Source organism: Pecten maximus, chromosome 3 (genome assembly GCF_902652985.1).
Source record: "Pecten maximus chromosome 3, xPecMax1.1, whole genome shotgun sequence".
Taxonomy (NCBI): Eukaryota; Metazoa; Mollusca; class Bivalvia; order Pectinida; family Pectinidae; genus Pecten; species Pecten maximus.
The window spans coordinates 33,333,779-33,464,152 of NC_047017.1; the positions used below are offsets into that span (position 1 = coordinate 33,333,779).

General features: G+C 37.5%; 3 protein-coding genes across 17 annotated transcripts; 1 reads left to right on the forward strand and 2 right to left on the reverse strand.

The window, feature by feature from the left end:
• Positions 1 to 8,358: 8,358 nt before the first annotated feature.
• Positions 8,359 to 53,883, reverse strand: LOC117323954 (protein stoned-B-like). 15 transcript variants are annotated; one of them, XM_033879511.1, is made up of 5 exons: positions 53,800 to 53,883; positions 18,972 to 22,769; positions 12,624 to 16,858; positions 11,706 to 12,096; positions 8,359 to 11,540 (listed from the first exon to the last, which is right to left on the reverse strand). In XM_033879511.1, exons 2-3 carry the CDS (start codon positions 22,753 to 22,755, stop codon positions 16,599 to 16,601), a joined length of 4,044 nt encoding a protein of 1,347 aa, XP_033735402.1. In that variant the 5' UTR covers positions 22,756 to 22,769; positions 53,800 to 53,883; the 3' UTR covers positions 8,359 to 11,540; positions 11,706 to 12,096; positions 12,624 to 16,598. The 15 variants fall into 15 exon arrangements, with proteins under 15 accessions (XP_033735402.1, XP_033735401.1, XP_033735398.1 ...); XM_033879510.1 differs by having other exon boundaries at positions 11,706 to 12,180; XM_033879507.1 differs by having other exon boundaries at positions 11,706 to 12,447.
• A 2,078-nt stretch (positions 53,884 to 55,961) lies between these two features.
• On the forward strand, positions 55,962 to 69,547 carry LOC117323955. The gene is made up of 5 exons (XM_033879515.1): positions 55,962 to 56,388; positions 62,653 to 63,284; positions 64,708 to 64,871; positions 66,645 to 66,741; positions 67,228 to 69,547. Exons 2-5 carry the CDS (start codon positions 62,735 to 62,737, stop codon positions 67,446 to 67,448), a joined length of 1,032 nt encoding a protein of 343 aa, XP_033735406.1. The 5' UTR covers positions 55,962 to 56,388; positions 62,653 to 62,734; the 3' UTR covers positions 67,449 to 69,547.
• A 141-nt stretch (positions 69,548 to 69,688) lies between these two features.
• Positions 69,689 to 110,725, reverse strand: LOC117323956. The gene is made up of 19 exons (XM_033879516.1): positions 110,583 to 110,725; positions 108,412 to 110,232; positions 101,995 to 102,039; positions 99,646 to 99,709; positions 98,896 to 99,058; positions 93,671 to 93,724; positions 93,143 to 93,202; positions 92,824 to 92,905; positions 89,001 to 89,158; positions 88,088 to 88,144; positions 87,727 to 87,795; positions 80,660 to 80,737; positions 80,179 to 80,241; positions 79,340 to 79,427; positions 76,232 to 76,380; positions 75,795 to 75,960; positions 75,433 to 75,680; positions 74,501 to 74,626; positions 69,689 to 74,238 (listed from the first exon to the last, which is right to left on the reverse strand). Exons 2-19 carry the CDS (start codon positions 110,219 to 110,221, stop codon positions 74,107 to 74,109), a joined length of 3,612 nt encoding a protein of 1,203 aa, XP_033735407.1. The 5' UTR covers positions 110,222 to 110,232; positions 110,583 to 110,725; the 3' UTR covers positions 69,689 to 74,106.
• Positions 110,726 to 130,374: the final 19,649 nt, after the last annotated feature.

Consider the following 130,374-nt stretch of genomic DNA (forward strand, 5'->3'; position numbering starts at 1 on the left):
TTCTATTTCTACTATATTTATATAGAATAAATCTTATATAACATGTACTTTTCTTTATACGACTTTTATATACATATCTAGATATATATCATTATATGATATATTAAAAAAGATATGACATTAGACAGAGACAGAGACCGACAGAGAGACAGCGACAGAGAGAGACAGAGACAGAGAGAGACAGAGACAGAGAGAGACAGAGACAGAGAGTTAAGTTAGACCAAATTTTATTTTGATAGGATTGTTAACACGCGAGGATAACTTATGTTAAGTTCGAAGAAAATATGCGTATCATACGGTGGACAATGGACAACATAGCAACGTAATCTTCTGAACATTATTAAGCTTGAACTTCCATAAAATTATGAAAGACTCAAACAAAAAGAGGTAATGTTATGTATGTTTTGAGTAACACATGAATTGCGCTCCGATTCCTAAACAATATTTCCTACTTATTCTACTCAGCACAAAGTTGATAAAAAAAAATCACACCAATCGGTTTGTAATGATTTCTTTATCATTTTTGTTCAAATGGTCACACATGATTACACTAGTTTTAGTTTGGCGACAAAATGGTCACACACGATAGACCAATTGGTCACACATGATAGCACTAGTTTGGGGACCAATTGGTCACACATGATTACACTAGTTTGGGGACTAAATGGTCACACGTGATAACACTAGTTTGGGGACCAATTGGTCACACATGATTACACTAGTTTGGCGACCAATTGGTCACACATGATTACACTAGTTTGGGGACTAAATGGTCACACGTGATAACACTAGTTTGGGGACCAATTGGTCACACATGATTACACTAGTTTGGCGACCAATTGGTCACACGTGATAACACTAGTTTGGCGACCAATTGGTCACACATGATTACACTAGTTTGGGGACTAAATGGTCACACGTGATTACACTAGTTTGGCGACCAATTGGTCACACATGATTACACTAGTTTGGGGACTAAATGGTCACACGTGATAACACTAGTTTGGGGACTAAATGGTCACACGTGATAACACTAGTTTAGCGACCAATTGGTCACGCGTGATAACACTAGTTTGGCCACCAATTGGTCACACATGATAACACTAGTTTGGCGACCAATTGGTCACACATGATTACACTAGTTTAGCGACCAATTGGTCACGCGTGATAACACTAGTTTGGCGACCAATTGGTCACACATGATTACACTAGTTTGGGGACTAAATGGTCACACGTGATAACACTAGTTTGGCGACCAATTGGTCACACATGATTACACTAGTTTGGGCGACCAATTGGTCACACATGATAACACTAGTTTGGGGACTAAATGGTCACACGTGATAACACTAGTTTGGGGACTAAATGGTCACACGTGATAACACTAGTTTGGGGACCAATTGGTCACACGTGACAACACTAGTTTGGCCACCAATTGGTCACACGTGATAACACTAGTTTAGCGACCAATTGGTCACGCGTGATAACACTAGTTTGGCCACCAATTGGTCACACATGATTACACTAGTTTGGCGACCAATTGGTCACACATGATTACACTAGTTTGGGGACTAAATGGTCACACGTGATAACACTAGTTTGGGGACTAAATGGTCACACGTGATAACACTAGTTTGGGGACCAATTGGTCACAGGTGACAACACTAGTTTGGCCACCAATTGGTCACACGTGATAACACTAGTTTAGCGACCAATTGGTCACGCGTGATAACACTAGTTTGGCCACCAATTGGTCACGCGTGATAACACTAGTTTGGCGACCAATTGGTCACACGTGATAACACTAGTTTGGCGACCAATTGGTCACACATGATTACACTAGTTTGGGGACTAAATGGTCACACGTGATAACACTGGTTTGGCGACCAATTGGTCACACGTGATAACACTAGTTTGGGGACTAAATGGTCACACGTGATAACACTAGTTTGGCCACCAAATGGTCACACGTGATAACACTAGTTTGGCCACCAATTGGTCACGCGTGATAACACCAGTTTGGCGACCAATTGGTCACACGTGATAACACCAGTTTGACCACCAAATGGTCACACGTGATAACACTAGTTTGACCACCAATTGGTCACACGTGATTACACTAGTTTGGGGACCAATTGGTCACACGTGATAACACTAGTTTGGGGACCAATTGGTCACACATGATTACACTAGTTTGGCCACCAATTGGTCACACGTGATAACACTAGTTTGGGGACCAATTGGTCACACATGATAACACTAGTTTGGCGAGTTTTGCTAATGAAATCCACATATATTGATGATCCAAAATGTGTCAATGAAAATCCAACATTATGAAATAGGTGACGTAATGGCTTTGGGTAGGTATTTAGCCAATAAAACAGTTGGACAGTTCGAGTGCTCTTCCTAATTAGCAATTAATACAGAGACTTAATCATTTACTTGGGAACAAAAGGGAAATTTATTTAGGACTCTCCAATATAATATATTTAAGATGGGTATATAGTGTAGACACGGCTAAGCATTTATTAACAAATACACGAGAAAATATACCTATCAAAAAGTCCTTGGTTATAGTACTATGCTAGATTAAATACAGTGTTCAAGGTCGCCTCTCAAATAAAACAACAAATAAACGGGATAAGGTCATCCTCTAATTAACACATACACACACCAAAACAAGCTCTAATGTAAAGTTCATGTTTTTTTTTATTACATTGAGCTAATTAGCTCATCAGTTTATACATATATACATGTTAAAATGGCTTATACAGAACAATGATTGGAGAGTGTATTTATATATTCGTCACATCACAATTGCATGTATTGTTAATTAGCAAAATCATATTAAAATGTATGTGTACGCACGAGCTTTTTCATCGAGGTAATAATATCTAACCTTTATGCTTACCCAAACTTGTCAATTTTTTGGGGTTCCCTGTAGAAAGTAATTCCACTAATTTTACACACTTGAATTTGTTACATAATACCGTTTCAGGAATGAATTTCTTATACATTTTTGTATTTGCAAAACAAGGACACACTAATACAAACTGGAACTCGTCTTCAATATCATTCATGTCACATAAATGACAAACTCTTTGGCGTCGCTCAATGTTGTGATATCTACATTTTTTCAATATGTGTGATGATAGTCGACTTTTAACTGTTGTACATGTGTTGAGATTGGATTTCTTTAGAAGACAATCGATTTTTTTTCCTGATCTCTCTTACATATGTGCGTATCAAAAACCCTTTGCTTTATTATCGGAATATCATTAAAGTCAACATTTTGTGATTTCCATACATCATGTAAACACACTATCAAATTCAAGGTCACAATTCGTAAATAACAAGGCTGAAAGTCATCATTTAATCAACATATACACACACCCAAAGATGTGCTAAGGCCACTCTAATCTACATTGTGTAAACACAAGATCTAATTCAAGGTCACAACATTTAAATAACAAGGCTAAAGTTATCCTTTAATTAACACATACACACAAACACATCCCAAGGTCATAATGTAAACTTATAATACGACTCAAGGTCACAACATCTAAATGACAAAGATCCAAGGCATCATTGCCAGGTATACATATCAAAACAGGCATGATACGGCTCAGAACCATCTCTCAACATGGATACCAAAATAAGCATGATACGGCTGAAGACCATATTCAAGTTTGTATACCAAAATAGGTATGATACGGCTGAAGACTATATACCAAAATAGGTATGATACGGCTGAAGACTATATTCAAGTTTGTATACCGAAATAGGTATGATACGGCTGAAGACCATATTCAAGTTTGTATACCAAAATAGGTATGATACGGCTGAAGACTATATTCAAGTTTGTATACCAAAATAGGTATGATACGGCTCAGAACCATCTTTCAACTTGGATACCAAAATAAGCATGATACGGCTGAAGACCATATTCAAGTTTGTATACCAAAATAGGTATGATACGGCTCAGGACCATGAGATCTCTCAAGTTTACACATCAAAATGGTCATGATACGGCCCAAGGCCATCTCTCAAGCTTATATACCAACTATGTGTGTGAGAATGGGTGTGAATGTACATCAGTGAGCTGTGTGTAGAAAGTAAAAGAAGCACGTGTATGATGATGATGATGATGATGATGAAAGCACAGCATGTAAGTTTGAGAGTATGTGTGTGTATGTTTTTGCCTTTGTTACATATGTCTATTATATTGTTTAGTATGTGAAAAATCGTCAAAAAATAAAAGAGTTATATAAAAAAGGAGTTTATATACGAAAATAGGCATGATACGGCTCAGGGCCATCTCTCAAGTTTACACACCAGGATCAATAGGAGTAACCATGACGTATACACTCCAATGGCAGAGCTCAGCTATATCTACCACCAAGCATACACACCACTCATAAAGTCTGGAATCAGTGTAATGGATCAAGGTCATCCTGTTTTAGGTGGCATGAGGGACTTATCCATTGTCCGTCAGCCCAGAGTCCAACCCTCTAAACATGTGATGTGATAATGTGTGCTGGTACATCGCAGCCATTGCAGTACCTGTCGGTACGCTAAATAATGCATATGGGCCTGCGTAAAATCAATAGCTGATTTAAAATCTTGTTCTAATGACAAACACAGTTTGGTAAGACATAGCAATACACTGAGAGTCATACCAAATATAGAAATAATTTTCGCATAATAGTGCAAAACATATGTCCTATTGAAGGGTGTGGATACATCCACAATGACTAAATCATATGGGAAAGAAATTATTTTGAGAAGACAAGAAACTGAATTCGCTAAAATTGCTTAAATACTCCACCAGATCTGCTAGCTTGTGGCTGAAACCCTACAACTGTCAGTCCACATGACATTTACATATAGATAAGGAGATACATCGTTAAGGTCATCTCTCATTATGTTTACATAACAATGACATCAACTGCCAAGGTCACCGCTCATAAAGGAGGTCGCTCGTCCATAACATAAATCGCCAAGATAATCTTTCGTAAATAAGGTTGCATGGCAATGACATCAAACTCCAAGGTCATCTCTCATAAAGGTGGCCGCTTGTCAATAACATCAATCGTCAAGGTCACCTCTCATAAAAGAGGTCGCTTGTCATTGATATCAATTTCCAAGGTCACCTCTCACAAAGGAGGTCGCTTGCCAATAACATAAATCGTCAAGGTCACCTCTCATACAGGAGGTCGCTTGCCAATAACATAAATCGTCAAGGTCACCTCTCATAAAGGTGATCGCTTGTCAGTAACATAAATCGTCAAGGTCACCTCTCATAAAGGAGATCGCTTGCCAATAACATAAATCGTCAAGGTCACCTCTCGTAAAGGAGGTTGCATGTCAATGACATAAATCGCTAAGGTCATCTTTAATCAATGAGATCGTATGGCAACGTTCTCACTAAGGTCATCTCTCATAAAGGAGGTCGCTTAATCACCAAGGTCTTCTCTCATTAAGGTCGCACGCAAATGACATATACCATGGCCATGGCCTTTTCTCATCAAGTCGCATGTCCATGATATCAATAGCCAAGATAATATTTTATAATGTAGGTTGCACGTCAATGACATAAATCGACAAGGTCATCTCTCGTAAAGGATGTCGCTTATCAATGATATCAACCACCAAGGTCATCTCTCATAAAGTACACGTACGTCGCATGTCAAATAAATTAATCGCCAAGGTCATCTCTCATAAAGGATATCGCATGTCCATGACATCAATTGTCAAGGTCATCTCTAATAAAATTGGTCGCACTTCAATGACATAAATCGCCAAGGTCATCTCTCATGAAGGTGGTTGCTTATTAATGATATCAATCGCCAAGGTCATGTCTCATAAAGTTGGTGCCATGTCCATGACACCAATCACCATGATCACCTCTCACTAAAATATCATATTATGATACCAATCACCAAGGAACTCTCTCATTAAGGTCGCATCACCATGACATTAAACACCAAGGTCATTGATAAGGACACTGTTTATTCCTGATGGAAACTCTGGCCACGATTTATGATGAGGAAGACGATCTACCTCTTGCTATATATGACTATCATATGCTATATAATTATCAAACTTGTAATCAGATTATCAGCCCGTCATCATCAGACGGTAGGCTGTTCAAATCGCCCTTTGTCCGTAGTCAATAGCTCGTCTTCCGTCCGTAAACAACCTTTGTTACTGTTTTTGAGAGATACCATTCTGAGACACATCTCTCCCAGATTCCGTATGTAGGTTACCTTTCGTCCCTAGTTATGCATGCTCAATTTTAGGACTGTTTAGGACACATGATACACGTAAAAACCATTTTTAATTTTAACCATTAAAGATTGTTTTCGCTATTTCTCAGAAAGCTCTCCATGGATCATTCTCAAATATATGTAAGTTTCCCCTGGTCCCTATCATGGTACATGTTAACTTTTGAGACGCATACCGAAAAAAAATGGCCTACAGGCGACCATTTTGAAAGTTGAAGATAGTTATCGCTATTTCTCAGAAAGTTTTTCATAGATCGTTCTGTTTTCCCTTAGTTCTTAGTTGTCTATGTTAAATGTTTAGGCTGATTAGAAAACATGCCATTTTGATTTTTAACAGTTCACGATTGTTATTGCTAAATCTCTGGAAGTTCCTCATATTCTGTTCTAAAATTTCATGTGAGGGTTTTCCTTGGTTACAAGTTATGCTTGTTCGGATTTGAGTTATTTGACAGTACACATACCACTGTCAAATAATTTTTTTTTAACATCACATTTTTCTATGCAAGCGCCTGTGGATCTACCTAGAATATACCCAGGATGTTTCCCCACGTAATATACATATCATATGTCCAATTGCTTCCTTTTCCATTATATTATAATACAGATGGTCTTCATTGATACTAATCCACTGCGGAAACAGAGATAGAGTTGCCTTGTATCTAAGTACAAACTTTAGGAAGAGTCAAATAATTCTGGTCTAAGTGCTGCGCTTTCTTCTTTGTCATCTGTTTAGAGGCATTAAATTATTCAAATGATCGGATAACCCAATATTCCAACACTTTATACATTCAGTTTCCCTCGTGATATCTGATTTACTGTAGCACGATCTTAACGATTAATAATGATAACAAAATAATATTCGTCTTCTATTTGTTGGTTGGTACAAAAAAACGTTACTACATGTATCAACTGCGATGCCCGAGTTTCTATTGTACATATTACTGGATCCTGCTTCTTTCGATTTACCGAGACTTTGAGGGTTCTTGCCACCGCTATCGAAAGATAGTCTTTCACCTAACATTGCAGGTTTTATTGCACTTGTTATTTATTGTCCTTTGTTTTGTGTTTTATTTTCTTCTTTTATTTTCCCTGCTATTTGTTATTTTTCCTCCAATCTTATTAAAATCTAGATGGTCATTCTCACTAAGATACATGAACTGTAATGATCATCTAGATTTTAATTAGATTGTTTTTCCTCGTACAAGTCTTCACGTAGTCACTCTAGTTCCTGACGCAGGCGTAGTAGTTCTCCATCCGGGACTGAGTGATAAAGGCTTTCAGAATTAGGGCTTCATCAGGGAATGAACGCATCTCGCTTAATCTGCCTAGTTACGCATTTTCAGGCGCAATTATCTATCTTATTGAATTGTCACCATGTCATTTTCTGTTCTGTTATCTTATATGTATTATCGATTTAACAATTTGAATTACTCTCATTCTGATTTAATGTTACAGTATATAGTTCGGAAGGCGTTCATCCGGGTCTTACATACAGGTAATGCCCGTGTATGTTGCATGTCTATTTAGTTGTCTCTACAAGACGAGGTTGGTTTGATTTTACTAAGAAATTGTAGTCAGCTCGTTTAAGGTAATGTAATGTTTTTAAGTAATGTAAGATTTTCGTGACATTTCACTCGTCCCTTTTGACATATTACTTGCACAATTCAATACATGTGCCTGCGCATGCGTGCTTTTTTTTTTATATTAGGATGGTTATGATCTCGTGCCATAGACCGGAGTCAACAACCAAGGGTCAAGGGTCAAGATGATGGGCCAATAGCATGATGGGATAACGTGCTACCAAGCTTGTTCAAATGAATTACCTTGACCCACTTACAGTAATCACCTCAAGATCAATTTTAAAGTTGCATTAAAATTGAGTGAGCGATACAACCCATTTGGCCTCTTGTTGTTTCCCTGTATTATCAATAGGTTGGCCTGATGAGGAGGCATACATTTGGAGTCTTATATCTATTTATCTGGCTATAACTTACTTGCTGTGTAGCGAAACATCTCTTTATGTTAAGTACCACATTCCATAACCAGGCTGAAGACAAAGGACACAAAACAGTTTGAGTTTACTATATTTATTTAACTTACATCATACCACGCTTACAAATTGTGATCATACTCTATTGTTGTGACTGATTATACAGGGTAAACAAACCTTAAACTGACCTCAATAATGACATAGGTAAATACCGCCTATAAAAGTCGTTAGGCAAGGTAGCATCCACATACAAAATTTTACTGCAGTGTATAGTTATTGGGGTGGTGACTCCGCCTCCACACAAACCTATCTGCAATATATGAAATTTTACTTATGAATGTTGTTGTCTACAAACAATCCTGGAGCAACAATTGTCAGAGAAGTGATACCAAAGGCAATCAACAAATGGTAGCCATGGTGACCAGTCACTGACTGCAATATGACTGTAACTGAGTATTTTAAATACTGAATGAAGGAAGCAGGTACAACAACATGAACAAAATCTAATAAATCTGCAACAACAATAACACTAAATATGTTAGTGAAATAATGTAAAAATACCAATTGTAAATAATATTGTAAATAATACCTAATTTCACTTTATAATAGAAGTGTACCAGTGATTAAGTTAATTATATATTAAGTAAACAAAATATACAATTTTATAACAGTAAGTAAAAAATGATAAGTATACATGGCAATGGAAATCTAACAAAATCAGAACACATAGAGCTAACCTTAGTAATGGTACGGTGTCATCAACCTCTGTGTTGGAGCACTGGTATATTACAATAACAAGTTTATCTAGTCCAAAACAGTAATTTATAAATCATATTACAAATGTTTCCAAATGTCACTCAGATAATTTGACCAACAGATAGACAGAAAATGAGGCTAAAGACACAAAATTATGCTTCGTTGCTGTCACAAGCCAATAAATGATTCGGACATTAATACTCCATGACCGTGTTGGTAGGCACAGACTTAAGTATAACAAAACAAGAGGGAAAGGTAGGGTTATCATACACAGAAACAGTCCCACATCTAATCAGGTACAATAGGAGGAAAATGTGGGTGTGTCACCCACAGAAACCCTCCTACACCTAATCATGTACAACAGGAGGAAAATATGGGTGTGTCACCCACAGAAACCCTCCCACATCTAATCATGTACAATAGGAGGAAAATATGGGTGTGTCACCCACAGAAACCCTCCTACACCTAACCAGGTACAATAGCAGGAAAATGTGGGTGTGTCACCCACAGAAACCCTCCCACATCTAATCATGTACAATAGGAGGAAAATATGGGTGTGTCACCCACAGAAACCCTCCTACACCTAACCAGGTACAATAGGAGGAAAATGTGGGTGTGTCACCCACAGAAACCCTCCCACATCTAATCATGTACAATAGGAGGAAAATGAGGGTGTGTCACCCACAGAAACACTCCCACATCTAATCAGGTACAATAGGAGGAAAATATGGGTGTGTCACCCACAGAAACACTCCTACACCTAACCAGGTACAACAGGAGGAAAATATGGGTGTGTCACCCACAGAAACACTCCTACACCTAACCAGGTACAATAGGAGGAAAATATGGGTGTGTCACCCACAGAAACACTCCCACATCTAATCTGATACAATAAGAAGAAAATGTCAGTATGTCACCGATAGATTAAATACTCCCCTTCCTAAACACAAGAAACACTATGTACAAAAGCAAACAACAATGAAACAATGATGTTGGGTGGTTACTTGTGTATGTTTATCATGATGTTAAATAGGTAATAAGACTACTGTTAATCTCGCAATAGTTCACATGCATTCCAGTGTCATACAAATTTCTAGCTCAGTAGAGCAGTTTTACATGTCCTCAAATTAACTTTCATACCGTGATACATATTTATGTACATGTACATGTAACATTCAATATCTATATTATTACCTATGATTTTATATTACATACAATATTGGTATGATACCATAATACAAAGTCAAGCTATCACAAGTCAGCCGGAAGGTTTAACATTGTAACCTGATTGAATTATTATAACATACAACACCTAGGGATACTGAAATGTATTACAATGTTGTTATCATTAATACACATCACCTAGGGATACTGAAATGTATTACAATGTTGTTATCATTAACACACATCACCTAGGGATACTGAAATGTATTACAATGTTGTTATCATTAATACACATCACCTAGGGATACTGAAATGTATTACAATGTTGTTATCACTAATGCACATCACCTAGGGATACTGAAATGTATTACAATGTTGTTATCACTAATACACATCACCTAGGGATACTGAAATGTATTACAATGTTGTTATCATTAACATACAACACCTAGGGATACTGAAATGTATTACAATGTTGTTATCATTAACACACATCACCTAGGGATACTGAAATGTATTACAATGTTGTTATCATTAACACACATCACCTAGGGATACTGAAATGTATTACAATGTTGTTATCACTAATGCACATCACCTAGGGATACTGAAATGTATTACAATGTTGTTATCACTAATACACATCACCTAGGGATACTGAAATGTATTACAAGGTTGTTATCACTAATACACATCACCTAGGGATACTGAAATTAATTAAATTACTCTGACATGATAGAACTGGAACACACTTAACTTGTACATTGTACAAAAAAAACTTGATATAATTCTAATATAACATTGCACATTTATAGAAAAAAATTCCAGATTAGTGCAGCTAAGTAATTATTAATGGCTGATCATGGTTCAAGATTTTTGTTAAACATGATAAGTGATATGAGTTCATATGAAGCATGAGTAAGATTTATCACATTTCACCTGCGATGTCTATTACAAGGAGGCAATATAACAAGGAACATTAAACATAGTAACAATCAACGTTGATTAATACAGCACACAAACATCTTCAACCACATTCCAAGGTAATGTTGAAGTCTATATTGCACGTAGTCCACTAATACTAACAGAACTCCTTGATGTTCCCATCAAACTAATGCTAACTAGAATCATGTCCCCATTATGCATGAAGTCTCCAGTTTTGACCTATCATCTCTAAGCCACTGGTTTTGACCTATCATATATCTAGGTGACTGGTTTGACCTGATTCATCTCTAGGTGACTGGTTTTGACCTATCATCTCTAGGTGACTGGTTTTGACCTACCACCCATCTCTAGGTGTCTGGTTTTGACCTACCACCCATCTCTAGGTGACTGGTTTTGACCTATCATCTCTAGGTGACTGGTTTCGACCTACCATCCATCTCTAGGTGACTACCCATCTCTAGGTGTCTGGTTTTGACCTATCATCTCTAGGTGACTGGTTTTAACCTATCATCTCTAGGTGTCTGGTTTTGACATACCACCCATCTCTAGGTGACTGGTTTGACCTATCATCTCTAGGTGACTGGTTTTGACCTATCATCTCTAGGTGTCTGGTTTGACCTATCATCTCTAGGTGTCTGGTTTTGACCTATCATCTCTAGATCACTGGTTTTGACCTATCATCTCTAGGTGTCTGGTTTTGACCTATCATCTCTAGATCACTGGTTTTGACCTATCATCTCTAGGTGACTGGTTTTGACCTATCATCTCTAGGTGTCTGGTTTTGACCTATCATCCCTAGATCACTGGTTTTGACCTATCATCTCTAGGTGACTGGTTTTAACCTATCATCTCTAGGTGTCTGGTTTTGACCTATCATCTCTAGATCACTGGTTTTGACCTATCATCTCTAGGTGACTGGTTTTGACCTATCATCTCTAGATCACTGGTTTTGACCTATCATCTCTAGATCACTTCTTTTGACCTATCATCTCTAGGTGTCTGGTTTTGACCTATCATCTCTAGGTGACTGGTTTTGACCTACCATCTCTAGATCACTGGCTTTGACCTACCACCCATCTCTAGGTGACTAGTTTTGACCTACCACCCATCTCTAGGTGTCTGGTTTTGACCTATCATCTCTAGGTAACTGGTTTTGACCTACCACCCATCTCTAGGTGTCTGGTTTGACCTATCATCTCTAGGTGACTGGTTTTGACCTATCATCTCTAGGTGACTGGTTTTAACCTATCATCTCTAGGTGACTGGTTTTGACCTACCACCCATCTCTAGGTGACTGGTTTTGACCTATCATCTCTAGGTGTCTGGTTTTGACCTACCACCCATCTCTAGGTGACTGGTTTTGACCTACCACCCATCTCTAGATGTCTGGTTGACCTATCATCTCTAGGTGACTGGTTTTGACCTACCACCCATCTCTAGATGTCTGGTTGACCTATCATCTCTAGTTGACTGGTTTTGACCTACCACCCATCTCTAGGTGTCTGGTTTTGACCTATCATCTCTAGGTGACTGGTTTTGACCTACCACTCATCTCTAGGTGACTGGTTTTGACCTATCATCTCTAGGTGTCTGGTTTTGACCTATCATCTCTAGATGTCTGGTTTTGACCTATCATCTTTAGGTGACTGGTTTTGACCTAATTCTGGTACCTCTAGGTCCCTTATTTTTTTTTTTTTTTTTTTAACTTTTTCACTACATACAGTAATATACACACAACTTTAGGATAGACTTGGTGATGTGAGAATAAGAATAATGAATTTGAATAAGTTCTGCAAAATGACTTTGAACATTAACATTTGAACATGTCAAGATCTGGTTAAATAAACTTTGTAACACTGATTCTGCTTTGTTTTTTCTGGCCAGTAATTCATCACCAGATTTGCAAAAAAGAAGTATCCTGTGGTTTATGATAGACATTCATAACTGTATATACTATATGATTACCTCTCCTGTTTATGGTAAAACTTTAGAACTGGATATATGTAATAAGATTTCCTGTCTTGTTTATTTATATCATTACCACCCTTGTGTATGGTAAACCTTCAGAACAGTATATATACCACATAATCATCTCCCTTGTTAAGGTAAACCCTCAGAACTGGATATGTACATGTATAACATAATTACCTCCCCTGTTTATAATAAACTTTCAGAACTGGATGTATACTATATGATTACCTCCCTTGTTTAAGGTAAACCTTCAGAACAGGATATATACTATATGATTACCTCCCTTGTTTAAGGTAAACCTTCAGAACAGGATATATACTATATGATTACCTCCCTTGTTTTAGGTAAACCTTCAGAACAGGATATATACTATATGATTACCTCCCTTGTTTAAGGTAAACCTTCAGAACAGGATATATACTATATGATTACCTCCCTTGTTTTAGGTAAACCTTCAGAACAGGATATATACTATATGATTACCTCCCTTGTTTAAGGTAAACCTTCAGAACAGGATATATACTATATGATTACCTCCCTTGTTTAAGGTAAACCTTCAGAACAGGATATAAACTATATGATTACCTCCCTTGTTTAAGGTATAACTTCAGAACTGGATATACATCTGTTTTGAATCAAATCATGATAAAGTTGCACCAAATTGAAGAATGCCAAAAAATGCATTGTAGACAACAGAAATACTGTTATTACTGTCAAACATCTCACATGACCTTTGTAAGTGTTAGGGGTTAGATATTTGTAGCTAATATAGAAAAACATGCTAATAATTTATGATGTTAGTTAATGTTTAATGTTTTATAGACAACCATGTCTGGTACAATGCCTGTAGCTTGCTAAAACAATGCTAAATAAAATACAAAATAAAAAAAACAAAGAACCAAAATGAACGTAATAGGAACTTAATAGTTGGAAGGGTCGGTTACCGGTACATTATGTGGAAATCATCCTACATCCTCACAGATACTCAGCTGTACATTATCTCATATGTAAATAATTATATCACATGTATGTGTAATACGTAATGAATATTAAAAGTCAGATCTATGTATGTATAATGTAATATAACAGTAAACTCAGATCTCATTGATATATATAGATAGGTCTATACAATGGACATAATTTATCTCTTTTGTAAGTAGAAAAAAGGATGATAAAATGACCAAATAGGAAGTCGTGTGTTTAAAATTGAGGCACACTGTTCAACTAGCCTATTCCAACCAAGTACCTATTCTCTCCATGTCACATACATCTTCAACCCACAGGAACGAAGAACAAAATGTAGACATTGGAAAAATCAGAAACTTTTATAAATAATTGTATGAGACAAAAATGCACTGTGGTGAGAATGGGCACCAAGTGACAATTTTGCTGTCCAACTTCCATGTAAGATAAAATCCTTCTCTATATCTAGCGACAAAGGCTTACTTATCCTGGAACTCTATGATCCTATAGATCTGTAGGGTAACATATTATCTCATGTACTATCCCGGTACTCTATAGATCTGTAGGGTAACATATTATATCATATACTATCCCGGTACCCGTATAGATCTGTAGGGTAACATATTATCTCATGTACTATCCCGGTACTCTATAGATCTCTAGGGTAACATATTATATCATATACTATCCCGGTACCGTATAGATCTGTAGGGTAACATATTATCTCATGTACTATCCCGGTACTCTATAGATCTGTAGGGTAACATATTATCTCATGTACTATCCCGGTACCGTATAGATCTGTAGGGTAACATATTATACCATGTACTATCCCGGTACCCTATAGATCTGTAGGGTAACATATTATATCATGTACTATCCCGGTACCCTATAGATCTGTAGGGTAACATATTATATCATGTACTATCCCGGTACCCTATAGTTCTATAGATCTGTAGGGTAACATTTTATATCATGTACTATCTCGGTACCCTATAGATCTGTAGGGTAACATATTATATCATGTACTATCCCGGTACCCTATAGTTCTATAGATCTGTAGGGTAACATATTATATCATGTACTATCCCGGTACCCTATAGATCTGTAGGGTAACATTATATCATGTACTATCCCGGTACCCTATAGTTCTATAGATCTGTAGGGTAACATATTATATCATGTACTATCCCGGTACCCTATAGTTCTATAGATCTGTAGGGTAACATATTATATCATGTACTATCCAGGTACCCTATAGTTCTATAGATCTGTAAGGTAACATATTATATCATGTACTATCCAGGTACCCTATAGTTCTATAGATCTGTAGGGTAACATATTATATCATGTACTATCCCAGTACCCTATATTTCTATAGATCTGTAGGGTAACATTTTATATCATGTACTATCCCGGTACCCTATAGATCTGTAGGGTAACATATTATATCATGTACTATCCCGGTACGCTATAATCCTATAGATCTGTAGGGTAACATATTATATCATGTACTATCCAGGTACCCTATAGTTCTATAGATCTGTAGGGTAACATATTATATCATGTACTATCCCGGTACCCTATAGTTCTATAGATCTGTAGGGTAACATATTATACCATGTACTATCCAGGTACCCTATAGTTCTATAGATATGTAGGGTAACATATTATACCATGTACTATCCAGGTACCCTATAGTTCTATAGATCTGTAGGGTAACATATTATATCATGTACTATCCCAGTACCCTATATTTCTATAGATCTGTAGGGTAACATTTTATATCATGTACTATCCCGGTACCCTATAGATCTGTAGGGTAACATATTATATCATGTACTATCCCGGTACCCTATAGTTCTATAGATCTGTAGGGTAACATATTATCTCATGTACTATCCAGGTACCCTATAGATCTGTAGGGTAACATATTATATCATGTACTATCCCAGTACCCTATATTTCTATAGATCTGTAGGGTAACATTTTATATCATGTACTATCCCGGTACCCTATAGATCTGTAGGGTAACATATTATATCATGTACTATCCCGGTACGCTATAATCCTATAGATCTGTAGGGTAACATATTATATCATGTACTATCCCGGTACCCTATAGTCCTATAGATCTGTAGGGTAACATATTATACCATGTACTATCCAGGTACCCTATAGATCTGTAGGGTAACATATTATATCATGTACTTTCCTATACCTCTACATAGTTCTTTTCGAGTTAATTACATCCCTACAATCTAATCTTCAGAGCACATGCTACGACACACAACATCTGAGGTACAAGTGTTGGGGAAGGGTCCATCAAACATTAGCTGAACAGTCCACTGTAGCACACAGAATCTGGGAAACCATCCCTCATACACATATCTAACACTTTAGTACACCAGGTCAGCCTCAGGTGGTAACTGGATGGTCCTAGTTCCACAGTAAAATCTGAGATACCATCCATCATTCACATATCTGACACTTCCGTGGTAATAACTGGTCAGTTTGTACGGTCAGCCATCACTGCTAGGACTGGCCTTGCAGACCTCATTGATGTGGTCAATCTCTATGCGGTACTGGTATTTGGCTATGTAGCGTACCCACTTGTCCGGAGGGTTCGGGTTCTCCACAGTGATGGAGCGCACCTGAGACTGTGACACTGTACACGAGGGCATTGTAAATTCTACCTCTGCATGTGACTCAAAACTCTCTGGAATTTCATCATGTGGCCCGAACTCCAGGGTCATTCTGAACAGATGGCTCTTGTATGCTCCTGAAATTATGAAAAACACATGCTAAACTTCACATTGACATGGAACTGATTTACTACTGTAAATTTATATCATATGACTGAAATAGTATGAAAATCTCTCCCTAACATTAACACATCTCTCTCTAACATTAACAAATCTCTCTCTAACATTAACAAATCTCTCCCTAACATTAACACTTCTCTCCCTAACATTAACAAATCTCTCCCTAACATAAACACATCTCTCCCTAACATAAACACATCTCTCCCTAACATAAACACTTCTCTCCCTAACATAAACACATCTCTCCCTAACATTAACACTTCTCTCCCTAACATAAACACATCTCTCCCTAACATAACCACATCTCTCTCTAACATAAACACATCTCTCCCTAACATAAACACATCTCTCCCTAACATAACTACATCTCTCTCTAACATAAACAAATCTCTCTCTAACATAAACAAATTTCTTTCTAACATAAACACATCTCTCCCTAACATAAACACTTCTCTCCCTAACATTAACAAATCTCTCCCTAACATTAACACATCTCTCCCTAACATAAACACATCTTTCCCTAACATTAACAAATCTCTTCCTAACATAAACACATCTCTCCCTAACATTAACAAATCTCTCCCTAACATTAACAAATCTCTCCCTAACATTAACACATCTCTCCCTAACATAAACACATCTCTCCCTAACATTAACAAATTTCTCCCTAACATTAACACTTCTCTCCCTAACATTAACACATCTCTCCCTAACATTAACACATCTCTCTCTAACATTAACACATCTCTCCCTAACATAAACACATCTCTCCCTAACATAAACACATCTCTCCCTAACATAAACACATCTCTCCCTAATATAAACACATCCCTCCCTAACATAAACACATCTCTCCCTAACATTTACACTTCTCTCCCTAACATAAACACATCTCTCCCTAACATTAACAAATCTCTCCCTAACATTAACAAATCTCTCCCTAACATTTACACTTCTCTCCCTAACATAAACACATCTCTCTCTAACATAAACACATCTCTCCCTAACATAAACACATCTCTCCCTAACATTAACAAATCTCTCCCTAACATTTACACTTCTCTCCCTAACATAAACACATCTCTCTCTAACATAAACACATCTCTCCCTAACATAAACAACCCTCTCCCTAACATAAACACATCTCTCCCTAACATTAACAAATCTCTTCCTAACATAAACACATCTCTCCCTAACATTAACAAATCTCTCCCTAACATTAACACATCTCTCCCTAACATAAACACATCTCTCCCTAACATAAACACATCTCTCCCTAACATTAACAAATTTCTCCCTAACATTAACACTTCTCTCCCTAACATAAACACATCTCTCCCTAACATTAACAAATCTCTCCCTAACATTTACACTTCTCTCCCTAATATAAACACATCTCTCCCTAACATTAACAAATTTCTCCCTAACATTAACACTTCTCTCCCTAACACAAACACATCTCTCCTAACATAAACACATCTCTCTCTAACATAAACACATCTCTCCCTAACATAAACACTTCTCTCCCTAACATAAACACATCTCTCCCTAACATAAACACATCTCTCTCTAACATTAACACTTCTCTCCCTAACATAAACACATCTCTCCCTAACATAAACACATCTGTCCCTAACATAAACACATCTCTCCCTAACATAAACAAATCTCTCCCTAACATAAACACATCTCTCCCTAACATTAACACATCTCTCCCTAACATTAACAGATCTCTCCCTAACATAAACACATCTTTCTCTAACATTAACAAATCTCTCCCTAACATTAACAAATCTCTCCCTAACATTAACACATCTCTCCCTAACATTAACACATCTCTCCCTAACATTAACAAATCTCTTCCTCTTCCCCCTATAGCTATTAACCTATTTTTCTCCAGGTCTCCTGTAGTATGACATATGATCTATGTTACCATTATCAAGTTATTACTTCTGCCCAACACCAGGCCTCAAGCCCCTATAAAATGTCATCTACTAGATCATATTTACCTTGACCCCACAACAGCCCGATGAACTAGTACATCATACCTTTCCTCAGATCTGAACTTACCTTCATTCCTTTCTGGGAGTCGGGAGATTCTCCACACTACAGCCTTGTACAGGTGTTCATACTTAGCGACACCCACATCAGCCTCCATCAGTGTCGGAGTCAGTAGTCCCTGAGCAATCATCGTAATACGTTCCAAGCCTTTGATTTTACCAGGTTTGCGAGTTTGCGACTTAAATGCACCATATCCAAACCGCTTTTCATAGCGGAATAGGTACACCCACTGCTCAGGTATGGGAAAGCGAATCTCAATGTCTTCACAGGGAAACTGTCCATGCTTTTTACTGAAGGAATGGTAGCCAGTTACGAGTATGTCACAGCGGATTTCTACTTTAGATTCCTTTAAAATTTGCTGAACTTTGAGCTGTAATGGCAATTCTTTGTTTTCTCGAAGACGAACGCGGTATCTTAACAGTTCAAACTGACAAGCATCTAAAGGATGAAATTTTATATTGTTTGTTTTTTCAAATTCATTTTTATCAACACAGCAGTGAAACTCTACATCTTCTAGACGAATCCACTCCTCTGTCTTAATAGGGATGATGTCATGGCGACCAACCACTTCCTTACCCCGCCTCCGTTTGTCATTTAGCCCAAGTTCACATGTTGGCATGCCAGTGACAAAGGCAAGGAAGAAAGCCCTGACACGTGCCTTCTGTTTAATAACCCGACCTTGCTTGTCTAATTCTGCTTTGTATTCATCCCACACCTCAGCACAGGCCTCATCCTTAATGTAGGTGAGTGTTTTCTCTCTCCTAGCCTCCATGTTCATTAATGCATTCTCAACTTCACGTACAAACAATGTTATTTCTTCTTTGTCTAAACTGCCAAATTTGAGCATCTCAGATACCTGCGGTGAATGGGCAAGAATCATGGTAGCCTTTGGCTTCTTAACAAATGCTGGTGTGATCCTCTCAGCACGCAGACCGACTCGCTCTCTGTAGAAGATGTACTGGACCTTGACTGTGTAGATTTTCCCATACTGGTCATACTGTTGGAGGGCCACCTCCGAAATCGAGTAGCAAGGTTGGAGAATCAGCTCAGTGAAGGGATCGTTATCATCCTTTTCTTGATACACCTTAAGAATAGGTCCATCTGCCTGCTTCACCAACTTTACATACACTTGTTTCCAGAACCTATTTGTGGTAAGCTTTTTCTTGGTGGGTTGTCTCAGCATTAGACTCCAGACATCCTGGTCTGTAGTTGGGTAGAACGGCTCTAGAGGAGGGAGAGCTGCTAGCTCCTCTTCAGGAGTGTTGTCCTCTGTGGAGAAACTTGGCAGACTGTTCAAGTTACTGTCCTTCTCGCGGGGAGTGTCATCTCCACCACGAATCTCAAATTCAGCAAAGTTCTCCTCTGGAGGTGAGTCCCTGTTGAAGGGGTTTTCCCTAGGTGGTTGGGGAGACCTAGGGGGTCTAGGAGGGGGTTTTAGTGCAGGTGGGGGTTCTGATGACCTCATTGATCCTAGACTGTTTGGTTTAACTGGTTTTATCTCTAACATGAATGCGTTATCTTCATCATCATCATCGTCAGGCTGAACTAGCTGATCCTCACCAGAGGTCGCCACTGCTGTGAAGGCATCATTAATGGCTCCCTCTACTGGTACAATCTGGTCTGACTGACTCTCTTCTACCTTTTGGGCAGACATTCCAAAAGGATCAAAATCATCTAGTGTTGGGGATTTGACAGATTGCGGAACACTTTCTTTAGCAGAATCACCAAGTAGGAAACTGTCTAAGTCTGAGAGCTCTGTCTGAGTAGATGGTACAGAGTCATCTAGGAATGGGTTGGCATTGGATGTTGTGGGGACTGTAGAGAAAACAGCAGTCGAATCATCCTGTAGAAATGGGTTATTGCTTGTATTGGTGGTAAAGTTGTCAGCAGCATCTCCAGGAAAATCAGATTTAGTGTCCGGAATTTTATCAATGGAAAAGAAATCCTCCTGAAATGGATTGACACTTTGACCTATGGTGTCAGCGGGAGCATTTCCCCAGATATTGGAAAATGCATCTTGTGAATATTGGGACTGTGAAGCACCTTTGGTTTCAAAGAAGTTGTCATCAAACAGGTCAGAGGTCACTGGAGGAGGCTGCTCACTGATGTCTGATGTGAGAAATGGATTGTTAGCAACAGCTACATCATTTGCTGTTTCTGGAGGCTCTTCATGTTGGTCAAGGGGGGCATCCTTTGAGGGGTCTGTGACACCAAAACCCAAGTTGTCATACACTTCTACTGGTATGATATGGGAAAATCCTTCCTTTACCTCTGTGCTTTCACCCTCTGTATCCCCAAACCCCTGCAGAAAATCTCCAGTGGTACCGACTCCCGAGGGGACAACTGCTGGAGGAAGTAAGTCCTCATCCAGCTGACCAAAGGCATCAAAGTGTGAGGAAGCTGCCTCATCAGACAGGTTCACACTCCCCCCAAATGCCTGACTGAAGTCTATAGGCAATGGTGCAGGAAAGTCAGTGTCTGATGGGGGCACAATGTCAGACTCACTTTGACTGAGAAAGTTTTGAGTTGTTGGTGGCAGAAATTCTGAAGAAGAAGGTTGTGACAAAATATCTGTGGTAGGTGGTGGCAAAACTTCCTTATTTGTAGGTGGAAGAGGTGCTTTTTCCTTCACCTTTTTAGCAGAGAATGGGTCAAGAGAATCAATAATGTTAGATTTTGGTGCTGGTTTTTCAGCAGAAGAATCAAATGGGTTCAGATCAGCTTGAGAAACTTCTTTCATTGTGTCCAGCTGCAGGAATTCATCCACCATACTGCTAACAAATGTTGAAGAAAGTGTTCCCATTGGGATCCGCTGGTCATCTTCCCAAGGGTCAAACCCCAATGGTGTTGACCTTTGGGATGACCTTTCACTGTGGGAAATCGTTCCAAACACCATGTCAGAGCCATCGAAGCTGCTGCACATGCTGCTGCCATGCTGTGATTCACCTGTTGATGACAGAATATTATCAAGTCCAAGTAAATCCTGATTCATCAAATATGTTGAGTCAGCTGGAGCCTGGTCAGTGCCTGTAGGACCACTGGACAGTCCCAGGAGGTCGGCCACCTCTTCCTTACTCCCTACAGGGTCGTCACCCATCAGGTTTTCCATGCTGGTCCGTAAGCTGTTGGCTGGTGGACAGGGAGTTCCTCGTGGTGAGGGGGTTGGAGTGACTTTAAGGTTGGGAAAGCTTGTTACACTGAGATCCGTGTCCTGGTCAGATGATTTAGCCTTTTCTTTGTTAACACCATGAGGACTTGGAGGAATCAAGGAGGAGGTGTCATCAAAACTCGACCAAAACGTATCATCAAGTTTTTGGCGTTTTTCGTTGTTTATGTTATTACCATTAGAAGTCTCTGAGTTGTCTGATGACAATTTATTTAAACTAGTCTGTGTCTTAAGGACGTTTTGTTTAATTCTATCTTGCATCTGCTGGAACGCTTGCCAGTCATCTGACTTTTTATCAACAACCTCTTTTTCTGAAGCATCTTTCACATCATCAGGGAAAGTGTCTTTAAATGTGTCTTTGAGTGAATCTTTTTGAGCATCCTTAGCAGCCTGTTTACTGGCTTTGGACTTGAAAGGTGACTTAAGAGGAGATTTCAGAGGGGACTTTAGTGGAGATCTAAATGGTGACTTTGCGCGCTTCTTTATAAATCCAAATCCTTTAGACTTGTCATGTTGTTCAGGCTTTTCTGCGGAGAGATGATCAACAGTAAGTTTATTAAAGTCTTCAGTGGTTGTGGGAGAGGTTATATCTACAAGGTTGGATGACTCATCAAAGCTGGCAGACATCGCTATGCTGGAATCTGTAACATAGAAAGATTAGGATTCATGAGTAAACAGTTCCACAATCGTACATGAGTGGCCATGTTAAATAAGTACAGTATATAACAGCAACAAGAGAGTAAGATTCAGATTAAAGAATATTGATATGAAAATAAGGAGAAGAAACCCCTAAAAATGATTTTTTTTATAAGATGATACGGATTCCTTCACCGGGACAATTGAGTGACATCACTTATTTATGATGTCACAGTTATGTAATTGACAAGTGTGTCATACAGTATTTATGATATGGCTATATAGCAGAACAGGCTACACATGATCTTAAACTGGGGGTATGGGGTAACATAGCTGGGATATGTATGAGGGCTGATTGATAAGTTATGAGCCTCGTATTGAAGGAGGTACTCAAGGATGTTCTTTTTAAGTCCTACTATTCCCTGACTATATAGGCAGTGTACCCAAGGACTGGTCTCATTTGGTTAGTTTATATCGACGAGGTAGTACTCTAAAGGAACCAAGACAAGCAGCTTTTGCAAAATGGACGAAATCGTTAGGGTTAAGGTGAAAGAGTCTGTCATTGCCATGACTGCCATTCACCATTGTGGCTTTAAATTGATTGAGCATCCGCCTTATTCACCTGATCTCGCTCCATCAGTCTTTCATCTATTTCCAAAACTGAAAACACCTATTTCAGGCACCCTAACCCTAACCTTAACCCTAACATACAGTGGATGATTATCTGAACAGCCAAGAAAAGGAGTTCTATAAAAGTGGCATTGAGGCCCTGAAACACCGCTGGCAAAAAGTGTATAGATACTGAAGGGGATTATGTTGAAAAATAATACAATATATCCGGCAAAATTCAAATCCTTCAATATGAGGCTCACAACATATCAATCAGCCCTTGTAACATATTCAATAAGTAACCAAATCCTTGTAACCTACAGGGTGTGTTGAGATGTCCAATCTATCACTGCAACTATATTTCATATTTAGTAGAATTTTGACATATGTTTTTGAAAAAACTGAGCTAAACACAAAAGTCTTAAAGTCTAGATTCCCTGAGCATCACTGTTTTCAGAGTCACCGGATCATAAATTCTGGGTGACATTTAATTGAAGGGTGTTTTGAGATGCCCACTATATATGTGATCAATATACCAAATTGGTTATGGTAAAGTTTGAGCAACAGACCTAAAACTGAAATGGTGACAACAACAATGCCATCACCATTGCTACAGAAATAACACAATTATAATTCTTGCTTTCAAGAATATCCATCGCAGGCAAGACAAAATGAATTGCAAACACAATAGGAAATCTTTATCGAGGGGGAAGGAAGCAGTGCATCAGATAACAGTCAATTCCTAAACCTGGAAACAGTTAGAAATGAACAGAATGAATTTATAGAGTTCCCTTACCAGTATATAAACTAGGTTGTTGGCCAGACATACAGACATCCTATATTCCAGTACAGCATGTCTGCTGAGCTGCTGTAAGGCCCAGTAATAGACAAATGAAGGTTAACTTGATTACCAACCTTAGAAAATGGCCTTATAGACACGGTACATGTCATCACTAAGGCCATATCTACTACACAGCCTTATAGACACTGTACATGTCATCACTAAGGCCATATCTACCACACGGCCTTATAGACACTGTACATGTCATCACTAAGGCCGTATCTATTACACGGCCTTATAGACACTGTACATGTCATCACTAAGGCCGTATCTACTACACGGCCTTATAGACACTGTACATGTCATCACTAAGGCCATATCTACTACACGGCCTTATAGACACTGTACATGTCATCACTAAGGCCGTATCTACTACACGGCCTTATAGACACTGTACATGTCATCACTAAGGCCGTATCTACTACACGGCCTTATAGACACTGTACATGTCATCACTAAGGCCGTATCTACTACACGGCCTTATAGACACTGTACATGTCATCACTAAGGCCGTATCTACTACACGGCCTTATAGACACTGTACATGTCATCACTAAGGCCGTATCTACTACACGGCCTTATAGACACTGTACATGTCATCACTAAGGCCATATCTACTACACGGCCTTATAGACACTGTACATGTCATCACTAAGGCCATATATCTACTACACGGCCTTATAGACACTGTACATGTCATCACTAAGGCCGTATCTACTACACGGCCTTATAGACACTGTACATGTCATCACTAAGGCCATATCTACTACACGGCCTTATAGACACTGTACATGTCATCACTAAGGCCATATCTACTACACGGCCTTATAGACACTGTACATGTCATCACTAAGGCCATATCTACTACACGGCCTTATAGACACTGTACATGTCATCACTAAGGCCATATCTACTACATACTAGTGTAGTCTTATTAATAGCCATGAAAAGGTAGGGACTGCATATGTAGTCATTCAGATACTCTGACAATAGCATCTATAGCCTCCTTGATTTTAATCAATATCACAAGTCAAGCAGGCACACACAAGCTCTTTTATATATGTATCAATCAAGACAAACCAGTCTTCATTTACTATCAGACAACTAGTCTTCATAATATTACAGGACAAACTTGTCTTCATTTACTACATGAAAAACTGGTCTTCATTTATTAATACAGGACAACGAAACCGGTCTTCATTTACTATCAGACAAACTGGTCTATATTTACTACAGGACAAACCGTTCTTCATTTACTACAGGACAAACCAGTCTTCATTTACTAATGAACAAACCTGTCTTCATTTACTACAGGACAAACCAGTCTTCATTTACTACAGGACAAACCAGTCTTCATTTACAACAGGACAAACCAGTCTTCATTTACAACAGGACAAACTAGTCTTCATTTACTACTGGACAAACCAGTCTTCATTTACTACTGGACAAACCAGTCTTCATTTACAACAGGACAAACTAGTCTTCATTTACTACAGGACAAACTAGTCTTCATTTACTACATGATGATCAAGTCTTTATTTACAGTATAATAAAATTGGCTTTATTTACTACAGTGTTATAAACAGTGCTTCATTTACACTACAATAACTACGGATAATCCCAGACTGTTTTTTGGAGACAAATAACAGTGATACATGTATAAATATTTGATAAGGTTTTGCCAGTGTGATTTTGTAACAGACTGTTCCTGGCTATAGAGGTGACCGACACACAGTCTCAATGAGAGATGAAATATTTATGCTGTCCTCAACAGAGGCTGTAGACAATTTTATACAGATAGCTTTTTGCCATTTTGACTATGTCAAATTATAGACAGAATACTGACATCTGCATAGCCGTAAGTAGTGACAGAACCATTAACATTGAGATAGCATGAGGATTAGCAAAATGTATCAGTCACTCACTGACCGGTAGGATCATCTCTAATTCATCACTAAGGCAAGAATTCACCACGTAGGATGATCAGAAAAATTAATACATTTAATTAAAACAAACAAAAAACATCAGAAAAGTTCAAATATATAATTGGAAAACCTGAATTTCAGCTCCAAGTACACTATAAATTACTGGTCGTATTAGTTTCTAATTTAGATGAACTGTTTTGTACTTTCATACATTATGACAAGCTATTCAGCTTTAGCAATAGGATCTGAAATGAGTTTTCGTTTCAAGAGATTTAATGAATTAAGTCAAGGTCTTTTTTTTCTTTTTCTTTTTTTTTTTGCGAGCCTTAGTGGGCAAAAATTAAAACTTTGAGTATAATCTTCATTAAATCTCATATGAAATTAAAAATCATTTAAGATACTTTTCAACTAAAAATTAAAAAAACAACATTATGACAGGTTTTTAGGTCAAAATGTGGATGACAAAATCAAAGATATGCATCCAGTTATTTGCACCAGTTTCAAATCATGAAACCATGATATCATTGTCTGTGTAATGACACACAATAATTTTTTGACTGATGAAAACCAATGAAAAACACTCCAGGTATAGGTTATATATATAGAGGTTACACAACGAGTGGTTGTTGGATATGGAATTTATTTCACACGAGTTAATTATTTTTTAAAAGTTACAAAAGACACGAGCTTTAGCGAGTGTTTTTTGCAACTTTTAAAAAATAACTTACGAGTGTGAAATAAATTCCATATCCAACAATTTCGAGTCGTGTGACCTGTTTCTACCACAATGATATCGGCTTGAATCAAAGGGAAACGTGGCCAAGTATAATTTCGCGTATGCAAATAAAGTGTACCGGTGACGTCCGGGACCCGGTGATGTGACGTCATTAGATTATTGATGACGTCAATAACAATTGCAGCTTGGGTCAAAGTTCACAGTGTTAGCCAATCAAAATGTTTACAGAGTTTAAACAGATTGTTAATCAACAGCTGTAATGATTAACTGATGGTCTGAGAGTTGAATAACACAGGGTATTGTGGTAGAAAACACTATACACATGTCTAGTGACATAATTATCAAAAATATTACATGGGCGAATTCAATGAATAATATGTGGACTGTGTGATAGCTATGTACAGTACTCTCCACCTAGTTTATATGTGGATCTTATGTATTGGTACAAACAATTTCTCTCAGCAGAAGCTACTTTAAATACTATTATTAAACTAGGGGCCAGTAACTAAAAGCTGGCTTAGGCCTTAAGATCATCTTATTACTGGATTAATTACCAAGGGTGTCACTAGAAAGTACATGTATCCACCTAAGTATAAGGGTAAATTTAAGATTAACTGGTCGTATCTTCCTAAAGCCTTCTTTGCACACCCTTATCTAGAACCACTTTACACATCTAAGGTATTGGTAAGACAACTCACTTAGTAGTGACCATGGCTTGATTAAATCATTGTTCTGATTTGGTCTTGATAAATTTGAATGAACTTTTGGTCAGTAATCAAGCCATTCCTCATGCTACAGTTGGTTGGTTGGTTTTTTTGTTTGTTTGTTTTTTTCTTTTTTAGCATAATATTTTATAATAATGTTGAAGTCTGACAGAATGAAACAAAATTATCCCGAAATCTTATTCCTATCGTAGATGTTAATGGAATGTTTGTTGACTTTACAAAGAAATTAGATTCAGAGTCGCATGGACTTTTCTTTATCATAATTGTTCCTAGCTACATATTATAAATCATTTCCATGATAACGAGACAAAATCATCAAAGAAACGATTCAGGATTTATTTCACTTGAAGGACAGAGTCACTCTTAAAAAATAATACTCTTACATACCTACAGGGTGGGGGACATTGATACAGAGGTCTACAGGTCACACTTATATATACCTACAGGGTGGGGGACATTGATACAGATGTCTACAGGTCACACTTATATACCTATAAGCTACAGGGTGGGGGACATTGATACAGAGGTCTACAGGTCACACTTACATACCTACAGAGTGGGGACATTGATACAGAGGTCTACAGGTCACACTTATATATACCTACAGGGTGGGGGACATTGATACATAGGTCTACAGGTCACACTTATATACCTACAGGGTGGGGACATTGATACAGAGGTCTACAGGTCACACTTATATATACCTACAGGGTGGGGGACATTGATACAGAGGTCTACAGGTCACACTTATACATACCTACAGGGTGGGGACATTGATACAGAGGTCTACAGGTCACACTTACATACCTACAGGGTGGGGACATTGATATAGAGGTCTACAGGTCACACTTATATATACCTACAGGGTGGGGGGACATTGATATAGAGGTCTACAGGTCACACTTACATACCTACAGGGTGGGGACATTGATACAGAGGTCTACAGGTCACACTTATATATACCTACAGGGTGGGGGACATTGATACAGAGGTATACAGGTCACACTTATATACCTACAGGGTGGGGGACATTGATACAGAGGTCTACAGGTCACACTTACATACCTACAGGGTGGGGACATTGATACAGAGGTCTACAGGTCACACTTACATACCTACATGGTGGGGGACATTGATACAGAGGTCTACAGGTCACACTTATATACCTACAGGGTGGGGGATATTGATACAGAGGTCTACAGGTCACACTTATATATACCTACAGGGTGGGGGACATTGATACAGAGGTCTACAGGTCACACTTATATACCTACAGAGTGGGGACATTGATACAGAGGTCTACAGGTCACACTTATATATACCTACAGGGTGGGGGACATTGATACAGAGGTCTACAGGTCACACTTATATATACCTACAGGGTGGGGGACATTGATACAGAGGTCTACAGGTCACACTTATATACCTACAGAGTGGGGACATTGATATAGAGGTCTACAGGTCACACTTATATACCTACAGGGTGGGGGACATTGATACAGAGGTCTACAGGTCACACTTACATACCTATAGGGTGGGGGACATTGATACAGAGGTCTACAGGTCACACTTATACATACCTACAGGGTGGGGGACATTGATACAGAGGTCTACAGGTCACAGTTATATATACCTACAGGGTGGAGACATTGATACAGAGGTCTACAGGTCACACTTATATACCTACATGGTGGGGGACATTGATACAGAGGTCTACAGGTCACACTTACATACCTACAGGGTGGGGACATTGATACAGAGGTCTACAGGTCACAGTTATATATACCTACAGGGTGGAGACATTGATACAGAGGTCTACAGGTCACACTTATATACCTACATGGTGGGGGACATTGATACAGAGGTCTACAGGTCACACTTACATACCTACAGGGTGGGGACATTGATACAGAGGTCTACAGGTCACACTTATATATACCTACAGGGTGGGGGACATTGATACAGAGGTCTACAGGTCACACTTATATACCTACAGGGTGGGGACATTGATACAGAGGTCTACAGGTCACACTTATATATACCTACAGGATGGGGGACATTGATACAGAGGTCTACAGGTCACACTTATACATACCTACAGGGTGGGGACATTGATACAGAGGTCTACAGGTCACACTTATATATACCTACAGGGTGGGGGACATTGATACAGAGGTCTACAGGTCACACTTATATATACCTACAGGGTGGGGGACATTGATACAGAGGTCTACAGGTCACACTTATATACCTACAGGGTGGGGACATTGAAACAGAGGTCTACAGGTCACACTTATATATACCTACAGGGTGGGGGACATTGATATAGAGGTCTATAGGTCACACTTATATATACCTACAGGGTGGGGACATTGATACAGGTCTACAGGTCACACTTATATACCTACAGGGTGGGGGACATTGATACAGAGGTCTACAGGTCACATTTATATACCTACAGGGTGGGGGACATTGATACAGAGGTCTACAGGTCACACTTATATATACCTACAGGGTGGGGACATTGATACAGGTCTACAGGTCACACTTATATACCTACAGGGTGGGGACATTGATACAGAGGTCTACAGGTCACACTTATACATACCTACAGGGTGGAGGACATTGATACAGAGGTCTACAGGTCACATTTACATACCTACAGAGTGGGAACATTGATATAGTGGTCTACAGGTCACACTTATATACCTACAGGGTGGGGGACATTGATACAGAGGTCTACAGGTCACATTTATATATACCTACAGGGTGGGGACATTGATATAGAGGTCTACAGGTCACACTTATATACCTACAGGGTGGGGGACATTGATATAGAGGTCTACAGGTCACACTTATATATACCTACAGGGTGGGGACATTGATATAGAGGTCTACAGGTCACAGTTATATATACCTACAGGGTGGGGGACATTGATACAGAGGTCTACAGGTCACACTTATATACCTACAGGGTGGGGACATTGATACAGAGGTCTACAGGTCACACTTATACATACCTACAGGGTGGGGACATTGATACAGAGGTCTACAGGTCACACTTATACATACCTACAGGGTGGGGGACATTGATACAGAGGTCTACAGGTTACACTTATACATACCTACAGGGTGGGGGACATTGATACAGAGGTCTACAGGTCACACTTACATACCTACAGGGTGGGGACATTGATACAGAGGTCTACAGGTCACACTTATACATACCTACAGGGTGGGGGACATTGATACAGAGGTCTACAGGTTACACTTATACATACCTACAGGGTGGGGGACATTGATACAGAGGTCTACAGGTCACACTTATACATACCTACAGGGTGGGGACATTGATATAGAGGTCTACAGGTCACACTTATATATACCTACAGGGTGGGGACATTGATACAGAGGTCTACAGGTCACACTTATATATACCTACAGGGTGGGGGACATTGATACAGAGGTCTACAGGTCACACTTACATACCTACAGGGTGGGGGACATTGATACAGAGGTCTACAGGTCACACTTATATACCTTCAGGGTGGGGGACATTGATACAGAGGTCTACAGGTCACACTTATATATACCTACAGGGTGGGGACATTGATACAGGTCTACAGGTCACACTTATATACCTACAGGGTGGGGGACATTGATACAGAGGTCTACAGGTCACATTTACATACCTACAGGGTGGGAACATTGATACAGAGGTCTACAGGTCACACTTATATACCTACAGGGTGGGGACATTGATACAGAGGTCTACAGGTCACACTTATATATACCTACAGGGTGGGGACATTGATATAGAGGTCTACAGGTCACACTTATATACCTACAGGGTGGGGGACATTGATACAGAGGTCTACAGGTCACACTTATATACCTACAGGGTGGGGACATTGATACAGAGGTCTACAGGTCACACTTATATATCTACAGGGTGGGGGACATTGATACAGAGGTCTACAGGTCACACTTATATACCTACAGGGTGGGGACATTGATACAGAGGTCTACAGGTCACACTTATATACCTACAGGGTGGGGGACATTGATATAGAGGTCTACAGGTCACACTTATATACCTACAGGGTGGGGACATTGATACAGAGGTCTACAGGTCACACTTATACATACCTACAGGGTGGGGACATTGATACAGAGGTCTACAGGTCACACTTATATACCTACAGGGTGGGGACATTGATACAGAGGTCTACAGGTCACACTTATATATACCTACAGGGTGGGGACATTGATACAGAGGTCTACAGGTCACACTTATATATACCTACAGGGTGGGGGACATTGATACAGAGGTCTACAGGTCACACTTATATATACCTACAGGGTGGGGACATTGATATAGAGGTCTACAGGTCACACTTATATATACCTACAGGGTGGGGACATTGATATAGAGGTCTACAGGTCACACTTATATATACCTACAGGGTGGGGACATTGATATAGAGGTCTACAGGTCACACTTATATATACCTACAGGGTGGGGGACATTGATACAGAGGTCTACAGGTCACACTTATACGGTATACCTACAGGGTGGGGGACATTGATACAGAGGTCTACAGGTCACACTTACATACCTACAGGGTGGGGACATTGATACAGAGGTCTACAGGTCACACTTATATATACCTACAGGGTGGGGGACATTGATACAGAGGTCTACAGGTCACACTTATATATACCTACAGGTGGGGGACATTGATACAGAGGTCTACAGGTCACACTTATACATACCTACATGGTGGGGGACATTGATACAGAGGTCTACAGGTCACACTAACATACCTACAGGGTGGGGGACATTGATACAGAGGTCTACAGGTCACAATTATATATACCTACAGGGTGGGGGACATTGATACAGAGGTCTACAGGTCACACTTATATATACCTACAGGGTGGGGGACATTGATACAGAGGTCTACAGGTCACACTTATATATACCTACAGGGTGGGGACATTGATACAGAGGTCTACAGGTCACACTTATATATACCTACAGGGTGGGGACATTGATACAAAGGTCTACAGGTCACACTTATACATACCTACAGGGTGGGGACATTGATACAGAGGTCTACAGGTCACACTTATACATACCTACAGGGAGGGGGACATTGATACTGAGGTTTACAGGTTACACTTATATATACCTACAGGGTGGGGACATTGATACAGAGGTCTACAGGTCACACTTACATACATACAGGGTGGGGGACATTGATATAGAGGTCTACAGGTCACACTTATATATACCTACAGGGTGGGGGACATTGATATATATGCCTACCACAGCACAAGAAAATAGTCACACTTTGCTTAGGTTCATGTGTATAGCTACACCATAAGATATTCTTACATGAAAACAAGACAACTGTACTAGATGACATAGTAAGACACTACATAACATTGCTAGGGGAACCTAAAAACGCAGGCTATCAACCAAACATGAAAACCTAATGGATTCTGTATGTTAATTACTGGTGTACAGTGTAACACTGGCTAATGCTGGTATGTTAATGATTCATCACCTGGTGATGAAGTATTTAATAATGAGACTTTTACCTCAGCATCCATGTTCATGTGTTCATGTGCATTCTCCAACAGGATCAATAACTTAGGAACAACAAATCCTCTACCACACAGAGCATTGACCTTCAGCTCTCCAAAGTCACATTAGCTTCTGTCCACCATCGTCCAGTCTCGTCATGGCCAATGGTTTAACACACGTCTTCCATAGAACCGCTTTAGTTATTTTGACTCTGGAACTGAGATAGAACCCAAAATGGCGTCTCAGTGTGGAGGGAGTGTCGGAAGGCTCTACTGTAGACAGAGGTGCTGTCATTGATTCTACTGCCAAGCACTCCAGGAACAGGCAAATCAATTCACTGATCAATAACCCTCTCTCTGCAGCCAAGGAATACCGGGCAGTGAAAACAGGAACATGATGCAACTTATCAATGGGGCAGGCATCAAACTGGGACATTACTACTTATTATTTACCATTACCAGTGAGGGACAGAGGGACATTATCTTACATTTCGTTAACATTACCATAAAGGGACAGAAGAACATATTATCATTTTACATTTATCTAACATCATATAAGCAGAGATAGACAATTTTTAACATTACTACATGTATATTGGGACAGAGATGTATCTAACATTACATGTATCAATATAAAGAAAGAGGGGAAAAGCATTTAACATTGACATAGAGGAACATTATTTGACATTGCCATAGATGGACATTATTAGACATTGCCATAAATGGACATTATTAGACATTGCCATAGATGGACATTATTAGACATTGCCATAGAGGGACAGTATTATACATTGCCATAGAGGGACAGTATTATACATTGCCATAGAGGGACAGTATTATACATTGCCATAGAGGGACAGTATTATACATTGCCATAGAGGGACATTATTATACATTGCCATAGAGGAACATTATTAGACATTGTCATAGATGGACATCATTAGACATTGCCATAGATGGACATTATTAGACATTGTCATAGAGGGACATCATTAGACATTGCCATAGAGGAACATTATTAGACATTGTCATAGATGGACATCATTAGACATTGCCTTAGAGGGACATCATTAGACATTGCCATAGAGGAACATTATTTAACATTGCCATAGAGGGACATTATTTAACATTGCCATAGAGGGACATTATTAGACATAGCCATAGAGGGACATTATTTAACATTGCCATAGAGGAACATTATTTGACATTGCCATAGAGGAACATTATTTAACATTGCCATAGAGGGACATTATTTAACATTGCCATAGAGGGACATTATTTAACATTGCCATAGAGGAACATTATTTGACATTGCCATAGAGGAACATTATTTGACATTATTTAAAATTTATTCAACATTACCTGTGAAAGAGAGTGGGACATTATTCAACATTACCTGTGAAAGAGAGTGGGACATTATTCAACATTACCTGTGAAAGAGAGTGGGACATTATTCAACATTACCTGTGAAAGAGAGTGGGACATTATTCAACATTACCTGTGAAGGAGAGTGGGACATTATTCAACATTACCTGTGAAGGGGAGTGGGACATTATTCAACATTACCTGTGAAAGAGAGTGGGACATTATTCAACATTACCTGTGAAGGAGAGTGGGACATTATTCAACATTACCTGTGAAGGAGAGTTTAAATCGAAACTACTTATTATCTGACATTGCAAATAAAGGGAAAGGAGAAGAATTAAACACACTGCTTTACAGTTAGGGTTTGGTTTGTTTTTGTTTTAACGTCCTATTAACAGCCAGGGTCATTTAAGGACATGCCAAGTTTTGGAGGTGGAGGAAAGCCGGAGTACCCGGAGAAAAACCACCGACCAACGGTCAGTACCTGGCAACTGCCCTACGTAGGTTTCGAACTTGCAACCCAGAACTGGAGGGCTAGTGTTAAAGTGTCGGGACACCTTAACCACTCGGCCACCGTGGCCCCTGTCGGGACACCTTAACCACTCGGCCACCGTGACCCCCAGCAGTTAGGGACACAGGGACATTCACTGCTTCACAGAGTATTTTATATCACCACAGTTAGGGACACAGACAGGGACATTGCCATTAAGAATAGACAGTAGTACATGTACATCAATGCCTGTATCTATACAAACACATATGACAAATAAAGATCAGGGTCCTCAGGTCACACGAGTATATATCTCCATACACTTGATTAAGCATAATTTTATTCATACGGACACATAAGACTTCTAACCAGCACAACATGGTGGCTGGCTGTGAGGGCCGTCGTTACAGACTTTTGTACTAGGTAATATGGCTGTGAGGGCTGGCGTTACAGACTATTGTACTAAGGTAATATGGCTGTGAGGACCGGCGTTACAGACTTTTGTACTAGGTAATATAGTTGTGAGGGCTGGCGTTACAGACTATTGTACTAGGTAATATAGCTGTGAGGGCTGGCGTTACAGACTAATGTACTAGGTAATATGGCTGTGAGGGCTGGCGTTACAGACTATTGTACTAGGTAATATGGCTGTGAGGGCTGGCGTTACAGAGTATTGTACTAGGTAATATGGCTGTGAGGGCTGGCATTACAGACTATTGTACTAGATAATATGGCTGTGAGGGCTGGCGTTACAGAGTATTGTTCTAGGTAATATGGCTGTGAGGGCTGGCATTACAGACTTTTGTACTAGGTGACATGGCTGTGAGGGCTGGTATTACAGACTGTTGTAATAGGTAATATAGTTGTGAGGGCTGGCGTTACAGACTATTGTACTAGGTAGGTAATATGGCTGTGAGGGCTGGCGTTACAGAGAATTATACGAGGTAATATGGCTGTGAGGGCTGGTATTACATACTACTGTACTAGGTAATATGGCTTTGAGGGCAGGTATTACAGACTACTGTACTAGGTAATATAGCTGTGAGGGCTGGTATTACAGACTACTGTACTAGGTAATATAGCTGTGAGGGCAGGTATTACAGACTACTGTACTAGGTAATATAGCTGTGAGGGCTGGTATTACAGACTACTGTACTAGGTAATATAGCTGTGAGGGCTGGTGTTATGCAGTATTGTACTTGGTGAACTCTAATACTATAACTCAACATGATAACAATATGTTATGGTGTAGCGAAATGAATTTTCATGCTAAACACTAATTAACAATACAGCATGACTGTGATGCCTATCAGAAACAAGGATGTCACATTAAATATTCAGCAGACAATTAAACATCAAATCTACCTCAATCCTCTGTACCTATTTAGCTATAGTTAACAATATAGCCCTTTATCCTCCATATGCATACATACGCCTGACAAAAACTCAATGTAGATTCACCCAGAAGCTCTCGTGGAGTGACGTGTCAGATTGTACCAACTAAAGTGCCTGGGACATAAAAGCAGATATACATTGATCTCCAAGCTCCCAACCCAGACATGGGACATGTTAAATTATCCCAACCAAGCTCCCAACCCAGACCTGGGACATGTTAAATTATCCCAACCAAGCTCCCAACCCAGACCTTGGACATGTTAAATTATCCCAACCAAGCTCCCAACCCAGACCTGGGACATGTTAAATTATCCCAACCAAGCTCCCAACCCATGGCCAGACCTGGGACATGTTAAACTATCCCGACCAAGCTCCCAACCCAGACCTGGGACATGTTAAACTATCCCGACCAAGCTCCCAACCCAGACCTTGGACATGTTAAATTATCCCAACCAAGCTCCCAACCCAGACCTGGGACATGCTAAATTATCCCAACCAAGCTCCCAACCAATTGCCAGACCTGGGACATGTTAAACTATCCCGACCAAGCTCCCAACCCAGACCTGGGACATGTTAAATTATCCCAACCAAGCTCTCAACCCAGACAAGGGACATGTTAAATTATCCCAACCAAGCTCCCAACCAAGACCTGGGACATGTTAAACTTTCCCTACCAAGCTCCCAACCAAGACCTTGGACATGTTAAACTATCCCGACCAAGCTCCCAACCCAGACCTTGGACATGTTAAATTATCCCAACCAAGCTCCCAACCCAGACCTGAGACGTGTTAAACTTTTCCAACCAAGCTCCCAACCCAGACCTTGGACATGTTAAATTATCCCAGCCAAGCTCCCAACCCAGACCTGGGACATGTTAAATTATCCCGACCAAGCTCCCAACCCAGACCTTGGACATGTTAAATTATCCCAACCAAGCTCCCAACCCAGACCTGGGACATGTTAAATTATCCCAACCAAGCTCCCAACCCAGACCTGGGACATGTTAAATTATCCCAACCAAGCTCCCAAGCCAGACCTGGGACATGTTAAACTATCCCAATCAAACTCCCAACCCAGACCTGGGACATGTTAAATTATCCCAACCAAGCTCCCAAGCCAGACCTGGGACATGTTAAACTATCCCAATCAAACTCCCAACCCATGGCCAGACCTGGGACATGTTAAACTATCCCGACCAAGCTCCCAACCCATGGCCAGACCTGGGACATGTTAAACTATCCCGACCAAGCTCCCAACCCAGACCTGGGACATGTTAAATTATCCCAACCAAGCTCCCAATCCAGACCTGGGACATATTAATCTATCCCAACCAAGCTCCCAACCCAGACCTGGGACATGTTGAATTATCCCAACCAAGCTCCCAACCCAGACCTGGGACATGTTAAATTATCCCAACCAAGCTCCCAACCCAGACCTGGGACATGTTAAATTATCCCAACCAAGCTCCCAACCCAGACCTGGGACATGTTAAACTATCCCGACCAAGCTCCCAACCCAGACCTGGGACATATTAATCTATCCCAACCAAGCTCCCAACCCAGACCTGGGACATATTAAATTATCCCAACCAAAGTGTCTGCAGGAACATAATAACTGATTTGATCTCCGTGCTTCAAACCTAAGGCCTGGGACAAAGTCGGACTGTTCCTCCTTAAGTGACTTGGAGACATGTCTATTTTGAGGTGTACCGATAATATATTGCTGGCAGTACTGCAGCTAGTGACAGCCAGCTTACTTCTATCTGTGTTGCGATCTCTAGCGGAAATGAAAGTCCATAACTAGTAAAACCCTGGTCTTAAGCATTTCCTGGTTGCACAATGAATGGCCAAGAACACATAGAGTTCTCATTAGGAATATTGATTTTGGAGCCAACTGATACAGAAACAATGGGAAATCACATGCTTTGAGCCACGTACACTGTTATAATGATAGGGTTTCTGACTTCTTCAATGATGTCATAAACCAACTTCTCACTTAACTGTCAAAAAAACAACATAACCTCCACACAAATATCATACAAACCAACAAACTCCTCCAAACAAATATCATTCAAACCAACAAACTCCTCCAAACAAATACCATACAAACCAACAAACTCCTCCAAACAAATACCATACAAACCAACAAACTCCTCCAAACAAATACCATACAAACCAACAAACTCCTCCAAACAAATATCATACAAACCACAATCCCTGAATGAAATCAATCACAAATATTGTACATGTATATATCTTCAAACAAATATCATAAACTCACCTTACCCTGTCAGATAAATCATATCATCTTCAAATACCATGTAAACCAACAACGAAGACTTCAACAATTTAAATTGTTCCTTATCCACTGATGAAGAAAAATCAGACTCCAATTCACTCTATTGATGCAAGTTATTAACATACTGATAATCTACCACAATCACAAGCTAATACATGATAAAGATATCCTCACAAATTAGAGGGTAAAATACAAACCTGTTTTTCTATATAGTCTATATATAGCTACCACCATTTAGTGACATCTGATTGGCACTAACTGATGCCATCATTAAAATAACATTAGTATGTAAGTTTAGCAGAAATTGTCCAGAAAGGATTTTGCAGATGCAGCCAACATTTTGACCAATCAGAGGTCTTTCTTCTAGTTACCATGGTGATGTCCGGCGTAGTTTTTATATTTCCCCTTTTACAACTTCTACACCCGCTTGAAGACATATGGGTGAAATATTACAGATTTTATAGCCAGAATAGAAATATTACTTCTGTAACCATCGTAATACTCCAGAATATATATTTATGTATGGTTTACTGATCTTGGATATAAATGTACTAAGCTTTTACTGACATTGAACCTAAAGTTAAGGAGGAGATGTTCTAGCTCATGAATGTTCTACATATAAGACAAGAGGGAGAGACAGTCTACACAAGGCGATTCCAGCGTAACACATCCACTCCAAACTTTGTGGGAGGATATTTGCAATGCAAAAAAGGTTGCACCATACCTTTTTAATTTTTTGCCAACTTACTAAAATCTAAAGTACAAATGATTCATCAAAAGTCCTAATTCCTCCTCATCTACCACCCCCACCCAACACTTTAACCACCATTAAGTGATATACTGTGTTTCATTCTGTGAGCTGGAATCTTTTTGTAGCAGTAATAACTTATAGATTTGTCTATAAACCTACAGTATGGATCTGTCAGGCTAACTGCTTCCATTGAGAAACATTGTATAGCTGATTATACAGAGCTCCAGGCCAATCATAGACTGGTTCCATCTCTTCAGATCAATACTCATTCGGTTAGATGTGTTTGCTTTGGTTAATTCTGTATACACTTGTATTTACTGGGCCAGGAATAAAGGCTACACAAATACTCCCCTTCTGTCCACAAATTAAAGTGTGCTCTACGCGTGTCCAACAGAAATCCATTTTTGAATTCAATGTTTATTTTTCAATTCTTCGGTTACCCAATAAGGACTGATACAGTGGAATCTGCCACAGTCATAATGCCATTGTCCCCCATTTCCCAACAGTGATGTATTGTTACACCAGTATTGACCCTGCCACCACACTTAATATAGATCGGAACCCTCCTTCCCGTTTAGTGTCTGCCTCAAGATCAGCACTAAGCATTGGTATGAACGACCAAACTGTTACAAGGAGTTGCTTCCCCTTTATCTAGGAATTGTTTCAGCATTCTCTTGAATATGTCTTTATTTCATAAAAGTATAATTCTTTCAACGTGACTTTTTAGTTAAAATATATTTTTATTTGCTTTATGATATTATGTCTGTAGATTTTACTTCATATATACATGTAATGATAAAAACTATTTGCTGAGCAAAAAATGTTGTGTAGCATGCATCTGATTTTAGAAAATATCAGTTATAAATAGCAATAAAATTCATTTTGTATCGATGGCAGTAAGGATGTCTCAGTAATCAAATTCAGCCAGTTTTTTTTCAGTAGTGTCTGGCATGGCTCTTTGCTGTGAAATTACATCGAGCTAAACAGGTGTAAGTAACATGCCAAAGATAAATAAGAAGAATATGTCCTCCATTTGCCGCCACTACAGCTTCACAACGCCACCTCATACTTCAAATCACGAGCAGTGTCTGACATCGACAATTCTAATCCTTATGCTATTCTTAATGAAGTACTATTGTGTTAGTTCGTAAACCAAATTGACATCACGGCGCTGTTGAACATGATGGCCAAGAGATCACATGTTCAATTGATAAATCTGGTGATCTTGCAGTCCAGTCATGTGTATCCACATAATAATAATTGTTCTGACATAACAGTTTGTATAAGAGCAGTGTGCGGCTGAGTGTTATCTTGCTGAAATACTATCTCCATGAATTGTTGAATAAACAGTACATCAAAACACCAGAATAAAAATTTCACCACAGCACCTCCATGTAGTTAGTGTTCCTGTCACTAAATCAGTCATTTCCTAGCAGCTTATATATAATTATCCCTTCCCATACCTTCACACTGCTGATGGTACTTAATGATGTCAGCTAGCATAACAACTTTCCTGAAGATGTCTCTACACACGACTCATTCTGTCAGCAAACTGGACATTGAAGAGTGGTTCATTGCTAAAAACGACCTTGTTCCATTGATACTGGACCCACCAATGGTGTTGTTACCCAACAGACACAATTTAGCCAATGGCTTTGGGTCAACAAACGCTGGTCACCAGACATCTTCCAAGCAATCTTGTGGGGTGTAGATGATTCTGCAGCTCTGTGAAGATCATCAGCAATTTTTGGTACAATAAAACAGTCCTGTTGTGCTGTCATATTTTCCTTGAATTGGATGTCCAGATGGATCTGATAAAGTGTCCTCGGTCATGAAATTGTTGAACAATGAACATGCAAGTGAAAAATGATACCTTTATTATAGACCTACCGACAACATGCACCCCAACAGTCATATGATATGGTGGTTTTCTATCAAGCCTCGATGTCAATCCATTTGACGTTTTTTAATTTGTTGCCTTGTATTATGGCCCATCAACCATTTCAGTCATTCAGGCCAATGATGTTTTGTAAACCACCTCTGATACATTCACACTGATCCCCTATATTCGTCAAAGATGTATCATACAAATGACATTTACATGTATGTTTGAATCAGGTGTGCTGTCAAAGTGTTTTTTTTACAATAAGTGTTATTATACTTCACTTAACGTACCGGTAAAACAAACACAAATATGTTTGAGGTAATAAAAATAAATCAGAATGTAGTTCTAAGTTGCTGAACCCTTTTGCTGAGTATATGAAGCAGGTTTAAATTATATATAATGTTCATATAAAATGTACTAGTCCATGTGGCACCTTCTATCTTCACACCTGAGGGAATTTCCTTTTAGCTTGATTGGTGTATAGCTTAGGAGCAGACTGGCAATCCAAGGGTTGTCGGTTTGATCCCCTAGAAGCACACTACTTTCTTTTCAGTTATATTTGTTGATGAGTATGATACAGCTCCTGGGTTGATGTTGTGGTTTGAGGCACACACATTTAAAAATACAGGAGTAGTATTGTACACATAGTAATGTAATAGGACAGGAAAAAAGGCATTGACCAGACCGGGACTCAAACACCAGAACCTCTAGACAGATTCTCGAAACCATTCGCGCTACCTGGCCACTGGTGCTCAGCCCAGGCCTGCATGCTGCAGTTACACATGTACACATTCCTCCCTCTTTCAACAAAGTATTTTACTGCCAAGATACACAAGACCTTTGTGGGTATTTAGTTGGCTGCCAAATGATTAGACCAGTATTGAACCAGTGATGACCTTTGATGTTTTTATCCATGACTCTTACCTCTGGAACCAAAGGAGCATGCTTGAACATCAGCAGATCGAGTGACAGAGCTTTAATTTAACACTATGTACATTATGTACATTAAGCCACAACAACCTGTTCCTTTTACGTGTATTAGTCACATTCTAGCCTCATGTTAGAGGAAATTTCCCTTTAATTTGCTTGATTGATCAGAGTGGTGGACTGACAAGCTATAAGGGTCATGGGTTTGATCCCTGGTGGTTATCACAGCACTCTACTCCTGTTAATACATGTATTCACTCGTCTGATCAGCAGATCAGTCAAAATGTTATCCACAGTAATAGTATCGCTTCACAGTCAATTTATAAATACATTGTCTGTACTGTAAAACATCAAAAACACAAGAAAAAAGTTTGAGAATTTTAAGTCTGGAAATATATGTAAAACATACAACCAACATACAAATATAAGCTTGAATGACATTGTGGCGTGATGGGGGATTGGTACACAAGTAAGAGTTACTGCCCTTGGTATGCTCATTCCAGTATCTACTGGAATCTAACTGGTATTATATATAAACAACTTTCGTGTAATTCTCTTTGATTAAATTATGGACATATTATTTATCAGGCTTGTTGTGTGTCAATAATGAAGTTATTCTGGTAATTAATTTTTTTTTAAATCCTACCCAGTGCAATCAGTTAGGTATCTGTTAAAAAACTAGTAATTCTGTTCTGACATCTTAATCATAGCACACAAACCTCAGAACTTCACATGATATAAAAATGTCATAAACATTGTACAGCTGGGTTTATCTAACCTCACATCATCTCTGAAACCTCTGACTCCCAATACAAAATTCTAACTTGAAATGATACGCTCGATCTATAGTAAACTAAATGTATAAAACAGACAACCACTACAAATATCTGACTCCAGAAAAAAGATATTTTGCCTTACTAAAATAAATCATGTCTCTCCTGAAGACTTCTATGATAAAATATGATTTCTAATACATATCTTTCCTTTCATATAAATATTAGATATCTATAGTAAAACAATATCTGACATCTAGTATCCACATATACAAACAACATCTAATATATATATACATCTTATTAATACACAACAAATGTATAACTATAATGACTCCTTGTATTTATTTGGTTAATTTGGTTAATTTTGTTTAAAGTCCTATTAACAGCCAGGGTCATTTAAGGACGTGTCTGGTTTTGGAGGTGGAGGAAACGAAAGCCGGAGTACCCCAGAGAAAAACCACCAGCCTACAGTCAGTACCTGGCAACTGCCCCACGTGGATTTCGAACTCACAACCCTGAGGTGGAGGGCTAGTGATAAAGTGTCGGGACACCTTAACCACACGTCCAACATGGGCCCATGACTCCTTGTATGAATATTTGACCTCTAGAGTATATCTGAAGTACATATACCTGATAACTGAGTACCTATGAGATAATCTTTTATCTAGTGCAATGAGCATCATCAGTACATCATGATCAGAGCCTCAGTACAAAAATCTGACCATTCTCATACAAAACAAATCCAGGAACAAATCTATGTTAACAAATAAAACCATGTTGAAACCATGATTTTGGAATGAGTTGACAATAGTCAAATTTCACATGCAAATGAGTTAACAAACCACTGACAAAGATCACTTACAAATCACTAATAGATCACTAATAAACCATTAACAGATCACTTATAAATCACTAACCATAAACAGATCACTTACAAGTCATTTATAGATCACTAATAAACCATTAACAGATCAATTACAAATCACTAACCATTAACAGATCAATTACAAATCACTAATAAACAATTAACAGATCACTTACAAATCACTAATAGATCACTTATAAACCATTAACAGATCACTAATAAATCACTAACAGATCACTTACAAGTCACTTATAGATCACTAATAAACCATTAACAGATCACTTACAAATCACTAATAAACCATTAACAGATCACTTACAAATCACTAATAAACCATTAACAGATCACTTACAAATCACTAATAAACCATTAACAGATCACTTACAAATTACTAATAGATCACTAATAAACCATTAACAGATCAATTACAAATCACTAATAGATCACTATTAAACCATTAACAGATCACTTACAAATTACTAATATATCACTAATAAACCATAACCAGATCACTTACAAATTACTAATAGATCACTAATAAACCATTAATAGATCACTTACAAATCACTAACCATTAACAAATCACTTACAAATAGATCACTAATAAACCATTAACAGATCACTTACAAATCACTAATAAACCATTAACAGATCACTTACAAATCACTAATAGATCACTAATAAACCATTAACAGATCACTTACAAATTACAAATAGATCACTAATAAACCATTAACAGATCACTTACAAATCACTAACCATTAACAGATCAATTACAAATCACTAATAAACCATTAACAGATCACTTACAAATCACTTATAGATCACTAATAAACCATTAACAGATCACTTATAAATTACTAATATATCACTAATAAACCATTACCAGATCACTTACAAATCACTAACCATTAACAAATCACTTACAAATCACTAATAGATCACTAATAAACCATTAACAGATCAATTACAAATCACTAATAGATCACTAATAAACCATTAACAGATCACTTACAAATTACTAATATATCACTAATAAACCATTACCAGATCACTTACAAATCACTAACTATTAACAAATCACTTACAAATCACTAATAGATCACTAATAGATCACTAATAAACCATTAACAGATCAATTACAAATCACTAATAGATCGCTAATAAACCATTAACAGATCACTTACAAATTACTAATATATCACTAATAAACCATTAACAGATCACTTACAAATTACTAATATATCACTAATAAACCATAACCAGATCACTTACAAATTACTAATAGATCACTAATAAACCATTAATAGATCACTTACAAATCACTAACCATTAACAAATCACTTACAAATAGATCACTAATAAACCATTAACAGATCACTTACAAATCACTAATAAACCATTAACAGATCACTTACAAATTACTAATAGATCACTAATAAACCATTAACAGATCACTTACAAATTACAAATAGATCACTAATAAACCATTAACAGATCACTTACAAATCACTAACCATTAACAGATCAATTACAAATCACTAATAAACCATTAACAGATCACTTACAAATCACTTATAGATCACTAATAAACCATTAACAGATCACTTATAAATTACTAATATATCACTAATAAACCATTACCAGATCACTTACAAATCACTAACCATTAACAAATCACTTACAAATCACTAATAGATCACTAATAAACCATTAACAGATCAATTACAAATCACTAATAGATCACTAATAAACCATTAACAGATCACTTACAAATTACTAATATATCACTAATAAACCATTACCAGATCACTTACAAATCACTAACTATTAACAAATCACTTACAAATCACTAATAGATCACTAATAGATCACTAATAAACCATTAACAGATCAATTACAAATCACTAATAGATCGCTAATAAACCATTAACAGATCACTTACAAATTACTAATATATCACTAATAAACCATTAACAGATCACTTACAAATTACTAATAGATCACTAATAAACCATTAACAGATCACTTACAAATCACTAATAGATCACTAATAAACCATTAACAGATCACTTACAAGTCACTTATAGATCACTTACAAGTCACTTATAGATCACTAATAAACCATTAACAGATCACTTACAAATCACTAATAGATCACTAATAAACCATTAACAGATCACTAATAAACCATTAACAGATCACTTATAAATCAATAATAAACCATTAACAGATCACTTACAAGTCACTACTAGATCACTAACAAACCATTAACAGATCACTTATAGATCAATAATAAACCATTAACAGATCACTAATGAACCATCAACAGATCATTAATAACCTTTAAATCTTTTTTTCTGATTTTTTTTAAACATGTCAGTTATAAAGCTGTTTTGTTGATAATTTTAATATAGAGAATGTAGGCCATACAGTCTAACTTGTTTACAATTGCCATTGATTTCAACCTCCCAAATCATATATAAATTTAATTGTCTCGCCCTTCTTAAATTGAAAAAGCATGATTTGAGATTTAAATTTCTTTGATGTTAATGTTAAATAAGGTCAGCATTTTATATAGATTATAACCTTAAAACAATTTGTAAATTGTATTAGTACACTATGTCAGTATGTAATCATAAAACTAAACATTGACCTGTTGGATCTGGTGAAATATAGTAAATATTCCACGATCGACAGTCACATCTCGATGCTTATTTCTACACTGAATGTTAAATTCAAACTGAGAGGGAAAATTCCAATAACCCATGACGCTTGGCAGGTAGCTATAAATATATATATAGCTAATGGACCACTAATAGATCTTTAGGAGAAACAAATTAAATCATTCTCAAAAGTTTCCAAAGTTAAATTACCCCTAAGAAATAATTCAGGAAAAAAAATCATAAGTTAACAGACCACTTGCAAATCATTATAAAGTGGCAGACATGTATATATGTTGTCAGTTTTATAAATCTTTTAAGGTAAAAGATGGCTACCAAAGCACTTGGACATATGCCCTGAAGTCAATGGATCACCATGGTTTATTTGAAGGTTCAAACAAGGACATAGTCATCAAGATCCCCTGCCCATGCAAATATTGTATTACATGAAATCACAGATAATGCCACTTTTTCATTTTGGCACCAAAACACAAAAAAACACAACTGTTTCTGTAGTGCCATTCTACACCTCTACAATATACAACAAATTTCATCAAAATTGGACAATTGCTTTAATTCTGATCATGACCAATCAGAGGACAGGAATTGACAGCCATTTTGTTGAAATGTGAAACCTAATTCATGGAAGTGATTGTTGTCCCATGATACACCTTCATACCAAGTTTGATTGAAATCGTACAATGTGTGTATTTAAACTTTGACCAACACAAAGTCAGGAAATCTTACATCCAATTCACTGTATATGCTCACTTGAAAGAATAGCAACTTTAAATCAAATTCATTTCTGTGATTCACAACCCATCTAACATGCAGTTCAGTAAAGATCAATTCAACATAGCACCAACAAAATGACGTCATGGTAATTGTTCTCAATCAGAATCCTTACTGCGTTTGATTCATCCTTTAATTAGCACATTATTATGATGATCAAAATGGTGTAACAATCACATCATGTGATATACTAGCTACATCCATTTGCTCACAGACACAGATGCAGCCAGATTACCATTCAGGTAATGGGAGACTGTGGACCTAAATGTAAATACATGTATATATACATAACACGCAGGTGATCCCCATTGACCACTGCAGGGGTTGGGATGATCAGCAACACCTGAATAGGGAATGACGTTGGATCAACCAGCTACCCACTCGGCATGAATGAAAAATAATCCTCCACATGTTACGTAGTTGAGGGACTCTCACAATAGAAACTCCCCACTATATGTCAAAACTGGAAATTTAGTCGCCTCTATCATTAATTTTGTTCAAATGATCGAATAAATATTTATTCCATATTATAGTTTGAAGTACTCGCCACACACAAATTAATATGTAATTTGCACAGGTTCATAGCATATAGGAGCACATGGGTTCTCATAGGACCTTACAGCGGACGGGGGGATCCCCCATCTGGGGAATTCCCGCCTTTTTCCACCTGTTGTCCTACGCCATCCTATTTTTAGTAGGGATGTATATGTTTGTTCTTCAAACCTTATAGCACTATTCTCTAGTCTTGCTTAGAAGAAGTACCCACTCCATATGTTTATTAATCAGACCAACCCCTACAGACCTCAGAAACACACTTTCCTTAGGGAACTTGGTTTGCATGAAACAGCAGCTGATTGGCTGAATAATTTGTGTGAGTACATGTTGTTGGTTTGTGACGAGTCGTCCTGATACAGCCATGACCCAGTTGTCGTTACCCAAATAGGATTTTTTCGACCACCATTCTGTTTGATTTTTAATGCTTAAATTATGCATTTCTACATAAATACATTTATATCATTTAGATATTTATTCAATTTCGTTAAAACAAACTAATTTTAGTCAGTAATATGGGATTTGCCATCCGAAATTGTCACTGCTACCTGCTGTTTGGGCGGAGATTTGCGGGACGAAATGAACCTACCGCGTAGAAAAACAAAAACAAAAACATTCACTACATAGCACGTGTTGCCATTACATCGATTCAACTTGCGTTATTTTGTTAAACCTTTTAGTTATAATTTATTTATTTATTTATTTTTACCATCTGTACACCACCTAAGATGTTTTCTGATTAATTATAATAGGCCCTCAGCGAATTAATTATCGACCGAGGGGATCGTTTTCACAACATAACGATATCTATTGTTGTTTATACCCATTATATTTGTGTCTCTGTTCTATGTCTATATATGATCATTTGTAATTTACTTATGTCTTGAATTGATAAAGGGGCAGATTGCCTCGAAAATTCGACAATTTACTTGTCTGTTCTGTCTGTATTACTACTTGACAAATAATCTATATATTATAACAGGTATCAACTTTTGTGCTGTGATGTTACAGATGGTGTGAATATAGACTAATTAAAATCTAACCAGGGGTTGGAAACCCAAACTATAATCACAGACAAATGGTCAGACACAAGCACACAGACAAAGTGATTATTTTACACTTTCCTGTTTCAGTAAAATTTCAATAAAATACTTTGTGCATTGGTTTGGTTTAGAAGGTAACATTATATCTACAGGCCTTACACAGAGTACTTAATATGATTGTCAAGTAAGCAGTTAAGTATGGTATCCATATGGACATTATAATCGACTGGTAAAGAACCAGGAGTAGTGAAGATTAGGAACGACTATCTAATAAACACATAAATCAGCTGAGAAGATTACCACTTGTCAAGTATTTAAATCCCATCAACATATATCTTTATGATCAGCACTTCCTTTTAAGGACAGAACTTTATGGTTGCCATAATTGTTTCTATCTTTTGGAATCAAGTTCTACTCTATCTAAATTAAGAATTCTACACAAAAATGAATTCCACTAAGTCTTTATTACACTTCATAAATGTCAGTTATTTATCTGTTTCACAGTTTTATAGATTCAGATTTCTGATAATAAACAGACCACAGACTTTGTCAGTAAAGCATTTATAAATGATATTAATATCCAGATCTTGACAACATAGACAGGAAATCCACAAATCAGATAACTCTCTGTTTCCTGTAACAGGGCAAATCGCTTTATCACATCCTCCAATTTCTTTCCTTATAACAAACCTTAACACTTGGAACGTGACATATTCATACATCATAGATCAATAACAAATGGTTTCTTGAATGTCAATTTTTTTTTTTTTTAATGAGTCTTGACAAAAATAAACAGATCTAGACATACAACCTCATTATAGTGATGGTATATAATTTTTATCATATGGATGTTCACTCAAATAGGATAGTGCTTCCTTTAAAAGTTTTCATGACCTTAATATAATTAGACACAGTGGTCTCTATTAATTGCCTGTTCTACAATGTAACTTGACATTGGTTTTATAACCTGGTCTAATTAGGGGGCATTAATTCCTGGACTGGTAAGTTCAGGTAACTGAACATGTAGAGTGGTCCATGTAATGTATTTACCTGAACTTACCCGGCAATCATCCCTTTACCTGGCAATACTTGGCATTGATCCCTTTACCTGGCCTTATAAGGACATGGTGTTCCCTTAATCTGACCTTATAAGGACATTGGTCCCTTACCAAGGCAAGGTCTCTTTACCTGGTCTAATAAGTACAGACATTGATATATCTTTACCAAGCCTTACAAGGACATGGCACTCCTTTTACCTGCCTTACAAGGATGTGATGATCCCTTTACCTGCCTTACAAGGACAGTGGTCCCTTTACCTGACTTACAAGGATGCGGCGATCCCTTTACCTGGCCTTACAAGGATGTGATGATCCCTTTACCTGCTTACAAGGACAGTGGTCCCTTTACCTGCCTTACAGGCCTAGGCAGAGGTCCCTTTTCCTTGCCTCACAGGGCAGAAGAAGTCCCTTTATTACCTGGCCTTATAGAGTATCAATCCCTTTACCTGCTTACAAGGACAGTGGTCCCTTTACCTGCCTTACAAGGACAGTGGTCCCTTTACCTGACTTACAAGGATGCGGCGATCCCTTTACCTGGCCTTACAAGGACATGGTGATCCCTTTACCTGCCTTACAGGCCTAGGCAGAGGTCCCTTTTCCTTGCCTCACAGGGCAGAAGTCCTTTTATTTATCTGGCCTTACTTGATAATGATCCCTTTATTACCTGGCCTTATAGAGTATCAATCCCTTTACCTGGCCTTACATGGACATGGTACCGGTGGTCCCTTTACCTGGCCTCACAAGGACATGGACTTACTGCTCATAATTTAGCTATCATGACAGGTAGATATGTTCACTTACCAGGAGAACAAAGACTTTGTACTAAATGTCAACTAGATATAGAAGACGAGTATCATTTTAATCTAGTATGCAAAAGCTTTCATGATTTAAGAAAAAAATACATAAAACCATTTTACTAACGCAAACCATCAATGTATAAACTTATCCAATTACATGTGTGTCAATAATATTGGCGCAATTCGCAAGTTAGCAAGATATGACTTGTATATGATGCCAACAAAGTCAGAGTGTAATTAGCATACTATAGACATGTCACCTGTATTTTATAATTTTTGTGTGGTTCAGTATTAGTCAGAATTAATTCGTCTGTGTTCTCCGCTATTTTGTATGCATCATTTGTTATATTAATATGATATATATGTATCTTGGAATCCTATATGCTATGTAGTATTTGGAAATGAATTGAATTGAATTGACAAGGAGTATCAATCCCTTTACATGAACTTACAGGGGAGAGGTCCCTTTACCTGGCCTTCCATGGCAGATGTCCCTTTTCTTGACCTTACCGGGGTAGATGTCCCTTTTCTTGACCTTACAGGGCAGAGCTTGAGGTCCCTTTACCTGGTCTTACAGGGCAGAGGTCCCTTTAATTACCTGGCTTTACAGGGTAGAGGTCCCTTTACCTGGCCTTACAGGGCATATGTCCCTTTAATTACCTGGCCTTACAGGGTAGAGGTCCCTTTATACCTGGATTTACAGGGTAGAGGTCCCTTTACCTGGCCTTACATGGCATATGTCCCTTTAATTACCTGGCCTTACAGGGTAGAGGTCCCTTTATACCTGGATTTACAGGGTAGAGGTCCCTTTACCTGGCCTTACAGGGCATATGTCCCTTTAATTACCTGGCCTTACAGGGTAGAGGTCCCTTTATACCTGGCTTTACAGGGTAGAGGTCCCTTTAATTACCTGGCTTTACAGGGCAGAGGTCCCTTTACCTGGCCTTACAGGGTAGAGGTCCCTTTAATTACCTGGCCTTACCGTGTCCCTTTAATAACCTGGCCTTACAGCGTAGATATCCCTTCCCAGGCCTTACAGGGCAGAGGTCCCTTTACCTGGCCTTACAGGGCAGAGGTTCATTTAATTACCTGGCCCTACAGGGTAGATGTCCCTTAAATTACCTGGCCTTACAGGGTAGATGCCCTTAAATTACATGGCCTTACAGGGTAGATGTCCCTTTAATTACCTGGCCCTACAGGGCAGAGGTCCCTTTAATTACCTGGCCTTACAGGGTAGATGTCCCTTTAATTACCTGGCCTTACAGGGTAGATGTCCCTTTAATTACCTGGCCTTACAGGGCAGAGGTCCCTTTAATTACCTGGCCCTACAGGGTAGATGTCCCTTTAATTACCTGGCCTTACAGGGTAGATGCCCTTTACCTGGCCTTACAGGGCAGAGGTCCCTTTAATTACCTGGCCTTACAGGGTAGATGTCCCTTTAATTACCTGGCCCTACAGGGTAGATGTCCCTTTAATTACCTGGCCTTACAGGGTAGATGTCCCTTTACCTGGCCTTACAGGGCAGAGGTCCCTTTACCTGGCCTTACAGGGTAGATGTCCCTTTAATTACCTGGCCTTACAGGGTAGATGTCCCTTTAATTACCTGGCCTTACAGGGTAGATGTCCCTTTACCTGGCCTTACAGAGCAGAGGTCCCTTTTCCTGGCCTTACAGGGCAGAGGTCCCTTTTCCTGGCCTTACAGGGTAGATGTCCCTTTACCTGGCCTTACAGGGCAGAGGTCCCTTTTCCTGGCCTTACAGGGCAGAGGTCCCTTTAATTACCTGGCTTCACAGGGCAGAGGTCCCTTTACCTGGCCTTACAGGGCAGAGGTCCCTTTTCCTAGCCTTACAGGGTAGATGTCCCTTTAATTACCTGGCTTTACAGGATAGACGTTCCTTTATTTTATATATTAATTTCCTGGCCTCACAGGGTAGATGTCCCTTTAATTACCTGGCCTTACAGGGAAAAGGTCCCTTTACCTGGTCTTACAGAGCAGCAGTCCCTTAAAGTGTCAAGGGTTGCTTTATCTGGCCTTGTAGGGTATTTGATATTTATCTGGCCATATACAGACAATGGTCCCTCTATTAGACCATACTAGTGGGTATTTTCTTGTACATGTTTACATGAGTCACACAACAACACAAATCTCCTCCCCTGGTAATACAGCAGTACTATGTGTTCACACCTTGTGTCCAATAACCTGACAAGACTAACAACTTCCATCCTAAATGTATTGACCAGTCTATATCCCCAACATGCATTAATTTCTCCTGTACAACATTTTTCACATGTATCCCAAATACAGAAATCTTCTGATGTTACTGCTAGATATCTGATATAGCAACCTTTATAGCCAACCAGAAATGATAAAATACTTTAAATATGAATCAGGCCACCGACAGAAGGCTGGCATATCTGTACAAAATCTAATTGTTGTCCCATGTAAGGTTCCATCAATGATTCATACAAAATTCAATTTAATATGCCAAGCAGTAGATTAAATGTGCAGTTGCAGAGATATTGTCACCAGGTAACAGCAGATGGTTATAGATGGAGGAGTCCCAAAAAACTGATATAATCTAAAGACTGAAACAACAGTCAGGTTAAACTAAATTATAACAGAACGTGAGATATATGACCCTTTTTTTCTATGTTTCCAAATCTGTTTGTTGGAGAAATATGACAGAGCCTGAAACTGAAGCTGTATAGAACCAGAAGCCCTGTGAGACAATGTCCTCATCATCATCCCCAGCCAGCTCTCCAGACAGTCCACCCACTTGGATTCTGTACAGGTCAGCAGTCATCCCACTAATCTGTCATCACCAGAAACCATATAATGCCAGGACCCTATCACGCCGTTAGCGCTGGCAATCTCTTGAGACAAAATACATATCTCTACCTATAATAAACAAGAAATTCTCAAAGCAGCGTTGATATTAAAAAGTCTTACCTGCTAACAAGGAATAATGCTGTTCTTATTTAATGTTGTCAACAACCTGGCTGTCCCCAGGTTCGGGCCGAGAGGTTGAATCAGCAGCAGGGTCAAAGGTCATATCAGTTAAGGTTTTACAGATTGTATCAGCACCAGAAGAAATCAGCTGGCCAGGTAAGCCTGCTTCCTGGGTACCATTCCTGTCTGTCTGACTAACCAAATCTGGGGATTGATTTTCTGGGAGAAAATTTGAACACTGTGTTTCTGTGCTGGTGTGTAATAAAATATTAGTTTTGCCCACTGTATCCTCGTTATAGTTGTGTGTGGGCTCTAAGCAGCCTCCTTGGGTACAGAGTTTCACTCCTTCATGCTGGCTCTGGACCACTCCCTGGTCCACACCACAAATATCTACATCTCCAGCCACAGTCTCCTTGGTTGGAATTTCTACTACAGACACATTCTCACTTGATTCGTTGCCAATATCTTTGCTAGAGGACTCTGATACATTTATATTACAGACTTTTTCTCCATTTTTGAATTCTTCTATATTGATTGTTAAGATTTCTTCTTGTTCACTTTCACACACTGCATGTTCAATGATATCTGGGATGTTCAATTTCACATCTGAATTCTCAGTAACAGTTTTGTTTAATTTCCCTGATTCAGAATCTGAGTAACTATTCCCTTGAACACATGACTGTTTATCAATTGAGTCTTTGGCACTTTCTGTTATGGACTGGATTTTGGCAGGAGTATTGTTCTGTGATCCCCAGTTGTCGTCAAAAGCAATCCAGTTGTCTCGACAACTGGACACAGCTGGGGTGGTTTGTTGACTTGGTGTCCCTGATTGGGATTTTAGCCCAGGACTGTAATAGAATTTTGGAGAAGCAGTTTGGGGTGGGATATTGGCGTGCACTACAGACTTGACTGGAGAGGCAGCAGGTGACAGTGCAGGTGAAAGACTAGGAGGAATGAGGATCCGCTTCGGGGACTGACCTACCGACCCATCATTCTGAAGCAGGAATGCTGACTTTGTGTGGGTAAATAAATGTTCCTCATTGAAATTAAATACATTTGAAGCTTCACTGATACTTCCTCTAGCCTTCCAGGGACTTTTCTGCCTTCCACAGCCAAAGTCTTCTGCGGGAAGCTTGATCTTCAGCTTCTCTAAATGTTCAGGTGTCTGATGTTTCTCTGGAGAGCTAATTTCTCTGTATTCATCTAGCGTGACCACGTTGATGGGTGTCGTACTTCGTGGGCGTTCCACAGGTCGTGTAGTCACCTGTAGCCTCTGGATACGTTTCTCCAATGCTTTTCGCTTGGACTCTAACTTGACATGTTCCAATTCTTGCAGAAGCACAGGCAGAGGACTGCGCTGTAAACTAGGGGAGGAGGTGGGAGTGTTGTCCTGAGAAGCATCATGGTCAACCACACGTGAGTATCGACTAGGGAATGGTGAAGTGGGGATTTTAGCTTGGAAGTCGTTCTTGGTTATTCGTCCATCTGTCATAGACAGGTATCCACCCTGTATATAACCACTGTCAGAATCTGAACTGTCAGAGAAGGAATCATCTGGACTTGGTCGTTGATTCATAAACTCGCTGTTTTCTGGCCTTGATTCTTTTACATTATTTGTTGTACTCTGTCCCTCACTTAATTTCTCATACACATGTCTGTCAGTTGGTTCATATTTAGAACTGTCATGCTTTCCAAAAAACTGTCGCTTTCTAATGACATCTAATTTGTTGGCCTCATCACTTGATTCACTGACACTTTCATTATTTCTGTTGGACTGAATGAATGCAATATCCTCCCCAAGATCAATGGTATCAAACGTAGCGAGAGGTGCCCTCACATCAAAACGACCTTCAGACTTGGAAACTAAAGACTTATGCATTTTGTGCAGAAGACCAACATGATCCTGCCCAACATAATGAAGAACATCCTTCACACATTACTTACTGTCAAGTTATACAATCGTAAAATCCCACCTACACAATGCTGTATCTCAGTCGCTTTTACTCTGTCCTCCACAAATGAATTGCGTGTTTTTACTTAAGATCCTGATGGCTTTAGATGTATATGGATCAATCATTGATTGGTTCTCTGGCTGGTATGTATCCCTGGGTCGTCACAATTCTATTAATATTCACTTTAATCACGTGTCAGAGTAATGTTAGTGGTTTACATGTGGCCGAGGTACGGAGCACCGGTGACAGCCCACGCCTCTTTAAGTCCGCTGAATCTCGATACGTTCATAACTATACGCATGCCAGCATCTTCCAAGCTCGGCTGAAAGCAACAGAGCCGAGGCTACCTTGGAGTCTGACGAACAAAAACCAATATCATCGATGTAAAATACATGAAGGGCATAACTTGGTAGCTTTACTTTCTGTGTATACTAGCGGGGAACACCAACACTGGCATCAGACTGCATTATCGATTAGTCTCGTTTGACAGTTCATCTTGGGCAGCCATATGCAATGTTTACGGAAGTGACGTACGAGTACCTGTTAAATTGGAATGCGCATGTCAAGCTTCCTTACCAACGTCTTGTGGCATGTGGATAAGCCAGATGATAACTATTGACCACTTAACCGAGGAAAGGTAGGATTATTTACATCATCGTTTTAGCTTAGTTCCACGACTGGTATACATGTTATTGTTCTCTTTCAAGCGAACCATCAGTACACTAAATCCCACCCACCATCTGTCGCATACATGTAAACTGTGCATATGTATGTGTACTATATACCTATTTAGTCATCTATCATTAATCACCGACTTGTGTCACATACAGGTCACTGTGTACACATCATGTAGCAGTGTTTTACTACTGAGTGAACTCAGCGTAGATTCACGGTTAGAACATATTTGGAAGTTACATTCTCTGATAAAAATCAAATAAAAAATATAATATGATAGGCCTACATGTACGTGTATTTACAAAAAAAAAAAGACAATCAATTTGGCAGGTTGAAACAACACATACATGTATATGAGAGAATCCACTGAAACTCCAGTCAGAAGATAAATATGTGTACAACTGAGAAATATTTGTATGCAGTGATAGATATGTATACATACATTGTGCATTGTACATAAAATGGCCTTTAAGTCATAAAAGTCCAGTTACAATAATAACAGTATAGAGACTTAACATTAAAACTTAATTGGTGATTGAGATTGAGTGTGTATACATCTAATTTATTTACTAAACAAATGGTATGCCATACAATGTAATCTGATGTCTGGACATGTACACTGTATAAAGTCATTATCAAGAGATTTAATCTGTTTGTAGTATGTACTGTTAACACTTGTATTTTTTCTCACCGAGTGACAATAATGTATTTAATGGCCAGATGAACTTAAACAACAAGGCCATTACCAGTGCATTGATTATGATAGATTTCATGAAGTCAGACAGGTTTCATTGATTTTATACAGGTTTAAAATAATGGTATGTGTTCCATTTTATAAAGGTTTAAATTATGTGTTGTATTTAGACAGATTACACTTATGTTTTTATTTAGATATTTATGTAGATGTCACTGTTGTGTTCAGTTTACACAGGTGTCACTGTAGTGTTCACTTTAGACAGGTATCACTGTTGTGTTCAGTTTACACAGGTGTCACTGTAGTGTTCAGTTTAGACAGGTGTCATTGTAGTGTCCAGTTTAGACAGGTGTCATTGTAGTGTTCAGTTTAGACAGGTGTCATTGTAGTGTCCAGTTTATACAGGTGTCAATGTAGTGTTCAGTTTAGACAGGTGTCATTGTAGTGTTCAGTTTAGACAGGTGTCATTGTAGTGTTCAGTTTAGACAGGTGTCATTGTAGTGTTCAGTTTAGACAGGTGTCATTGTAGTGTTCAGTTTAGACAGGTGTCATTGTAGTGTTCAGTTTAGACAGGTGTCATTGTAGTGTTCAGTTTAGACAGGTGTCATTGTAGTGTTCAGTTTAGACAGGTGTCATTGTAGTGTTCAGTTTAGACAGGTGTCATTGTAGTGTTCAGTTTAGACAGGTGTCATTGTAGTGTCCAGTTTATACAGGTGTCAATGTAGTGTTCAGTTTAGACAGGTGTCACTGTAGTTTCCAGTTTATACAGGTGTCATTGTTGTGTTCAGTTTACAAAGGTGTCACTGTTCTGTTCAGTTTACACAGGTGTCACTGTAGTGTTCAGTTTACACAGATATCACTGTAGTGTTCAGTTTACACAGGTGTCACTGTAGTGTTCAGTTTACACAGGTGTCACTGTAGTGTTCAGTTTACACAGATATCACTGTAGTGTTCAGTTTACACAGGTGTCACTGTAGTGTTCAGTTTACACAGATATCACTGTAGTGTTCAGTTTACACAGGTGTCACTGTAGTGTTCAGTTTACACAGATATCACTGTAGTGTTCAGTTTACACAGGTGTCACTGTAGTGTTCAGTTTACACAGGTGTCACTGTAGTGTTCAGTTTACACAGATATCACTGTTGTGTCCAGTTTACACAGGTGTCACTGTAGTGTCCAGTTTATACAGGTGCCACTGTAGTGTTCAGTTTGCACAGGTGTCACTGTTGTGTTCACTTTAGACAGGTGTCACTGTAGTGTTCAGTTTACACACGTGTCACTGTAGTGTTCAGTTTACACACGTGTCACTGTAGTGTTCAGTTAAGACAGGTGTCACTGTTGTGTTCAGTTTACACACGTGTCACTGTAGTGTTCAGTTTACACAGGTGTCACTGTAGTGTTCAGTTTAGACAGGTGTCACTGTAGTGTTCAGTTTACACACGTGTCACTGTAGTGTTCAGTTTACACAGGTGTCACTGTTGTGTTCAGTTAAGACAGGTGTCACTGTAGTGTCCAGTTTACACAGGTGTCACTGTAGTGTTCAGTTAAGACAGGTGTCACTGTAGTGTCCAGTTTACACACGTGTCACTGTTGTGTTCAGTTTACACAGGTGTCACTGTAGTGTTCAGTTTACACAGGTATCACTGTAGTGTTCAGTTTACACAGGTATCACTGTAGTGTTCAGTTTACACACGTGTCACTGTTGTGTTCACTTTAGACAGGTGTCACTGTAGTGTTCAGTTTACACGTGTCACTGTTGTGTCCAGTTTACACACATGTCACTGTAGTGTTCAGTTTACACAGGTTTTACTGTTGTGAGATACAATAGATATTGTGTAATATAAGATAGTCAATACCCTGGTAAATTGTCTTAAAATTTAAAAAAAAGAAAAGAAAGTAAGAATTATTGAGGATTATTGATATGCTTTAAAATAATTATATTTTAAAAGCATAAATTCATATGAAGTTGATAAGGCTTTGACAAGCTGGAGGCCTTTATCACCAAACTTAATTAAGATTAATCTGTTAATTGGATTTCTGTACAGTACGTTGCATGTCTGTGCCTGTTCTTGGGCGGCAGTCAGTTTTTAATTCATCTGAGCAGTTTAGTTTTGACAATAGAGAACTGTATTTATTATTCATGGGTAAATGTTGACTTTTATTATAGAGATGCCATGATCAGAGAGTAATTGTAAATAAATTATTTTGTTTTGGTTACAGTTGTAGCAAAGTTTACTGTGTAGAATAGTGTAATTCAATACCACCCAGTGGACCATAACTGGTGCATAGGCTCAGTTGATAACAATGTATGGTTCAGTTTTAATGTATCTGCTTTATGGTTTCAATTACCATGAAATGAATAATTGGTAAAACTTTTAATCCTTCAACTTATTCCAGTCTGTGTCCATTTACATAACAACACACAATGTATTTGTCTATATACCAACTTTGATACTAAGTGATCTTGATCGATTATAACTTTAACTATCTTGAAGGTTTGCTATTTTTTTATCAATTGGAAATGAATCAGGTTACTAAATTTGATATTTAGCTATAATGTGTATATAAATGTGTGTATAAAATACAGTTGAAATATAACAGCCACTATCATGGACAATTGTAGCTGTTACAAAGTTGTGTTTTTAAAGCCTAGGGAAAGGCCAGCGGGTGATTGCACACTGAATACTCTCTCATTATTGCTCCACAAGTCATCAACAGAACACTTAAACTCTCCTCCATATTGATCTGAGTGTTAAAGCTAGTTACCTCACACAGGTTCTGTACAGTATCAGTATTTATCTGAGTGTTATAACATGTCAAATTCTGGCTTTGAAATATGGATTAAAGTACAGTTATGCTATGTATAATGTGTTACTGTTTAGTACATGCTCTATACAACATATGTTATATAGGTCAGTATAGAATCTCAATACACTTTGATTCAGTATTGGTTTGGTAATACAACATGTTATATAGGTCAGTATAGAATCTCCATACACTATTAGTATTAGTTTGGTAATACAACATGTTATATATGTCAGTATAGAATCTTCATACACTATTAGTATTAGTCTGGTAATACAACATGTTATATAGGTCAGTATAGAATCTCAATACACTATTAGTATTAGTTTGGTAATACAACATGTTATATAGGTCAGTATAGAATCTCCATACACTATTCATTATTAGTTTGGTAATACAACATGTTATATAGGTCAGTATAGAATCTCAATACACTATCATAATCAATGAAGTTGACTGAGGAGGATTATAATTTCATACTTGTATAACCATCATTCTGTATAAAAGACCATGTAATGATTAAGTTCATTTTTGTAAACATTATTCTAAGTTTATTGACTGCCACATAAAATTCCTACAAACTTGCCTCATAATGAAATGAAGGAAGGTTAAATTGATTTTCTCTGCTGAATTATTGATTACAGCAACTCACCTAGGTTGTATTAAGGGTAAGACTGATAAAAAATATTGATGTAAAGTAAAACACTTCTGACATTACTGTACACGTTAATCTCTTGAACAGGACACAAGGATACAACGTAAACTACCTCCATCACCCTCCATCTTACCCTACACCTCCAATCTCCCCTCCAATGTAACCACCCCCCCCCCCCCCCTCCATCATCTCTCCTCTAATGTACCCCCACCATCATCTCTCCTCCAATGTAACAACCCCCCCCCCCCCCATCTCCCCTCCAATATACCCCACCACCACCACCACCATCATCTCTCCTCTAATGTACCCCCACCATCATCTCTCCTCCAATGTAACAACCCCCCCCCCCCCCCATCTCCCCTCCAATATACCCCCCACACACACCACCACCATCATCTCTCCTCTAATGTACCCCCACCATCATCTCTCCTCCAATGTAACAACCCCTCCCCCCATCTCCCCTCCAATATACCCCCCCCCCCCCCACCACCACCATCATCTCTCCTCTAATGTACCCCCACCATCATCTCTCCTCCAATGTAACAACCCCCTCCCCCCCCCATCTACCCTCCAATATACCCCCCACACACACCACCACCATCATCTCTCCTCTAATGTACCCCCACCATCATCTCCCCTCCAATGTAACAACCCCCTCCCCCATCTACCCTCCAATGTACCAACCCCCTCCCTCCATCTACCCTCCAATGTAACAACCCCCCCCCCCATCTACCCTCCAATGTACCCCCATCTACCCTCCAATGTAACCCCCCATCTACCCTCCAATGTACCCCACATCCCCCCTCCAATGTAACAACCCCCCCCCTCCATCTACCCTCCAATGTACCCCCCATCTACCCTCCGATGTAACCCCCCATCTACCCTCCAATGTACCCCCCATCTACCCTCCGATGTAACCCCCCATCTACCCTCCAATGTAACAACCCCCCCCATCTACCCTCCAATGTACCCCCCATCTACCCTCCAATGTAACAACAACCCCCCCCCCCCCATCTAACCGCCAATGTAAACAACCCATCTACCCTCCAATGTAACCCCCCATCTACCCTCCAATGTAAACAACCCATCTCCCCTCCAATGTAACAACCCCCCCCCATCTACCCTCCAATGTACCCCCCATCTACCCTCGGATGTAACCCCCCATCTACCCTCCAATGTATCCCCCATCTCCCCTCCAATGTAACAACCCCCCCCCCAATCTACCCTCAAATGTAACCCCCCTATCTACCCTCCGATGTACCCCCCATCTCCCCTCCAATGTAACAACCCCCCCCCCATCTACCCTCCAATGTACCTCCCCATCTCCCCTCCAATGTACCCCCTCTCCCCCACCACCACCATCATCTCTCCTTTAATGTACCCCACCATCATCTCCCCTCCAATATAACAACCCTCCCCCCCCCATCTCCCCTCCAATGTACCCCCTCCCCCCCCACCACCACCATCATCTCTCCTCTAATGTACCCCACCATCATCTCCCCTCCAATATAACAACCCCCTCCCCCGATCTCCCCTCCAATGTACCCCCTCCCCCCCCCCCCCCCCCCCCCACCACCATCATCTCTCCTCTAATGTACCCCCACCATCATTTCCCCTCCAATATAACAACCCCCTCCCCCATCTACCCTCCAATGTACCCCCCCCCCATCTCCCCTCCAATGCACCCCCCTAGACACTCCATCTCCCCTCCATTGTAACCACCCCCCATCTCCCCTATTATGTACCCCCCTCCCCCATCATCTCCCCCCCCCCCCCCCCCCCCCCCCCCTAATGTACCCCTCTGTTTTATTTCAATATGGTTGCTTCTATAATATCATTCATAAGACAATATTAGCTTTGGATGCAGAAAGTGTGGTATATCTTGTTCTTTGAGAGCGAATGGAATGTTGGAAAAGATTAATCTTCCTTACATTCATACAAATATAAGAGAATTTGTCATCATCATAGGTATCAATCAATGCAATAATGTTTCTACTGCTCACAGACGACAATTTATCTGTAATGCATTTTACTGAACTTAGTTATACTGTACAAGTCTCATATGGTTTCAGGTTTGACAGATGAAGATGTGATGCCATGAATTTGTCCTGAAGTGTGATATATAGACCTTTTCAATGAGGGTACATCCATCACATGGCAAGTAAACCAAAGAAACCAGGCATGAAGAAGGATGGAGGAGAAAAACGTCCTAACTCATCCCGAGGCCAGTCCTTCCCCCGATCTGGCAGCATTTCCGTTTCTAAGTCTAAACAGGCAGTGGAAATCCTGACCAGGGAGAATGAGGACCTACAGGAACAGGTGACACAGCTAACTGCCAAGAACACAAAACTACAGGATAGCTGGCTTTTACTCACCACAAAACTAGTGGAGGATGCCAAATCCAAGGGTTTCGCACTGGGAGAGGAGGATCAGAAGAAAGAGCTGGGTGAGGTGTCTGTGGAGGCGCTATTGGACCTCCTCAACAGTCTGGCTCACAAACAGGATGTAAAGAAACAGAAACCTGCCAAGGGAAGTGTGGAGGCTAGGGTAGAGGAACTGGAAACCAGGACAACTCAGATGAACATGAACCTTGTTAAGTTATTACAGGCTAAAATGAACTTAGAATCTGGTTTAGAGGAAATACAACAGTGTGGTTCTTTGGAGGACGCTAAACACAAAGCCAGGTTTCTTCTGTTTGAAACAAGTAAGTGCAGAAGAGAATGATACCTGTATGTTGTTATATCTGTTATCGGTATGTACGGCTGGTTTACCTGTATGTTGTTATATCTGTTATCGGTATGTACGGCTGGTTTACCTGTATGTTGTTATATCTGTTATCGGTATGTACGGCTGGTTTACCTGTAAGTTGTTATATCTGTTATCGGTATGTACGGCTGGTTTACCTGTATGTTGTTATATCTGTTATCGGTATGTACGGCTGGTTTACCTGTATGTTGTTATATCTGTTATCGGTATGTACGGCTGGTTTACCTGTATGTTGTTATATCTGTTATCGGTATGTACGGCTGGTTTACCTGTATGGTGTTATATCTGTTATCGGTATGTACGGCTGGTTTACCTGTATGTTGTTATATCTGTTATCGGTATGTACGGCTGGTTTACCTGTATGTTGTTATATCTGTTATCGGTATGTACGGCTGGTTTACCTGTATGTTGTTATATCTGTTATCGGTATGTACGGCTGGTTTACCTGTATGTTGTTATATCTGTTATCGGTATGTACGGCTGGTTTACCTGTATGTTGTTATATCTGTTATCGGTATGTACGGCTGGTTTACCTGTATGTTGTTATATCTGTTATCGGTATGTACGGCTGGTTTACCTGTAAGTTGTTATATCTGTTATCGGTATGTACGGCTGGTTTACCTGTATGTTGTTATATCTGTTATCGGTATGTACGGCTGGTTTACCTGTAAGTTGTTATATTTGTTATCAGTATGTACATGTACGGCTGGTTTACCTGTATGTTGTTATATTTGTTCTCGGTATGTACGGCTGGTTTACCTGTATGTTGTTATATTTGTTATCGGTATGTACGGCTGGTTTATCTTTTTACTTTAGTCATCTATTGGTGAAACATGAAGAATTCAGAAATTCACTTTGTATATCTGTCCATTTTCAGATCTCGATTCTAAAACTTCATTTAGAGTAGGGGCCTTAGGTACTCCTTCTGTACAAAATACCTTGTATCTTTCCGTCCAGAATGTTACTTCTGAAAGATTGTAGAGGGAAGTGAAGTATTCACATTTAATTGATAATCTTTGTATTGTAGAGGGAAGTGAAGTATTCACATTTAATTATAAGATACTTTTTGTATTGTAGAGGGAAGTGAAGTATTCACATTTAATTATAAGATACTTTTTGTATTGTAGAGGGAAGTAAAGTATTCACATTTAATAGATACTCTTTGTATTGTAGAAGGAAGTGAAGTATTCACATTTAATTATAAGATACTTTTTGTATTGTAGAGGGAAGTAAAGTATTCACATTCAATTGATAATCTTTGTATTGTAGAAGGAAGTGAAGTATTCACATTTAATTGATAATCTTTGTATTGTAGAGGGAAGTGAAGTATTCACATTTAATTGATAATCTTTGTATTGTAGAAGGAAGTGAAGTATTCACATTCAATGGCTCAGATAATGATGAGACAGATGAAGAGAATGAGAAAGAGAAAATAATCATTAAAGAGAGCAAAGCAACCACACATCCTGGAAAATACCAGGTGTCTTCCATTGTCAAGAATCTCCAAACCTTCCAACTCAGTCCAGTAAGTATCGGAACTCCTTAACTGTCCATATTGACTCACTTTACAAACTATCAGAGGAACACACTTACAAACATCTGCGACTTATTGCTGTATTAGAGTGGAAGTTTCTGTTCTCATTTCTGTGTATACAAGAGTGTCAAATAGGTCATCGCAATGGAGAAAAAATATCATTTCTTGTCCTCATAAAAAACACAATTTTCAAGATATTTGGACATGTGATTGATGACATTATCACAAAGGCAAGGTGTTCAGTATACAAATTTGTATTTAATTTTGTATGTATGTGTAGGGAATTGGAATATGTTGTATAGAGAAAATGGGTGCTAACTTTTACATAACAAACACTCAGGTCAGGTATCACATATTGTTACACTATTCATCAAGGAACAACAATATATAGAATAGGCAGGGTACCCCTATGTAGAGATGCCTTTCTAAGCTCAGGTGTATCTAGAGAGGCCTGTTATTGATCACCTGTTTTCACCTGTAAGTTGGCCAAGTTTACACACCTGTACAGGTCAAGAAACCCAATAACTTACCTTTTCTGACCACAAGCTCTTTCTTTCTCACAGGAACATAAACTTTGTAAACAAACATTGTGATTCTATAAAACGGTATGATCAATCTGACAGAATTGGATAGTTTGTTTGATTAGGCCACTGTCTGATGTAGTCCACTGTCTGTATGTCCATTAGTGGTACATAATGCCATTAGTAGAGCAGTGTTCATTGTTAGCCTACAATAACATTAATTTATATACAATCAATTCATATTGATATAATATTGATATCTGACCTCAGAACACAGATATAAACCAGGGGGCATTGGTAACCATGGACACACTGGTACCTAGGTATAAACCAGGGGACACTGGTAACCATGGACACGCTGGTACCTAGGTATAAACCTGTGGACACTGGTAACCATGGACACACCTGTACCTAGGTATAAACTAGGGAACACCGGTAACCATGGACACACTAGTACCTGGTATAAACCAGGGAACACTGGTAACCATAGACACACTTGTACCTGGTATAAACTAGGGGACACCGGTAACCATGGACACACTAGTACCTAGGTATAAACTAGGGGACACCGGTAACCATTGACACACTAGTATCTAGGTATAAACCAGGGGACACTGGTAACCATGGACACACTAGTACCTAGGTATAAACCAGGGGACACTGGTAACCATAGACACACTAGTACCTAGGTATAAACCAGGGACATTGGTAACCATTGACACACTAGTACCTAGATATAAACCAGGGAACACTGGTAACCATAGACACACCTGTACCTAGGTATAGATCTGGGGACATTGGTAACTATGGACACACTTGTACCTAGGTATAAACCAGGGGAAACTGGAAACCATGGACAAACTAGTACCTGGTATAAACCAGGGAACACTGGTAACCATAGACACACCTGTACCTAGGTATACACCAGGGAACACTGGAAACCATGGACACTCTTGTACCTAGATATAAACCTGGGGACAACGGTAACCATGTACACACTGGTACTTGTACCTTGGTATAAACCAGGGGACACTGGTAACCATGGACACACTAGTATCTGGGTATACACCAGGGGACACTGGTAACCATGGACACACTGGTATCTAGGTCTACACCAGGGGACACTGGTAGCCATGGACACATTTTTACCCAAGCATAACCAGGACAAGTTCTATTTAGTACTTCCTTCTATAGATGTACATTTTGTAACTTTATCATAAAATTGATTTATTTGTTGTTTCAGCCAGTGAAGAAGCTCCCTGGGGACACCTCAGTGAGTAAGATGGACCCCGGCCTCCAGCACTACCTGGTCAGCGAGCTCAGCCTCTACAAGGCCAATGGTTTGTACTCCACAAGGTTTTGCTGTTACTTCATAAACTGTTACTTCACCTATTGTTTTAGAGATCATACATCAAGGTAACAGCTCTCACATTGCCTATTGTTTTACAGGTCATTGATAACACATTAAAGTTGTCACATAACCTAATATTTTTTAAGTCATTAATAACACATTAAAGTCTGGCTCACATTGTCTATTGTTTTAATGGTCATTAATCCCACATCAAAGCTGTCATGTTGCCTATTGTTTTAAAAGTCATTAATCAATATGAACATTGTCATATTGACTACAATTACTTTACAGGTCATAAACACATTAAAGTTGTCACATTACTTGTAGGTCTGAAGGTCATTAATCAACATAAACATTGTCACTTCCCCACATTGCCTATTGTTTGAAAGGTCATTAATAACCAATTAAAGTTATCACATTACCTATTGTTTAAAACATCATTTGTCACACATTAAAATTGTCATATTACATACAGGTGCTGACTGGAGAATGATGGCTGAGAGAGTAGGAATATCTGTAGAGACAGTTGCAGACTGGCAGCGTTTCCGACTGGAGTACCCTATGAAACATGTGTTTGAGACATGGGCAAGGAGTCCAGCCGCCACCATGAGAATGCTGCACCGCCACCTGGTGTCACCACAAATGAGAGCCGTAATGCTTGCCCGACGAATCTCCGATTTTTATCAAGTGGACTGAGTGTTGATTATATAGGATACCAAGTGTTGTTCAGCAGGTAGTTATTGACAATGATTCCGATGTAATCAAGGCACTTGCATGATATTTCATTGGTAACTATGCATATTCCTTTTAATGAGGTCAACAACCACTGCGTTGAGTTGAATGGTGCATTTCATAAACAGTTACTATGCTGACACCTGATGTAGTATCATATTCTTTAGAATATGGTACTGGGTTACCTCCCCTTGTGAAGGACGGTCAAAAATATGCATTAAAATCAGTCATCTCCCTTCTCCACTGGAGGTTGGCTCTCCATAGACCTGGGCTAATTGTCTCTATATTTTCCAGTGCCTTTTCTTTAATGATAATGAGATACACTGTACATTGTTATCCAGATCAAATAAAGATAATTATGTTTGTTGTAAAAGTCATACATGTGCTGAAATCTTATATTTTGTAGAAGAAAACAAATGTGAAAAAGGTGGCATATCATTGATGGTGACATATTGGTCACATTATTTCTGTAGAACATACATCCAGGTTTAAGTTGGACAGGTGTGACTCTTTAGACTGTATGAGGTTTGTTGTGTACACCCAATCATTTAGTTTAAACCAGTAGAACTTTGTTGTAGGATACTGTTTGGAGTGAAACATATATTTTACCAGAAAAAAAAACTCTCAGAATTACATGATTAGACATTACAGAAATTTGTGCAATATTACAAGAAGTTCAGCAGTATTACATGACTGTATGCCGATTTGTGGATGCAATATTTGACTGCCTCAATGATATTATTCTTTCCCAAGTTCTTTTCTTGTAATCAAAATTGTTTCAAATCAGTGCCATGTATTTGTTATATCCGAGTCAATCTATGCTTCATCAACTTCCCCACAGGTGGATTGTCATGAATTACTGGATTGGTTTTCACTGATTTGTAGCTAGAGGAAATGATAGTGACATTTTTATCTTTTAATGTTACCTAACTGTAGACTAGCATTAGTGGATTTTATGCTATTAACTCTTCATGGTTTAATTCTCTGTATTCTGAGATCATTCCGCCAGCCTATACTTTTAACAGCCTATACATATATAATAAACAGCTACTCCACAGCAGTGTTGACTAGCCAAGTTGGTATACTATACAGACTCTCTGGGTGGCAAGCTATTTTTGTCCGATCAAAAATATCCTCAAAGAAAGATGATCAATAAAATAAAATGGTTTAATACAGACTTTCCGGATATATATCGTAATTAAAATCAATGTGTTAATTGTAATAATAGGCCCACAATCAGTATAAAGTTGGGCCTCATAACCCAAGAAAATCAAACATATCTGTTGCCATTTCAAGAAATTTGATTTTTTTGTAAATGTAGTTTTGTGAAAACATTTTATTTGTGTTAACCGAGATACATTGTACTGTGATAGATAAAAGTTTATTTATTTATGGGAATATTTGTTCACTTAACATGAAGCTGCCTGAATAATGTTCATCATAAATGTTCAGTGAATCCTGTACTTCCATATGAATATCTATGTTTCCCAGACATATATAATATCATGTGAATGGAGGACACCTCAATACTTATAACTTGATCAGAACAGAGAAATATATAGAGGATATCTAACAATGTCTTCAGTAATATCGAATATATTTCACATGTCGGGCTAATATTTTGATATTTTTCACGAGTGACTGAGGAAACTGTAAGTTATTCTGTTAATAACATTTTATAGCAAAATATACCAAGGCAGCTCAATCTCCTCAGAATTCATTGAAGTCCCTTGTCAACGGCTCACAAATGTACGCCAAACAGTGACGTTATGTATTCCATCTTGCATTTTGACATCATATAACATGACAGATAACTATAATGCAAATCTTAATTTTCCCCATTGTCGTTAGTAGGCAGTGTTCTGATTGGTCAAATCAGAAAGTGATATTTTTCACCTGTGAAAATAACACTTTGAAAGAATGAGTATTTTTTTTATATTTCACTGGTGAAAATGTTTAAACACTATACTACACAAATTGCAAACTCTGTATTTTCCTAGGATAATTTTTAAGGATCTGACTGTATTATATGACAAAATCAATAATAAAAATGTATCACACTTCTCCGAGCTTTGTTTTTAGATAGACAGAACTGATGTAAAATAGAATTCAGTTCCTCTTCATTGTTTACATCAATGCATTGTCATTAAATTACACTATGTACATCAATGCATTGTCATTAAATTACACTATGTACAAAAATGTATTATTATAATATACTGTTTTATTTAAATAATGATCTATACATTCTTGGTGTGTGGTGCGGTGAAATTTCCGACTATTTGACATAAAAAACGCTATTCTGTGAAATGTTCACTCCAGATGCTTTTTGAATGAATAATCATAAAAAAAATGCAACAGAATCACTGAAATAAGCTGGGGCTGAGGAAGAAAATGATAAACTTAAAAAAAACTGTTTACATATAATTTTATTTTTGTTTCACACATTTTATTGTTCCGTGTGTAACAAACATCTGGAGATCTATTTAACACACATACACAAATTGCTACATTCACACAAGTTTTTTTTTTATTTCTGTATCCAGCCAACATCTGGAGATACACACATATGTCCACAAATATCTGGAGACACACACATATGTCCACAATATCTGGAGACACACACATATGTCCACAATATCTGGAGACACACACACATATGTTCACAACATTCACACACATTATATTACTGTATGTATGAGCCAGAGACTCACACAGCACATACAATGTACTCAAAACATTCACACACATTATATTACTGTATGTATGAGCCAGAGACTCACACAGCACGTACAATGTACTCAAAACATTCACACACATTATATTACTGTATGTATGAGCCAGAGACTCACACAGCACGTACAATGTACTCAAAACATTCACACTAGAACTGATGTGGAGACATTAATCATGGATTTAAGCATGCTAATAAGATCAAATATTCTATATACTAACATATAGGAATGTTAACATCATGTATCCAAAATATATTATTATAGTTGGGAGTAAGATTGCACTGTGACTGATCATACATTACTGATCATTTTCAGATTCTAGTTAACATTTACTAGCTGTAAAGGAAGCTAATCAGCATGATCATGGTAAAATTATTTAATATTTCAATATCAAATTTCACGTTCTTAGCTTTGTCATGTAAGCCGATTCTCACAACACTGATAGAACATGCATCATTTGCAGGATTGAAATCGTGTATATTTCATGGTCACGAAAAATAAGAGAAGAAAAACCCTGAAATATCAACACTCTAAACACAGTGAAATGAACATCTACCGTGTTATATCTGTCTAATGATTAGCTTCATATAATCTTTTGTCTTCTACTTCACAAATACATTAAAACAGTCGAGTCTGGCTTGAAGGCCACCTCTTTTACAACACCTGTCTATAAAGACCATCTGTTTTGGTTCTCAATGTAACTTCTATATAACCTCTATATAAAGGCCATCTGCTAATAAAAGTGCTCTGCTCTGATCAGTGGCCTTTAAAGACAGCTTTGATTGTTAATGTTGACTTGACACACATTGTGGACTAATGAGATGGCACATACTGGTAACATTAGACCATATGTGATGGAATACCGGATACCCTTTCAAGATACACCACATCTTTTTTTATAATGGCATCCTTTCAGGGGATGCCATAAGGCAGCATGATTATTGAATAACAACTGATTCAGAACAATATATACATGTATATAGTAAGTAATTTGGTATACAATGTACAGTGAAGCTTTACTGACACACAGCAATGTATCCTGTGTTAACATGTACCAGGGTAGGTCCCTGTGTTAACAAGTACCAGGGTAGGTCCCTGTGTTAACACGTACCAGGGTAGGTCCCTGTGTTAACACATACCAGGGTAGGTCCCTAAGTTAACATGTACCAGGGTAGGTCCCTGTGTTAACACATACCAGGGTAGGTCCCTGTGTAACCATGTACCAGGGTAGGTCCCTGTGTTAACACGTACCAGGGTAGGTCCCTGTGTTAACACGTACCAGGGTAGGTCCCTGTGTTAACAAGTACCAGGGTAGGTCCCTGTGTTAACACATACCAGGGTAGGTCCCTGTGTTAACAAGTACCAGGGTAGGTCCCTGTGTTAACAAGTACCAGGGCAGGTCACCATGGTAACATGTACCAGGGTAGGTCCCTGTGTTAACAAGTACCAGGGTAGGTCCCTGTGTTAACATGTACCAGGGTAGGTCCCTGTGTTAACACGTACCAGGGCAGGTCCCTGTGTTAACATGTACCAGGGCAGGTCACCATGGTAACATGTAATGGTGTAAGTCAATTGGTTAGACATCTTAGATAACTTCTACCCTCAATTTGATTAAATAAAGATTTACTTATACACTCCAACATGACATACCGGGTACCTTTATCTATCATTCCTCAGTCAATAACATCATGTCAACCATTCAATCCACAAAGATCTCACACATGCCATTCACTAAATTATCATACTACCACACACATGTACTTTTTAATCAAACCATTATTCCCCACTTTCTCTCTCTCTATGCCTTCTCCATCAAACACAGCATACCACTGCATGAATGTACATCCATTTACACAATAAATAGCATCATATCTTCATAAAGATTTGCATATATACATCATAGATTTTCTATAAATGATATCAAAACATTCTTCTGTACAAAAACTCTTTTTAACTCATTACAATCTTTTTTTCTTCTTTTAAAATCCCATAATATAATTATCCATAAGAAAACCAGACTACACAGATAAACAATTAGGTACTGTAATTTCCTGTGCACATCCGTTGGGCTGCACAACTTTAACTTCTAAAGGTACCTTGCGTAGGCTATTGAGTGAAGTCATCCTTTCACATGTGCAAAAATGCCTGGTACATGTATGTGCTGTTGCATTTCCTATTGCTTACTAAAGCACTAACACAGGCAAATAAGGCCATATTATAAATTGCTTCACACCCTTTATCAGGAATTTGGAGTTTTTTAAAGGTATGGCAGACTTAACATATTACCTGCAGGTAATCTGATGTTACAACTATCTGGTTTTATTTTAACTAATTACTGAAAACTACTTCAATTTAGTTCTGGATATATAGCGATCCCTAAATGTGGGTAACACAGGAAATTATAATAAAAGAAAGAATGAAAGAAAGACAATTACAACTAAAACGAGTACAGGTAAACACACACAGGTAAACACACACAGCTAAAACCAATACAGATAAAACCAATAAACACATACAAGTGAAATGAAAAGAAATCAAAACAAGTATGAATAAACAAATTAAAATAAAACAAGGAAATGGATAAGTAAAAAAAGCACATGTACAAGAAAAAGACAAAACAAAATTTGACAGAGCCACATGAGGTATTGGCAGGCACAACCAATCTGACAGCCTCATGAGGCATTGTTGAGCAGGAACTAACATATCACCCATTCCCTGTGTTGTATCAATACTAGTAATTACAATATTGCTAAGTCCCTGTGCTTTAATAATGGCAGTGAAAAAATTGCCAAATCCCTGTGATGTAATAACAGAATCAAAAACAGTGCTAATTCTGTGTTGCAATAAGGGAGTGACTACAATATTAATTACCCTGTCCCTGTGTCTATGTAATGGTGACTACAATATTAATTACCCTGTCCCTGTGTAATGGTGACTACAATATTACCTAGTCCATGTGTAATGGTGACTACGATATTACCTCGTCCCTGTGTATGTGTAATGGGGACGACAATATTACCTAGCTCCTGTGTCTGTAATGGTGACCTGCATTGCAATATTACCCAGTTCCTATGTCTGTGTAATAGTGACCATAATATTACCCAGTCCCTGTGTCTGTGTAATAGTGACTACAATATTACCCAGTCTCTGTGTCTATGTAATAGTGACTACAATATTACCAAGTCCCTGTGTCTATGTAATAGTGACTACAATATTACCCAGTCCCTGTGTCTATGTAATAGTGACTACAATATTACCCAGTCCCTGTGTGTGTGTAATGATGACTATAAAATCACCCAGTCCCTGTGTTAGGCAGTAGGATCTAGTTTTGACTAGGGTATACAGGGCTTCATTCTTCAAAATGCCCAGTGTCATAGCAGCTGAGAGATTACAGGCAGTCCTATAAAAATCCTAAAAATTCACTAGAACAACGATATCTTTTCCATTCATGAACATCTAAAACAGACTTCTTCAAAGTTCAGAAGAAATATCTTAAGGCAATGATCATTTTCATAAAAAATATGTTTTCCCTCCGAGACTAACACCATCTCTCCTTCTTGTATCCAGACCAGCTGTTAACCTGTACATTGAACACAAGAGATTGGGTTTCCACACAAGGCAGTGTTGTCATGATCTTCAGGTATTACTGACATGTTCTAATCAAGTCTTGCTTTTACCTCAAAATCTGGAATGGTGTAGAACCACAATTCGGACCTGAATCTCTGAATGAAATATAAACATATATCTCTCTCACTTATGTTGATATTCATATCAGTAATGTTACTGAACATATCTCCTGATCGGATACAATGGGCCCTGATGATAAGCCAGGTATATGTAGTAGCACCACTAACTGCCCTGTACCCTGAACATGGGTGTATTCAGGACTATCGGATCCTTCGGAGAAGTACGATGAATCCAAGAAGAAGTGCAAGGAATGTCATCACAAAAATATCCCAGTCAGGTCCGAGGTAGGACCGGGGGTCCAGCTTCAGAAACAACTGATGATAGTCTTCAATCTGCAGGTAAAGAAAAGTGATGATCAATTAATACCAGGTAGACGATGTCATGTGATTATCAAATAACTGGTAGACAATGTCATGTGATTATCAAATAACTGGTAGAAAATGTCATGTGATTATCAAATAACAGGTAGGAAATGTCATGTGATTATCAAATAACTGGTAGAAAATGTCATGTGATTATCAAATAACAGGTAGGAAATGTCATGTGATTATTTAATAACAGGTAGATGTAGGAAATCAGGTTTTTGACAATTACCTCCTTGTTGAAGACATCAACACCATAAAAGACACCAAGTTTGGCAAGAGCAAGCATTACTGGTACCTGGGCATCCATACTAGTTTCTGCTGCCATGTCATAGAAACGTTTGGCAAGGTGAACATCCTGGAATCAGAAACATGGAATTGCTTATGGTGAAATTTTGGTGCCCACACTCATAAGATGTTCAATATCTCTGTAAGTTTATCACCTTTTTTCTGTCTTAGCAACTTAGAATTAAATACTGCTGTCTTAGATATTGTCACTTTAAGTAGGGCTTTTACAAAATGACTAGAATGATGATGTGTTAAGGAGATTTCTGGTAAGTACCTGCCCATCAGTTTTAAAACTAGAAAACGTCTATAAGATATAAATGCCCCTGCTGCCCCCTAACACCCCGAAACAGTTCGGTGAGGAGCGCATCAACAGTTCCTGAGGTTAGATCGTTACATAGGTATAGGATGGGATGGGACACATCACCTCGGGAGGTGCCGGACATGGGTAACACTATATTTCAGGATAGGGTCATAATAAAACATTCAAGATGGGGAACAAAAAGTACATAATTATGAAATTTGAGAAAAATCTCTGCTAAATAAGAATTATTATAGAAGAAAACAACGGTAAAATTTCAGATGCCTGACAGCCTTTAGTTTTCAATTAACTTCAAACTGATACATAAGCAACAAAGATCCCAGGGGTGTTAAAATTTGGATAAAACCCTTCCAGTACTTTCTGAGAATCAATGATAGTAGCTTTGTGACTTTTAAATGTTACCTGGCATAAATCAATCTAATCCACAACAAAGAACCAAGGAGAACAATCTGGATTAATACATGTAATAACCAAGGAAGATCTGTCCAGAATAATGGACAGACAGATGAGAAACAACTAGTTATTTCTGTATATGTACAATCCAACAATAGCCATACCTGTTTGAGCCCCAGGCCCTTCTCATGCATGTAGCCGAGGTTGAACATGGCCTGAGCATTATGCTGCTGCTCCGAGGCCACACGGTAGTGGGAGGCAGCTGTCTCATAATCTATCTTAGTCCCCTGGCCATAGTAGTGGTAGTCGCCCATTTTTACTCGTGCTGATGTTGATCCCTGGGCAGCTGCACGTGCCCACTGCAATAATGCACGCTCGTAGATCTCAGATTCCTTGAAATCCCCAATGTCACCTACAGAGACAGGGATCGTGAAGTTAAAGGTAAACATTTATCAAAATTTATAACTATTTCAAAAATATCAAAATAAATTTTACATGCAATGATACATAATATAAAGCCAGCTACCTTGGTCTAGTATGTAAGCTACGTTGGACTGAGCCACCTCGTATCCAAGCTCAGCCAGGAAGGTGTACTTGACAAGGGACTGGAAGAGATTACCCTCCTTGTACAGACTGTGTGCCTCAGACAGCATCTCGGCCCAACGACCACGCTCAGCCACATTTTTAAACAACTGCAGATAGAGATGATGTTGAAAAGGAAAAGTTTAATAAAATCAGATACCACAGGAGAATAACAATCTTATTAACTTTCTTTTGTGAATTATTGCTGTATTAAGGAATTTGTGAAAATTATTGTTCTAATCCAGACACTACATATTATCCTGATTTGGCAGATTATGATTTTATTGATGACAAAGATAATCAGTAGAGTCGACAAGAGAAACAGATTAATATAAATAAAACTCCCGGTGCTGAACCAAGGGTATTAAAATGTAAACATACCTCTACTGCAGTATGACAGTTCCTTAGCACCCCTGTTCCTGTAGCATGCATCTGAGCCAGGTTGAAGAAGGCCAATACGTGGCCCCCTTGTGAAGCAAGGTTGAAGTATTTAACAGCCAATTTGTAATCTCTCCTCACTCCTTTTCCACCTGAAAACACAGAAAACCCCCAAAAAACATAGTAATCCAAACATTGCAATACACACAGGGCATTAAAAATTGTATCAGCGATTTATTAAATAAAGATAATTAGTAGTCAATTTGGTTATTTGGGAAAAATGTTATTATGTCCCTCCTTATATCAAACAACTACTGGAGCTATTTACTGTGAGAAGTGTATAGCAAATAAGTAACAATGACATATACATGCTAAACTTCATAGCTATGTTTAATGGCATTCTATCTACTTCATAGCTCACATCATATGGCATTCTATCTAATTCATAGCTATGTTTTATGGCATTCTATCTACTTCATAGCTAATATAAGACATTCTATCTACTTCATAGCTATGTTTTATGGCATTCTATCTACTTCATAGCTCATGTCTTATGGTATTCTATCTACTTCATAGTTCATGTCTTATGGCATTCTATCTATCTACTTCATAGTTCATGTCTTATGGCATTCTATCTACTTCATAGTTCATGTCTTATGGCATTCTATCTACTTCATAGCTATGTCTCATGGCATTCTATCTACTTCATAGTTCATGTCTTATGGTATTCTATCTACTTCATAGTTCATGTCTTATGGCATTCTATCTACTTCATAGCTCATGTCTTATGGTATTCTATCTACTTCATAGTTCATGTCTTATGGCATTCTATCTACTTCATAGTTCATGTCTTATGGCATTCTATCTACTTCATAGTTCATGTCTTATGGCATTCTATCTACTTCATAGCTATGTCTCATGGCATTCTATCTACTTCATAGTTCATGTCTTATGGCATTCTATCTACTTCATAGCTATGTCTCATGGCATTCTATCTACTTCATAGTTCATGTCTTATGGCATTCTATCTACTTCATAGCTAATGTCTTATGGCATTCTATCTACTTCATAGCTCATGTCTTATGGCATTCTATCTACTTCATAGTTCATGTCTTATGGCATTCTATCTACTTCATAGCTATGTCTCATGGCATTCTATCTACTTCATAGTTCATGTCTTATGGCATTCTATCTACTTCATAGCTCACATCTTATGGCATTCTATCTACTTCATAGCTCACATCTTATGGCATTCTATCTACATTATAGCTCACATCTTATGGCATTCTATCTACTTCATAGCTCACATCTTATGGCATTCTATCTACTTCATAGCTCACATCTTATGGCATTCTATCTACATTATAGCTCATGTCTTATGGCATTCTATCTACTTCATAGCTCACATCTTATGGCATTCTATCTACTTCATAGCTCACATCTTATGGCATTCTATCTACTTATAGCTCACATCTTATGGCATTCTATCTACATTCATAGCTCACATCTTATGGCATTCTATCTACATTATAGCTCACATCTTATGGCATTCTATCTACTTCATAGCTCACATCTTATGGCATTCTATCTACATTATAGCTCATGTCTTATGGCATTCTATCTACATTATAGCTCACATCTTATGGCATTCTATCTACTTCATAGTTCACTGTCTTATGGCATTCTATCTACTTCATAGTTCATGTCTTATGGCATTCTATCTACTTCATAGCTCATGTCTTATGGCATTCTATCTACTTCATAGTTCATGTCTTATGGCATTCTATCTACTTCATAGTTCATGTCTTATGGCATTCTATCTACTTCATAGTTCATGTCTTATGGCGTTCTATCTACTTCATAGCTAATGTCTTATGGCATTCTATCTACTTCATAGCTCATGTCTTATGGCATTCTATCTACTTCATAGTTCATGTCTTATGGCGTTCTATCTACTTCATAGCTATGTTTTATGGCGTTCTATCTACTTCATAGCTAATGTCTTATGGCATTCTATCTACTTCATAGTTCATGTCTTATGGTATTCTATCTACTTCATAGTTCATGTCTTATGGCATTCTATCTACTTCATAGTTCATGTCTTATGGCATTCTATCTACTTCATAGTTCATGTCTTATGGTATTCTATCTACTTCATAGTTCATGTCTTATGGCATTCTATCTACTTCATAGCTCATGTCTTATGGTATTCTATCTACTTCATAGCTATGTTTTATGGCATTCTATCTACTTCATAGCTCATGTCTTATGGTATTCTATCTACTTCATAGCTCATGTCTTATGGTATTCTATCTACTTCATAGTTCATGTCTTATGGTATTCTATCTACTTCATAGCTCATGTCTTATGGTATTCTATCTACTTCATAGTTCATGTCTTATGGCATTCTATCTACTTCATAGTTCATGTCTTATGGCATTCTATCTACTTCATAGCTATGTCTCATGGCATTCTATCTACTTCATAGTTCATGTCTTATGGTATTCTATCTACTTCATAGCTCATGTCTTATGGTATTCTATCTACTTCATAGCTCATGTCTTATGGTATTCTATCTACTTCATAGTTCATGTCTTATGGTATTCTATCTACTTCATAGTTCATGTCTTATGGTATTCTATCTACTTCATAGTTCATGTCTTATGGCATTCTATCTACTTCATAGTTCATGTCTTATGGTATTCTATCTACTTCATAGTTCATGTCTTATGGCATTCTATCTACTTCATAGTTCATGTCTTATGGCATTCTATCTACTTCATAGTTCATGTCTTATGGCATTCTATCTACTTCATAGTTCATGTCTTATGGTATTCTATCTACTTCATAGTTCATGTCTTATGGCATTCTATCTACTTCATAGCTCACATCTTATGGTATTCTATCTACTTCATAGCTAATGTCTTATGGTATTCTATCTACTTCATAGTTCATGTCTTATGGCATTCTATCTACTTCATAGTTCATGTCTTATGGTATTCTATCTATCTAGAATTACCTCCTTGTCATTACATTATTTATTTTGATGGAAAGTTGCGAACCAATCAATAAATACCGGGTTATTCAAAATATTCAGGAGGAGATACTAACTGAAGTACATGAGTCCAAGTTGTAGTTGGGACTCCATCCAGCCCTGCTCAGCAGCTTGTGTGAAGTACTGGAAGGCTTTCATGTAATCCTACAAAACATCACCAATCTATGTCAATAATCCTACAAAACATCACAAACCTATGTCAATAATCCTATAAAACATCACAAAGCTTTCATGTAATCCTACAAAACATCACCAATCTATGTCAATTATCCTACAAAACATCACCAATCTATGTCAATAATCATACAAAACATCACCAATCTATGTCAATTATCCTATAAAACATCACCAATCTATGTCAATCCTACAAAACATCACCAATCTATGTCAATAATCCTACAAAACATCACCAATATATGTCAATTATCCTACAAAACATCACAAATCTATGTCAATAATCCTACAAAACATCACCAATCTATGTCAATTATCCTACAAAACATCACCAATATATGTCAATTATCCTACAAAACATCACCAATCTATGTCAATTATCCTACAAAACATCACCAATCTATGTCAATAATCCTACAAAACATCACAAATCTATGTCAATAATCCTATAAAACATCACCAATCTATGTCAATAATCCTACAAAACATCACCAATCTATGTCAATAATCCTATAAAACATCACCAATCTATGTCAATTAAACAGAGGAACAACAAGGTGTACTTTACTGGGATCAACTCCCACACTAAAATAAGACAAAGTGTGTAAAGCCTGTGAATTAAGTTATGGCAGATCAAACGCATGTTTTTGCATGCCGCTTTCTGTAACATTTCATGACTTATCATCTCTATGTCAAACTAATGTATATAAAAATGATTTACCTGTTCTACACCTTTGCCATACATGTACATCACCCCTAGTCCAGTCTGTCCAACTGGGTTACCCTGGAAACACAAAGAAGTTATGTTAAGTTCAATTTTATTACATCTAATCCAGTCTTTTTATCCCGATTACCCTGGAAACAAAACCTCTAAACTCAAACTATTCAACGCTGCTTACTCATTTAACACAGGTCCAGAAGATTTGATAAAACAAGTTTACAAGAACAAGAAAAGGTTAATTTGAAGTTGCTCATCATTGTAACCTTGACATCATGACATATCTACTATTGAATATAAAATGCCTCCATCTGAAGTTGGTGATCCTGAGGACAGACTTACGAAAAGTCCTGTGCTACCTAATTACACTTTTTTTAGTCAAAATCTGATAAAATGTAATTTCAACGCAACAAAAATCACCATGAAACTGAGATATCACAATGATTTCTCCATTTCATAAATCTGTCTAAAAGCCACACCATACCTTCTCTGCTGCCTGTCTGAAGAACTGTAAGGCAGTTTGGTTGTTCTGTTTGATAGCTGGGCTTCCCTCAGAGTACATCTGGATAAATATAAAAAAAAATAGATAGTTATAACAAACTTATCACAGAAGAACATAGCAAACACTGGTCCATTTGATGTAGATATCATGTAAGACTATGACAGAGGTACACCTAGAATCAAGGACGAGTTTGCAGTGATGCTATTAAACATGTCTCACTGTACCATACCTGTCAAGTTTCCCGCATTGGACTGGAGACTCCAGAATATTCAATACAGAAATAAAATTCTCCAGTTTGAAATTAATGACACACGCGGGTCCAGAATTTTATTAAATTCTCCAGTTTTCTCAGTGTACTTGCAGCTGTAGTTGACAACTGTCTAACATTTTTGCAATTACCATTTTACCAGTTATAATTCACTGGGAAATCAAAATTCTTAATTATTGTTACATTAACGACCTAACTATCAACAGAATGTACCTTTCCAAGGAAAGCATAGGCATTGGCATTAGCTGACTCCCCTGCCATTAGGAAGTAGTGGAGGGCTCTCTGTAACACAAAGTCTTCATATCATACATGTACATAACCTCCATAGTATTGGGGAGTTCTAGGTAAGTTCTCTTAAACACAAACACATTTTGTAAGAAACTGGCTTAAAATTAGGGTACTGAGGATTCAAAGGATATTACTCAGTCAAACTATAAAATATTATCTATGCAAAACATGAAAATATTCTCTATCAGAGACATATGCAGATGCCAATTTTTTTTCAATTTTACTGGCTAGAGCTTTGAGAACAAAAAGTGAGTATGCTGTGGTTTGTTTGACAGTAAATACTCACCTCATGGTTGATTCCAACACCTCGGCCTCCCTGGTAGTACAGCTGTCCCAGGACAACCTAACCAACAAAACACCCAAACATCAACAGCCAGAATAGTCAACCAGTCTTATATAGAAAAAAATTTGAGAAAAGTTGTTACTTATATTTTCAGAAATACAAGTAATGTGATGAACAGAGTCTTTCACTTTTGGCTATGTCATATGGAATTTATTAAAACTTAAAGATAATTTTATAATGTAGTGAAAATTGAGGAGTTATCTCCCCTGATTGGAACTGGCTTCCACACATGGTCTTAACCTCGTTCTCAATTCCGAAACCCGAACAGCAAAGACATGTTTTCATAACTGTGAAAATTACTTAACCTTCCTATTGCCTGGTTTTTTAGTCTAAACTTTATTAACTAATTTTCTACAGAAGACTGGTGAACCTTCCTACCAATTTTCTCTACAATATTTACATACCACTCTTGTAAGATCCTCTTAACTTTAAATAAAAATCATATCACCAGGAAACTAAACAAACAACATACAGCACAATATGTGTGGAAATAAGACTTGTTTAAGTCTTGCCCTTTGTGTTTGACACAGAAAAACAAAGTTACATTTATTTTGGGTAACTCATATTTTCTGCTTAAAATATCGTTATTTAAGCATCAGGGACAAAATAATTTAGTAACTAGATATACCAAGAGTTTTCAACTTGATGTAGTTTACTACAGTATAGTTACCTTGTTTCTGTTGTAAATACTCCAGGTAAAATACCAAGAGTTACTAACTTAAAGGTAGGTAGAATGTATCTCACAAGGGCTTTGTTTTCTTTACAATGGAAGGTTCTTACTTGAACATAACCTTAAAATAAAAAGTGAGTGTACTTCATTTTCTTAATATGTAAAACATTTCATGTACAACTTTACCTGTGCCTGAACATCGCCTTTGTCAGCCAAGAAGTGGTAGTATTGGAGAAGGTCATCGTCCATGAGGGCACTTTGACCAGAGTTAGTGTTCTCCACTTCATCCTGGAGTCGTACTCTCTGTATCACAGGGCCACCAGACACTGTAACTACATCCGCCACTGTAATTAGTCATCAAACAATCAATAAATATCCAGTAGATACTATAACACAAGCATTATACCTGGTAACTGGGAACAAGCATTATACCTGGTAACTGGGAACAAGCATTATACCTGGTAACTGGGAACAAGCATTATACCTGATAACTGGGAACAAGCATTATACCTGGTAACTGGGAACAAGCATTATACCTGGTAACTGGGAACAAGCATTATACCTGGTAACTGGGAACAAGCATTATACCCGATAACTGGGAACAAGCATTATACCCGATAACTGGGAACAAGCATTATACCTGGTAACTGGGAACAAGCATTATACCCGATAACTGGGAACAAGCATTATACCTGGTAACTGGGAACAAGCATTATACCTGGTAACTGGGAACAAGCATTATACCTGGTAACTGGGAACAAGCATTATACCTGGGAACAAGCATTATACCTGGTAACTGGGAACAAGCATTATACCTGGTAACTGGGAACAAGCATTATACCTGGTAACTGGGAACAAGCATTATACCTGGTAACTGGGAACAAGCATTATACCTGGTAACTGGGAACAAGCATTATACCTGGTAACTGGGAACAAGCATTATACCTGGTAACTGGGAACAAGCATTATACCTGATAACTGGGAACAAGCATTATACCTGGTAACTGGGAACAAGCATTATACCTGGTAACTGGGAACAAGCATTATACCTGATAACTGGGAACAAGCATTATACCTGGTAACTGGGAACAAGCATTATACCTGGTAACTGGGAACAAGCATTATACCTCGTAACTGGGAACAAGCATTATACCTGGTAACTGGGAACAAGCATTATACCTGGTAACTGGGAACAAGCATTATACCTGGTAACTGGGAACAAGCATTATACCTGGTAACTGGGAACAAGCATTATACCTGGTAACTGGGAACAAGCATTATACCTGATAACTGGGAACAAGCATTATACCTGGTAACTGGGAACAAGCATTATACCTCATAACTGGGAACAAGCATTATACCTGGTAACTGAGAACAAGCATTATACCTCATAACTGGGAACAAGCATTATACCTGGTAACTGGGAACAAGCATTATACCTGGTAACTGGGAACAAGCATTATACCTGGTAACTGAGAACAAGCATTATACCTCATAACTGGGAACAAGCATTATACCTGGTAACTGGGAACAAGCATTATACCTGGTAACTGGGAACAAGCATTATACCTGGTAACTGGGAACAAGCATTATACCTGGTAACTGGGAACAAGCATTATACCTGGTAACTGGGAACAAGCATTATACCTGGTAACTGGGAACAAGCATTATACCTGGTAACTGGGAACAAGCATTATACCTGATAACTGGGAACAAGCATTATACCTGGTAACTGGGAACAAGCATTATACCTGGTAACTGAGAACAAGCATTATACCTGGTAACTGAGAACAAGCATTATACCTCATAACTGGGAACAAGCATTATACCTGGTAACTGGGAACAAGCATTATACCTGGTAACTGGGAACAAGCATTATACCTGGTAACTGAGAACAAGCATTATACCTCATAACTGGGAACAAGCATTATACCTGGTAACTGGGAACAAGCATTATACCTGGTAACTGGGAACAAGCATTATACCTGGTAACTGGGAACAAGCATTATACCTGGTAACTGGGAACAAGCATTATACCTGGTAACTGGGAACAAGCATTATACCTGGTAACTGGGAACAAGCATTATACCTGGTAACTGGGAATTGATATAGATAATAGAGGTAAGTATTACCACACTAGTATACACTGTCAATAAACACAGAGGCAGGGTAGTCAAGTGGTAGGATGCAGGGCTATGTGACCAAAGGGTCGATACGTTACTCCATTGTACATTGTTGTTCTGATCCGACATGAAAATCATCACTTAGCAAAACTCTAGTACATGTAATGCATTGTCTTATGAAATAATGTTGTAACATGACCAAAACACATGTATTGTTCTTGTCTGGACAATGCAAACCAGCAAGTTTGTCTCAGGAATCATTCAAAAACAACTTTCTGAAGACAAGTGCAGTTAATATAAAACTTACAGAAGGGCCCATTATAACACTGGTTGGTGCTATAGGGGACACGTGTGTCAGGTAGCTGTATTCATTTCTATCTACTCACAGACAATTATCCAGCCACTGTAACAGCTTGTTTAATTAGGTTTTAACTGTATAAGTAGTTATCCAATTAAGTTAGGTTTAACTGTATAAGTAGTTATCCAATTAAGTTAGGTTTAACTGTATTAGTAGTTATCCAATTAAGTTAGGTTAAGTAGTTATCCAATTAAGTTAGGTTAAGTAGTTATCCAATTAAGTTAGGTTTAACTGTATTAGTAGTTATCCAATTAAGTTAGGTTTAACTGTATAAGTAGTTATCCAATCAAGTTAGGTTTAACTGTATTAGTAGTTATCCAATCAAGTTAGGTTTAACTGTATAAGTAGTTATCCAATTAAGTTAGGTTTAACTGTATTAGTAGTTATCCAATTAAGTTAGGTTTAACTGTATTAGTAGTTATCCAATCAAGTTAGGTTTAACTGTATAAGTAGTTATCCAATTAAGTTAGGTTTAACTGTATTAGTAGTTATCCAATTAAGTTAGGTTTAACTGTATAAGTAGTTATCCAATTAAGTTAGGTTAAGTAGTTATCCAATTAAGTTAGGTTTAACTGTATTAGTAGTTATCCAATTAAGTTAGGTTTTAACTGTATAAGTAGGTATCCAATCAAGTTAGGTTTAACTGTATAAGTAGTTATCCAATTAAGTTAGGTTTAACTGTATTAGTAGTTATCCAATTAAGTTAGGTTTAACTGTATTAGTAGTTATCCAATCAAGTTAGGTTTTAATTGTATTAGTAGTTATCCAATTAAGTTAGGTTAAGTAGTTATCCAATTAAGTTAGTTTAAGTAGTTATCCAATTAAGTTAGGTTTAAATGTATTAGTAGTTATCCAATCAAGTTAGGTTTTAATTGTATTAGTAGTTATCCAATTAAGTTAGGTTAAGTAGTTATCCAATTAAGTTAGTTTTTAACTGTATTAGTAGTTATCCAATTAAGTTAGGTTTAACTGTAGAAGTAGTTATCCAATTAAGTTAGGTTTTAATTGTATTAGTAGTTATCCAATTAAGTATCAGTATTTTAATATTATTCATTGTACAAGTCCTAGAGTACATATTTCAGTTACATAACAGACAGGTAGAAGATCCCAACGACAAGGATATGTTACCTGTAGCTGCCACTTTCTTGTAGTAAGTCAGGGCTGTCTCACACTTCATCTCTACACCGATCCCCGACCAATACCGGTATCCCTGTAACAGTCAACACCAGCCATAAGGAACAGTGTGTTCTCATTAGGAGGTGCAGTAGGACCTCAAACAACCAGGGAATCTTCTATGTTTAATATGTCTTCATTTCAAACTGCGTCAACAATTATATAATGCATTCTTATTCACAAAGATCGCTTTGCTACATCATTTAAGACATATTGAAGTTGCTCTAGAATAATTGTTTTCTTCTCCAGCCGGTGGAGATTTAATGCTGCTTACCAAAGCCATCTGGGCCAAAGGATCTCCTCCGAGTGATGCGAAGGTAAAGTAGACCAGTGCCTATGGAGAGATTAAAAGTGGTGTTTTTATTAACTTATTTCTTATGTGTTCAAATTAAAGGATTTTATTATTTCACTAAACATGCTGGTAATGTACCAGGTAGCTACTGGCTGCTGTGTGGTACTCTACTATAATTATGTACAACCTGTATGAAAACTATTAACTTATCCACAAATTATCAAATTAACATACACATTATATCCCTTTGCTTACATGCTCTCACACAAACTATTTACATAGCTAAGTAGAGGCCGAATGTGAGTCAGCACACTTGTCTAGTCAACCAAATAATTATGGATTCCAAAGCAACAGTTTCCATGGAAGCTTCATCATATCCTATACCTAAGCTAATTATAATACCAACATATTACAGAATAACAGAACGGCGATTTTTAAAACATCACCCAGACACTATATGCTTCAAAATAACAGAGTTCACTGGTAGTAACATTATCATCAATAAACTTACCTCTGCCTGACTGGAATTTCTACCAATACCAGCACTGTTTACAAATCCCATCCCCTGAAATATAGATCAAACATGAGATTGTATTGTTACAGGGACATACGGGTGGTTATACTGATTTTACTGATAAAAGTTCAATTCACATGAAGAATTTCATGTTTGCTTTCTAATTAAAAACAGGTATACAATAAATAGAATCTTACACTCTTGTCAATGCATTATGGAAAACAAACAATTTTTTTATCTTTACCCATCTACGGAAACCACTGAAAAGTAAAAAGGTGACTCAAGATGTTATGGAATTCATCGAATTCAAAAAGAAATGTAAGCCAAGTATTTAAGATGCTCTGGATTTCCCTGCTTCGTTCATGTCTGGATTTTTCCGACAGTGTGGATATGTATAATCACGGAAGGTATCATATAAGTTGTTCATAACAACATGGCATATATATGTGTGTAACAACCCATGTGTTCAACGAGTACCAGATCTTTATTAAATGCTTAAAACTTAACGTAAAAGTTGTCGTTGTTTTGCATAGTCATGTAATTATATATAATCGCACACGTGTGTATACACAGCCACGGTCCTGGTACAGTACATACTCCGTGTTCGCCCCGCCCCTTTCGGCACAGAACCAATCAGGAAGGTCGATACATTGTTTCAAGCTTATCGGTTGGCGATTCAATACAATCAACAGTTGCTGTACTACTATTGAAAAAGTACCGTACACACTTCAGCGCGCAGCGCTGTAAACATGTCTCACTGTACCATACCTGTCAAGTTTCCCGCATTGGACTGGAGACTCCAGAATATTCAATACAGAAATAAAATTCTCCAGTTTGAAATTAATGACCCACGCGGGTCCAGAATTTTATCAAATTCTCCAGTTTTCTCAGTGTACTTGCAGCTGTAGTTGACAACTGTCTAATATTTTTGCAATTACCATTTTACCAGTTATAATTCACTGGGAAATCAAAATTCTTAATTATTGTTACATTAACGACCTAACTATCAACAGAATGTACCTTTCCAAGGAAAGCATAGGCATTGGCATTAGCTGACTCCCCTGCCATTAGGAAGTAGTGGAGGGCTCTCTGTAACACAAAGTCTTCATATCATACATGTACATAACCTCCATAGTATTGGGGAGTTCTAGGTAAGTTCTCTTAAACACAAACACATTTTGTAAGAAACTGGCTTAAAATTAGGGTACTGAGGATTCAAAGGATATTACTCAGTCAAACTATAAAATATTATCTATGCAAAACATGAAAATATTCTCTATCAGAGACATATGCAGATGCCAATTTTTTTTCAATTTTACTGGCTAGAGCTTTGAGAACAAAAAGTGAGTATGCTGTGGTTTGTTTGACAGTAAATATTCACCTCATGGTTGATTCCAACACCTCGGCCTCCCTGGTAGTACAGCTGTCCCAGGACAACCTAACCAACAAAACACCCAAACATCAACAGCCAGAATAGTCAACCAGTCTTATATAGAAAAAAATTTGAGAAAAGTTGTTACTTATATTTTCAGAAATACAAGTAATGTGATGAACAGAGTCTTTCACTTTTGGCTATGTCATATGGAATTTATTAAAACTTAAAGATAATTTTATAATGTAGTGAAAATTGAGGAGTTATCTCCCCTGATTGGAACTGGCTTCCACACATGGTCTTAACCTCGTTCTCAATTCCGAAACCCGAACAGCACAGACATGTTTTCATAACTGTGAAAATTACTTAACCTTCCTATTGCCTGGTTTTTTAGTCTAAACTTTATTAACTAATTTTCTACAGAAGACTGGTGAACCTTCCTACCAATTTTCTCTACAATATTTACATACCACTCTTGTAAGATCCTCTTAACTTTAAATAAAAATCATATCACCAGGAAACTAAACAAACAACATACAGCACAATATGTGTGGAAATAAGACTTGTTTAAGTCTTGCCCTTTGTGTTTGACACAGAAAAACAAAGTTACATTTATTTTGGGTAACTCATATTTTCTGCTTAAAATATCGTTATTTAAGCATCAGGGACAAAATAATTTAGTAACTAGATATACCAAGAGTTTTCAACTTGATGTAGTTTACTACAGTATAGTTACCTTGTTTCTGTTGTAAATACTCCAGGTAAAATACCAAGAGTTACTAACTTAAAGGTAGGTAGAATGTATCTCACAAGGGCTTTGTTTTCTTTACAATAGAAGGTTCTTACTTGAACATAACCTTAAAATAAAAAGTGAGTGTACTTCATTTTCTTAATATGTAAAACATTTCATGTACAACTTTACCTGTGCCTGAACATCGCCTTTGTCAGCCAAGAAGTGGTAGTATTGGAGAAGGTCATCGTCCATGAGGGCACTTTGACCAGAGTTAGTGTTCTCCACCTCATCCTGGAGTCGTACTCTCTGTATCACAGGGCCACCAGACACTGTAACTACATCCGCCACTGTAATTAGTCATCAAACAATCAATAAATATCAAGTAGATACTATAACACAAGCATTATACCTGGTAACTGGGAACAAGCATTATACCTGGTAACTGGGAACAAGCATTATACCTGATAACTGGGAACAAGCATTATACCTGATAACTGGGAACAAGCATTATACCTGGTAACTGGGAACAAGCATTATACCTGGTAACTGGGAACAAGCATTATACCTGATAACTGGGAACAAGCATTATACCTGGTAACTGGGAACAAGCATTATACCCGGTAACTGGGAACAAGCATTATACCTGGTAACTGGGAACAAGCATTATACCTGATAACTGGGAACAAGCATTATACCTGGTAACTGGGAACAAGCATTATACCTGGTAACTGAGAACAAGCATTATACCTGGTAACTGGGAACAAGCATTATACCTAGTAACAGGGAACAAGCATTATACCTGGTAACTGGGAACAAGCATTATACCTGGTAACTGGGAACAAGCATTATACCTGGTAACTGGGAACAAGCATTATACCTGATAACTGGGAACAAGCATTATACCTGGTAACTGGGAACAAGCATTATACCTGGTAACTGGGAACAAGCATTATACCTGATAACTGGGAACAAGCATTATACCTGGTAACTGGGAACAAGCATTATACCTGGTAACTGAGAACAAGCATTATACCTGGTAACTGGGAACAAGCATTATACCTGGTAACTGGGAACAAGCATTATACCTGATAACTGGGAACAAGCATTATACCTGGTAACTGGGAACAAGCATTATACCTGGTAACTGGGAACAAGCATTATACCTGGTAACTGGGAACAAGCATTATACCTGGTAACTGGGAACAAGCATTATACCTCATAACTGGGAACAAGCATTATACCTGGTAACTGGGAACAAGCATTATACCCGGTAACTGGGAACAAGCATTATACCTGGTAACTGGGAACAAGCATTATACCTGATAACTGGGAACAAGCATTATACCTGGTAACTGGGAACAAGCATTATACCTGGTAACTGAGAACAAGCATTATACCTGGTAACTGGGAACAAGCATTATACCTAGTAACATGGAACAAGCATTATACCTGGTAACTGGGAACAAGCATTATACCTGGTAACTGGGAACAAGCATTATACCTGGTAACTGGGAACAAGCATTATACCTGATAACTGAGAACAAGCATTATACCTGGTAACTGGGAACAAGCATTATACCTGGTAACTGGGAACAAGCATTATACCTGATAACTGGGAACAAGCATTATACCTGATAACTGGGAACAAGCATTATACCTGGTAACTGGGAACAAGCATTATACCTGGTAACTGGGAACAAGCATTATACCTGATAACTGGGAACAAGCATTATACCTGGTAACTGGGAACAAGCATTATACCTGATAATTGGGAACAAGCATTATACCCGATAACTGGGAACAAGCATTATACCTGGTAACTGGGAACAAGCATTATACCTGGTAACTGGGAACAAGCATTATACCTGGTAACTGGGAACAAGCATTATACCTGGTAACTGGGAACAAGCATTATACCTGGTAACTGGGAACAAGCATTATACCTGATAACTGGGAACAAGCATTATACCTGATAACTGGGAACAAGCATTATACCTGGTAACTGGGAACAAGCATTATACCTGGTAACTGAGAACAAGCATTATACCTGGTAACTGGGAACAAGCATTATACCTGGTAACAGGGAACAAGCATTATACCTGGTAACTGGGAACAAGCATTATACCTGGTAACTGGGAACAAGCATTATACCTGGTAACTGGGAACAAGCATTATACCTGGTAACTGAGAACAAGCATTATACCTGGTAACTGGGAACAAGCATTATACCTGGTAACTGGGAACAAGCATTATACCTGGTAACTGAGAACAAGCATTATACCTGGTAACTGGGAACAAGCATTATACCTGGTAACTGGGAACAAGCATTATACCTGGTAACTGGGAATAAGCATTATACCTGGTAACTGGGAACAAGCATTATACCTGATAACTGGGAACAAGCATTATACCTGGTAACTGGGAACAAGCATTATACCTGGTAACTGGGAACAAGCATTATACCTGATAACTGGGAACAAGCATTATACCTGGTAACTGGGAACAAGCATTATACCTGGTAACTGAGAACAAGCATTATACCTCATAACTGGGAACAAGCATTATACCTGGTAACTGGGAACAAGCATTATACCTGGTAACTGGGAACAAGCATTATACCTGGTAACTGGGAACAAGCATTATACCTGGTAACTGGGAACAAGCATTATACCTGGTAACTGGGAACAAGCATTATACCTGATAACTGGGAACAAGCATTATACCTGGTAACTGGGAACAAGCATTATACCTGGTAACTGGGAACAAGCATTATACCTGGTAACTGGGAATTGATATAGATAATAGAGGTAAGTATTACCACACTAGTATACACAGTCAATAAACACAGAGACAGGGTAGTCAAGTGGTAGGATGCAGGGCTATGTGACCAAAGAGTCGATACGTTACTCCATTGTACATTGTTGTTCTGATCCGACATGAAAATCATCACTTAGCAAAACTCTAGTACATGTAATGCACATGTGACATGTCTTATGAAATGATGTTGTAACATGACCAAAACACATGTATTGTTCTTGTCTGGACAATGCAAACCAGCAAGTTTGTCTCAGGAATCATTCAAAAACCACTTTCTGAAGACAAGTGCAGTTAATATAAAACTTACGAGGTTACAGAAGGGCCCATTATAACACTTGTTGGTGCTTTAGGGGACACGTGTGTCAGGTAGCTGTATTCATTTCTATCTACTCACAGACAATTATCCAGCCACTGTAACAGCTTGTTTAATTAGGTTTTAACTGTATAAGTAGGTATCCAATTAAGTTAGGTTTAACTGTATAAGTAGTTATCCAATTAAGTTAGGTTTTAATTGTATTAGTAGTTATCCAATTAAGTTAGGTTTAACTGTATTAGTAGTTATCCAATTAAGTTAGGTTTAACTGTATAAGTAGGTATCCAATTAAGTTAGGTTTAACTGTATTAGTAGTTATCCAATTAAGTTAGGTTTAACTGTATTAGTAGTTATCCAATTAAGTTAGGTTTAACTGTATAAGTAGGTATCCAATTAAGTTAGGTTTAACTGTATTAGTAGTTATCCAATTAAGTTAGGTTTAACTGTATTAGTAGTTATCCAATTAAGTTAGGTTAAACTGTATTAGTAGTTATCCAATCAAGTTAGGTTTAACTGTATTAGTAGTTATCCAATTAAGTTAGGTTTAACTGTATAAGTAGGTATCCAATTAAGTTAGGTTTAACTGTATTAGTAGTTATCCAATTAAGTTAGGTTTAACTGTATTAGTAGTTATCCAATTAAGTTAGGTTAAACTGTATTAGTAGTTATCCAATCAAGTTAGGTTTAACTGTATAAGTAGTTATCCAATTAAGTTTGGTTTTAATTGTATTAGTAATTATCCAATTAAGTTAGGTTTAACTGTATTAGTAGTTATCCAATTAAGTATCAGTATTTTAATATTATTCATTGTACAAGTCCTAGAGTACATATTTCAGTTACATAACAGACAGGTAGAAGATCCCGACTACACGGATATGTTACCTGTGGCTGCCACTTTCTTGTAGTAAGTCAGGGCTGTCTCACACTTCATCTCTACACCGATCCCCGACCAATACCGGTATCCCTGTAACAGTCAACACCAGCCATAAGGAACAGTGTGTTCTCATTAGGAGGTGCAGTAGGACCTCAAACAACCAGAGAGTCTCCTAGGTTTAATATGTCTTCATTTCAAACTGCGTCAACAATTATATAATGCATTCTTATTCACAAAGATCGCTTTGCTACATCATTTAAGACATATTGAAGTTGCTCTAGAATAATTGTTTTCTTCTCCAGCCGGTGGAGATTTAATGTTGCTTACCAAAGCCATCTGGGCCAAAGGATCTCCTCCGAGTGATGCAAAAGTAAAGTAGACCAGTGCCTATGGAGAGATTAAAAGTGGTGTTTTTATTAACTTATTTCTTATGTGTTCAAATTAAAGGATTTTATTATTTCACTAAACATGCTGGTAATGTACCAGGTAGCTACTGGCTGCTGTGTGGTACTCTACTATAATTATGTACAACCTGTATGAAAACTATTAACTTCTCCACAAATTATCAAATTAACATACACATTATACCCTTTGCTTACATGCTCTCACACAAACTATTTACATAGCTAAGTAGAGGCCGAAAGTGAGTCAGCACACTTGTCTAGTCAACCAAATAATTATGGATTCCAAAGCAACAGTTTCCATGGAAGCTTCATCATATCCTATACCTAAGCTAATTATAATACCAACATATTACAGAATAACAGAACGGCGATTTTTAAAACATCACCCAGACACTATATGCTTCAAAATAACAGAGTTCACTGGTAGTAACATCATCATCAATAAACTTACCTCTGCCTGACTGGAATTTCTACCAATACCAGCACTGTTTACAAATCCCATCCCCTGAAATATAGATCAAACATGAGATTGTATTGTTACAGGGACATACGGGTGGTTACTGATTTTACTGATAAAAGTTCAATTCACATGAAGAATTTCATGTTTGCTTTCTAATTAAAAACAGGTATACAATAAATAGAATCTTACACTCTTGTCAATGCATTATGGAAAACAAACAATTTAAAGATTTTACTCACCTAAATGCTAGTGATTTATCAATTTGTTAGGTTTTCAAATGACATTAATGGTACTCATGAAAGACCTTCTATTATTGATCAAACACAGAAGCTGATGTGAAGTTACACAAAACTAAGACTGAACGATAATTTAGTAACACCAACATAGGGCCCTGATTACACTTACCAAAAGTAAGACTGAATGATAATTATAATCAAATAGAAAGTTCTACTAAATATAAACATTCTACAAATAGCTACTGACCAGCTGACCCCTTGGACTGCCCCGTTCAGCCAGGTTCTGGAACACTTCTATAGCATTGGAGATGTTCTGGGGTAGGTAGTCCCCGAACAGATGAGCAAAGCCTGTGTACTCCAGGGCAGGTGTATGGTTAAGCTTCGCTGCCAACTGGAAGTATCGGTGTGCTCTACAAGCATTCGTTATATATTAAGAACATGAATGGGTGTCGGGTGAAACAACTTTTTAAATTTTCATTACTTATAAACTATTCATAAACTTCAACAACAGCATTGTACAGGGTGGTGCAATGACATCCCATTTGGTATACATTTATTGTGTGGTGCAATGACATCCCATTTAGTATACATTTATTGTGTGGTGCAATGACATCCCATTTAGTATACATTTATTGTGTGGTGCAATGACATCCCATTTAGTATACATTTATTGTGTGGTGCAATGACATCCCATTTAGTATACATTTATTGTGTGGTGCAATGACATCCCATTTAGTATACATTTAATGTGTGGTGCAATGACATCCCATTTAGTATACATTTATTGTGTGGTGCAATGACATCCCATTTAGTATACATTTAATGTGTGGTGCAATGACATCCCATTTAGTATACATTATTGTGTGGTGCAATGACATCCCATTTAGTATACATTTATTGTGTGGTGCAATGACATCCCATTTAGTATACATTTATTGTGTGGTGCAATGACATCCCATTTAGTATACATTTATTGTGTGGTGCAATGACATCCCATTTAGTATACATTCAATGTGTGGTGCAATGACATCCCATTTAGTATACATTTATTGTGTGGTGCAATGACATCCCATTTAGTATACATTTAATGTGTGGTGCAATGACATCCCATTTAGTATACATTTAATGTGTGGTGCAATGACATCCCATTTAGTATACATTTAATGTGTGGTGCAATGACATCCCATTTAGTATACATTTAATGTGTGGTGCAATGACATCCCATTTGGTATACATTTATTGTGTGGTGCAATGACATCCCATTTAGTATACATTTATTGTGTGGTGTTAACTCAGAGCGAGGACAAACATTCTGATGATACAAACTCTATATTGACAAAATATGTAGATAGATATCACCGAACAAGGTGCATTTAAAATCAAAACTGTTACGGTCATATCATAGTGATCAATCATTAAAACGGCCATCCTAAGAAATATAAAGCATGTAAAGAAAGTTTTATTAATGGATTGAGGTAAAAGTTTTTTAAAGATATGGGAAACACAAAATGGCGTTCACGTGTAGCTTGCCATCTGGCCAGGTGTTCATTTATGTAAGTATACATCCCCTTATAGACATATAAAACCAGTAGGTAAGAGACATATATAACTGTACTTTTATTTCCAACTGGTAAAATGTTAAATTAATATGGAGACTTACGCATGGATCAATAAACTTACTGTTCATAGTCTTTGAGATAGGTAGTATTGATGAATGCTTCTCCCTGTCTGTAAAACTCCTCAGCTAAAATAAAACGATCACACAATTATCAAGGCAGAGAATGGACATACCATTCCCACGGCAATGAATGTACATACCATTACCAAGGCAAGGAATGTACATACCATTACCAAGGCAAGGAATGTACATACGATTACCAAGGCAATGAATGTACATACGATTACCAAGGCAAGGAATGTACATATGATTACCAAGGCAAGGAATGTACATACCATTACCAAGGCAAGGAATGTACATACCATTACCAAGGCAAGGAATGTACATACCATTACCAAGGCAAGGAATGTACATACCATTACCAAGACAAGGAATGTACATATGATTACCAAGGCAAGGAATGTACATATGATTACCAAGGCAAGGAATGTACATACGATTACCAAGGCAAGGAATGTACATATGATTACCAAGGCAAGGAATGTACATACGATTACCAAGGCAAGGAATGTACATATGATTACCAAGGCAAGGAATGTACATATGATTACCAAGGCAAGGAATGTACATACGATTACCAAGGCAAGGAATGTACATACGATTACCAAGGCAAGGAATGTACATATGATTACCAAGGCAAGGAATGTACATACGATTACCAAGGCAAGGAATGTACATACCATTACCAAGGCAAGGAATGTACATACGATTACCAAGGCAAGGAATGTACATACCATTACCAAGGCAAGGAATGTACATACCATTACCAAGGCAATGAATGTACATACCATTACCAAGGCAAGGAATGTACATACGATTACCGAATGTACATACGATTACCAAGGCAAGGAATGGACATACCATTCCCAAGGCAAGGAATGTACATACGATTACCAAGGCAAGGAATGTACATACCATTACCAAGGCAATGAATGTACATACCATTACCAAGGCAAGGAATGTACATACCATTACCAAGGCAAGGAATGTACATACCATTACCAAGGCAAGGAATGTACATACGATTACCAAGGCAAGGAATGTACATACGATTACCACGGCAAGGAATGTACATACGATTACCAAGGCAAGGAATGTACATATGATTACCAAGGCAATGAATGTACATACCATTACCAAGGCAAGGAATGTACATACGATTACCACGGCAATGAATGTACATACCATTACCAAGGCAAGGAATGTACATACGATTACCAAGGCAAGGAATGTACATACCATTACCAAGACAAGGAATGTACATATGATTACCAAGGCAATGAATGTACATACCATTACCAAGACAAGGAATGTACATACCATTACCAAGACAAGGAATGTACATACGATTACCACGGCAATGAATGTACATACCATTACCAAGGCAAGGAATGTACATACGATTACCACGGCAATGAATGTACATACCATTACCAAGGCAAGGAATGTACATACGATTACCAAGGCAAGGAATGTACATACCATTACCAAGGCAAGGAATGTACATACGATTACCACGGCAATGAATGTACATACCATTACCAAGGCAAGGAATGTACATACGATTACCACGGCAATGAATGTACATACCATTACCAAGGCAAGGAATGTACATACCATTACCAAGGCAAGGAATGTGTCTGAAAAGCAGTTATTTTAAGTAGATATCATTCTATGTACAGTACGTGACTGTACAAACCATGAGGATATTCCAATTTTATAACTGCCACATACAACTGCCAGGTTATTACATCTCAAATAATGCCACATACAACTGTCAGGTTATTACATCTCAAATAATGCCACATACAACTGTCAGGTTATTACATCTCAAATAATGCCACATACAACTGTCAGGTTATTACATCTCAAATAATGCCACATACAACTGTCAGGTTATTACATCTCAAATAATGCCACATACAACTGTCAGGTTATTACATCTCAAATAATGCCACATACAACTGCCAGGTTATTACATCTCAAATAATGCCACATACAACTGCTAGGTTATTACATCTCAAATAATGCCACATACAACTGTCAGGTTATTACATCTCAAATAATGCCACATACAACTGCCAGGTTATTACATCTCAAATAATACCACATACAACTGTCAGGTTATTACATCTCAAATAATGCCACATACAACTGCCAGGTTATTACATCTCAAATAATGCCACATACAACGGCCAGGTTATTACATCTCAAATAAAGACAAAGTAAATAGGGGTTCATCACCATTATATTTCATATTCTACCTTTGATCTCTTCAGCTGTCAGCTGGACTTCCTCTGATGATTCTTCTGTAATAAAATGAGACAACATTCACAAGTTAACACCAATATAACTTGTACAGTAGTGTATCATACATTAATCAGTAAAAATTAAAAAAAATTATAATAAAAATTCAGCAACAAATGTTGTCAGGAATAATTGTTAAGAACCCAAAAATAAATTTCAAATCACTAAATTATATGAAATATTGATTGCCTATATGGCTACATTATTTTTTATTAAATGTCTTAGACAGTTAAAATATCACTTTCACTTTCCTAACTTTAGCTGTCATCTAGAAAAAAGATATATGACTATGTTATGTTAGTATGCCAAGGGTTCCCAAAGAAGCCAGTAGCTCTACTACAACTATACCCTCTCACCAGATACATCTTACATTATTGTCACGCAATGAGAGCAGGTTTGAGATGATGTGTTAAAATATTATGTTATATAATATGTAGTGTTAATAATAACTTGATATCACAAAGAAGACCCGTCTTAATATGACCTTGGTTGTTGGGAGGATGTTAAACAAAACAAAACAAAATCAACAAGAGATCTCAGAGAAAATCCGGTGCCCACCACTGAATGATCTTTAACGGTTCTATGTCAGACTGATTTCCTCTCTACTTTTCCATTCTTTCTTCTTTTCATCTTAATAATCTGATAGCAAGAACAGAGGGGTCTAACTAATCTCGATTTAGACAGAAAAACAGCAGGCGTCTGAGAACTCCTCAGTACTTTTCAAGAAACATGGGGCTTTTTTGAAAAATAACAACACTTGGTCAGGACCATCTCAGGAAGATTTCAGGTAAGTTTCAGCTCAATCCCACTGGTGGAATTTGAGAAGAAGTTTGAAATGTGAAAAGTTTACGCACGGCGGACGGCGCACGGCGCACGGCGCACGACGACGGACGAAGCATGATGACTATAGGTCATCCTGACCCTTCGGGTCAGATGACCTAATAATCAAATAGAAAGTTCTACTAAATATAAACATTCTACAAATAGCTACTGACCAGCTGACCCCTTGGACTGCCCCGTTCAGCCAGGTTCTGGAACACTTCTATAGCATTGGAGATGTTCTGGGGTAGGTAGTCCCCGAACAGATGAGCAAAGCCTGTGTACTCCAGGGCAGGTGTATGGTTAAGCTTCGCTGCCAACTGGAAGTATCGGTGTGCTCTACAAGCATTTGTTATATATTAAGAACATGTATGGGTGTCGGGTGAAACAACTTTTTAAATTTTCATTACTTATAAACTATTCATAAACTTCAACAACAGCATTGTACAGGGTGGTGCAACGAAATCCCATTTAGTATACATTTAATGTGTGGTGCAATGACATCCCATTTAGTATACATTTATTGTGTGGTGTTAACTCAGAGCGAGGACAAACATTCTGATGATACAAACTCTATATTGACAAAATATGTAGATAGAAATCACCGAACAAGGTGCATTTAAAATCAAAACTGTTACGGCCATATCATAGTGATCAATCATTAAAACGGCCATCCTAAGAAATATAAAGCATGTAAAGAAAGTTTTATTAATGGATTGAGGTAAAAGTTTTTTAAAGATATGGGAAACACAAAATGGCGTTCACGTGTAGCTTGCCATCTGGCCAGGTGTTCATTTATGTAAGTATACATCCCCTTATAGACATATAAAACCAGTAGGTATGAGACATATATAACTGTACTTTTATTTCTAACTGGTAAAAAGTTAAATTAATATGGAGACTTACGCATGGATCAATAAACTTACTGTTCATAGTCTTTGAGATAGGTAGTATTGATGAATGCTTCTCCCTGTCTGTAAAACTCCTCAGCTAAAATAAAACGATCACACAATTATCAAGGCAGAGAATGGACATACCATTACCAAGGCAAGGAATGTACATACCATTACCAAGGCAAGGAATGTACATACGATAACCAAGGCAAGGAATGTACATACGATTACCAAGGCAAGGAATGTACATACGATAATCAAGGCAAGGAATGTACATACCATTACCAAGGCAAGGAATGTACATACGATAACCAAGGCAAGGAATGTACATACGATAATCAAGGCAAGGAATGTACATACCATTACCAAGGCAAGGAATGTACATACCATTACCAAGGCAAGGAATGTACATACGATAACCAAGGCAAGGAATGTACATACGATTATCAAGGCAATGAATGTACATACCATTACCAAGGCAAGGAATGTACATACCATTACCAAGACAAGGAATGTACATACGATTATCAAGGCAATGAATGTACATACCATTACCAAGGCAAGGAATGTACATACGATTACCAAGACAAGGAATGTACATACCATTACCAAGACAAGGAATGTACATACCATTACCAAGGTAAGGAATGTACATACCATTACCAAGGCAAGGAATGTACATACGATTACCAAGGCAATGAATGTACATACCATTACCAAGGCAAGGAATGTACATACCATTACCAAGGCAAGGAATGTACATACCATTACCAAGGCAAGGAATGTACATACCATTACCAAGGCAAGGAATGTACATACCATTACCAAGGCAAGGAATGTACATACCATTACCAAGGCAAGGAATGTACATACGATTACCACGGCAAGGAATGTACATACCATTACCAAGTCAAGGAATGTATACATACGATTACCACAGCAAGGAATGTACATACCATTACCAAGGCAATGAATGTACATACGATTACCACGGCAAGGAATGTACATACCATTACCACAGTAAGGAATGTACATACCATTACCAAGGCAAGGAATGTACATACGATTACCACGGCAAGGAATGTACATACCATTACCACGGCAAGGAATGTACATACCATTACCAAGGCAAGGAATGTGTCTGAAAAGTAGTTATTTTAAGTAGATATCATTCTATGTACAGTACGTGACTGTACAAACCATGAGGATATTCCAGTTTTATAACTGCCACATACAACTGCCAGGTTATTACATCTCAAATAATGCCACATACAACTGTCAGGTTATTACATCTCAAATAATGCCACATATATAACTGCCAGGTTATTACATCTCAAATAATGCCACATACAACTGTCAGGTTATTACATCTCAAATAATGCCACACATACAACTGTCAGGTTATTACATCTCAAATAATACCACATATATAACTGCCAGGTTATTACATCTCAAATAACGCCACATACAACTGTCAGGTTATTACATCTCAAATAATACCACATACAACTGTCAGGTTATTACATCTCAAATAATGTCACATATATAACTGTCAGGTTATTACATCTCAAATAATGCCACATACAACTGTCAGGTTATTACATCTCAAATAATACCACATATAACTGTCAGGTTATTACATCTCAAATAATACCACATACAACTGTCAGGTTATTACATCTCAAATAACGCCACATACAACTGTCAGGTTATTACATCTCAAATAATACCACATACAACTGTCAGGTTATTACATCTCAAATAATACCACATACAACTGTCAGGTTATTACATCTCAAATAACTGCCACATACAACTGTCAGGTTATTACATCTCAAATAATACCACATACAACTGTCAGGTTATTACATCTCAAATAACGCCACATACAACTGTCAGGTTATTACATCTCAAATAATACCACATACAACTGTCAGGTTATTACATCTCAAATAATGCCACATACAACTGTCAGGTTATTACATCTCAAATAATACCACATACAACTGTCAGGTTATTACATCTCAAATAATGCCACATACAACTGTCAGGTTATTACATCTCAAATAATACCACATACAACTGTCAGGTTATTACATCTCAAATAATACCACATACAACTGTCAGGTTATTACATCTCAAATAATACCACATACAACTGTCAGGTTATTACATCTCAAATAATACCACATACAACTGTCAGGTTATTACATCTCAAATAATACCACATACAACTGTCAGGTTATTACATCTCAAATAATACCACATACAACTGTCAGGTTATTACATCTCAAATAATGCCACATACAACTGCCAGGTTATTACATCTCAAATAAAGACAAAGTAAATAGGGGTTCATCACCATTATATTTCATATTCTACCTTTGATCTCTTCAGCTGTCAGCTGGACTTCCTCTGATGATTCTTCTGTAATAAAATGAGACAACATTCACATGTTAACACCAATATAACTTGTACAGTAAATGTATCATACATTAATCAGTAAAAATTATAAAAAATTATAATAAAAATTCAGTAACAAATGTTGTCAGGAATAATTGTTAAGAACCCAAAAATAAATTCCAAATCACTAAATTATATAAAATATTGATTGCCTATATGGCTACATTATTTTTTATTAAATGTCTTAGACAGTTAAAATATCACTTTCACTTTCCTAACTTTAGCTGTCATCTAGAAAAAAGATATATGACTATGTTATGTTAGTATGCCAAGGGTTCCCAAAGAAGCCAGTAGCTCTACTACAACTATACCCTCTCACCAGATACATCTTACATTATTGTCACGCAATGAGAGCAGGTTTGAAATGATGTGTTAAAATATTATGTTATATAATATGTAGTGTTAATAATAAAGATATCACAAAGAAGACCCGTCTTAATATGACCTTGGTTGTTGGGAGGATGTTAAACAAAACAAAACAAAATCAACAAGAGATCTCAGAGAAAATCCGGTGCCCACCACTGAATGATCTTTAACGGTTCTATGTCAGACTGATTTCCTCTCTACTTTTCCATTCTTTCTTCTTTTCATCTTAATAATCTGATAGCAAGAACAGAGGAGTCTACAAGTGAAGCTTGAGAAACATCCCTTCCAGTACTTTTCAAGAAACAGTGATAACAAACTTCAATTCTCAGAATCCAAGATGGCAACCTGTTCAATTCTGGAAATCCAAGACGACCATGGCCACCTGTTAACCATTTGATTTTCTTATAAAAAATCTAAATTGAATTGGCACAACTAGGGACCAAGGGAAACCATGCATACACATGAAATTTGAGGAATATCCCTCCAGTACTTTTCTAGAACTGGCAATAACGAACACCAGTTCTCAGAATCCATCTGATGATGGTGGGCTAAAAGGAACATTCACTTAATCTTGTAATTCGATCTTGTTTGAGCTTGCATCTTTTCTGAAAATTAATCCAGTTCATATTGAAAACTTTAAGTTGACTAATGGATGGCATTTGTTGAAATAGCTTAATATATATTTCTTCAAATCCTAAATGGGGATATTATCTGTCAGAATAGGTGTTACACATAATTATAACATCGCAAATGGTCAAACTGCATGATTTATATATACATAATGTGATGGGGAAAATAAACAAAATATTTCTACAGTACAATCTAGAATTCCAGTACTTTCCATATCAAAATAATGTTGAACGTACATGTACGGGTATGTACTTGTCAATTTCAATCTCCAACTTTCCAAAGGGAAATGATATGTGGACAAATTTTCAAGCTATCCTAACAAATGTACATTTTATAGACTTCTTGATGACAAAATTATACCTTAATATCCTATAGTAAGAGTTCACAGCATACCACATTTCATCAAAGTCCATTCATATCTAATCATGTTAGTATGTTTAATAAGCCTATTTAAAAAAAACCTGCAAAGGACAATTACAATGTACGCGCTGTTAGTCCCATTGTTAATGTCATCTGAGATCTGATCTTATTGACATAAAACTGCATATAAAATTTCATCATAATATGTTCATATTTATTCAAGCTATCATGTTCACAAGGTCTAAAGGCAATAAAACTGAAAAGGGCCATAACTCTGTAAATTACAACTGAATCAGCCCAAATATGAAGTAAGGCTACATAAAAACTTTCATGAAAATCTGTTCATATTTACTCAAGTTATTGTGTTCATATAAGGTCCAATGGTGGTAAAGCTACAAAGGACAATAATTTTGTAAGTTATGATTAAAACCCCATTGTGAAACTCCTCCTAAATCTTACTGATATAAGCTTAAGGCTGCCACATTTCAAGTATATCTGTTTATATTTACTGAAGTTATCATGGTCACAAGGCCTTGGCTTAGGTGACCTTAAAAGCTGGGGAGTCTACAACAGGTCTCAGCAGTGTAGGATTTAATATTACAGTGTAGGTTATTAGATAATTAGGTTACAATGAAAATTCTGTACTATTTCTGTAGATCATTTCTACACTACAGCGTAACTGGCGTAAATACTTGTTTGTCATACGCAGCAATATTAATATGGTAAATAATACATATAGTACTACATACTAATAAAAGCCAGCAATAAGCACAGAGACAACACTAAAATACAACAAACTATATCAAACCTATAACTTTTCTGTTGATCTGAGCTATCTACACATATCATCATTGATGATCAAATGCTTTCAAAAATATCATAATAATACTGAAAATGATACACCAGATACCTGCTATTATCGGCTTTCCTTCAACTTTAAAATAACATTTACAGGAGATAAACCAAAAATGAATGATGAAGTAAATATCTACAGCGGTCAGTGCTTTCACTTGGTATAAAACAGGTGCTTGTTATATTTAAAGAATAATGCTGTTTGAGTATTTATAGGATACACTGTACATATAGATTTGATGATGCTCAGTTTTCTGTAAGTCATTTACACTCAGCAGTCTATATATTATACACTTTCAATAAGATTGCTGTCAGTGACCAGTAACACCATGCAAATGTACAGAAAACAACCAAAACTCATAGGAAAAACACATGCTGCATATGGTAAACTACAGTGCAAATAACCACCTAGACAAAAAGCATTCATGAAATGACTCATTCAACTTATAAAACAAATAATAATGATAAAGAATAATTTGTAAAAAAGGAAACAGAAAGCAGGACAGCAGGAACATAAACAAGAGAAATTTATGACCAACACTTTACTGGTCATAACAGAGTAAACAACGAATGAATTAGTGGTTGGGGAAATCTTATACCAGGAATTATGAAAGAGTTGTCATCAGATGAAAACGTATCTTGCCGAGTGGGTTGAAATTCATATTACCTGGTAGTTTGTGGGGTTTTTTTAATAGGTAAAAGGTCATGGTCAGTCAACAAGTACGTAACTGTAGGACCAAATAAAAGGTCTTGTGACAAGGAACATGCATATTATCATATATGAAAGCCCTATCTCATATGGTTAATATAATGTGACCAAGGTTGTAGTTTTTTAAAAGTAAGTCAAAGATCAAAGTCAAGGTCAGCATGTCTACAAATGTAGTATACCAATGGAAAGCTCTTTTGACAAAGAACACACATGTGAAGATCATTAGTATTGACTCAACACTGTTTTATAAAAATCTAACTGTCTATGGGCAACGCCTATGCGAAGGGTACAGCAATAGCTCCCCTGGACTTCATCTCATTAAGCTAAAAATCAAAGGTCTTGGAAATTCTGTACCGGTAAACTAGGTCATTCTAATGTGAAGGAGGTTTACCAGTAAATATATGGTATAATGGGTGTTATTGAGGACAAAGAGATATTGGTGTTGTTGAGGACAAATTGAAGAGATATGGGTGTTATTGAGGACAAAGAGATATGGGTGTTATTGAGGACAAAGAGATACGGGTGTTATTGAGGACAAGTTTGTCAAAATCTAAGATGCCAAGTGGGCATCTGTCTTGTTCTGGTCTTTCAACCTGGAATATTAATTAAGAACAAGAAGATATGGGCATCATTGAAGACAAAGAGATATGGGTGTCATTGAGGACATAGATAAATGGGCATCATTGAGGACATAGATATATGGGTGCCATTGAGGATAAAGAGATATGGGCATCATTGAGGACAAAGAGATATGGCTGTTATTGTGGACAAATTGAAGAGATATGGGTGTTATTGAGGACAAAGAGATATGGGTGTTATTGAGGACAAAGAGATATGGGTGTTATTGAGGACAAATTAAGAGATATGGGTGTTATTGAGGACAAAGAGATATTGAAACCTCAGCAGTTCCTCAGATTAGCTATTCACAATGCATTGGGATGGGATGGGACAGACATGGGAAACACTATATGCCCCCCCCCCCCCCCCCCCCCCCCCCAAATTTCATAGCGGGGCATAACAATTTTAGATCATATGTACATCCCTACTCACTTGAGGTTGTCTCTGTATCAAACCACCAAAGCTATATAAAATATGGCTGGGATTCTATTTTATACACAATTATGGATGCGATTTTGAATGTGTGAAAGGTCTTTATTTCAGTTAAGATCATATGTGGATATTATATAAAAACTGGTTAGATCAAGTCATGTCTCTATATTATCATCTATTTAGGAGGAATATTCATAACAGTTTACAGACAGATGACGCACCATTGCATCTAATCTTTGACCAGTAGAGAGAAAACAAATAAAAAACAAGAATGGGAAATGCAAACAAAACACCAGATTACAAAGTCTGTAGCATACTAGATTACCTCCCCTTGTCAATGTATCATTGGTATTTGATTATGTATACCTTGATAATCAACAAAAGTGATATTAAGATGAGAGATGGCCATGGGAGCCACTGCTACAGCCAATCAAAACTTTGTATGTGGAATGGTTATTAAACATTGCAACAGCCAACCAAAATTCATGTGAAGTAGCGTATACATTTAGCAAAAGATTCCGTAATGAAATGACCAAAGGGAGGTAATATTTACTAGTTTCACTCCATCAAGTACAAAGTATATATAGGTGGGAAGTGAACTAATACAGGAAGAAATGTCCACAAGCTAAGTTGTAAGAGGGTGACACAGGAGGGTGTACACTCTCACCTTGAGGTAGAGGGATCTGGTTGTGGGTATCGTCTGTAGCCTGCTGGTATGTAACCTTATCTGGGTGATGTTGGTAGTACTCGTCATAGGTGACATGTACCGAACCATCCCTGTGAATAATCTGTGTATACTTCTCTACTCTTGCATAGCCAAACTCATCAGCATTGTAGACAACAGATGTTTCCTTCATGTTTCCCTGCACATGTTTATACACACCTTCTATGCGAGTCGTGTCCAGTTCTTCCTCATCAAACACGGCTGGGAAATCATCCATCCCATACAAATCATCCACCTGCTCTCCTAGTCTGTCTATATCTTTATCATCACTAGAATCAACTATTCTTTCTTCATCTATGTCAGAATCTTCTTCCCCATCCATGTAATCATCCTTTATTTGAGACTTCTCCTCATTATCAACATCATCTTCATCAAAATCATCATCCTTCATTTCTGACCCATCTCCAACATCAACTTCATCAACATCCTTTTCCTTCATTTCTGAACTCTCTACATCATCAATATTATCTTCTACCTCACCATGCTCCCATTCCTCTTCCTCATCATCATTATCCTCATTGTTTACATGTACCTCATACTTCCATTCTGACCCATGTAAGCTCTCCTCCCCTTGCAGAGTGGCATCCTCATCCTTCTGTCTGAAATGTTCTTGTTTGTCTGCCTCTCCACCATGTTCCTTCCTGTTGATAGATGTCTCTATAGATACGACTTGCCATTGTTTCAGTGTCATCTTGGTTGTTGTCTGTTTCAATATTTTCTGTATTCATCTGTTTATATTTCAATTCATCAATGTCTAAATATTCTTCATTTTCAAGGAATGTTTCTTCGTGATTAACATCTTCATTTAGAAATTCTGTGGTATGTCCATCTTTGGTATCACCAGAGGTCGGGTTTCTCTGTCTGCTGAGAGATTGGTCTGTTACAATACCCTCTACATCAGACTCTGCCTCCCTACTCTGTGTGTGTTTTTCAACTGTCTGTATCTCCAGATCTGTATACATAACATTGTTTTTCAAACTAAAATTATTAAATTCAAAGTTTTAAAAGAATTACTCATACATTCACAATCAACATGCTTTTTGCTGCAACAAATCTAAACACGTACAGCAAACATTGATATGGTGTAAAAGGATAAAAAAAAAAGAAGAAACACATGTCAGCAGCCAAACTTACACATCTTTTCTCAGCTATATATATTAAAGCTTCACAGAAAACTATTATGTAAACAAATAGTAAACAAAACTTTCAGTCATAATTTGATTGTGGAATTACCTGACAATCATATATACAATGAACGGCTAATGACCAAGGATGACTTCACAAGTTCCTTTCTGTGCTTTTGCTCCACATTTTATGTTACATATATAATACAAATGGTTACTGAGTGTTATTTACCTACTGACCAGAGCTACAGTACTTTTAGTATCCTATACTAAAACGTGTACGCTTCGTGTTAGTAGTGCATAGGTTAATAGCAGCATATATAGCAGGTGGTCACCTTTATCACATAACTGTACACATTAGTGTTTCATATTAGTGAGTTAGTCAATAGTGTACACGATGTGACCTGTTTATGTACTGGTGTGTAGTTCTGAGTTAACTTAGTGAGTTAATATCTACAGATATAGCTATGTGTAGTAATAAACAGCACAACACTACGCGTCTGTACTGTAGTGTAAATTACCTGAGACAGTATTATCCTGCTGATTACCATTGCTGGGAGTGGGAGAGGAGGGGGTTGGTGACTGAGGGGTGTCTACAGGGCGTGGTTTTTCCCCTTTGTCCATACTACTACCGTCCTCAGCTGTATCTGTGAACTTGTCTAACGCCAGACCATCTGTGTTCTCTTTATCATTTTTCTGATGTCCTTGATTTAAAGATCCACTACTTATTTCTTCCTGTTCTTGATTAGAACTCTGATGTATTTTATATTGTTCGGAGTGTAAGCCTTGGTTAACTTGTGTTGGTAATGCATCATTAACCGGGGTTGGTGGTGAATTTTGGTTAACTGGTGTTGGTGGTGTGTTTTGACTAACTGGTGTTGGTGGTGAATTTTGGTTAACTGGTGTTGGTGGTTTATTTTGGTTAACTGGTGATGCGTTTTGGTCAACTGGTGTTGGTGGTGTGTTTGGATTAACTGGTGTTGATGGTGTGTTTTGATTAACTGGTGTTGGTGGTGTGTTTGGATTAACAGGTGTTGGTGGTGTGTTTTGACTAACTGGCGTTGGTGGTGTGTTTTGGTTAACTGGCGTTGGTGGTGTGTTTTGGTTAACTGGCGTTGGTGGTGTGTTTTGGTTAACTGGCGTTGGTGGTGTGTTTTGGTTAACTGGCGTTGGTGGTGCGTTTTGACTAACTGGCGTTGGTGGTGTGTTTTGGTTAACTGGCGTTGGTGGTGCGTTTTGGTTAACTGGCGTTGGTGGTGCGTTTTGACTAACTGGTGTTGGTGGTGCGTTTTGACTAACTGGCGTTGGTGGTGCGTTTTGACTAACTGGCGTTGGTGGTGTGTTTTGGTTAACTGGCATTGGTGGTGTGTTTTGGTTAACTGGCGTTGGTGGTGTGTTTTGGTTAACTGGCGTTGGTGGTGTGTTTTGGTTAACTGGTGTTGGTGGTGTGTTCGGGTTAACTTGTGTTGGTGGTGTGTTTGGGTTAACTGGTGTTGGTGGTGTGTTTTGGTTAACTGGTGTTGGTGGTGTGTTTTGGTTAACTGGTGTTGGTGGTGTGTTTTGGTTAACTGATGTCGGTGGTGTGTTTGGGATAACTGGTGTTTGTGGTGTGTTTGGGTTAACTGGTGTTTGTACATGTGGTGTGTTTGGAACTTGTGTTGGTGGTGTGTTTTGGTTAACTGGTGTTTGTGGTGTGTTTGGGTTAACTGGTGTTTGTACATGTGGTGTGTTTGGAACTTGTGTTGGTGGTGTGTTTTGGTTAACTGGTGTTTGTGGTGTGTTTGGAACTTGTGTTGGCGGTGTGTTTTCGTTAATTGGTGTTGGTGGTGTGTCCGTGTTAACTGGTGTTTGTGTTGATATATGTGTGTTAACTGGTGTTTGTGGTGTGTTTTGGTTAACTTGTGTTGGAGGTGGGACTATTTTAGCTTGTACCGGTGGTGTGTTTTGATGAACTTGTGGTGCCTGTTGATTAATTTGGATTTGGGGTTGGGCTTTATTTTGTAGAGATTGAGTTTCATACTTTTCCACTGGTTCTGGTAGTGTACTATGTTCTAAATTTCCACTGTTTTGATTACCTTGTCTGTCCTGAGCATGTGTAGGGTCCTGCCCCCGGGACGGGGGATCAGTACCAGATGGAGGCTGCTGGTTAAAATTTGTTTCTCCCTGGTCTTTGTCAGACTGATCAATGTTCTGTTTTCCTAGACTGCTAGCAGCCACGCCCCCTGCATCCAGTGAAACTGTTAACTTGATGTTCATACTGACACAAAAAAGTAACAAGACCAAAGTCTTGACAGTCTGTCCACACCTCATACATCTCAACCGAACTTCCATTTTTGATTGCCCTAGAAAAGAAAATAGTGTATCAACTGATTAACATAGAGTCATGGGTAATATAAACTTTGTCATTAATAAGACACAAGAATCACATTTTGATTTGCTACCTTAATTATCTTCAAACAGAACTGTCAAAAGCAGATACATTGTGCGAATGCATAGCTGGAGCTGTGTTTAAGTGGTCTAAATATGTAGCTATAGTTTACATCGTTGAAGTTTGCGAGCTGATATCTAAAATTACATATATTCTAATTTTATTATGCTATTAGACACACATGTACTCTATCGAAATCACAAAAACGTCATCTGATCATAGACGTTGCAATGTCATACGACTGAACAAACACGTGATACTAACCTCTCAATTCATAAATTAGGGCGTACACAACACAGTCACATAACAAATGTCTACGATATGGTGTCAAACTGTCTATAATTCAATTCGAAAACGTAATAACAGCTCGTTGTGCCACGTATTTTTACTTTCACCTGCAAGTAAATACTCACTTGCCTTGCACCAATGAGAGAAGGCGTTTGATTGGTTGGCGTATTATACACAACCGGAAGTAAAGACATCGCAACAAGGCATCAGGACCTGTCAGCGTACATCCGCGTCTTCGATTCTGAGCAGGGACAGATTTTTTTCTCCTTCTTTCTTCTTTTTAATTGAAAAGTGTTCTAAATTCAATACTTGGACCAAACCATTCATAGATCGTTTGGACATTTGTTTCTGTAAAATAAAAGGAAGAAACTTTTGGAACGTTGGAACGGTTGTACCGGAGTTGTTGTAACGGAATAAGGACGGATCTGGTGATTTTTGTTGTTTTTAGACGAGGTTTGAAAAAGACTTTCAAGGCCTGTATTAACATCTGCATGTCCGTCAAGATATATGCCTGAAATTTTACACTTAAAAACAGACGCCCCGCCCGGTTTGTCCGCATAAACGAACAGGCCCGAAGTTCAAGATTCATCACGGACGTAATATGCTATCACTAAAACACCCTGTCATGTCAGTGGTATATTATAGTTACCTGTATCTCAATTTGAATAACAAATATTGCTAGCACGGCTTTCGGTAGAGGAGCGTTTTCGAGATATATAGCTACGTATATACTGTACCTATTTTTTAATATATGCGTTTACACGAAATGACAAAACGGTATACATGTACAGTTGAGTGTAAGCTAACCTTTACATCCTAGTGCAAATGCACTACAGCTATAAAACTAGTAGTGCACTACGTCCAGTCTAGCTGCGATAACGTAGCTCTGGACGACGGACGGACTATTTCTGACAGATGGTCGTCGTCGGAGAGCAGTGTGTACGTCCAGTCAGGTGTGACCACAAATCCCCCTATACAGGTTATGGTCAGTGCCACTGGACACATGTGTTAGATACCTGTAGTTGTTACATAAACAGACCTGTGTAAATTGACTGCCTTATAGTATCTTTATGTTGATAAAATTTTATCTAATATTATCTCAAAATAAAATTGGCTGCGGTTCTTATATGATATATTGCACAAGAGGAATTAAAAAACTCTATCAATTGGATTTGTAGTGGGGTTTTTTTATCTTAATTTTTTTTAAATATTTCAATATAGTGTAAAATTAAGGTTTATCTTCCTGATTTCAAAATGTTGATGCTTTTCATTTATTTTTCAAATGTAATTAATATACATTTTATATTAACGATTAATTCTATCTTAGGCCTTGATGACTGTTTGTAGATTTTTTTCTCAAGTACACTATATATGTACATATATTTAAATATTTATTATTTTATCAGACAAAAATATTTTAAATTCTATGTTATTGTTACTAATATCTGTTAATTCAACCATGAAATCATTTCAAAGTACATAATCAAGAATCAAGTGTCAGAAGGTTCGTATATTCTCATTTATGTTCTGTAAGAGACATATATATAATATCTACAAAACAAGTTATGTACATGTACCTGTATGTATGATTGGTACTCTCAGGACATGCCCTGTTGTCATGGCCACCTGGGTCCCAGGGCCCAAACCCCACCTCACCACCACCTTATGGACCTCCATAACACCTTACCTATATACAAATGTATATGTATCAGATGAGGATCAGTCTTAAAATGTACCCTGAACGAAAAACGATAATCAAATATGTTATTCTTTGTAACCACCAAAGAAGAATGTACCTATATACAAATGTATATGTATCAGATGAGGATCAGTCTTAAAATGTACCCTGAACGAAAAACGATAATCAAATATGTTATTCTTTGTAACCACCAAAGAAGAATGTCGCAAACCGCATCAAAATCGGTTGGCCGAGTGCCGAGATATCGCACATCCAAGTACGCGATTTGCACCTGTCGGTCGACTCCTAATCAGCGTATCGGTCAGTCACGCTGATTTGGAACTCTTCAGTCTATGACGTCACAGGTTGAACAGAGTGACTGGTATGGTAGCCAGTAGCATAGAGGACATTGTGAACAGTATCATCACAAATATGTTTGAATACGATCTGGACATGAGATTTGAGGTTGTTGAATTTGGCGAATATTGCCGACGAGAAGTCGGAATCCAACAATATAAGTTTGAGTTTAAAAAAAAAAAAATAACAGAGTGAAATTTACTCTGAAAATGACCGCTTGGTTAACACAGACTGGTGAAATAATCGGTCAATCACCAATAAATGTATATTAGTTATGTGTTTACCATTTCTTACTCGTTACCAAAGAAAGGAACACATGTGCAGCATCAACATTTTTAACTAAAATAATGTGCCATTTCATTCGCAAATTAATATTCAAATAAACATACCAACAATACAACAGTTCTGGATGATCTGGTTTGTGAGAAAAGACGAACACACGTACAGTAAATTCATGCGTTATATTCTATACAAAACCCGCTTTAGTCATGAAGGACACTTAATTTAGAAAGTAATATATTATAATCATCATGATCTACAGTATACTAAATCTCTCTCCCGTATGAATATAAGTGTTAAAGTCTACAACAAACTTCTACATATACAGATTTTATCCCTTATTTTACATGCCATGGTCTCAGGGATTAAGGATGATTAAATGCTTGAGAAAGATATAATTTATATACGAACGTTGTCAGTGAAATTATATAAAAATGATTCGCAACAATTATAATATAATTGATACGTTCTGTACATGTATAAAGCATAGGTACTTATTAAAACCACCATTTTAGCTCCTTTTTTATGATAAAACACAAACAATTTATTTCATCGTGACTAATCATAATTAATACTAAAACTTATAAACTCGTAATGATTTTCGTGTATGATTTTTTATTCTCCAAATTTTATGTATTTGTTTGCTATTATTTTTGTAATTGTGTCATTATTATGAAGTGATCGAGATCCTTGTGGTTTTGCTTTCCATACGTGTCGCAAGTCATATCTTCAATTCAAAAAGGACTTTTAAAGATGTATAAACATGTTCGGAGAATTACGAATTCTCAAGTTTGAATTGGTTAGTATACCGCTAAACAATTACCAGGTGTGAAATTACGGTCCACAAGCTCGTCACACCTGCCACTGCACCACAGGTGTCCGTGATTTCTGGTGTTCTAATCGGCACACGCCGATAATTGCTTGTGAGTTCACGCGTTTGGTTTCTGTGCACTTCAAAGGAGTTCCGAAGACATGCTTTTACAGGTTGTACATAAATTGAGCTTGAATTTTATTAAGAATTGCGTTTATACTATAGGGAATACATTTTCAAGTTGTTGAAATCAAACACATTATTTTTGGAATTCAGTGAGTTTCGTTTTCCATACAAACGAAAAAAATCATATCTCAAAGGTTTGTCTATAGAATAATTAACCTAAATTACCTCATTCATATATATACCCATGATGTTGAAAATTTACTCTTTGAATCTTGTTTGGGAGTTACTGATCTTTCATGGACACGTTTTATCAATTGCGGACAATTACCCAAAAATCACAAATAACGGTATAATTTCTGTTTTGGCTAATAAAAAAATCAAAATGATTAGCATTTTTTTCACATCTTCAATGAATTGCATTTTAAACTTGTATTACTAGAAGTATTATAACCGAAATCAATACTGGTACATTTGTATGTAACAAACATGTCATGCCCCCATAATAAAGGCTATATGATGTAAGTCGTTATAAACGGCCCGTTATTCAAATGTCATACATGTTACAGCGAACCGTTAAAATAAAAAATACAAATAAGATATTTTAATATACCTGTTATATACGACCTGTTATAATAGAAAATAAATAAGATGATACACGCTGTATTTGGCCCGTTATAATAGAAAATTAGTAAGATGTTACATGTTGTATATGGCTCGTTATGAGAGAAAATTAGTGAGATGCTACATGTTATATATGGCACCGTTTAAAAAGAAAATTATATGTCCCTGGTTTCGGTAGCACTTGTTATTAACTAATTCACAAATATAACTCAGAGAGTTTATTCAGCACTTTCCTTTTTGTTGTCTTATTCGCATTAATTACATGCACGTGTTCACGTTTGTTTCTATATATTTCCTATATGGCGGCTCCGATCGTGTTCAACCTGTGACGTCACAGGTCAGAGGTCACCAAAACGAGGTATTCGGCTTTGGGCTTCAGGTGTGTTTTCGAGAAAAATCACAATAACTCGGTAATGGGTCGGCCGATTTTGATGCGGTTTTCTGCATTCTTGTTTATTAACCAATACCAATAACATATTTAAATATAATTTTTCGTTCAGGGTACACTTTAAGGTGTGCCTGTTTTAACACCTGGCTATAGTTTTGTCAAGTCCCCAATTACCCCCCAGGGGTCCATTTATATCATGCTGTGCCAGGCTCCTCTGCCTTACCTACCTGTAACTAGCATCTAACACCACCCATATATAATATCTACTTGTGGATGTTTTTTTTTTTTTTAAATACAGTTTTTTTTTGTTTTTTTTTTGCGAATCATCAAAAAATATTTAATTTTTATATACATTTTTCTTCACAATCAATATACTGATTTTCTTTAATTACAAGAAGAAGTAAAATCCCCATTATAATTCAAGTGTTGTATGACAAGTACAGCTCCAGATACATGAACATGTATATGTGTTATATGATAACAGTGATGCTGATATATCCTTGGATCAGTTTTATGAATATTTTAAGAAATTAAATAGTCCCGATGAAGATGAGGATGATGATGTATTCATTATTCCAGATATGAACGTAAATATGTTTGACTTTATACTAAATAGTGATGTAACTGAAAATGAAGTTAGACAGGCTATAGTTAGCCTTGTAATAATGAAGCGCCGGGTATTGATAATATGATAAATGAGCATATAAAAAATACACAGTCTATACTACTACATATATATGTGAAACTTTTTAATATTATACTGAACTCTGGCTGTGTACCAGAAGCATGGACAATTGGCGTGATAAAACCCATATACAAAAAGAATATAGGTTTATGGAAGAAATTACTAAAGAATAATATTACAGGAAAGATATTTAAAGTTATAATTAATTTACATGCAAATACTAAATCTTGGGTAAAAACTAGAAATGGAATGACTGATTTTTTCACATATCATGTCGGAAAAAACAAGGCGACAATCTCTCCCCATTTTTGTTTTCAGTATATCTTAGCGATTTAGAAGAATTTTTCATGCAAAATAATGTTGACCAACTCCATCATATGATAATTTATTTCAAGAGGCAGTGCATGGGTGTATTTGTTAAACTGTTTATCTTGCTCTATGCAGATGACACAGTTGTTATGTCAGAAACAGCTGAAGGTCTAAAGAAGGCTTTCCGTGCATTGTATGCATTATATAAGAAAATTAGAAATATCATTTTACCAATTGACCTTCAATTAAAAATGTTTGATGTATTAATATCCCCAATCCTTTTGTACTCCTCTGAAATATGGGGATTTGAAAATACCAATATGATTGAGAAATTACATGTACAATTTTGTAAAAAAAGATTTAAATCTACGTAGATCTACGCACCAATTATGATGATTTATGGTGAAACCGGCAGGTACCCTCTAAATATTGAAATTAAATAAAGGATGCTAATGTTTTGTTATAAAATAATTACAAGCTTATGCTCAATTTACATGAAAACGATATTGTTGATTTTAAATGGATTTCCTACATCAAGAATCTACTCAATTGCACGGGACTAAGTTATGTATGGTTACAGTAAAAAACTTGCACTATGAATAAAAAGTACCCTCGAGTAAGTTTTAAAACTATTTTGCATGACCAATTTATACAACAATGGTATACCGACATTGAAAATTCCTCTAAGGGGCAAACATATATTATATTTTAAAATCAATTTCAGTTTGAAAAATACTTGATTAGGCTCAAACCAAAAGATAGAGTAACTATATGTAAACTAAGAACCAGTAATACGTCTCTGCCCATAGAGACTGGGCGATGGACTAGAACACCACGTGAAGACAGAATCTGTCCCTATGTTTAAATGGAGTTGGAAGAGAATATCATTATCTAGTTTACATGTTTAAATGCTTACGTAAGTCAAATCCGTAGAAAATATATACCTATTTATTATACCTCCAACCTATCTGTTCACAAAATGAAAGGATTGATATCGGTATGCAATATTAAAATATAATCAAATCTGTCCCTGTTCATATAATTTATCATAAAGGATTTATGATAATAGTGCTATTTTCGAACATTTGTTTAATATCTTATTTCATAAATTGGACATTCCAACGAAGTTATTATTATGTATTTCCACTTACAAACTTTCGTAATTTTATTACATAATGTGACAATTTGTACTTTAAAAGCAAGCTATTAATTATATCTCTACCAGAGGCTACAAGTTTCTATCTTTTGACATGAATACATCTAATTCCTTTTACTCATTGTTACCGGATTAACTAACTGATCTGCCAGTATGACATCTTAGCCTCGGACAAAGGACAATTAACGTGAATATCTCACCTGTCCGACATATGACCAGCTGAGCAATTATATATAATTAACTGATACCTGTCAAGGCTGTCAATCACTTTTATAACTTTACGTTAAATACCATGTACTTTATGCTGTAAAAATCAATTAGAACCTAGAGTTCGGACTGTACGGGTCGATTTTCGGATATTCCGTAAATCGCCTGCCGACTCCTAGAAAGTTTAGTGTAATAAATACTATATCTTGGACCGTATTTTAACATCTTTGGATTTTATATATATTCTACAAAAATATTACAACGACGGGAAAAATCGTAGTGATAGATTGGTGTGAGAATTCGGAGTAGCTTGCCACGTGTAAGTCAAGTTACGCACAAGATCCCTGGACCTCATCACTGCTAAGCAAGATTCCCCACAACAAGAAAATCGCCAGAATCACACGGACTGGAATCCAACCAAAACTGTGTTCGCCATATTTTGGAACTCCAGAATAACGTTTTATAACAGTAACTAACCAGGATGTCGTCATGCTATAGATGCGGCGGCCAATTCAATCGAAATCATACGATGTTTTGTCCTGGCAATGAATGTTACTGTTTCCGGTGTGGAAACATAGGTCATTTTTCTAGGATGTGTTTCGGTCGGACCAGACACTATACTGCAGCCGTCAGTACTACAGGATCTTCCCCTTGGACCAAACCGCGTCCACAATCGTCCCTACGTCCTGTTCCTGTTCCGAACAAATCTTCGGACAGCGAGTCTGTGCTTCCGGCAACACCACAGAAAAAGACCAAATCTGCATCAAAACGGCGACGAGATTCTGCACGACTCAGAAATTTCCGTGAAAGAAAACAGGTAATGTCAACATTCCCATTCAATACGGTAGAAAATGAAGAAATGATTAATGTGATTAAAACTGACAACAACAAAATCAGCCTAATTGCGACAAGGACACAAAAACGGAAATTACAATCAGACCTGGTAATTCTTTCTAAAAAGTGTAACGAGCTGGAATGTGAAAAATTTGAAACTCAATATGAAACTATCAAGTTTAAACAGCGGATGGAACACATATTAACATCAAAGAACTTACGTATCAACATTCTGGAACACGACTTAAATCAGGAAAGAGAAAGCTACGAGACTTTGCGAGTACAAAATGAAAAATTATCATCTGAAATTCTCCAACTGAAAAGCGAATTAACACGACTTAGAAACAATACATTTACATCAACTGCAGCTCCAGTAACAATACATCGCGTCCCATCAGCAACGGTAATCAAAAGTATTTCGACTAAGAATCGCCAGAACAACGCTGCACCTTGTAACGCAAAACAGCGTGCGCAATCAAATCAAAACGGACATCGGGGACGTCGCAGTGGTTATTGGAATACTGCACAGCGTTTCAACAACGGAGCGGACTCAAATATCGTGTATTTCTAGTGAACTTAGTTTTTTTCGACGAGGACGTCTCATTTTCGAAGCCAGAAGGATTTATCATAAAGGATTTATGATAATAGTGCTATTTTCGAACATTTGTTTAATATCTTATTTCATAAATTGGACATTCCAACGAAGTTATTATTATGTATTTCCACTTACAAACTTTCGTAATTTTATTACACAATGTGACAATTTGTACTTTAAAAGCAAGCTATTAATTATATCTCTACCAGAGGCTACAAGTTTCTATCTTTTGACATGAATACATCTAATTCCTTTTACTCATTGTTACCGGATTAACTAACTGAGAGGATCCACCGATGTGTTATGCATGTGATGCTCAATTCACAGTGGAGCATTTTTTAATAGAATGTTCCGATTTCAAGCACATTCGTGATAAATACTTTAGAGTCCCGGACGTGGAAACTCTTTTCAGTTCCGTGGACTCGAAAACAATATTTAGCTACTTGAAAGAAATCGATCTATTTTATAGACTTTGATGTCTTTTACGTTGCTGTCTTTGACGTTCTATTTATAACAAAGTTCACATAATCTATTCGTACATATTACTTCATATAATCTATTCGTACATGTATATATTTTACCATTTTTAACCAACTTTTTTATCATTATGATCTAAATATACAATACGGATGCTTTTAAAAATGACAAATTTTATCTGATTTTAACTTTAAAAATAAAACTTGTTAGTATATTGTTTGGCCCTAAATGACCCTAGTTGTCGATGGGCCGTAAAACACAAACAAACAAACAAACAAACAAACAAACAAACTAACTGATCTGCCAGTATGACACCTTAGCCTCGGACAAAGGACAATTAACGTGAATATCTCACCTGTCCGACATATGACCAGCTGAGCAATTATATATAATTAACTGATACCTGTCAAGGCTGTCAATCACTTTTATAACTTTACGTTAAATACCATGTACTTTATGCTGTAAAAATCAATTAGAACCTAGAGTTCGGATATTCCGTAAATCGCCTGCCGACTCCTAGAAAGTTTAGTGTAATAAATACTATATCTTGGACCGTATTTTAACATCTTTGGATTTTATATATATTCTACAAAAATATTACAACGACGGGAAAAATCGTTGTGATAGAACTACTAGAAAGACATTTTTAAAAATATGTATATCATGGGTTGATTGTTATATCCTGATTGAAGGTATGTATGTTAGCTGTACTTTTATGATACAATATCGTATGATCGCATTGTAAGATGGGATTGTAATATTGTAATAGTATATGGTATGTTGAGTATGATAGTCGCTATATTGTGATATACTAGACTACATTGTACAGTGTGGTATACTAGACTACATTGTATAGTGTGGTATACTAGACTACATTGTATAGTGTGGTATACTAGACTACATTGTATAGTGTGGTATACTAGACTACATTGTATAGTGTGGTATACTAGACTACATTGTATAGTGTGGTATACTAGACTACATTGTATAGTGTGGTATACTAGACTACATTGTATAGTGTGGTATACTAGACTACATTGTATAGTGTGGTATACTAGACTACATTGTATAGTGTGGTATACTAGACTACATTGTATAGTGTGGTATACTATACTACATTGTATAGTGTGGTATACTATACTACATTGTATAGTGTGGTATACTAGACTACACTGTATAGTGTGGTATACTAGACTACATTTTATAGTGTGGTATACTATACTACATTGTATAGTGTGGTATACTATACTACATTGTATAGTGTGGTATACTAGACTACATTGTATAGTGTGGTATACTATACTACATTGTATAGTGTGGTATACTATACTACATTGTATAGTGTGGTATACTAGACTACACTGTATAGTGTGGTATACTAGACTACATTATATAGTGTGGTATACTATACTACATTGTATAGTGTGGTATACTATACTACATTGTATAGTGTGGTATACTAGACTACATTGTATAGTGTGGTATACTAGACTACATTGTATAGTGTGGTATACTATACTACATTGTATAGTGTGGTATACTATACTACATTGTATAGTGTGGTATACTATATATAATACATGCATAATGTAGCACGAGTGATATACTGTGTAATACTGTAATAATATCATTTTAGGATTGTATCGGAAGACGGGTGCAAACGTGCCAGCTGAGAGAATGTATTGTTGTGTATCATACCAACGTAATAGTATTGTAAAATGTAATACAGTAACTGTATATCACTTTAGGATGATTGTTTTAATTTGAACAGTGTATTGATATTGGCTATGAAAAGTGAAATGTCGCGTCTATCGTTAATTTATATGAGGGGTTAAGAAGATGAATATGTGTGCTTTACTGTTAATCATATCATTGTATTATTATATTTCATATTGACCTCTTGTCACGCACAATATAAAGTGCGCCTGAGTGAAATAAATAAATTGAAAATTGAGTTATATAAGCTTAAAACTGTTTCAATGTATCAAATTGAAAATGTTCAAAGTAGCGATAATTGATTTCAAATGTTTTATTATATACTTTCATGTGATGAAAACAAAATTACTGGAATTAAACATGTGAAATATATAACTGATTAATCAATACAAAATACAAAGTACCAAAAGATAAATGAAACTTGGCTTGAACAATTTAACTTAGTTAGGGATTTACAAAGTAAATCTGTCTTAACTTAGTTACAGTGTATAATTAATGTACTTTACACATCCAGTACGTCCTTTCCGACTTTTTCAGTGTTAAAGAACGGCCCATACCGGATTTTCAAATATAGGAAACCTTCGGATTAAGATCTCATATGATTCTTTATATCAAACCAAACAATTCAATCATTCATCCCAGTACACCTACGACAGGAGAATCGGTATAAGCCGTATACATAAGCTGTGGGTATTTCTGGCTAGGCGATTGGGTGCCATAGATCGTGAGTTCGAGGCCCGGTCAGGGCACGATTCATAAAGTTATCTTCCTTCGTCAATTCTTTTACTACGTTATATATATAGATATATTTAAAGTATATGATAACTGATAGCTTACAAAAGAAGACGTTACATTCTTGCATCTCGTTAACATGAACATTTTCTATGCACAAAAGCATTTACCTGTTCTTATAGAAATCGTACACCTCAAATTATCATACGATATTTAATTTGTATACATCCAATACACTATATATATATAACATTAGACCCTCCATGTCATTTATCTATCTGTAGTTTCCCATCAGTTCCATGCTCAATGTGCCCACATCTCCACTAATTTTATTTTAATGATGTCATCTTCGACCTCCTTTCTCTTTCTTGTCAGATGTCCGCAATAGCTGTACCTTTGCCGCTCCCGATCCATACCGCCCTATGCCGCTCCCGATCCATACCGCCCTACACACAATGTCCCTGTCTCTAAGTCGGCGTGTTGTCTTTACCACCGTACTTCTGACAGACCATCTTCGTCCTGTTCTTGTTTCGATGCCACGGTTTCGAATCTTTTCATCATTGGAGTCTCTCACAGCCATCACCTTGTTGCCTTCGCTACATTGACACTCCTAAATCTATGATGGAATTGGGAGCTGTAGTTTTGCTGATGTGCTGTAGAGGCCCCCACTTGTAAACCTTTGAGATACTCCTAGCCATGTACACTGAGACTTGCTGCTAATCCTCTCCACAGCTTCTGACGTTATTGTAGTTACCTCGAATAGTGCGAGAGGCGGTGTGAGTCGAAGTAATAGCCCATGCTGATAGATACCTGCACTGAAGTTCGCTGGTAGACCGGTCTCATCCATCTTCTTTAGTCCTTCTTATACTTGTGCCTACAGCTTTTTGATATTGTTGGCATCGTCCATGTAGTCATCAAGCTGCTTTCCAAAGCACCTTATCAGGTTGTTCACTATAGATGGGATGTCGTCCCCCTCTATCTTCATTGTTTAATGATTGACCTCCGTGACTTCCTGGGTTGAATTTGATTCTCGCAAATACCACAGTACATGTATCTTCCGGGGTTTCCAATAATTACCACGCTTGGACGTATATTTTGGTCGTGACCGTAACCGGATCTTCGGTGATGTTCTCGGACCATTTTGAATCGATGAAACAGATAATACTTACTCTCTCGGAACGCCTGGTCTTATCCCCCTGGTTCTAGTTCAGGAGTCTCCGTGTATTTTTTTTATTTTAGTTTTCCCTCGATTAATACATTTTGCGTTTGAATTATGTTTTTGTTGTTTTGTCGACATTTGTTGATGTTGTTTGGTATTTAAGTATGTATGCCGGTTATACAACTTTAACTAGTATTTTCATGTCGCCACCCGCTGAAACCAGACTTACACGTCAAAGGTGGCGTGTTCCCTGGTTGATCAGCGCGTCATTAGCGATATTAAACTTAAAACTGATAAAACCATAATTTCTGTCTGTAAATTTTATACAAATACGAGATACACTGCGATTCTAGTACAAGTACTAATTAAAATCCCGCCAAAGACTAAAGATGGAAGCAGTCATCATATGTCAACCCACGCTGATCATACTATTTGTGTTCTTAAAGATATTTTAACGTTTCATTGCCATGCATTAGATTATACCATTAACTAAGAAAGTAGGTAGTCAGACCGATATCCTTATAATGAGCTGCTGACAAAGGCGTTGTACAATTATTTTCCAACGTAAGGTATCTTCTTAAATACAATTCAAACATTGTAAAATCTCAAGAATTCACTCTCTCTTTGTCTGAAGGAAAGAAAATGCTCTACCAAATCCACAATCTCCCTATAAAATGTGCCCGTCAGGAACATGACTGGCAGCCATCGGAGAGACGGTAGTATGACCGTGGTAGGTGGGTTATCCTTATTGTGTGAATATCTATTGGCAATGCTTTATTGTTACAAATATCACGCAATTAAGAATCTTGGTCTAACTAAAAACTTAATACCGGTATATTATAACGACATTTACTCCTCAGTGAGATTAATACCATTAACTAAATTATCCATCAAACACTCGAAGAGCTTTCCTCTTCCCTACCTGTAGGTAGTTTGTTAGTATATTCTTACGTGTACGTGACAGAGAACAGAACTGTATACCCCCATCAACAAATGATTCATTACAATTCTGTTATTTGACTGTGTGCTACAAGAAAAAAATATATACCATCACGTCAACACACGAAAACAATATATCCTCGGTGTCAAAATAGGACGGCAGCCTATACCACATCACCAACACACAGGCAAAATATAAACAGGCAAAATATACACAGGACCAACACACAGACAAAATATACACAGGACCAACACACAGACAAAATATACACAGGACCAACACACAGACAAAATATACACAGGACCAACACACAGACAAAATATAAACAGCACCAACACACAGACAAAATAAACACAGCACCAACACACAGACAAAATAAACACCGGACCAACACACAGACAAAATATACACAGGACCAACACACAGACAAAATATACACAGGACCAACACACAGACAAAATATACACACCACCCAACACACAGGCAAAATATAAACAGGACCAACACACAGACAAAATATACACAGGACCAACGCACAGACAAAATATACACAGGACCAACACACAGACAAAATATACAAAGGACCAACACACAGACAAAATAAACACAGGACCAACACACGGACAAAATATACACAACACCACCATGCAGGCAAAATATACACACCACCCAACACACAGGCAAAATATACACACCACCCAACACACAGGCAAAATATACACACCACCCAACACACAGGCAAAATATACACACCACCCAACACACAGGCAAAATATACACACCACCCAACACACAGGCAAAATATACACACCACCCACACACAGGCAAAATATAAACAGCACCAACACACAGACAAAATAAACACAGCACCAACACACAGACAAAATATAAACAGCACCAACACACAGACAAAATATACACAGGACCAACACACAGACAAAATATACACAGGACCAACACACAGGCAAAATATAAACAGCACCAACACACAGGACCAACACACAGACAAAATAAACACAGGACCAACACACAGACAAAATATACACACCACCCAACACACAGACAAAATATACACACCACCCAACACACAGACAAAATATACACACCACCCAACACACAGACAAAATATACACACCACCCAACACACAGGCAAAATATAAACAGGACCAACACACAGACAAAATATACACAGGACCAACATACAGACAAAATATACACAGGACCAACACACAGACAAAATAAACACAGGACCAACACACGGACAAAATATACACAGGACCACCATGCAGGCAAAATATACACACCACCCAACAAACAGGCAAAATATACACACCACCCAACAAACAGGCAAAATATACACACCACCCAACACACAGGCAAAATATACACACCACCCAACACACAGGCAAAATATACACACCACCCAGCACACAGGCAACATATACACAGGACCAACATACAGGCAAAATATACACGCCACCCAACACACAGGCAAAATATACACACCACCCAACACACAGACAAAATAAACACAGCACCAACACACAGACAAAATATAAACAGCACCAACACGCAGACAAAATATACACAGCATCAACACAAGGACAAAATATACACAGGATCAACACACAGACAAAATATACACAGGACCAACACACAGGCAAAATATACACACCACCCAGCACACAGACAAAATATAAACAGCACCAACACACAGACAAAATATACACAGCATCAACACAAGGACAAAATATACACAGGATCAACACACAGACAAAATATACACAGGACCAACATACAGGCAAAATATACACACCACCCAACACACAGGCAAACTATACACAGGACCAACACACAGGCAAAATATACACAGGACCAACACAAGGACAAAACGTACACCGGACCAACACTAGGACAAAATATACACAGGACCATCATACAGGCAAAATATACACAGGACCAACACACAGACAAAATATACACACAGACAAAATATACACACCACCAACACACAGACAAAATATACACACCACCAACACACAGACAAAATATACACACCACCAACACACAGACAAAATATACACACCACCAACACACAGACAAAATATACACAGGACCATCATACATAGAGAATACATGGTCAGTGTCTTAAAATATAAGCTGTATTTTGGCGAGGGTAAAGAAAGACAACAAGTGGCGAGCCACTTTTGTCTTTCTGTCCCGAGCCAAAAATACAGCTTATATTTTAAGACACTGACCATGTATTCTATTTATCCTGCAACAGTCATCAAAAATAATCATTTTTAAGTGAAACGGTGTCAAAAAAGACAGAAATATGTTCGCCTTTTAAACGTAGTTTCACTTTGAAGTAGGTCAGTCGAACTGACACACGTGCTAAGATTCCAAAATACAGCTGTTTTCCGTCACTGCCGTATACAGCAAAAATATATACGGTGGGTGTATTCCGACAATGCGGTGGCAGTTGCAGGATAAAGGCAAAATGTACACAGGGCCATCATACCGGCAAAAAATATACACAGGACCAACACAGAGACAAAATATACACACCACCATCACACAGACAAAATATACACACCACCAACACACAGACAAAATATACACAGAACCATCACACAGACAAAATATACACACCACCAACACACAGACGAAATATACACACCACCAACACACAGACGAAATATACACAGAACCATCACACAGACAAAATATACACATGGCCATCACACAGTCAAAATATACACAGGACAATCATACAGACAAAATATACCACGTCATCAGGACATGAGGATAACGCATATCGCATGACCAACAAAAAAAAAAGACAAAATATACACGTCATTAGAACATGAGGACAACAAATATTACAGGACCTACACAAAAGACAAAATATACCACGTCATTAGAACATGAGGACAACGAATATTACAGGACCAACACAAAAGACAAACCACGTCATCAGAATCAGAACAAGAGGGCCAGGTTTATCTCAGATACTCATCGAGTCAGCCATAGTTAAAACCAGACAATGTCACGTTCTTCAGATAAGATCAGGGATAGTAACGAACATCCAACACGTCCAACTTATATCACACAAAGAAATCGATTATTTATCAATGGTAGCATGGTGTTGACCATGGACTTTGTAATGGTCTTGGTAAACTCGCATCTTACAAACGATTCGATATTGGAATCAAAACCATGCATATCAATACGTTATAAGTAAAGAATGAGTAAAGACAATGATACTTAAAAAATGTGATACACTCTGACCATATGATGGGAGCGACGCCCTTTTAAGAGCGGCGAGTTTTTATGCGATTTATGGTGTTATTTCGATTGCTTTCATAGCCATCTATTTTCGCGGATACATTCATTTTTTTTACGTTTCAATTTCCAAGCAACGATACATCAAGTTTATATTTGTTATGATTCTGCATGCTGTGTATGTCTTCATCAGCTGTTTCTTTAGATATTGTAACTGTCAAACTATGGTGTGATTTGATATTGTAACTGTCAAACTATGGTGTGATTTGATATTGTAACTGTCAAACTATGGTGTGATTTGATATTGTAACTGTCAAACTATGGTGTGATTTGATATTGTAACTGTCAAACTATGGTGTGATTTGATATTGTAACTGTCAAACTATGGTGTGATTTGATATTGTAACTGTCAAACTATGGTGTGATTTGATATTGTAACTGTCAAACTATGGTGTGATTTGATATTGTAACTGTCAAACTATGGTGTGATTTGATATTGTAACTGTCAAACTATGGTGTGATTTGATATTGTAACCGGAGTGGAATCAAAGCCCGGGGACAGTTAGAAGGAACACGTTACATTGAAGAGATAGTTGACAGAGGACACTTTTGTCCACGTAATATTCCAGGAGACCAGACCAACATGTGTTAGGATTTGGTTAATTACAGATTCTCGGAACATCCTCTTGTGATCTATGTTTTGTAATGTTTAATAATGTATAGTTTTACATTAATATAATAATTCACCCTGATGTTTGTTTCGTATAGCTTGTTTTTATAAAGAATTCCTGCCTGGTGTGTTTAAAGAAAAAAGCATAAAAAGTATTTTCTGGTGTTGTTTTGCCTGTCACAACTGGAGATTACTTTGGAAAGGGCGAGTCTGTCTTGTTTATAAATGACGTTAGTTTATTCTTCAAAACCATCGATATTTTATATGACATGACATAAACATTGCTTTGGTTTAAAAATAAGAGACGATACTTTTAGCATGCCGATTATTGAACACTGAAAGTTCCAACGTTTATTTACATTGTTTACTTATAAGCCACACAAAACGTCCAGTACCACGAGGGGACCGGAAGTGACCAATTATGTGTTATCGAGTGGAGAAAAAAACCCATGTAGATTATTATAATTCCAAGGAAACGCTCATACACATCCGGTGTTTGTGTATGCTGATTTATACTGCTCACAAGCAGTTTTCGCTACAACACAACCATGTACATGATTCATGTAAATGTTAGATTTTTTGTTCACAAACTGTATTACATTTCCGTCGTATACAACCAGATATGAGCAGTTGGCCGTGACTGCGCTACTAATAAACTATACATAGATACATTGTATTGGTGTTAATTAGTTTTTTTTAAATGATAGCGTAGTAAAGTGATAATGTACAGTAGTGAGGTACAGCTCTACAAAGGACGGTTACTTACAGTTTTTGTCTTACCTATCATTAAGAGGATGGCAAAGTGAATCCCTTTTCACAACATTCTCATACAATTGGAGACGCTGAATGTTTGATAGTGAGGGGAGTTTCTCTTCTGGGTGAGTACATGATACCACGCCATAACACGTGTCCCATTAAAAGACGCATGTGTTTAATTAGCGAAAATTGTAGTGCAAATGTGATGCTTGGAAGCATTTGAATTGCTCTCCAATCTTTCGCCTTTGACAAATTATACTGAGTTTTCACGTTGTCAGTCTTCCCATTTGCGAATATACCTTTAAATACTGTCTTTCAGCATTTTCTCTTCAAACTTTCTAAAATGAAATGAACTTAAAAGTGTACTATAAGATTCAATCTCTTTCCTTTTTGTAAGACAATGTGGTCTGGAACATCATTAAGAGGATCACACGCATACTTAGATATATAGACAAACGCTACAGGCTCAGCTGATTAATAAGCGCGGGAATCAGTAACATAATTATGACGTCGTCTAGTTGTGTGACGTTACTGGAACGTCATCTAGACGGCGCCATTCTCGTGTTCTCTTCACGGAACTGTACGCTCCAGCTATTTGTTGGTGGCTTACCTTCCGGAGAAGTTAAATATGCACCCATTTCCGCAATTTGACAAAATACTCACTTGACATTTGCTTTTTGTGCAGATCATCGGGTAACAGGAGAAAATGCTAAAACTGCATTGATCAGTCCTTTAAAATGGCACCGTCTAGTTGACGTTCCGGTAACGTCACAAAAAGACGACGTCATACTTATGTTACCGATTCCCGCGCATATCAATCCGCTGAACCTTTTTTCACTGCGTATACGCTAATTTATTCACAGTCATAGTTTACAAAGCAGAAAACGAGAGCGATGTTAATCGAAATATATATATTTATAGACAATATCATCATAAGAAACGTGATTTTATCTTTTTCATTTTGTGTTTTACTTTATTTATATTTCGAGGTACAAATCACTGATGTTAGTTATAAAATCGTTTGACAGATTATAGCTACGTTTGTTTCATGTGATATGGATACTTTATGAAAGTATGTTGTAGCATGTGTATATTTTCTTCATTACAACAATGAATTTGATTTACCACGGAACTCCATTTGTACATCCGTTTACGGAAGTCAAACACAGTAATGTAAGTTATAACACGTTTTGAAAATCCGTTATCTGTACGCTTAATGTTCTGTGACTCTCCTTTATAAGTGTAGCTAGTACAGCAAAAATAATTAAGAAAATTAAAAAGAAAACCACTCTATAAAGTGTTTTTACTATGAGACGTGTGACAACGGTACAGTATTTCTGTCGGGTTGAGGATATGACTGACGGCTCAGTAATGCTGACACGGTGTCTTCTTGAAACTGTGTTTATTTCGCGATAAATAACCGGATACTTCACGTTTTCTGGCAACATAGTCAGATACCCTATATAATGATTGGGAAATATATTGACCTTTTTGATTGAATGACCTGTTTGATTTCTAGAGTTTTAAGTAAATAGAAAACTTATGACTGATGGTCAGGCCTTAGTGATCGTAATGCTTGAAATACAAATACATTTTTTTGTATGTACATGTAATTGTTTATTGTGGCTTGTCATTGTGGTTAAGTAGATTTCAGGTTCGGTCTGAAATCCATTTTCTGTCTCATTTAAGATTACACGTGTACGTAAACCAACGTAACGCCATGTTATATCGTACTATATATAGCTAATAATCACGACGTCACCGCGGAACAACTACGGGCGTAGGATACACACGTGGAAATTTGTGATACATTTTACATTTGTTGTTATGTTGTTAATGAGCGTATAGGATGGGAAATCTGATACATTAGGAGCCCAGAGCAAATCTACATAGGTCTATGTTAATACTACGGTAATGAATAACAAATGAAGCGTAGAAAGTGCAGCGTGTTCATCCGTAAAAAAACACGTGTTACCACATGCACTGG

What these genes read in the sequence shown, in the direction of transcription:
- LOC117323954 (XM_033879514.1), bottom strand. Translation starts at nt 22,755, where the DNA reads ATGTCTGCCAGCTTTGATGAGTCATCCAACCTTGTAGATATAACCTCT. An exon ending in ACTCCCAGAAAGGAATGAAG is followed by an intron (nt 16,859 to 18,971) that starts GTAAGTTCAGAT and finishes TCATAATTTCAG; the next exon opens with GAGCATACAAGAGCCATCTG.
- LOC117323955 (XM_033879515.1), top strand. Translation starts at nt 62,735, where the DNA reads ATGGCAAGTAAACCAAAGAAACCAGGCATGAAGAAGGATGGAGGAGAA. An exon ending in GTTTCTTCTGTTTGAAACAA is followed by an intron (nt 63,285 to 64,707) that starts GTAAGTGCAGAA and finishes TTTGTATTGTAG; the next exon opens with AAGGAAGTGAAGTATTCACA. An exon ending in AAACCTTCCAACTCAGTCCA is followed by an intron (nt 64,872 to 66,644) that starts GTAAGTATCGGA and finishes TTGTTGTTTCAG; the next exon opens with CCAGTGAAGAAGCTCCCTGG.
- LOC117323956 (XM_033879516.1), bottom strand. Translation starts at nt 110,221, where the DNA reads ATGGAAGTTCGGTTGAGATGTATGAGGTGTGGACAGACTGTCAAGACT. An exon ending in AAGGCGATGTTCAGGCACAG is followed by an intron (nt 88,145 to 89,000) that starts GTAAAGTTGTAC and finishes TTTGTTGGTTAG; the next exon opens with GTTGTCCTGGGACAGCTGTA. An exon ending in ACTGTCATACTGCAGTAGAG is followed by an intron (nt 75,961 to 76,231) that starts GTATGTTTACAT and finishes CTCTATCTGCAG; the next exon opens with TTGTTTAAAAATGTGGCTGA.